Source organism: Leucopleurus acutus (assembly GCF_964270905.1).
Source record: "Leucopleurus acutus genome assembly, chromosome: 13".
In the NCBI taxonomy this organism is placed as follows: Eukaryota; Metazoa; Chordata; class Mammalia; order Artiodactyla; family Delphinidae; genus Leucopleurus; species Leucopleurus acutus.
The window spans coordinates 14,239,080-14,383,258 of record NC_139155.1 but is presented as its reverse complement, the minus strand read 5'-3'; the positions used below and the strand labels follow the sequence as shown (position 1 = coordinate 14,383,258).

General features: G+C 43.5%; 1 protein-coding gene across 7 annotated transcripts; it reads right to left on the bottom strand.

Moving 5' to 3' along the window:
- Positions 1 to 37,951: 37,951 nt before the first annotated feature.
- RNF152 (ring finger protein 152) lies at positions 37,952 to 120,028 on the bottom strand. Of its 7 annotated transcripts, none has more exons than XM_082853482.1 (3): positions 119,783 to 120,028; positions 118,505 to 118,628; positions 37,952 to 45,996 (listed from the first exon to the last, which is right to left on the bottom strand). In XM_082853482.1, the coding sequence occupies exon 3, from the start codon at positions 45,844 to 45,846 to the stop codon at positions 45,235 to 45,237; it is 612 nt and encodes a 203-aa protein (XP_082709608.1). In that variant the 5' UTR covers positions 45,847 to 45,996; positions 118,505 to 118,628; positions 119,783 to 120,028; the 3' UTR covers positions 37,952 to 45,234. The 7 variants fall into 7 exon arrangements, with proteins under 7 accessions (XP_082709608.1, XP_082709613.1, XP_082709607.1 ...); XM_082853487.1 differs by lacking the exon at positions 118,505 to 118,628 and adding an exon at positions 84,365 to 84,491; XM_082853481.1 differs by having other exon boundaries at positions 119,787 to 120,028.
- Positions 120,029 to 144,179: the final 24,151 nt, after the last annotated feature.

Sequence of the window (144,179 nt, the reverse complement as noted above, 5' to 3'; positions counted from 1 at the left end):
ACTTGTGGCTCGCGGGCTCTGGAGTGCAGGCTCAGTAGCTGTGGCGCACAGGCTTAGTTGCTCCATGGCATGTGGGATCTTCCCGGACCAGGGCTCGAACCCATGTCCCCTGCCTTGACAGACAGATTCTCAACCACTGCGCCACCAGGGAAGCCCGATTGTGTTGGTGTTTAAGCTGTTGCTTCTCTGCTCCACATCCACTATTGTGTACTCTGCTTTGTGATTCTAGGGTTGGGTTGCTGTAAATCTCATTTTCCTTTCTTTCCACTCTTCTAAAATAGCCTTTAACTGATACAGAGGGTTTCATTTTACTAATAACTATTCCAAATGAAAAGAGGATTTTGAAATCCATTATTTAGAGCATTTCATTCCCGTCAAAATTCTCCCAAATGGGGCATTTTATGGAAATAAAATGTTTAATGAAGACTCTAGGGTCAGAGATTGTACTCTCATTGGACTCCTATCAGCAGTACAGAGCACACAGTAGATGCGAATGTAGCAGATCTAGCTGAGAAAGACCTGCTCATTCTACTAATTTCATGGTAGACAGATAAGTACAGAAAATTGTTGCAAATCTGCAAGGCTGCATAAAACTGTCTATTTCCTGAGGTATCCACCTGTTATGGTCTGAATATTTGTGTCCTCCAAAATTCATATGTTGACACCTAACACCCAAAGATAATGGAGTTAGGGAGTAGGCCTTTGGGAGGTCATGAAGAGAGAGCAGAGCCCTCAGGAATGGAATTAGTGCCCTTATAAAAGAGGCTCCAGGGAGATTTCTAGCCCCTGGACACAGGGAGAAGTTGCCAGCTATGAACCAGGAAGAGGGTTGTCACCAGAACCCTGTCACCAGAACCCAACCATGCTGGCACCTTGATCTTGGACTTCCAGGTTCCAGAATTGAATGGACACTACTCCAGCTAACCATTCTGAGTAAGGAAGAAGTAACCACTGGGAGCTGTGGAAGCCTGCAGAGTCCAGAGGAATCTCTTTGAAGGTTTTGCACAAAGAGCACAACTGCTCAAGTTTCCATAAAAAGCGACCCAAGCCAGAGCCCTGTGCTCCATTCCTAAAGAGAGGGAAGAGGGCAGTAAAACAGGATCCGGTGAGTCAAATGGCTGAGAAGACATGAACCACTGGGAGATCAAATTCCAACTCCAAATCCCCAAATGGAAGTTGTTCATTTCCGTGTTTATTTTGTTTTAATTTTTAAATTTTTTAATATTTTTTATACAGCAGGTTCTTATTAGTCATCCATTTTATATACATCAGTGTATACATGTCAATCCCAATCTCCCAATTCATCCCCCCACCCCCCCACCCCCCGCTGCTTTCCCCCCTTGGTGTCCATACGTTTGTTCTCTATATCTGTGTCTCTATTTCTGCCCTGCAAACCAGTTCATCTGTACCATTTTTCTAGGTTCCCCATATATGCGTTAATATATGATATTTGTTTTTCTTTTTCTGACTTACTTCACTCTGTATGACAGTCTCTAGATTCATCCACGTCTCTACAAATGACCCAATTTCATTCCTTTGTATGGCTGAGTAATATTCCATTGCATATATGTACCACATCTTCTTTATCCATTCGTCTATCGATGGGCATTTAGGTTGCTTCCACAACCGAGTAATGCAAATAAAAGCAAAAATAAACAAATGGGACCTAATGAAACTTAAAACCTTTTGCAAAGCAAAGGAAACTACAAACAAGATGAAAAGACAACCCTCAGAATGGGAGAAAATATTTGCAAACGAATCAACGGACAACGGATTAATCTCCAAAATATATAAACAGCTCATGCAGCTCAATATTAAAAAAAACAAATAACCCAATCAAAAAATGGGCAGAAGACCTAAATAGACACTTCTCCAAAGAAGATATACAGATGGCCAAGAAGCACATGAAAAGCTGCTCAACATCACTAATTATTACAGAAATGCCAATCAAAACTACAATGAGGTATCACCTCACACCAGTCAGAATGGGCATCATCAGAAAATCTACAAACAACAAATGCTGAAGAGGGTGTGGAGAAAAGGGAGCCCTCTTGCACTGTTGGTTGGAATGTAAATTGATACAGCCACTATAGAGAACCGTATGGAGGTTCCTTAAAAAACTAAAAATAAAATTACCATACAACCCAACAATCCCTCTACTGGGCATATACCCAGAGAAAACCATAATTCAAAAAGACACATGCACCCCAATGTTCATTGCTGTGCTATTTACATTTCCATGTTAATACATTTTATTATATTGACATTTGTGATGGACAACACCAGAGATTTTTTCTTGAGTTCCGATATTCATAAATACTATTGATAATGGGCAGGCCACTGTAGCATTTTCCTTATAAAATACATAAATGAAAACATAAAAATACAGAGCCACATTGAGATGCAGATGCTTGGTAAGACACTCTGAACATGAGAAACTGGCCCCATACCCTGGCGTCCTAGGGAGGAGGTTCAGATCATGTGTCAGCAATTTAAATCCCTAAATCATGGCTCTTCCATGTTATTTGCTAACGGTGCCCAAGAATAGTCTAGCAAATAGTCAAAGCCAAGAAAGTTAAATCCTCCAGTGCCAAAGGTCTAGTCTTTATATTGACTTTGGTTGGTCTCGTTTGATTAAAATCTAGTAATTAAAGTTCATACAGAGTGAGAATACAACATGACGTATTGGAAGTAGAACGAAGTTTGAAGGGGGTAGGATTTATGTAGAGGTCCTTGGGCACAGCATTTGGACTCCCTGAGCCTCAGTTTCCTCATCAGTAAAATAGAGCTAGTAATGATATTTACTTTCCCACATTGTTTTAAGGATAAATGCAACATTTCATGTCAGAACACTCAAACACAAGGACAACTTTGATCCCAGGAAACACTTTAGAGCTCTTAATAACCCCTATGGCCAACACAGTGTCTGGCATATAATGGGTGTTCAAGAAATATTCACTGACGACTGAATAAATGAATGCATTCCATGATTTATTGAAATATCTTGACAGTACCTTCACACTACATAAGAGTTTATATAGCTCTTAAAAGAGCCAATATCAGGGAGAAGCTACACAGACATCGGAAGGATCTTGACCATTTGTTGTAATTCGTTTAAATGTGATCCTTCTCCTGAGAAGCTTTAAGAACTTTCCAGCAATCATATCATTAATCATGAATTCTGGGAGGCTGGGTAAAAGGTATGCAGGAACTCTCTGTACTACTTTTTCAAATTCTTAGGAGTCTAAGATTATTTAAAAATTAAAAAAAAATTTTTTTAAACGGACCAAAAAAAAAAAATCATGAATCCTTCTGATAAAGAAGAGTACACGAAAAAAAGCCTGCCATCTACAGCAGCTGTATGACAGCCATAGAAACTGAGGCAAAACCTGCTTCCCTGATCAGCTGCCCTGGGCCTTGGGCTTTCTGGTACTCAGAGATTGGCTGTTTCCAGAAATCAGCAATAAAGAATGGCAAAAACCTGTTGCAGATATGTAACCCAACCGCACTTCTGCTAACAGACCGTATTCTTGTTTCTTCTTCCCTCTCTGGAAAGGAGAAAATAAATTGATGTTCTCTACTGATTCCTGGTGTGCATAGCCTAGCTGTGAAATTTGCTCAGCAAATACAGTTGCAGATTCTGGCTTTTCTAAAACACAGCGTCAATATTTAGATAGAATAAGGCATAGAGATCACTTGACCAATAGTCATTGAATTCTCTTAACAGCCGTTCATTAGAAGCGATGTGCTTCTAATGAAAGCAAGACCCCACAGCTTAGAACACTAAAGAGGAAAGAGAAAGATGTGCTTGTGGCTGATTTCCTCCCACCACACCCCATGCTCAGTTTCATTATCTGACACAAATACATTACATGCCAGATGAATTTCCCAAATCTATCAGTGAAAAACATGTCCGGGAATCCAAAGATACTTTTTATATTGCTTGATGCACTGGGGATTACATTTAAATATTAGGCAAGGGGCTTCCCTGGTGGCGCAGTGGTTGAGAGTCCGCCTGCCCATGCGGGGGACGCGGGTTCGTGCCCCGGTCTGGGAGGATCCCACGTTCCGCGGAGCCGCTGGGCCCGTGAGCCATGGCCGCTGGGCCTGCGAGTCCGGAGCCTGTGCTCCGCGGCGGGAGAGGCCACAGCAGTGAGAGGCCCACGTACCGCAAAAAAATTAAATAAATAAAAATTAGGCAAAGCCTATTTACATGTGACATTATTCTAAAACACCAAAAATGACAGTACCCCGAGGCCCCTCACAGCACCAGGAAAGGATAATTCAGTCCTATTGCCACCAGAGGCTATTCAGGAACACGAGATGCCATATCAAGATGATTCATTGTTCGAAAAAGAAAGCAGGAAATAAACTGTGATAGCAGAATTTCAGAAAAAGATTTTTCCTGACCACCCAGGATGCAATTGAGGATGCTAAAAATAACAGTTCAGGGTTGTGTCCTATAATCACTAGAGATTCTACCAATGTTCAGTGGTTCTTAATAGTGTACTAAACCTGTGACTGACTCTACCTTTGTGAGGCACATTACAGTGAATTGTCTAGATGCCTGTCATTCCCCTTAACCTTGAGTTTCTTGAGGACCTAACATATAGCAGATGCAGGGAGAATGAAAGGAACATTTAAGTAACTGCCAGAAGGGTCACGGTAAGAAAGACCCTGGAAATCTCCATGGGAGCACCTCTTCTGAGGATGCAAAGGGCCTTCTGAAAGTCCTCTGAAGAGAGGACTCTAGGAGGGGCCTAGGGAAGCAACAGTGGGGACACATAATCATGTCAAAGGTGACCAGCCCCTCTGGAAAAGGAGCTCAGTGTTCTGCTCAGGATGGGGCAATAAATTACAGAAAAATATATTTACATTAAACTAACATTTATCACTAACTCCAACATTGTGTTAGTACGTTCAGCCTGGGTGGCTTAAATATTTATTTGTCACAGTCCTGGAGGCTGGGAAATCCAAGATCAAAGAGCCAGCACATTGGGCGTGAGGTGAGGGCACACTTCCTGGTTCATACACAGCCATTTCTCACTGTGTCCTCACATGACAGAAATCGAGAAAGCCCTCCGGGGTCTCTTTCATTAGGGCACTAATGCCATTCATGAGGATTTCACCCTCATGACCTAATCACCTCCTGAAGGCCTCAACCCCTAAAACCCATCACATTGGGGGTTAGGATTTCAACATATAAATTTGGGGGAGACACGTTCAGTTCACAGCAACCATCCTTTTCAGGACTTGCCCATTGATAACCAATTCCCCCGGGCCTTCTAGACCTCGATGTTTCTTCTCCCTCCCCTTAGGCAGAGCAGTGAGTGAATCCCTGCAGGGTGGCATGGAATCCCAGATCTGCCATTTGCTAACTGTGAGAATGTGGAGAAGTTTCTACATCTGCTCGAATGTCATTTCCTCACCTGACAATTGGGATAATAAAAACTACCTGGGGATTTTGTAAAGGTTAAGTGTTCATTGCAGTCACTATCATATTGTGGCATTCAGGCACTCAATCAAAAAGAAAAAAAAAAACTATTGACTATGTGCTGTATTCTAGCAACTTCCTACTGCTACAGGGCTGACAGCTGTCAGATTCTATTACACACTTGGGATGAGTGGGAAGAAGGGTGGCCCAGAAGTGTTAAAAAATAAGGATCATTGTGGTAGAGTATATATCATCTAAATACCCATACAGAGCCACTCAGTGAGTATTCGTTTTTTTCCTTTCTCATTGTCAGTTATGACTTTTTAGGGTCACAGAGTGGTGATTCATCAAAGACTCATGGGCACACAACAGCCCCATCTCAGCCTGCAATAATTCAGATCAAAATCTGGCCAGTCTCATGGAAATATTCATGAGAAGCTTCTCTAATCTATATGCTCATCACTTATTTAAATAATCTCAATGGTCTGTTAGAAGCAGTGGGGAAGTACAGCAAGGATCGGATGAGATCATGGGAGAATCCTTCTGTCAGAAGCAGGAAGACCAGCGTGGTACAGTGGGAAATGCATGGACCCTGGAAACCAGAGACAAAGGTTCCTAATCCAGCCCAGTTTTTACTGGTGTTGTGACTATAGGCAAGTTCCTTAATTTTGCCTCAGCTTCTATCTCTGTAAAATGGGGCCATTAATGTATACTTTGCAAGGCTGCAGGGAGAATTAAATGAAATGAGGCTCATCGAGCCCCTGACCCATAAACATTTGTTTTTCTTCCTCTTGAATTCCTGTTATAATGGTATATCAGGTTTATGCCATATCATCAAAATTTAGCGTATTCCATTCATTATAATATAGGCTGACAATACGTATTCTTACTTACAGACAGTGTAGACCATTATACAGTAAGTAATTTGTCCAAAAGAATTAATGAGATCTACAATGGTCTCAACTGCCCTTCTATGACATAAGCTTCTGAAGGGCATGGTAAATGTCTTACTTATCTTCAGATCCCCCAGAGTGTCAGACCCAGTGCTGGTCACATAGCAGTGTTCAGTAAGTATTTGTGGAAACTGGTCAGTTTGTCTCAAAACATTAAGATGTTCCATTTTACTAACTCTACATGGCATCCCCCAAATAAATCAATATTTATAAGACGCACATTCTTCAGTGGTTCCCACCGTGAGTTTTTCAGCTCTTGGGTTTCTGAAGGGATCTATGGAAGCAAGAAATTTGGGAATCATGATGTCATTTGTTCGTTCCTTATATGCATTCTTTTCTCCCCCATTGGGCAAGTCAGTGAGTAGAATCACCAGATGGTATCTTGGGATCCCAGATCTGCCATTTTCTTTCTGTAGAACTGAGTGCATGCATCGTCATCTCCTCAAACCTAGATTACTATCCTGATCTTAACCACACTTATTGAATTAAAACAAAATGGCTGGATCTATTATTCAGTGATAATTGCAGTTTCTGCTTCTGGTTGTACTCTGCCTGGCAGAACAATTTTTAAGCGTAGGTTAAAAAGGCAATGACTACAGCTCTTTGAAGTGTTCCCCCCAACCCACCGCACAAAGGAATATTTCCTTATTCTCTCCAGCTAGCCTGGGATTCTAAATTCCCCTGCACAAAAGAGAGTCTCATTCTCTGAGGTTAAGGCATTTTCCATCTACCATCCTCTCGGTCAATGTCAACAGTCAGTCTCTTGGCTTTGAGCTTCCACAACCAAGCCATAGAGATCTTCCTTCAGGTCTTTGAAGGTACCAGGCACTTTGTGGTCTACCAGACTTTGAACTTCTTTCTCTCTACCTGGAAAACTATGTCCTGCCCATCCTAACTCCTGTCATCACTCCCTTTTCACTTGCTAAATGACTCCTACTTCTTATCTTACAGGTCCCCTCAGCTCCAGAAATCCCTCCCTTCCTTCCTATGTGTTCTTACAGCGTGTTTCTTTCCCCATCGTAGTCAATTAACATGCAATGAAACAAGGGCTATTTATGACCGTGCATGCTCCAATACACTACAAGGCTCATGTGACCAGGGACATATCTGTCTTATTAATCACTGTTTCTCCAGTGCCTGCCCCAATCCCACTTACCATCTATAGTGCTCACCCCCATTCATGTTCCATTTTGAAAGGCAAACTGCAAATATTAAATGAAAACTTATTTTGTTTTTTGTATGTATTAATCACTGACATAAGTAAACCTCTAATAAGTACAAATTAGGTTCCTTTGGTTATAAGTAAAAGAAATTATGACTCTGGCCATGTATTGGCAGGATACCTGGTGGCTCAGATACTAGAGAACCAAGTCTAGAAATTTGGGTCTGGTGGGGATGGTGGGTCAGAGAGTTTAGATCACTATTTACAGTATTATCACAGTGCTACCTCTGTGAACAATGTCTTTTTTTCATTCTGATCAAAATTTAAATTCCAGGGTGGCTTGGGCCACTATCCCATCCCTTGGCTAGGGGAAAACTGGACAACTTTAGTAACAATCTCACCAAACTATATTAGATGGAGGAGAAATAATTTCCCACAAGGCACGTGAAGTACTATTACTAAAATATGTGCTGAATTCGAGAGTCAAAAGTATTCTTACTTCAATAAAATATGCAGTGTTACCACATCCAATCAATTAAGTTATAATCAGAAGCAAATAAATTTAACATTTTTGTTAGCCTGGATAAGATTATGATGGATAATTTTCTCAAAACAAAAATCTATTTTAACACACTTTAAATTTAGCTTTGAGAAGGAGAAACTCAATAAGATGGAAGAAGAAAGCAGCTCTATTCTTCTTCCTCACTGTCTGTTTGAGCTCTTTCTGCCCGCATTCTCCTGGATGAACTCTTGGCTAGATCCCATGTCTTTGTCAGGCACCCTTTGATAAGAAAAAGTTCTCCAGCCACTTTTAGAACCAAGTACAGCCTCTATTCAGTAACTAAAACCCTCTCTTCAGTTTAACAAATAAAACTACAAACTTCATTAAAAGTTCCCGCCTCTGCAGATGAGCTTTGTTTCTGCCTGGGAGTCTGCAGGGGGGAGGGGTGGCAGGGTTGACTACTTACTGGTTTCTCTGCCTTTCCCTTCTTCTCCCCTAGTTGGGCAGCCTAGATTGCTGAATCCTTCAGGATTGTAGCTTGAAGGTGGGATTCAGGGGCCAGATGCTGGGGGGGGCGTGGTGCTGAAGGGGCATGGCGGGGCGTGGTGCTGAAGGGGCGTGGTGGGGCGTGGTGGGGGGGAGACTGGAAAGAGCTTACTTGGCGGCTACTGTCAAGGTCTACTAACGTGTTCCGTGGGCAATTCCTTTGTTGACCCTCTCATGGGGCACCTACTAGAAACATCCATTTGCAGCTCTCTTGACTGAAAATGTGAAGTCTCTCCTCCAGCTGTCTTCTTACAACATTCTGATCAGCTTCTGCGTCCAAAAGGGCACCTGGCAGGATGCCATTTCTCTGTGACCTATACTTAGGCTACAGTGTACCCCTGCCTTGCCACCAGCAGCTCAGTCCTCTCCCAGTAGTGCCACGTTGGTGAAGGGAAAAATGCCAAAGCATGTCAACAACCACATCAAGGAAATTCTCTCGACATCTTCAACCTCAATCCTTTTCTATGCTTAAGGTCACAAGATAGGCTTATAGGAACCTCATGTGCAAGTCCAGCGTGAAGTGGTCTAGCACCCCACTTAGGAGCATGAGGGTACTTATCTGATCTTGCTCTGAGTCTTTGAAAGAGTCCCATTTCAAAACGTTGATGTGTAAAACCTAATACGTTTTCCGAAAGTTGATCGTGCACCAGGCACTGCTAATCACTGGAAATCCAAACATGAATTAAGCTTCCTGCCCTCTAGGAGGCCATAAGAAACTTTTTAAGATAGGAAAAAGTATATTTTTAAAATATATAGTAATCAAACATTCCTAGTAAGTATGATCTTGAAAAACAATTGGTCCTTTTCGATCCTTAGCTTCCTTACCTTTAAAAATAAGAGGCTGGGGGCTTCCCTGGTGGCGCAGTGGTTGAGAGTCCGCCTGCCGATGCGGGGGACACGGGTTCGTGCCCCGGTCCGGGAAGATCCCACATGCCGCGGAGCGGCTGTGCCCGTGAGCCATGGCCGCCGAGCCTGCGCGTCCGGAGCCTGTGCTCCGCAACGGGAGAGGCCACAACAGTGAGAGGCCCGCGTACTGCAAAAAAAAAAAAAAAAATAAGAGGCTGGTTCCTCAAAAGTTTAAACATAGAATCACCGTATGATCCAGCAATTCTAATCCTAAGTATATACCTAAAAGAATTGAAAGCAGGGACTCAGATATCTGTGCACCAACATTCATAACAGCATTTACAAGAGCCAAAAAATGGATCTTTTGTCTCTTGTAAATAATGTGTCCCTCAACAGAGAAACAAAATGTGGTGTATATGCACCATGGAATATTATTTATCCATAAAAAGGAATGAAGTTCTGATGCATGCTGCAAGATGGATAAACCTTGAAAACGTGCTAAGTAAAATAAGTTAGGCACAGAAGGATTAAATTTCCTATGATTACACTTGATATGGTGTACCTGGAATAGTCAAGATCATAGAGACAGAAAGTAGAATGGTAGTTACCAGGGACTGAGAGGGCCTGGAAATGGAGAGTTATTGCTTAATGGATACAGAGTTAATATATGGTATGATGAAAGGTTCTAGAACTAGTTACTGGTGATGGCTGCAAAACATTGTAAATATACCTAATGTCACAGAATTTACACTTAAAATGGTCGAAATGGTAAATTTTATGTATATTTTATCACAATAAAAAAAACGAGTTGGGCCTGAGAAACCCTCACAGCTCCATTGAATCCTAACTCTCTAATTTCTCTGAGTATGGTAATTGCTGCTATGATGAAATTATTTTTGCTTGATTAACTATAAATATTAATGTGCAAATTCTAATAGGAAAAAAAGGAAACTGTATCCACCCACCAAGTTGACCTCAGCCTTAAAGGGAAAAGTGTGAAAAGAGTCAGCTGACTGAGGCAAAATGATTCTTATTCTCAGAAACCACAGCTGGCAGGGAGCTCTTTTTATTCATTTATTGACTGTGAAAACTATGGCTAAACATCTGAGGTGCAACTTCTCATCCAGGAAGTCCAATTATATGCTGTGGAGCAATGAATAAAGTGAAGCAATGCTTTTTGTTGGGGGGGGGCACGGACGGGGGAGACGGCGGGGAATGATAGTGAGGGAACCGAGTTTTAAATGGCTTCTGGGAAGTCAGCAGATCTTGGAGAATGAGACTCACAGACTGAAACACTAAGGATGCCACCAAACTGCCACCTCGGATCTAGGGAATGAAGTGGCTGTTTTATTTTGAAGGAAATTTTAGGCGACAGTAGAAATGAGGGCCCGGGGACCATAGCACCTGAGGTTTTTACCACCCAGATAATGTAGGCGACTAGCTCCTTGGAAGATTTATTTGACACTGAATATTTCACAAGTCTCATTTCAAAACCTAAGTGTGTTAAGGTCACGATTTTGGGAAATGTCACACCTCCCCTCCTCCGCTGAAAGCAAGTTTAGAAGAGGCGGTTATTGGAAGTAAAATAGGCCACAGAGGGAGAGGGAAGTGGAAAATGCAAACTACTGACAACATTCCATACAGAGTAAGCCCTGCCCAAACGGAAAATCGTTTGCAAAATTTATAGTAAACACACCACATCAGAAATCTCTGCTTCTTGCCGGATGCTTATGCCCTAAAACATCTCTGCTAAATTGTTTTTATTCCAGCTCCCTATTGAAAGATTAAATTCTAAGAAGAGTTTTTCTCCTAAATGAGTCATGTTAATTGGCCTGGTCTGAAAGTAAGGGGGACGCCTGCATTGATTAACAGCCTTATCTGTGGAGAGCAGCCTTTCAGGACAGCAGGCAGATTTGTCGTCTGTCTGTTTGCAGTGTCAGCTGGGTACACCTTTAATCGAGGTGTAAATTTATTTCCAATTCATCATTACCCTCAGGACATAGCCCTTTGAGTCTCAGCTTTATGTATGGACCTCTAATCAAACACCCAATGGGTGGGACCCAGCTTTTGTCAAATGTCCCCACAAGGCTTTGAAAACCAAGTTCAAGTTCACTCAACAGGAAATGTTGAATCAGTGCTCCACCTACTTCTATAGGTTAAAGCTTCTACTTAGATTTTGAGTATTCCTTCTTCTTGCTAGCTCATTGATGCATTTGAAAATATTTTTTTAATAGTTTCAGAGGCAGAGTCATTATAGTACCAAGTCCAGCACACCGCCAGAAATGGAAAAGTTCCTTTAATTTTTACAGGTTTCCAAAGAAGTGGAATTAATTTGACAATGTTCACCCATGTATCTCATAAAATAATTTGTAAGACTTTGCCTTAGTAACTTCAGGCTGCTATAGCAGAATACCATAGGCTTGGTAGCTTAAACAACAGAAATTTATTTCTCACAATTCGGAAGGCTGGGAAGTCCAAGATCAAGGCAACAGCAGATTCTGTGTCTGGTGAGGGCCTGCTTCCTGGTTTGCAGATGGCCACTTCTTGCTGTGTCCTCCCTCACATGGCAGAAAGCAGAGAAAGATAACCTCTCCTATGTCTCCTCAATAAGAACACTAATCCCATTCATGAGGGCTCCATCCTCATGACCTAATAATCTCCCAAAGGCCCCACCTCCTAATACCATCACATTGGGGATTAGGGCTTCAATGGATGGATTTTGGGGGACATAAACATTTAGTCCATAGCAATCTTATTGTTTTCTCGTGACCTTTGTATGGTTTGATCTCAAGCAGCTGCATGTGTAGCTCTAAATCAAGAAGATGCAAAAGGTGAAAGAGAGTTCAATTGTGCTTTCTTGTCATCTTGAGTAAACTTTTAATAAGACATCCCCCCTACTCCTCAGCCTCGCCCCCCATCCATCCCCACACAGAGGAACTATTAAGATATTTTCAGACATCCTAATGTAGATGGAATGACTTTGAATTTCATTGCTTTGTGAGAGATGAATCTATCTACGAAAATATAAAAGATACTAATCTAAACACCTTTTTTTCCCCTGCTTCCCAGCCCCACTAGTCTAAACATCTTTAGACAGCTTTTCAAGAAGCCTGGCTGACTAAATCATCCTCATAAAGCCCCTTTAGGTTATGGAATCATGGAGGTTTAGAGTTGGAGGTTGTTGCCTCAACATCTCATTCAATAGCTAAGGAAGTTGAGGATCCAATACCTCAGCTGGGACTAAATCTGCACCTTGTACATTGCCTTGCTCATAGGAAGCAACTTGGTTTGATTCAAGTGACCTGAACCCCAGTCCCAATCTCTTTCCTCCACACCCCACTGCGAATATTCATACAACCCAAGACTTGCTCTCTGAAGCTATAAGGGCTTTGGAATACAAACATCCCCCAGAGAAACTTCTTGCCATAACCTAATAAGACACATAGAAATATTGTTAATTTATGCTTTAGAGTGAATTTCAGCTTCTATTTTAGCTCACATCTCTGATTTGGCCACTCATAATTTTTATGTGTTATTTGCTTACTTTATAGCCCATTGAGAGCCTGTTGTATAATGTGCACCGGGCATTTATGACCAATTCATAGGCATTCCTATTTTAATTAATTGAAGAGGTTAATAGTTTTGTATATTTGATTTTATGGCACATATTTTGCATATCCATTATTTATTTGATATTGCATTCTGGATCAGAGATGGAACCCCTAATTATAACATGGTTCCCGAGGGAAAAGATAACTTGCTTTATGATAATTACTTTACGACAACAATTTCTAGAAATGAATTATGGTCTACATATAATTTGTAACATCAAGTTTATGAGTAATGGGATTAGAACAAGTGGCCTGTGTGCTATAATTTGAGAGGCAGTGTCAATAGCAGCAGGATCTTGACAATTTTCCATGGGATAACCAAGATTTTGTGATAATTTGGTGGAGGAGAGGGGATTGGTTGGAAATAAAGCATTTAAAGAAAGAGTGCATATTATTAACTAGTGTGATATAAAATTGTCTCATCCCACTAGTGAAGAGCACTGAATTTGTTATTTTATAGCAGGCTATCTGTCTCCTAGGGAATACAATTATTGGTAATATTTTTAATGGGAGAAGGTAGAATGGTGTGGTTGCAGGAGCTAGAGGGAGGGGGAAGGAGGGTGTTATGGTTTAATAAGAAGAGTTTCAGTTTTGCAAGATGAAAAGAGTTTTGGACATGGATGGTGGTGACGGTTGCACAACAATGTGAATGTACTTACTGCCACTGAGTTGTATATTTAAAAATTGTTAAAATGGTAATTTTTATATTAAGTGTATTTCACTACAATTATTATTTTATTTATTTTTTATTTTTCTTTTTTGCGGTACGCGGGCCTCTCACTGTTGTGGCCTCTCCCATTGTGGAGCACAGGCTCCGGACGTGCAGGCCCAGCGGCCATGGCTCATGGGCCCAGCTGCTCCGCGGCATGTGGGATCTTCCCAGGCCAGGTTACGAACCCGTGTCCCCGGCACCGGCAGGCAGACTCTCAACCACTGCGCCTCCAGGGAAGCCCATCACTACAATTATTTTTAAAGGGGAAAAAAAAAAGATGATGTGACCTTAGTCCAAGGCTCTGAATCCTAACATCTCCAGTCTTCTCAGGACTTTAACTCCATTCATCATCCTGTCTCTTTCTCTCTGGGACTTTCAAGGGCTTTTTTTTCTTCCTTCTCTCTCTCTCTCTCTCTCTCTCTCTGTCTCTCACCACTTTCCAACCAGTATTATTCAATATTATTCAAATAAGTGTATTATTTGTGGACTTTGTAGAAGCTATTTTTTCATTCCCCAACCACTATCTTCAGACTTGCATCCTCTCCACTCAGTCAACAATCATCCCTTCTCCTAAAATGCAATGCATGCTTTTTAGTTCTTACCTGGCTGAACCACTGAGCAGCCGTTTATCCTACCAATCTCCTCCTCTTCCTTTAAATTGTTTCCATCCCTCTTGTGTCACACCAGACTCATCTGCTACCTCAAGGTCTCACTCCCCTCCCGCCTCTTCAAGGTCCTTTGTAGCCATTCTTCCTGTGTGCATAAGAGCCGGACCCCCGAACCCCAGTTCCATCCTGGGTACTTTTTTATTCTCACTTTGCACACTTTCTGAGTGATTGCATCCATGCTGGCCTTTCTCATCATATGCTGATGATGCCTAAGTCCATGTCGGCAGTAGAGATTTCACTCCAGAACTTTACACCCATAATTCCTGGCCGTCTGGACCTCTCCACTTGGATGTCCCATATACATTTCAAACTCAATGTGTTTAAATTTGAACTCATTTTCGCCCCTCTCCACCACACACATACCAATTCCTCCTCCAATATGCCATTGGTTGAAATGGCAGAATTACCATTAAATAACCCAACCAGAAAGTTCACATCAACTTTCACTTCTCTCGCTCTCTCATGTCCATTTCTCAACAGTTATAATCAGGTCCATTTCACCTATCCAGGGAAATTAGAAAATCCCCAGGTAGGCCAGTGCCCCTGAGAAGAAACTTTATAATGCTCTGCCCATCTGGGAGGTCATTGATAAGTTTAATAGTGTGCCAGAAAGACATCTTTTAATGGTGGTCTGATCTGTGTATTTGGAGAAAGGATTTGAATCTTCAAATGAATTGACAATCATTGGTAATAGGTATTTCACAAGGATGTAGTAATCCCCGTGCCGAGGATGCTCTCTACAGTCTGCTTTTGAAGCATTAGAATTGTATTTGTTGTAAAAAGTGTGTATTCAGTATCGGCAAGCATGATAAGTTACTTTTAGAAGCCCTGGGAACAACATCTCTTGCTAGATTATAAGGCGTCAGTTCTAAAGCCCCAAGACCCTGACATGTAGGAAGGAGGCAGTCAGCTGACGTTTGCCAGGAAGGGCTGGTTGAGGAGTCCTTGGCTCCCCCTCTGAAGCCTGCTGGAGATTTCCAGAGCTCCTTCGAAGTTCAAACACTTGGCTCACTCACTTCCTGTGGGAAGTCGCATCATCCTACCTGTTAAGACCCTCCTTCCTACACTGCTTGGAGCGAAGAAGGCATCTAGGGGGTGATGGCAATAGAACTCATGAAAGTGAAACAACACTGTCGACTACTGAATAATCTGTGCTGTGACTGAAACCTCTTAAAGGGTGTTGGAGATTGAATTGTTTCCCCCCAAAAGATGTGTTTCTAGGATCCATGCCTGTGAATGTAACCTGATTTGGAAATAGGTCTTCAAAGATGTCATCAAATTAAGATGAGGCCATTGCATTAGGTCCTAATCCAAGGACTGGTGTCCTGATAAGAAGAGAGAAATTTGGACACAGAGAGTCACAGGGAAGAAGGCCATGTGAAGACGGACGCAGAGATTGGAGTGATGTGTCTACAGGGAACGCCAGGGATTGCTGTCAGCCGTCAGAAGCTAGAAGGGAACCAGGAAACAGATTCTTCCCTAAAATCTCAGAGGGAGTCTTGGTTTCAGACTTCTAACCTCCAGAGCTGTGAGAGAATAAAGTTCTGTTGTTTTAAACCCCCAGTTTGTGGTACTTTGTAGCAGCAGGCTTAGGAAATGAAAACGCTGGGGAATCCCTGGATGGGACAGACACAGGAGCCAAAAGGGAGGCCTCCAAGACCTCCACCACAGATGTAAATGGCAGCAGAACCAATACACAGTATGTTAAATAGCTCTCAGGTCCACCCACTTCTGTGAACTAGGCCATCATGCCCCCTTGGCTGGATTCCAGAATGGCCTCCTGACCAGTCTCCCTGCTCTATTCTTACACCAGTGCATCAGGGAAACCCTGACAGAATTGCTGCATTTATTGAGAACTGTGTCCTTGACAATGTCTGAAGAGTTCACATAGTGTGTGCAAGTGCAGGCAGAATCCTAATGAGGATCTTAATCCTCTATCCTGTTAATCTTGATCACAGTCCTTTGTGATGTGTGGTACTATAAACCTCATTTGGGAGCGTGGGGACGCTCCAGCCCAGGGAAGCTGAGTAATTAGCCTGAGGTCACACAGCTAGAAATTGAACTCAGGTCTAGCTGCCTCTTTATACTCTATACTGTATTGCCTGGGGGGAAACCGCGGTTCAAGGCTCAAAGGAGCAAGCAGAGCCCCTAAAAAAGACAGAGCACCCACCTGGAACAGTCCTTTGCAACTGGGAAGAAGAGGCTTCATCTCTTCCAGTGGAGACACTGAAATCTGAGATTTGCTTTAGGTTCCCGATGCAAGTCAGAACTTGGACCAGAAACACCAATTTCTACACTTTCTCTTCCCCCGCCAACCCCCTGGCCTCCCCCCAGCCTCTCTTCACCCACCACCCCACTTCCATCCCCAGCCCCGCCCCGCCGCTTGCTGGCTCGATAACCCGCGTGTTATCAGTAACTTTCCCAAGAGTGCAGGGAGAGTTAATGTTTATAAAGTGCTCTGAAAGCCTCTGATAAAAGACGTTAAACGGTATTAACAGAACACATTCTACAGGCCCCGCGTTTCGCTCGGCTTGATTGATACGCGTCCCCCTTGCAGAAGGTGGACTCTGCTTCCGATGAACTGAGCTCATTAATTAGGATCCTGCCTGCAGTTTATTGTGAAGGATGCTCGGTTATTAACGTAATTAGGATCCTCAGCCACCACTATCTCACTGTACACATGTCAGGGGAGGGGGACTGTCTCCTTGAACCCATTGTGCTCATAGTTGCTAAATTCAAGCCCATTATCTTGTACCAACAGGCAGCTGAGACTCTAATATTATAAAAAAAGGAGATCGCTGATTTCAACCGTGCTTTCTTTAGACGATTGGCATGTAAGCACAACAGTGATAAATGCATCACTTAATAGTGCTTCCCCATTTCCAGACATGAGCTCAATTCTGGACCTGTAACATCTCTCTACAGCATTTCCACTCAACATCTCATAGACATTTTAAAGCAAAATCAAGTTTCTTTACCCATTTGCGATCAAGGGACTCTTTGCATTAGCCAGAAAACTGCAGTACTTTTAAGGCAATTGCTTACAAAACTGGTCACATGTTAGAAACCTCTAGGGAACTTTTAAAAACTCCAGGTACCCAGGCCCCAGCCTCAGAAATTCTGATTCATTTGGTCTGGGGACCACACATAAGTACATCAGTATTTGTGTGTGTGTGTTGTTTCTTTCTTTCTTTCAATCAATAGACTTTATTTTATTTATTTATTTTTTTTGCGATACGCGGGTCTCTCACTGTTGTGGCCTCTCCCGTTGCAGAGCACAGGCTCCGGACGCACAGGCTCAGCGGCCACCATGGCTCACGGGCCCAGCCGCTCCACGGCATGTGGGATCTTCCCGGACCGGGGCACGAACCCGTGTCCCCTGCATCGGCAGGCGGACTCTCAACCACTGCGCCACCAGGGAAGCCCTAGACTTTATTTTTTTAAGAGCAATTTTAGCAGAGTCCAGAGTCCCCATATACCCATACCCATAAACCATATAGAATGTTTTTCAATGCCTGGAGTGATGCAGATGTGCGGGCAGGGCTAAGGATTCAGTTGTAGTGCTATCATTGCCTACACAGCTGGAATTCAACAGCCTTTTAAAAAATAATTTCTGATTAAACCACAACCCAAACACTTCTGGGTTTTCTCAATACCTTTCCTTAATGTAACAGCCCAAGCTTGAGAATGTGCTTGGAGTTCACGCAGATGAAAATGACTCCACTCACCACTGTGGTTTATGCTTTCAGATTGCATAACAAATGGCCTTATCAGTTACTACAGGTCTTGGAGGACTCTCTTCCTTGTTAGATTAAAAGAAATATAAAGAGACAATACAATAGAGATAACACAGTGGACAATCTAGAACTCTTTGAAAATGGTTGATGATTTGCAGAACTGAAGGAAAATTAACATATTACTTCTAAAAAGAAGTTATTTAAATATTTTAACATTAGTAGTCTTACTGGAAAGATAATTAAGTAGAGTGAAGGCAACAATCCATTTGATAGAGAATAAAAAATATGAAAAAATGTTTTACACTATCCAAAAGGCAGCTATGCACTTAACCAAGTCTTTTGGGTCCATATTCATTCATTCATCCATTCATTAAAAAAATATTTATTGAGCAACTACTAAGTTCCAGGTTCTAGGTGCTATGGATAAATAATGAACCAAACAGGAATAGAATTGCTGATGGCATATTAGAATATATACTCTTCCACTTGCAAAAGTATTGTTGAAAATGTCTAATTATCCAACTGTTGGATACTTTTGGAAATGTGAAATATGTAAATTCTAAACATTATTAATATTGACATCACTATGGCCTTTAATCACACTAACATCAAGATACAAAGGAAACTCTAAATTATGAAATACGCTTAATTGTTGAATTTTGACTTTAGAAAAAGCTACTATGCTTTGATATTGGTATGTTGTAATAATTGGATTGCTGAAGTATAAATCACAAATCATATAAAGTATAGAAAAGAAATAAATTCAAGTTCCTTCCATAAGGTTAACAGCTCATGCATGTGTTGGGTCTATTTAAGCTGATAGACATGTTTTTGAATCTTGTTAGGAGGAAATGGTATCTTTATTTATTGAAGGGGACTAGTATCTACCAGTTAGCTTATGCTGCATAACAAACTTCCCTGAAATGAAGTAGCTTGAAACAACCACCATTTTATTTAGCTCACAATTCTGTGAGTCAGCTGGAAGTTTCTTCTTGATTGGCTCAGCTGATCTTTGTTGGACATTCACATGTGCTGGGGTCATCTGGGGAGAGGACCTCACTCACAAGACTGGTGGTTGGCAATCTGGTTTGTCTAGGGCCCTGCAGCTGGGATGGTGCATCTCTTCTCCATGTGGCTTCTCATCCTCCAGTAGGCTAGCATGGACATCTTCACATGAAGGTCTCAGGGTTCCACAAAACATAGGGAACAAGTGCCAGTGTTCAACAACTTTTCGAGTCTGTGATTGTGTCCCATTGATCAAAACAACTCACATGTCAAAGCCCAGAGTCAGTGTGAGAGGGAATGACTCAAGGGAAGAGAAGGAAATTATTTGTGCAAACAACTACCCCAATATCCCATTGCTGGGGTACAGGTTTTTAGGCGAGAATCCCCCAGAAATTGCTCTTTTATAAGAGAAGTTCCTCATTGGTCCTGAGCTCCACATACACTCAGATCTGACTGTTCCCAGTGAATGCAGTCCAGGGAAGATGGCATCTTGCTGCATCACTACCCATCATGCAGTTCTGGGACCTGGAGATGCACACTTCCTTCATCCTCTAGGCTGTCCTACGTACATTCTACCTCTGGGGGTTATGCTTTCCTATCTTAAAGTGGCCTCATAAATTTCATATATAACCCTAATCTCCATGGGGACCAAACCCCTGCATCTTTAAGAGAAGAGAAAGATGTTTGTGATACTGTTGTGAATCTCTCTCTCCCAGGACTCAAACCCGCACTATCTTCCTCTTCCTTAAGCCAAAAGTATGAGTGAATCATTGTTAGAACCAGTTGTAGGGGATTGCAGGCTTGGGACTCATGGGGCCAGGTCAAAAAAGAGGTTCAGGAAAAAGAGAACAATATACCTCCCGGGCCAACTCAGATTAGAGCTCTTCCCTCAGAGATGAGAGCAAGTGTAACAAGGTGGAAAACCAAAGAATCTTTTAGCATCTACATCTCTTAATTTGGAAAAGTCATTTAAAATTTTGTTTCATCTGGGCTTTGCTATTGAGTTTGAATATAATTTTCGTGAGTAACTCTCTGTCCTTGGGCAGGAGGAGAATAGCCTACTCATTAGGAGGGCAGACTTCCCTGGAGTCCTGCTTCTACCAATTACTACTTATCACCTGTGTAACCTTGAACAAGTTAGTCCATGTAAGCCTCGGTTTCTCCATCTGTATTAGATATGGAAATGTGGATATGAATACAGGTATAGATACAGATATTTTAGAGAAAGAGAGAGAGATTTTGAGGAATTGGCTCACACCACTGTGGGAGCTGGCAAGTCTGAAATCTGTAGGACAGGCTGGCAGGCAGGATTCTGATGAGTCAATGTTGCAGTCTTGAGTCAGAGCTCCCCAGGGCAGCAGGCTGGAAACTCAAGCAAGCTTTCTATGTTGCACTCTTGAGTATAATTTCTTCTTCGAGGGTGACCTCAGTTTCTGCTCTTAAGGCTTTCAACTGATTAGATGAGGCTCACTCAAATTATGGAGAAAAACCCACTTTACTCACAGTCTACTGGTTTAAATGTCTAAAAAAGTAAATGTCTAAAAAAGAGCAATAGCTAGACTAGCGTTTGACCAAACAACCGGGCACTATGGCTTAGCCAAGTTGACACATAAAATTAACTATCACATCACCCATCAAAAGGAAGAAAAATAGTACATACATCATAGAATTGTGATGCAAAGAAGCATACAAAGCAGGGAGAATGACTCCTAGCATTAACCTTGGCCGTCACTGTCCTTGCCCATATCCTATGGATACAGTAAAGGGTGGTCGTTCATGTAAGTCAGGGCTCTCTAGTTTGAGGAAGGGGTGAGCACAAGGTTTGGGGGATTTATGACAGGTTGTTTTATTCCTTACAGAACCAGAGCAGGGCCTTTGGGGTTAGTTTTCTGTGTTTATCTTTTGCTGTTGTTGTTTTTAATAAATTTATTTATGTATTTATTTATCTTTGGCTACGTTGGGTCTTTGTTGCTGTGCGCGGGCTTTCTCTGGTTGCGGCAGGTGGGGGCTACTCTTTGTTGCGGTGCACGGGCTTCTCATTGCGGTGGCTTCTCTTGTTGCAGAGCACGGGCTCTAGGTGCGCGGGCTTCAGTAGTTGTGGCACGCGGGCTCAGTAGTTGTGGCTTGTGGGCTCTAGAGCACAGGCTCAGTCATTGTGGCGCACGGGTTTAGTTGCTCCATGGCATGTGGGATCTTCCTGGACCAGAGCTCGAACCCGTGGCCCCTGCACTGGCAGGCGGATTCTTAACCACTGTGCCACCAGGGAAGTCCTGGGGTTAGTTTTAATTTGATGTTTATTTTCAAAAGAAAAGGAATTTAAAAAGAGCTCTGATCCTTTAAGACTGAGCTATTGCTTTAGAGACCCATCACCTAGCAACAAGAAGGTAATACTTCTCTCCTCCAACAGGTAAATCTCTGGCTTATCTAATTGAAATTTCAGGTTTCCTGCCTCACTCCTAAAAAACTATCACTTTAAAGGGATCAAACCGTACAAGCCAAACAAAGTCAGATTTAAATGCACTACTTTTCAAATGGCAGGCTAATGAGATTTTCATTGGGAGAAGAGATTTGAAGCTTTGCAGCTCATAATTTAAGTAGCTTTGTTCCACTGGCATTTGCTGAATTTCACAAAAAGAGTCTGCAGTAAATTCCTTTTTTGACTCCTGTCTGGCGATCAAAGATAAGTGTTAAAAGAAGAAACAAAGTATAAATTTTAAGAAAATAAAGAATTATCTAGACTTTTCACCAGGTTGAGTTATCTTTTATCCTTCCCTCCCGATCCCCTCCCCGTCCCTCCCATATTCAGTGCAAATGCTATCCATTCTGCTCCTAAAATGACAGCTCCTTTCATGCTTTTCCATTCCACTGACACTGCCATTGTCAGGGCTCCTAACCCATCTTCCTGACCAGACTGTCCCAATCTCATCTAATCTTCACATAGCTGGCTGGTTTATTTTGTTTAAGACACAGTCTTTCCTCTTTCTACTTTGCTCAAAAGTTTCAATAGCTACTATTGCTTTTTTCAACAAATTCAAACTCTTTTGCCTGGCATTTAAGAACTTCTGTGATCTGACCTCAAATTCTCTTTCCAAGTTTGTTTCTATTCAGCAATTCTAGCCAAATACAAATGTCTTGTCCTCCCCAGACATGGCCTATGCCTCTTTGACTCCACACCTGTTTATACTAGAACTTCCTCAAATGCCTCTCCTTGAGTCCTAGTGCAGTTGACCCTTGAATAACATGGGTTTCAACTGCATGGGTCCACTTATATCTGGATTTTTTTTCAAGTAAATGCTACAACACTACACAGTTCGCAGCTGGTTGAATCCACGGATGTGGAGGAACCTCAGATGTGCAAGGCTGACTATAAATTATATGCAGATTCACCCCCATGTTTTTCAAAGGTTGACTGTAAGTCATCTAGGCCTTGGTCAAATGCCACTCCCTCCAAGAAGCTTTCCTTGATTTCCCTTCTCCTAAGTAGTAGGCTCACCTTTTAGTTACAACTCTGTTGTGATATTATAACGTTTAGAGAAGTCAACAGGGCACAGTGGTTAAGAGCATAACCTTGGAGGCAGAGAACTGGGTTTGAGCCCCAGCTCTGCTGCTTCCTAGCTGTGTTACCTTGGACAAATCGCTTACCTTCTCTGAGTCACACCACCTATGTTTGTCTTTTTGAAAACTGAGGTAGCCCGTGATTGTGAAAGTTGAATAAGTTAAACCATAGAAAATGCTTAGCACAAAGCCTGGCATGTGGCTGATAGCAAACATTAACTCCTATTTTATAACAATCACATTTAACCTTGTTTATAGTCCATATATTCTCCATCTCTTTCCTCCATTGTAAAATTTTGGGGGCGTACAATCGATATCATAATCCCACCCTGTCCTACTTCCCACAGCATCTGCCATGTACGAGAACTCAAAACATTTTTATTCAAAATCTTGGTTCTTGGGGCCTTCCCTAGGCACCCTACCCCACACGCCAGCCACACTATCTTTTCAGTGGGCCTTAATTTCCCCATGACACTAATTATCACCTGAAGTTATAGTATATACCTATTGTTTTTGTGATTTGTTAATTTTATTGTCTATCTTCCCCACAAAAATGCACTTTCAAGAGGACAGAGCCTCTTCTGTGTGTTTTGATTATTGCTGAATCCCAGCACCTAGACTTCTTCACCAGGACTGAGGGATGGATTTGCATGAGTCCATGATACTTTCTGCCCTTTGCGCAAGAACAGATAATTGGCCAGAAGATGAGACATGATCCATGACCACAGGTTATGGCAAATGGATTGACCTGCCAAACGATGAAGTCCATGTCCTTTGCTACAAGAGCATGATGCTTTAACCAGCTGAATTCATGAGTCATCCTTAAAGACATTCCCAAACCTATTGATTCATAATTGACACCAATCCAACCCGTCCTTGGTGTTAGAAAAATCAAATGTTTTAAGGTGTAGTCTATGTACTTGAGGGTCTTACAGTCTAGTTGGGGTCCAAGCAACTGTGTCTTCTGAAGCAGAAATAAAGAGAGAATTGTGCAAAATAATTTTCTGTTTCAGAAAGTCTGGAACTTTCTGTCATGTCAGTATTACATTATAAAAGGTAACACATGATAATCCAAGAGTAGTGTGGACACAGTAAGGGGTACAGAAATGAAAGCTGCCAAAGGAGGGACTGGGCAAAATTTTATCGAGGAGGAGAGAGAAAGGAAAACTAAGACTTGCCTCTGAGAGAGGAACCCAGATGTCCACAGGGCCAAGCAGAGAATGTGAGCTGAGTGACACTAGCACAGGAGAGAAATATTACTTCCACATGTCCACCTGCTGCGTGGGAGTGCAGGGCCCGGGTTACTGGACCTTCAGATTATTCAAGAAAAGGTAGAATTCCAGATATTTGTAAGAAATACCAGATTTTTAAAATATTGACAACTAAGATAAACGGGGTTGCAGGTCAAATAAAACGGTTTCTGAGGACTTCCCTGGCGGTTCGGTGCATAGGACTCGGCGATTCCACTGCAGGGGGCATGGGTTCAATCCCTGGTTGGGGAATTATGATCCCACATGCCACACGATAAGAACAGTTTCTGGCTGACCTGGATGACTGCTGTGCGCTCTGACCCAGTCAGCGAGGCGGGCAGCTTGGGAAAGTTCTTTCTTTTCCTGTCCCCCGAGCCTCTGCATTTCAAGTGACTCATTTTACTCTCTGCAGAATATATTTAGCCCTGATTAAATTGATACTAGATGTAGTGCGCTGACTTTGCATAATTCCTTAATTTTGAAGAGGACATTTAAGATACGCATTCCCCGCCCCCGCCATGATTTTGCTCTGTCAACAGTAATCGTCCTGAGCCACCACACCCACCGGTCAGAGCCGTGGAAGAGGGGTTGGCTGTGATTAATTAAACTCTGTTTGCTGAGAGCAAATGGCAGCACCCTCAATCACGCTTAGTGCCTCTTCAGCTGCCTCCAGAGGAAGCTTTTGCCCAGGATTATAAAACTGTTATGGCATTCCTCCCCATTTACTTTTTTTAAAATTAATTAATTTTATTTATTTATTTTTGGCTGTGTTGGGTCTTCATTGCTGAGCGCGGGCTTCCTCTAGTTGTGGCGAGCAGGGGCTACTCTGCGTTGCGGTGCACAGGCTTCTCATTGCGGTGGCTTCTCTTGTTGCAGAGCCTGGGCTCTAGGTGCACAGGCTTCAGTAGCTGTGGCTCGCGGGCTCAGTAGTTGTGGCGTGCAGGCTCTAGAGCGCAGGCTCAGTAGTTGTGGTGCACGGGCTTAGTTGCTCCGCAGCATGTGGGATCTTCCCGGACCAGGGCTCGAACCCGTGTCCCAGGCATTGGCAGGCAGATTCTTAACGACTGTGCCACCAGGGTAGCCCCCCATTCACTTCTTATTTTATTTTTTTATTGTGGTAAAATATACACACTATTTACCACTTTAACCATTTTAAGGTGCACCGTTCAGTGGCAGTTAGCACATTCAAGTGTGGTGCAACCGTCACCAGCGTCCATTTCCAGAACCTTTTCATCATCCCAAATAGAAACCAAGTACCCATTAAACAGTAACTCCCATTCCTCCCTCCCCCTACTCCCTGGTAATCTCCATTCAACTTCCCATTCCTCCCTCCCCCTACTCCCTGGTAATCTCTATTCAACTCCCCATTCCTCCCTCCCCCTACTCCCTGGTAATCTCCATTCAACTTCCCATTCCTCCCTCCCCCTACTCCCTGGTAATCTCCATTCAACTTCCCATTCCTCCCTCCCCCTACTCCCTGGTAATCTCTATTCAACTTCCTGTCTCTATGAACTTGACTGCTCTGGGCCCCTTATGTGAGTGGAATCAGACAATATCCGTTCTTCTGTGTCTGGCCTATTACACTAAGCAAAAGGGTTTCAGATCCATCTGTGCTGTAACAAATATCCCATCTACTTTTTACTTTGTTCCTTTCCTCATGCTTCCTTCACCCCTTTTCATATCTTAGTGGTAAATATTTACAAAAAGGATAATGCTTTAGCATAAAAACCACCAAGGATAAAACATTCAACGTTTTAATTCTCTTAAAGAGAAAGGATCCTGATTTATCCAAATCTATGGCTTTCAGACTGCCTGGATTTGAACCCTGGCACTACCATTAACTACTCATGGGGCTCCAGGAATGTTATTTGACCTTCCTGTTCCTTAGAATCCTCATCTGAAAAACCAGGATAGTAATAATTCGTACATACACTAATATCTAATGTTACATATAACATGAGTATACATGAACACAGTAGCACCCATTTATTCAGACAACTTTTAGTAATTTAATTTTCTTGAAACATAACTAGGACTGGTTATGTATATACATCATATGTATATTCTAAATAAGTTTAAAATAATCTAAATAATTTCTTTAAATAAGTCCTTGATAGTAAATACTATTTACTAACCAGGGACTGACAGGTGAACCAGGGCTACTAGAAGCAGAGGAAGAGCCCAGGCACATCTTCCTCTGAGATAGACGGAAGGTTGGGAGCAGAGGATACAGTACACAACAAGACCACAGTGACAACTCTCAGTAAGAAAGTCAAAAGTAATACTTGGAAGGAATGAAGACAAGGAGGGGAAAATGAACAGAGGGAGGAAGGGAAAAAAAGGAGGAAGCCAATTCATTGAATGGGGGCAGTAACCCTGACATCCTTCTTATTAGCCCCTGAGAGCATCAACTGTTTCACTAGCCAAGCACTGTACAAGGAGTCCAGGTGAGACAATAGATACAAGTAAGAACCTTCTCTACAGACCCCTTATACAGGCTGATCACAATCCCTAGGAAAGAGAGGTGTGTAAGCCAGTGAGTTCTACAAGAGTGATGAGCGCAAGAAGAGAAGTACGTAAGATACTGGTACCACAGAGGAGGAATTGATGAACCCTCTCTCATACGGTCAGGAAACCTTCCTTGCATCTATAACATCTACACTGAAAAACTGAGTGGGAGTTTCCTAATCAGACGAGAATGGCTGGGAGGGAGAGATAGTGTGTGGACAATTGCATTCAGGGAACATTGAAAATCCTTTAACACTGCTGGACCTTAAAAATAGACTAGAGAAGTGGGGAGGGAGAGGAATGAGGAGCCCTGTGTGTGATGCTCGGGTACCGAGACCCTGGTCTTAATGCTAAGATAGAGCCAGTGCAGGGCTTATTCAGGAGAGGGGCGTGCGCAGAGAACACGCTAGCTTTCGTGAAGAGGATACAAAGCTAGTGACAGAGACAGAGCAGAAGGCAGGGACTCTAGCCTTGGCTAATGTCGATTGGAATCTCCTGAAAAGCATCTAAACTGGGGCATTGGTGGCAAGGATGTAGAAGAAAAATAAACAAACGTGGTGCTTCTTTTATCATTCTTTCTGGTCTTTATAGTCACTCACTTAACAGGTGTTTATTGAGCGTTCATTAGTAACCGAAGTATTTCCTTAATACTATTTATGAATAGTGACCTATTTTGAAGCTTAATCATTTTCACAAACTTCATTATCTTGTTTGATCCTCAGGGTAAGTATGTGAGGTAGTAAATATTTTATCATCCCCATCTGACAGATGAAGAAACTGAGGTTCAAAGAAGTGAACTCATTTTTCCCAAGGCTACACAGATAGCAAGCTGCAAAGCCCCAGGGTAGACCCGAATCTTCTCACTCTGGCCCAGGTGTACCCTCCAGCCCCATCCCATGACATCATAGTCCAAAACAATTTTATTATTTGTGCATCCCCAGGAAATGAAAGTCCACTTGGCAACGGGCTATCCTTCAGGGGAATGGAAAACTTCAAAGAAGATGAAAGCTTTAGCAGTCTGTAGAATTCTCTAAGTCATTGATCTAGACACAAATGGCCCAGCAAATGGGAAGGAATGCAGAGCTCTTTCTGGTTTGCTTTTTAAATAAGCAGTGAATCTACTCACCCACACACACCTCTGGCACAGTTAATAAAGAAAATTTATGGTGTGCCTGACAAGATGCCGTCACCTCCTCCCTGTGGCAGGGGTAAACATCTGTAAAATCTCTGCGTTAGATGAAAAGACTGATCAGGCCATGAAGATCTGTCTTGATCACTAAGGAAAACCAAAAAGCATTTGGTGACCCATTTAGGCTTAATTTGCTTTCAGTCTCCTCCACCCTCTGCAGAGCTGGGAGGTGAGCTGTTGTTCAGCCCATTTGTACACACTGATTGTGTCTGGTGTCTCCATTCACCTGCATCCCAAACATGAGTCCCTTCAAAAAGACAGAGTCACATCTTCCACCTGTTGCTCAGGTCGTCATTTATTTGTGGCTCCCAGACCTACCTGTCAAAAAATATTTTCCATTCGGAGTCAAATCTGGCTGATTGCACCAGTGTATTTATATGAGTGGGTCTGTGTTTTATTGCTGTAAAAAGGGATTAGTCCTGCTGTAATAATACTTTCCATTTAGAGAGCACTTTGGGCTGAGAGCCCCATCCGAAGGCACGTTGTTCTGATGCTGCTTTTCTAAAACCACCCGCTTTATCCCATCAAACTTTGTGAAAATGACAAATAGCCTCCAGGCGCCCCCCCCCCCCAGCCCCCAGTCAGCTGGCAGAGGAAACAGCCTTAAACAGGTTATTTTGGCGATTTATATCCTGAACCCCCATGGGAAAGACTGCCAAAACTTTGAGTTCAGACCCAAATCAGAGTCAACTGAATTAGTGGGAAAAGCCTGGCTGGAAAAAAAGTAGCCAAGGACTGGAAAGCACCTTAGAAATCACCCAGAAGAGTGATTTCCAAGTTTATTTCTCCAGCAGAACTCCTTTTACCTGACAAAACAGATGTCTGCTGGTTACTGTGGCCATCCTTGGTCCTCCCCTGGTGGCTCCCAAGGGTCCCAGGGAACATTTTTGAAAACCTGTACCGCAGGTCAACTTCTTCATTTTACAGATAAGAAAATGGAGGTCCAGAGAGATGACATGACCTGCTCAAAGGCTGACAGCAAGTGACAGGGACAGCATGCTGTCCTAACAGTCTCCTTAGCCAAGGAGGGACTGAAAAGGAGGAACAGGGACAGCACCTTGGTTCCTCTTTGATGGTTTTGATGTCAGTGGTTTTCTCCTGAATGGGAACCTTCAGTAGAGCTTGAATCTGGGTTCTCTCCGGTTTGTTCCTTCCTGATGCCCCATAGTGGGGACCAGCATCTTTCTTTTTTCCCTCCTTGAACGCAGATTGAAACTACTAGAGACCCTTCAAAGGCATACAGGTTCATCCACCCCAGAGCCTTTCCATTGGTGAATCATAAAATAAATAGACCTCCAGGGACAGAGCCCAGGCCTTTGTAGAAGGGTTGGGGGCGCCCTTCACTTCCGGGTCCCCAACTTTGCCCTGCACAGGGCCCCTCTCTGACTGCTCCACCTTCACCGAGGAACTTCTCTTGTTGTGTATGTCAAATAAAAAGGCAAGCAGTGTGAACCTAAAATGTCAGGATCCAAGGAAACTGCAAGACTAACCTGCTTAACCAAGCATTTCTGGAAGGGAAGGGTCCTTGTGACGAATGCTTTTAGACTGTTTGCTCACTCTCCATCCATCACCAGTTTTTGTTTGCCAATCCCAAGCAGATCATTTATACGTGCTCAGAATCCCTGGGTAAAGGGCATGCTGTAAAAATAAATGGAATAAATAAATTAGTGCTTGAACTTCTCAAATAAATCCAGTTGAATTAGATACACCTAAAGTCACTCAGTCTTGAAGAGCAAAGCGGAGACTGTAATGAAATAAGAGACAGGCTTTTTGTTTCAGAAAAAGTAAGAAGAGCAGAAAAACCTCACTCAAAAGGCATGAAAAATTTCAAGAAATAAAGGGAGTCATATTTGTACAGAGAGTTATTATTATTTTTGAGGCTTTGTCTCCCAACTGCCTTTTTCCATAGCTTCAACTCACCTTATATTTCTAGAGCCCTCCACTGAGATTTGAATGCGGGTCTTTTTAAAAGCGACAGTGGGGCTTCCCTGGTGGCGCAGTGGTTGAGAGTCCGCCTGCCGATGCAGGGGACGCGGGTTCGTACCCCGGTCCGGGAAGATCCCACATGCCGCGGAGCGGCTGGGCCCGTGAGCCATGGCCGCTGAGCCTGTGCGTCCGGAGCCTGTGCTCCACAACGGGAGAGGCCACAGCAGTGAGAAGCCCACATACCGCAAAAAAAGGAACAGTGACAGTCACTTGACAATCACTGTATGTGCCCAAAGAGAAAATAAGGTTGTTACACCTGAAAAAGTTACCCCTCAGAAAGGAGGAAGTAGCCCAAATTTTCACATCCTTATTGTCTTTCCTAATATATTTTGAATAAAAAGTTTCTACTTGGGTTAGACACATGAGCTAGAAACACACACACGTATATAACCATCCTTTGTTTTGTGGTTTTTTTTAATCTAGGTTGAATATTTGCACTTGGAATGAGAAGACCCTTCTTTCTTTTTAAATTAATTTATTTATTTGTTATTTATTTATTTATTTTTGGCTGCGTTGGGTCTTCGTTGCTGCACGCGGGCTTTCTCTAGTTGCAGCGAGCGGGGGTTACTCTTCGTTGCAGTGCACGGGCTTCTCATTGCGGTGGCTTCTTTTGTTGCGGAGCATGGGCTCTAGGCGCGTGGGCTTCAGTAGTTGTGGCTCACGGGCTCAGTAGTTGTGGCTCACAGACTCTAGAGCACAGGCTCAGTAGTTGTGGTGCACGGGCTTAGTTGCTCCACAGCATGTGGGATCTTCCCAGACAGGGCTCAAACCTGTGTCCCCTGCATTGGCAGGCGGATTCTTAACCACTGTGCCACCAGGGAAGCCCCTAACCATCCTTTGTTGAGACCCCACACTATACCAGGCACTGTTCTAAGTCCAATATTTGCATTAACTGTTTTAATCCTCACAACAATCCTATAAATCATGGACTATTATTATCAGATGAGGAGACTGCTAGTTTTAGATTCTTACGGAGGTCACCTGATAGAACTGTTCTTTTAAGAGGCAAAAGAGAAAGATCACCTAGGATTTCGAATGTATTGTACAATTAAGGGAAATTACATTTAAAGTAAACATTTGACATCTATGCTTATAAAAGTTTATATATTCAAGTTGGCCTAAATTGCATTTTTCTTTTTTAGATCTTTCAACTGGGAAGATAACGTATGACCTTGTAATTTGCATTATTTTCTACGTCGGCATATGCAGTGTTAACTGAGCACGTACTTTGTTTGGAAGACTACCTTGGCAGCTGTGGGGGAAACAAGTGAGATGTATTTGGATCTTACACTCAATCCAGTCACAGTCAAGACACAGACACACACACACACACACACACACACACACACACACACACACCCTCCCTTCCTCCTCCCAGAGCTGGGACAAGGGTGAGAAGAGGAAGGCCTCTCAAGAGTGTCTCCTTAAACAGTCTGCCCTGGAGGTCTCACTTGCATCACCCTAATCCAGGTCTTGTCCCCTCCTTCTTAAGCACACACCATGTACTGCAATTCAATACAACAAAATAGAGCGTGTTCACGTATTCAAGCAAATGGACTATGAGGAATGTACAAGATCTATAAGTGGTCAAAGTGAGAGGGTTGGTGCAGACTTCACATTAGTGAATTCTGATTAACAAGCGAAGTTGTCAAGCCAGTCAGCCTTGAGCAGGAACATTTTGAGGAAGAGGAAATGACTTTATTGCAGGAAGACAGCTGAACAGGAACAACTCGTTAGAGTGGGTTTGATGGACAGGATGGAGGAAGCAAACTATTCCCCACAGCAATAGCAAGAATCTAAGTCCAGGAAGTGATGAGATCTGCAAAGAAGAGAGCTCCAACCACACCGCATATCCCCAAAGTGTCAGTGCACCAGAGCCTAGTGTTACTGAGTTACCTCAGCAGACAGGATGACACAGACACTCATTCATTCAGCGAATCCTTACAGACCATCGATCACTCCACTAGGCACTGGATGCAATGGCGAGTGCAAAGCATAGAGAGATCCCAGCCTACCAGGGATAGATCCCAGGCAGGATCTACAGGGTCTCCTCTGTCAGTGGTACCAGGACCTGAATCATCATCCCTTTGTCCATCGTATCTCACCCGTTGGTCACTTAGGAGCCATCTCCATTATGGGATCAACTGTCATGGTATCATATTACTTGTGTTCAGATAACCCTTATTTTAGTTAATAATGGCTCCAAAGGCCAAGAGTAGTGATGCTGGCAATTCAGATATGTCAAAGACAAGCCATAAAGTGCTTCCTTTAAATTTGCAACTTCATAAGGAAAGAAAAAAGCATATGCTGAGGTTGCTAAGATTTACAGTAAGAATAAATCTTCTGTCCGTGAAATTGTGAAGAAGGAAAAAGAAATTCATGCTAGTTCTGTTGTCGTACCTCAAACTACAAAAGTTACGGCCACAGTGCTTGATAAATTCTTAGTTAAGATGGAAAAGGCATTAACTTTGTACAATAAGATATTTTGAGAGAGAGAGGGAAAGACCACATTCACATAACTTTTATTACAGTATATTGTAATTGTTCTTTTTATTATTAGTTGCTGCTGTTAACCTCTTACTGTGCCTAATTTATAAACTCAACTTTAGCATATGTATGTACAGGAAAACACATGGTATATATAGGGTTCAGTATTATTCATGGTTTCAGGCATCCACTGGGGGTCTTGGAATGTATTCCTTGCAGATCATCAGGGACTGCTCTATTACAACTATTGCTTTCATTCCACGAAATTTATATTTCTATTAAAATGATGTTCTGTGAAATGGAAAAAGGTTTTCTTTTTAATTTATGTGTTTTGTATATGCTTGTAAATTCTTTTGTTTGCCTAATTCTCTGTGCAGTAGTTCTCAGGGTATGGCCCTCTGCCCACTGTGGGCATACTCTCTAATCCCAAAACTTTTTCTTACCTGCCTGAATGAAATCAACTCATTAATAACTGACTACATATGTTTTGCTAAGTTCAGTATTTTTAAACTAAAATTAGTGCCTTTGAGAGCTGAGAGAGTTTATGTCTGCCTCCAATTTAGTATTTTGCTAATTCAGTGTTTTACTAACATTGCAAGGCTCCTACTGCACATGTGCATATGCAAATAGCTGAATTCCTACAGTTTGGGGGAAGGATCCGTATTCATTATCAGCACTGCCTTGAATGGTCATGTTCTTTAATTGCTGCTCTTCTTGCTTCTTAATAGCAAATTATTGTTGGTTTTGCTCATCATTATCAATTTAGTTTGTTGTGGGTTGTTTTTAACCCCACAGTATGTAGAAATGAATATTTATGAATTTTTAGGCTATAATTTTCCAAAACCTCTCTGGTCTCTATGCATTGTGTTCAAGCATGAATCATCCATACCCTTATTACTACAGCAGATGTATACATACTCCCCCACCACCCCCCATGATTTGCTAATGTGAGAACATTTCATTGGTAATGTGGGCAGTACATGGAATTTTAGCATGCGAACTGCTCACAATATACCATCAAGGTAACTCTAATACAGGTACTGGGTTATTTTTACATTTGCGTGACATTGATTTAAAATAAAAAAACAAACGTGAGCTAATGGTTTAATTTTATTACATAATAATAAGCACGTAATGCATTTTGGAGGCCAGATTTGGATGATGTGGGGTGAGTCATAATTGTGAATCATTTTCAACGACAATATTCCCCAAACTGTGTTCTACCAGATGCTAATAGGTATTCTGCAAACAATGAGTGTTTTACTCAGATAAGTTGGGGAAAAGTGATGTGCATTATGTTCCCCTCTGACAGATTTGCAAGGCTCTTGAGCATATTATGATAGTTAATTTTATGTGCCAACTAGGGTAGGTCACAACAGCCAAGTATTTGATCAAACATTGGTCTGGATGCTGCTGCGAAAGTATTTTTTATATGACATTAACATTTAAATCAGTAAACTTCGAGTAAATCAGACTGTTCTCTGTAACGTGGGTGGGCCCATTCAATCAGTTGATGATCTTAAGAGAACAAAGACTGACCACCCCTGAGGAAGAGGGAACTCTGCCAGAAGGCAGCCTTTGGACTCAAGCTGCCGCCATCAACTCTTCCCTGGGTCTGCAGCCTGCTCTGAAGATTAGGGACTTGCCATAGCCTCTACAATTCCTTAAAATAAATCTCTCTCTAGATGGTACATACATACTTGCAGATATGTGTATATACTATGTATGATATATCTGTATATATAATCTATATGCATAGATATATGTATGTATACACTCTCTCTATGTGTGTGTATACGTATACAGAGAGAGAGAGATCTCATGTAGATGCATACACACTTATATGTTTGAACTGCAAGTGTTTCGACTTATACACAGATTTTTTTCAATAAATGTGTACTACGGTACTACGTGATCTGGTGATCCAGGGCTGGTTAAACCCACAGATGGGAAAACTGCAGATACGGAGGGCCAACTGTAAAGTTATAGGCAGATTTTTAACCGAGTGGGGAGTCAGTGCCCCTAACCCCTGTGTTGTTCAAGGGTCTATATCGAGAGAGAGAATACACACACACACACTCTACTGGTTCTGTTTCCCTAGAGAACTAATACACATGTTAAAGTCTCTGAAAATTTCTACAGTTAAAAAAAACCCTGCTGGGTCTTCCCTGGTGGCGCAGTGGTTGAGAGTCCGCCTGCCGATGCAGGGGATGCGGGTTCGTGCCCCGGTCCGGGAAGATCCCACATGCCGCGGAGCGGCTGGGCCCGTGAGCCATGGCCGCTGGGCCTGCGTGTCCGGAGCCTGTGCTCCACAACGGGAGAAGCCACAACAGTGAGAGACCCGCGTACCGCAAAACAAAAACAAAAACAAAAACAAAAAACCCAAAAAAAACAACCTCTGCTTAACCCAGTATTTTCCCAGTTTATTCAAATCATAAAACATTTTTCATATAACATCTACTAATCTCTCAAAATATAACTTGGGAAATGCTTTTCTCAACACTTACTTTAGACAGGTTGTCAGCAATATCGGGCTCTGAATCTGTTTGATTCTGAAATGAATAAGTATTGGGACATAAGATTCCATGTCCTCTTCTTCTGCACATGGCGAAGGCAGAAGAAAATAACTGTGTGTTATGTGGGCACAAGGAGGTGAAATGTCCACTGTGGAGCCCGTTCCACACGGTGATGACAGATGAAAATATCTACCAGTGAAATGGACCCCATAGCTGTGCTTTTGTCAAATGTTCCTTTGTGGACGTTCTCGGGGACTGGGGAGTCATACTGAAATATCATCAATCACAGTGTAACACGACACAAGGCAATGCATGAATGGCAGGGGGCCTAACAGGAAAAGCCAACTCTGTCTCCATAAAACCCCTCATACCTCCTTTGTCCCTTCTTGAAAGTGTTTCCACAAATGGTCCTCACTGACCCCAATTTATCCTTCAGATCTTATCTTAGAAGACAATTCCTCCAGAAAGGCTTTTCTGACTACATCCCCTACCATGAACCTACCAGATCAGCCCACCTGCTTCCCTGTTACAGCATGTACATTTGCACTGGACATGAACGTTATTTATTAATGCCTGTCTTTGCTACAAGGTCGTGAGGCTCACGAGGGCAGGGCCCGTTTCCATCTTGTTCGTCTCAGCAGCCCCGGTGCGTGGCGATCAGTCAGTGGGAACTCTGAGCACAGGAACGATGGATGCAGGGGAGCTTCCTTCTCCCTAATTTCTCTCATGATTCTACCCAGACTAGCCTTTCTTTGTAGCCAAATCTGAGTACTTTACTCTGATCTTTCTCGAAAGATCTTCACTCTTTCAACCTTAAAAAAAAACTATACCAAGAGTCTATGAAATATTCATATATATGTGTGTACACACACACAGGCATGCATGCACACACGTACATCTATACATCCATTTACTCCTGTGAATAATAATGATAATAAAAACAAACATTGGGGGGCTTCCCTGGTGGCGCAGTGGTTGAGAGTCCGCCTGCCGATGCAGGGGACACGGGTTCGTGCCCCGGTCCGGGAAGATCCCACATGCCGCAGAGCGGCTAGGCCCGTGAGCCATGGCCGCTGAGCCTGTGCGTCCGGAGCCTGTGCTCCGCAACGGGAGAGGCCGCAACAGTGAGAGGCCCGCGTACCGCAAAACAAACAAACAAACAAACAAACATTGGGACTTCCCTGGTGGTACAGTGGTTAAGAATCCGCCCGCCAATGCAGGGGACACGTGTTCGAGCCCTGGTCCGGGAAGATCCCACATGCCACGGAGCAACTAAGCCCGTGCGCCGCAACTACCGAACCTGTGCTGTACAGCCCCGAGCCACAACTACTGAGCCCGCACGCCTAGAGCCCGTGCTCCACAACAAGAGAAGCCTCCGCAATGAGAAGCCTGTGCACCGCAACGAAGTGTAGCCCCCGCTCGCCACAGCTAGAGAAAGCCCGCGCACAGCAACGAAGACCCAACACGGCCAAAAATAAATAAATAACTAAATAAATAAATTAAAAAAAATAAAAACAATCATTTATCAAGTCTAATAGTGCGATGAGAGATGGAAATGCAGGGAGCAGTAGGTTTGGGGAATGAGAGAGACCGAACCCAATCACAGCTGTATCACTTTCTGGGTCAAGTAAAATTGTGCAAAAGTTTTCAAACTTATATAAAGAAAAGCAGAGACTCAGTCTAATTCTTGGATCAGTTCCTTCCCCCCACCCCCTCCCGGGCCACCATTTACCCCAGCCTGGTGCTAGCTACATGGTGGACACCGGACATGGGTTTCTCTTCCCAGAATTATCACTGGAAACAAAAGCATTAAGAAAGACAACGCACTGGCAGATAGACAGGCTTTCATCTCAGGAAATCTGGCTGGTATTTGGAGGGGTAGCATGTAAGAACTGAGGGTGAGGGTGGGGTGCAGTGGACACCGGGCCTGGCTCCACTCACTGTGTGTGCATCCTGCACCATCCCCATGGGACTTTCAACTACTCACACTCAGCGCCCCCTTCGCAGGGAGGGGTCAGAACGGCAAAGAGCTTGGAGCTGACACAGGCTCATCCTCTCCTTCCAGCCCTGCACCACAAGCAGACCACCGGTGCCATCCAAACAGTGTCATCTGAAGAGGCTGCCAACGTGGGTTATCCCCAGGCAAGACTGGCGTGTAGGGCTCTCCCGTGATTTCCTTCTCCTTCGCCCTGGCCCCCATTAAGTCTACAGAGAAGCCTCGAGATCAGACTATACATGGGATCCAGTCCCGGCTAAGCTCCTGGAGGAGCTAAGACCTTTTAAATGCCTTAAATGCCTTCTTCGAGTCAACTCTTCCTCTAGCTGACAGAAAAGCTCTGCTCTAACAGTGAGGAATCCCTCCCTGGCCCCCCCAGCATGCACACACACACACACACACACCCTCTATTTGAGATCAGGGAAATCCACACCAGAAATCCTAAAATATACTAAATAAATGTCACACTTTCAAAAATCTGGACTCCCTAAAAAAGGCCTGCTCTTTTGGTACAAGAAATGAGTATTGAAGCACAGTAACCTCTCATGTTTAAAACTATAGGGATCATTTTTATAACTTCCCAGCGAGAGCCCCAGCACACTAACACTAGCGTTCATGCACATCCAATCATTGCTAACCCCTTAATTAGGATTAGGGCACCTGTTCCACTGAAATACAATTCGCTGATGTGATCCCAAGTTATTGAAAGGCAGAATGCTTTTATCCAAAAAGGCTGCCCCAACGCCCTCTGTTCCGCTGATAAAAACATTTGTTAAAAGGTTCTTTTCCAGACGCAGAGCCAAGAGGCCGGGGTCATGGTACTAATCACTACCCAGGGACCTGAGAAACTGATGACACTTGTGTGAAAATGCTGACTAGTTGGCAGCATCACTTTTCTAAGAGAAGATAGTAATTCAAACCATTGGCATATCACTCCTCTCATCCCAATAACCTTTGGACCTCTAATTTCCTCTAAGGTACTTAGAGATGGTCCACACAGCATCATCTCTAAATGATAGAGGTTAAAGTTGGGGCCACCAGAAGCCACAACAACCCAAATTGCAAAAGCACACTTGGACTTACCCATTACAAATGCGTTCTTTGGCTTCTCAAAGGAGCCACCTGAAGGTCGACTCCACTTAAACCCTTGGCTCAGAAGCAGCCTGTTGCTTTATGACCCAAGTCTATTAAAATTCCTAGAGTCTCTGATGATGAAAATCCCAGCCAATTTTTTTCTCTTCATGAGGTGGGGGGGAAAAAACCAACACAAGTCTATTTGAAATCGTTTTATGAATTTTAATCATAGCAAATGTGTTTTAACAGTAGTCATAAAATCAACATTACCACATATACAAAGGACAAGACACCAGACTGGCATACAAAAATACCATATATTAAAATCGGGTTCATTGGAAAAACTCAGGACTTGCTAAGACACCACCTACAACAGAAAGAGCAAGCAAGAATGCTTTTTAGGACATTCCGATTTATAAACAGCAGCTTGATATCCCCCTAACGAAGTCGATATTTGGCAACATTTGGACACTATTTTCTACACAGTCCAGCAGCTCATTTATCTGTAGGGCTATTTGGCCCTTTAAAAGAAAAGATTCTAAAATAAATAATCCACATAATTGTAAATGAAACATGTCAAGGACTTAAGTTAACAGCCTCTGAGCAGCATTAATCTAGCCATTTGACCGGAGTACTAGTTATCAAGAGGGCCAGGGAACCCACCGGTGGAGCCATCCGAATGGCAGGGACCCTGTGCAGCAGCTGCAGGGCGTATGTTGGGAGTTTGTAACCACCCCAAGCTGAAACCAGCCTCCCCACCTGCATCTGCCAAGGGAGCGAAACAGGAACACGTGGTGGAATAAAACATATAATAAATGACCACAACCTGGATAGAAACTGAAATATTCTGAATGAGTCTTCCCCATAGTCTTAACCTACTCAAGTCAGAATACATCCACAGGCACGGGCATTGCATTCCACGGTTGGGAGGATGTCATTAGAGTTTGTCTGCAATGACTCAGCAACCAACTGCAGAGCAGGTTCTGAAATTGTCTTGTGTGCTGACACCCAGTAGGGCCTCCTTGGACCCTCTCATCAGCTGATCATATTCCCTGTTTGTCTTCAGTTTAAACATCCTGAATTGAATTTCGTGGGCCATACTGGAATGACAAATCGTGCTTGGCTAAGTTAGTCCCAGTTGTCCTGGGTTTCTTTCTTCAGCTGGTTTCTGCCACGATTGACCTTCATCTTCTGTCTACTTTGTTCAGGAGTTATCATCTCATTACAGATTTCCCTCCCTTTATGCAAGTGTTTTCTCACTCTCTGGGGTATCTTCCTATCTGTTGCTATAGACCAAATGCCACATCTCCACCTCTACCATAGTCTACCTAAGAGCTGGGTTTTCTCTCAGCCAGGAAAATCCAACCAGGAATTTTCTGAAGCACAGGGTAAGACACCAACAATTGTGTCCTCCCACTTTTTAAACAGGGATGACCTAAATATCTCAACTTGTTCCCCTTTGAGGGGCATCTGCCTCATCTATTTTTTCCTTCTTACAGCCCATGCTCCTTCACAACCATCACATCCAACCGTCTACCTCTGGATTCTCAAAAAGCAAATGTCAAATTAAAAACTGAGCTTCCCTTTGGAAAACTCTTGTTAGAATAATCCAATTAACGTACCCCAGGGAGACCACAGAAGACTTTCACACGGGCTACTAGCCCTACATCCCATGGAGATGAATTTAGAGCAGTGTTCTAGAAGAATGGGGCAGCCATAAGAGAACATCCCCCATTAAAACAAAGAAAATCCATGCTGTTGCAGACTTCAAAAGACCCCTCAGTTCTTTGCCCCAAATGTTACTGAGTGTCTCTAAAAAGATCCTAATATGAATAGTATCAAAAACCGGAGACTACAATAATAAAGTCCAGCTAATGAGATGAGTGTTTTCAAGCACCACTACATCATAAGTGAGATTGTATATAGTGGGGTACCCCAGGCAGTGAACCCTGAAAAATAATAATTGGCCCGACTGTGCAAGGAAACTTGGGCAGAAAACTCGGAGCCATATTGCAAGAGTTCAATAGTGGTGCTCTGCCCTCGCCTACTTGAGCAGAGCCAAAACATAAGTCATTTGGAAGACAGAGATTAAATGCCCCACCCACTAATATTCTTTAATGATCAATGGCTTTCCAACAAAATGTATATGGTAGAACCCACCTCTTCATATATTTGAAAAGTCTCAAGAGCTTAGTTATATAGACACTCCCAAAGATAGCTGGGTTTGACCAATGGATGCAGCCTATAACACTTGTTGAGAAATTAACATCTAAATTCACCATTATATAACCCACATTGGAAAACATTTTACTTGATCTTTTTAGCTTCAGTTATAGCTAAAACGTGTGTCTACATATATATTTATATCTATATACAGTGAATCAATTGTGTCAGGAAAATCAATGGCTTGAATTTCCACTTATTTTTTTAGAAGACTTTCATGTTTAACAAACTTCAGCAACTTGTCATCACTTTTGAAATAGACTACCACTTTCAAAACAGTTGCTGAATTATCTTCACTCATTCTTTGGAGTTTCTCTTTCAGTAAGGATTACTTTGTGGGCAATGTTTTACTGAGAATGGTGGAAATGGTAAGGAACAGCTTCTCCTTCTAGGTCAAGGATGACAGATTGACTGACTGATGACACGTGTGAAAATGCTGACTAGTTGGCAGCATCATTTTTCTAAGAGAAGATAGTAATTCAAACCATTGGCATATCACTCCTCTCATCCCAATAACCTTTGGACCTCTAATTTCCTCATAAGTCTAAAGAAAAACTATCATTGGGCCAAAACATTTTTAATCATTTTCAAGGATGAACTAAAGAGTCCTGCCCATTGATGAGTTCTCTCTAAAAGAAAAAAATCAACCCAATTCTGTTAAATTGAAGCAAATGCATTTGGTTTACAGTATTTTTGGACAATGAAAAGCAGACTAACCAATTTAGACACAGCATAGCTTTTCAAACAAAACTATGAGAACTCTGTAAAACCAAATCTAGACTGGAATAAATACTGTACTATCAGGAAGAGTCTGATCTTTCTATGCAAATATATCTCAAATTGAATTTTCTACTTCCCTTTATTCGCTTAAAAAGCAATTTTAGTAACTTTAATAACCTTCAAGGCTTTAAATTCCATGGGCAATTTTTTTTTTAACGTAAAACAAAGTGTCTTTGTGCAAGGCTTCAAATCTTCGGTTCTTTCAGTGATAACTAAAAAAACCAAACAGGACGAAAACAATGTCAAATCTCACTCTAAACATTGTACCTATGTTTTTGTCTGGCATCTGAAAAATGATGCCCACCTATGCCCATCTCAAATACGATGACGAGCTGGCAGACTTCAAGGGCAAACAAAAACACTCCCCGTGAACGCTGCAAAACATGCTTGCTCTTTTATTTCATACCTTACTAATGTAATGATGGCGTTTGGGTAAGACCCTGAAAGAGGGATTTCATTAGGCTTTTTTTTTTTCTGTAACATTTACTTTTTGGTCACAAGACCCTAAACACAATTTCACAGTACAGGTCATGCAAGTCAAACGTTTTAGAGCTACTGTCTAACTACTATGTTTGGACAATAGATTCACATGCAGCTAATGATCCCAGAAAAGGGGGCTTTATCGAGCACTCTTTAAGCTTCACTGATTATTCCTTGGCCCAGAGTATCTAAGTAATAACCCTGAAGAGCAACTGATGCATTTTTACTGTCATACTTGAGATCATATATTTTTTAAGCCAACTGCATGTTACTAAACCAAAAACTGTCTTCTTCGCCTTACTCTGCTTACTCCATTAATATTTTGATGCTAGATTCCATTGCACAACCCTCCAGAAGTGCACTGTCCAATATAACAGCCACCAGCCACATGTGAGTGGCATCTATTTAAATAACTTTAAATTAAATAAAATACAAAATCCAGTTCCTCACTCAGACTAATCCCATTTCAGTTGCCCAACACCCAATGTGGCTACTGTATTGGACAGCATAAGTTATATAACATTTCCATCATCACAGAAAGTTCTATAGAACAGCGTCAATCTAGAAGATCCCAAGGTTGCACCAGCACACGGTTTTAACCTTCAAGGGACCCACTCAAGTCATGTCCAAGATTAAACTTAATTATATCCCTAAAGGAAATGCCTGATAGCTTTCTGATCATAAAGTATGACTGGAAATGAGAACCCATTTGTCTTTTCACAACTTATGCCCCAGGTCATTATACAAAAATGTTCCAAAGACAATGCTTTTTGATAGCATACTTGGCTCTACTTAGCATATTCAGCATTCTCTTGCTTATGTCAAGATCATTAATAAAGATGAAAATTCATGCTTCTTATAGTTTACTATTTACACAACACTCACTGTCCTTTATAGCTCAAGTGGGAGGGGGGAACCAATGTTTTGCAATTAAAAAAATTCAAATCACATGGTTCTCTTTAACTGTCTATACTCATCCCTAAATCAACACTCCTTTCATTTCCCGGAGAGGTAGATGCTAACTAAAGTGAATACATAAATCTACAAAGACAAAAAACTTAATAGTTGAGTTAGTAAAGGGTATTGATCCTCCCTGAAAAGGATCATAGACCAACAGAGAGGACGACAGGTCTAGGAAGCAGCAAGAGGAAACGGCAGTACAAAGTTCTGGTCCCCTTTTGCTGCAGAATGACAAACGGGCTCGCACCTCTGGGGACCCCAGCAGACTCATCTACAAAATGAAGCCACCAGAGGTTGCTTTCAGCTTTCTGTGCTTTCAGTTGTGAGTTTTTTCATTGACGTGCAACTGTGAATTCTGGCTGACTGTGTCACTGGACTTGATTCACATGGGGTAGATGAGTTGTTAGTGTCGTGGGTAAATGCCGAAGAGGCCAGAGCAATGGGATGCCAAATAACATTAAACATCATTAAGCCTATAAAACTCCTATCTGGCAGGCTGAGACATCACATAGACATGTGCACGCACACACGCGTGCACGCACAGGATTGCACACCCTGATAAGCAGGTACACAAATAAATGACTGCAGGCAGAATCCACATAAACAATTGTTCTTACATCAGTAAGACTCACACGAAAAATTCTGATTTGGGTTGTTATTGTACCTTAAATTGTAACGTCAAGAATCTATCATAGAGCCGATTAATTCTGCACTGCTTAATTGCAGCTCTAGCACAGGGTTGTTTTTAAGTAAAAGGTACATGGACATTTGTAATCTACAGCTTTGCACTAAGAAACACAGGGCACTGTATCGTCACATATGTTAGTGTCTATATATAACCTACAGACCATGTAGAATTCTATCACACACTACACTCCAGGGCTGGTCATTTCATACCGGACATAAACATACGTAGACATCATTCACAAAATTAATTTGAAAATGGCATGACTTAATATTGCAAGGGTAAAGTCCATTTGAAATGTAGAATTCTTAATGTAACATTTCTGTGGGGGTTTTTTCCCAAGAGGAATAGAAATTAGGTCAGACATGCATCAAGGCAGCCTGGGAGAGTTTGAGAAATTGAAACTAACCCAACAGTATATTAGGTTACATAATAGAGGATAGCATTCAGCTAATGTGATACCTAAATTATTAATACCAAATAAATCCTAGATTATTTGTTGTATAATGCCCAATAGCTTACACAATGAAATGGCATTTTAACCTAATTTCTAGTTTGAGCTTTCAAATACATTTCCTAAAGGTCTAATGACAAATTGGAAAGATTTGAAAAACCCATGTTCATATTTTTATATCAAATCCTCATGTCAATGAACAGGGTTAGCTTGGGATTCTGTTCATTATATTGTCATTTTATCTCATTAATTCCATCACTTTAATGTGCATATTTTGTGCTGCTTGAAGGTAACAGTTAGCATATAAGTAAATTAAATTATCTCAGTCTTAAGGGCTTTTTCTAGCCTTACTTTTTGGAGCCAGTCACTGCTTATTTTTCTGTCCCCTATTTTCAGGGATTCAATGGAACATAAACAGACATATTTATGAGTGGGGACGTTGGCACATACCACTTGCTTCATGAATTCCGTAAGAGAAGCTAGAAGAGAACTGTAAAGCTCACAGCTATGTCTGAACGCACACACATTCAGGGATAGAAATTTATCATTTAAGACCAGCAGATCTTTCTTCATGAGCATCTGTAGGCCATTACACATTTAAGAACGTCTGAGAATTTATGAAGAATTGGTCCACTTAAACTAGGAATGTGAGTTGCTAGTTCACCTTGCCATTCTTCTCAATGAAAACACATTTTGAAATACAAGAGATAGTCTCACTTATACCAACAAGAGGAAACTGGAATTCAAAATGATTTAACTCTCATGGAACAATCTCTTTCAAAAAATAATCATGGACTGTCTTAAAATGCCAGTCCAAGTTTGTTATTGTTTACCAACACTCATGGCTGTTACAATACATCAAAACTGGGAGCAAAGACAGAATCTTCTGTTCCTCTCCCTTAGTGCCTTACAGAATACAGGACTTGAATACATAGAAGAGGAGCAAGTTTGGAAGTGACGTGTCTGTGACACCTCGCTGGGTGGGTACCGGTGCCCTTGAGGTGGCCATCATTTCAGACCCCGGACTCATTCATGCCCACAAAGTCTTACTCCCGGGATTCTTCTGAAAAGATTCAAAACCTGAGGTAAATCAAATTACACCCACCCACCCCCCCCCCCCACACACAAATACACAATATTTACATTTAAAATTCTTATTTTGTGAGATGGCTTGAGAAAAATTGGCATGTAGGTTTCCTGTGGGATTAGGCATTTCTCATTATTACTCAGTTTATTGCTCCCCTGTTGGGCTTTCAGTTTAATAAACACATAGCGAGCTCTAATTACAAGGGAAGAAAAATGGAGGTACGTGACAAAACACAGCACACTGGAAACACTTGTTCAAATATCTTCCTGAAAAAACAACTGTCCACTTAACTTATTTTAATTTGGGTGCCATTCAAAAAGTATAAAAGGCCTTAGCAACTAAATGAAGACTGGGTTTCATTTTTTAAAAAAGGAAAGAAACCAGCACTGCATGTCATCACTGAATTTTTACATGGATTCTCAGATTTAATTCTACTTGTATACATAGCATCTTTGTTTTAATCTACCACATTTAGAGAAGATCACATTGTATGCACTTCCACAGTTTAACATCTAAGTAGAATAGGTCTACCTCGCAACATGATTTTGAGAAATCATAAATTACAGTCCATTTAATACATGATTATGAGGATGCATGCGATCGTCTTGGAAGCTGTTGCCACCAATAATCAGAGCGCTCTGCCTGGTATCTTGCTGACACCTCACATTCTGCCCTTCGTGTCTGTCTTGGGTTAATCAAGTGGCAGCCCAGAGGCCAGCACTCGGCACCCAATGATCAGCGTGGCCCCCCATCTCCTCACCGCGATCCATCACCAACACCTGCTCAACCGCTAGTTGGCACCCACAAGAGACTTCCCCGCAGCCCTCTTCAGCCACAGGATATCACAGTAAAGCGCTTAGAAATGCAGGACATGTTGTGGAGCACGATGCCGAGAAGGAAGACCAGGACGCAGGCCACCAAGATCACAGTGCACACCCCAGACCAGGTGGAGCTTTTCACCACGCCCCGCCTGTCTGGCTCCTCCTCCACCGCCTCGGGCGGAGCCCCGCCCTGCAGAGGCTGCTGCTCTGCCGGGATGGTCACCACGGTGACGGACTTCTGCTGGCTCCCGGGCAGCAGACGGCAGCCCATGTCTCCGGGCAGCAGCGCTCGCTCCTTGGAGATGGGCAGGGGCAGCATGTAGCACCCATTGCTCGGAAGTTTGATGAAGACTGGGGTGTGCTCGGAGGCGTGCGGGATGGCGATGACGGCAAGGACCTCGGGGTCGTCTGGGAGCTGGGACACGGAGAAGCCCGGGGGCAGCTTGGTGATGCCCCGGCACCAGGGGCACCTCACGTCCTTCTGGCTCGTCCTCATCTGCTGAAGGCACACCGAGCAGCACGTGTGTTTGCAATCCAGCAACTTGGGCCTTCGCCGGGGGCTGTAGTAATTGAAGCAGATCTGACATTCCAGCAAAGACTCTTGGGAGAGCGTCTCCATGGTGGACTGTGGGCAGGAAGGCCAAGGCCGAGGGGGAGGAGCTTGTTCTCAGAGTCCACCACTCCGCCACCTTCTTTCTTGCAGTCTTTCCAAAGCCGCCGGGGGATCGGGGAGTTCACAGGCATCTAGCATACTCGGGCGTGTTCATTTCTGAAGGAGACAAAAAATGCAAACCAACTTAATTACTTCAAACAAGTTGAGATGGATTTATACGACTGCTCAAAAGTCTTGACACCAGGTCAAAAGGGTAAAGTTTCCCACTTGTGAGACTGTAGGATTCCTGTAATGTCCAGTGGACAGTAATGACTTGTCTCCGCGAATACCTTGCTTATTTCTGAAGAAATAAACATCTCTATGGGGTATACAGAGGGAGTCTGCTCTTTCTGCTTTATTGTTCTTCTGGACTGTTCTTCTAAATACACTGCAGAAATTCTCTCGTTTCCAATAAGTTTGTAGCATTTCCTAAAAGTAAATTTCTTTCCTTAGATCCTCTGACCTTCTTTTTCTGACTCTACTTATCTTCCTGTAATTATTCATTGCCAGATACGGGCAACTTTACAAACCCAGGTATTTCATGTAACTAGCTCGCTCACTTGATATGGGTTAGGACCGTTCCTCTCTCACAGGTAATTAAAATGATGCCACCAAAGAAGCACATGCAGGCATCTGTTATCTTTTCCACCAAATCACCTGAACCAAGGTAATTCCCGTCAGTTGGTTTTAAAAAGAGACAAAAACAAAATAACCCCCAAATAACAACAACAGTGAACCTTTATGCAGTAGGGGTCACAAAACTACACAGGATCACTACTACATTTCAGTCAGTTCTTTTAATTCATTATTATTTGGGCTTGTATCAATTAACATGACCAAAAGCAAATACTGTTAATTCACTGATCATAATCAAGCATTATGGTCAGAGAAGACTGGTAAGGCAGCCTCACCAAAAAAAAAAAAAAAAGGAGAAGGAGAAGGAGAAGAAGGAGGAATGTTAGCCTTCTGATATTGACAGGAGGCAGAATAACTTAGTTCAACTTAACTGGAGTTTAAGGACCTCCCCCTGCCCCATCCCCCCCCCTTCCCCACCAAGTGTTCTAATAAAGGCTGCCCAACTCTGCTTCCTATTGAAAGCATCCAAATTATGTGTCTCTGGATGGAGCCATGATGATTCTGGAAAGGACTATTCAACCACTATTGTAGAAATAATTGTCAGTCCTAGAACCCCACCTACACCCAGAAGCAGGAGCTAATAACACAGAAAACCTCGTTCACATTTTTCTTAAAAAGTGAACCTTCTTTTTCTTTCCAATTTCCTTTGTGAAATTAAGAATGCACCCCCTCCCCAATGATTACGATTTGTAAAAATAAAAAACATGCAGAAAAAGTTTAAAGTCAAAAATAATCACTGATAAAAATTAATGTTGGGCTTCCCTGGTGGCGCAGTGGTTGAGAGTCCGCCTGCCGATGCAGGGGACATGGGTTCGTGCCCTGGTCTGGGAAGATCCCACATGCTGCGGAGTGGCTGGGCCCGTGAGCCATGGCCCCTGAGCCTGTGCGTCCAGAGCCTGTGCTCCGCAATGGGAGAGGCCACAACAGTGAGAGGCCCGCGTACCACAAAAAAAAAATTAATGTTGACAATCAAAAGAGAAACATTTTAAAATATTTTAGCTGTAGTAAGAGCACTTAAGTTACTGAAAGTAAAAATATAGTAACATAGCATTCAGAAAGCTCATATTATTAATATAATCAACTACTCATCTATCCATTAATTCAAGAAATAGTTATGGAATAATTGAAATTTGCTAACCGTAGAACTTAAATGTTCTCACCAAAAAAAAAAAAAGATAAATATGTGAGAAGTTGGAAACGCTTTCACAATGTAGACATATTTCAGATTACTGCGATGTCAACTTTAAATGTCTTACAATTTAATATGCCAATTATACCTCAATAAAGCTGAAAAAGGAAATAAAAATAAAAAAGAAATATCTACTGAGTATCTGTTATGCACAAAGCTAGCCATGGTAGGATATTAAGATGAATCAGACCCAAATACTACTCTTCAGCAATTTAAAGTTAGGCAAGAATGAACTAGTGAATATATTTTCTCTTCTATTCATTTATTCATTCAAATTCTCATTGAATATTTACCATGTGTCAAGCATTATGATATTTATTTTTTTCCCTTGTAACAAAGACCTTGTCACCACTCATAAGACACTCCCAGACTGGAGGTACTTAAATAGTTATGCGAGTAAATAGTTATAATAGAAATACAGTGATGCATGCCTTACGGGAGCTGGAGTTATGAATAAAGGACGGCTCAGTGAAGAATCTGGATTAGGGAGAGGATTCAGACATGTAAAATCAGGGACAGGTTATTTTCAAGTTCAGAAATCAGCATGAGCAAAGTAAAAGGGGTGAGCAAATACAGAATTATTTTTATACTCTAGCTGTGACACTGGCTAGAAGATTTTTTCTAATACAAGAGTAACTTATAGATGCCATCTCTAAGAGTTTTACAGTTTTAGCTTGTAAGTTTAGGTCTTTGATACAGATGCCTTTTAAAGAAACAGAATTCTCACAGAACTGGCAAGCACCCTCCCACAGGCCCAGCCAGGGAGAGCAGGGCCCACAGGAAGGGGAGAGGTGATCAGACCCAGGCACGGGCCACAGACCACAGACCACAGACCGTGGACAGCCTCGAGTGCCAAGGATGTGGGGCTTTCTAGTGAGCAATGGGAAAACATCAGAAAGGTTAAGAATATGAGAATGATTCATTAGGTAGCTATATTCAGGATAGACTGGAAAGACCTGCTGGGAAGCTATTATAATAGTAGACGAGAGATAATGAGTAGCTGAAGTCAATAGTGGTGATGAGAATGAAGAGCTGAAAAGTGCTGACAGGTCCTACAGGGGTCAAGTGGGATCTGGCCACATGTGACGATGAGACTGTAAGGGGGAAGAAGTCCAAGGTCAAGTCTTGAGGGGAGGCTGGTATTATTAAGAGAAACAGGGATGGCAAAGAAAAAGATGATGAGTTCTGTTCGGGCCGTATTCCATTTGAGGGGTTAGGAAGATAAAAGAAATCAGTTATCCAGGAAGATGTTAAAGAGTCAAAAGAGGGGCTTCCCTGGTGGCGCAGTGGTTGAGAGTCCGCCTGCCTATGCAGGGGACACGGGTTCGTGACCCGGTCCGGGAAGATCCCACATGCCGCGGAGAGGCTGGTCCCATGAGTCATGGCCGCTGAGCCTGCGCGTCCGGAGCCTGTGCTCCGCAACGGGAGAGGCCGCAACAATGAGAAGCCCGCGTACCGCAAAAAAAAAAAAGAGTCAAAAGAAAGCTGAATATATGGATCTGATATTGCAGAGCAGGCAGAGCAGAGAGAGACCCTTAGGGAGCACTCATCCTTAAGCCTGGCTAAAAGGAAGAATAGGGGCAGACATAAGCAGAAACCTAGGAACCCCTCCCAGCACATACCCCGGATGAAAGAGTTCCAGGCAGCAAAGGGCTATGAGCGGTGGGCACTGAGAACAGACCTTGAGGTGGGGCGACCAGGAGGTCACTAGCATTTTGGGGGTGTGACTTCAGCAGAGGACCAGGGGTATGATGGAGACTGGCGGGATGCTGGAGTCCCCTGTGATGCGGAGTGATGTCAGGCGATAGGATCATAGCTTAGAGGGAAGAGCATCAAGCAACAGTTCTTCTTCTTTTCAGAGTAGAGAAATTTGAGAGAAGAGGGGCAGAGCGAGCAAGGTAGGGCGCTCCCAGCCAGATGGTCTGGTCTGTGCTGTTCAATACGGTGTCTGCCAGCCACAGGTCCCAGCAGAAGGTAGTGTTTGAAGCTCAGAAAGGAAAAAGTGCACGGACACTGAGGTGGGGGATGTGGAACGGAAACAGAAATCCCCCAAGTGTCAGCAATGAGGGTGGGATTCGTCTAATTTTATACCCAAGGTACTGAATTTATTTTTTCTTAGAAAATAAAAACCGAACACAGGGTTTGCTGGTGAATCTTGACCAAGGCTCTTATCTAGCCTCACTGTTAAAGCCCACTGACAGACAGCAGGCCATAATATTATACATCATAGGAAGATGTGAATGTTAAATGGAGGGTGGGGGGCAGAGATTGATCATAATGAACTACAGTGGCAGAAATGACAAAATTGGGGAGGGGTGTACAATAGCCAAGACATGAAAGCAACCTAAATGCCCGTTGACAGGTGAACGGATAAAGAAGACGTGGTATATGGGACTTCCCTGGTGGCCCAGTGGTTAAGAATCCGCCTGCCAATGCAGGGGACACAGGTTCAAGCCCTGGTCCAGGAAGATCCCACATGCCACGGAGCAACTGAGCCCGTGCACCACGACTACTGAGCCTGCGCTCTAGAGCCCACGAGCCACAACTACTGAAGCCCGCGCACCTAGAACCTGTGCTCCGCAACAAGAGAAGCCACCGCATTGAGAAGCCCGCACACCACCACGAAGAGTAGCCCCGGCTCGCAGCAACTGGAGAAAGCCCGCATGCAGCAATGAAAACCCAACACAGCCAAAAATAAATAAATAAATAAAATTAAAAAAAAAAAAAGACGTGGTATATATATACAGTGCGATATTACTCAGCCATAAAAAAGAATGAAATAATGCTATTTGCAGCAACATGGATGGACCTAGAGATTATCATACTAAGCGAAGTAACTCATACAGATTAAGACAAATAAAATATGATATCACTTACATGTGGAATCTAAAAAAATGATACAAATGAACTTATTTACAAAACCAAAACAGACTCACAGACATAGAAAACAAACTTATGGTTACCAAAGGGGAAAGAGATGGGGAGGGATAAATTAGGAGTTTGGGATTAGCAGACACAAACTACTATACAGTACTACTACTAAAATAAACAAGGAACTACTATATAGCACAGGGAACTAGACTCAATACCTTGTAATAAAGTATAATGGAAAAGAATCTGCAAAAGAAAAAAATATATATATATATCTGAATCACTTTGATGTACACCTGAAACTAACACAACATTGTAAATCAACTATACTTCAATTAAAAAAACATTGGGGAGGGGTACCAAAAAAAAAGCACAGATTCCTGCCATTTTATAAATTTGGAGAAAGCTGTCCTTAACAATGGCACTCAGGGCAACCACCTTCTATGTAAAGAGAGCTGGGAACAAAAAAATACTTTGTGACACCAATATAGAAACAGTGACCACCAGTTCCTTTCTTACCCTTCTCTACTTCCACATTAGTTACCTTGCTTCCATAGAAAATTGTGGAAAACAGCTCAGCAGAGTGGGAAGAATAGGGGCTTTGGCTTCAAAGAATCTTGGGTCAAATCTCTGTTTTGTCACCACCAGCGGTGCCACTGGAACAAGTCCAAAGCTTCTAGAGCCTGCTTCCTCACTGGCTAATGAGGGGTGATGGAGTTTGTGGCTGAAGGTCAAGTGTGTTCAGGCACTGCCAGGTAGTGAAGGGCTCAGGGAGCCCTGGTGCTAATCCCTCCTTCCTTCTGACTTGGACTCCACACGGTGCCGGGTGTGGTCTACCCAGAGGCACTTCCTGGCTCTCAAAGTACAGCCCTGTGCAACAGCTTGGGCGGAGAAGGGCGAGCACTCCTCTTGGCGCTGCCCCGAGACCTGCCACACCATCATTTTTCAACAAAACCAACATGCAATTTTATTCATGAATTTATGTTCCAAGTAATGTTCACTTAATTGGTGTTGAGTTCCCTTAAAATTAGATTATACAACTCAATTTTCAACTCTATCCAAGTAAGTGTAGGCCTTACAACACAGGCTGAACACAAAGGCAGAAGGGGAAAACAGTTCCTATCTTCTGTGCTCAGCCACTCAAGTCATTTTGACAGCAGGGCAGCTCTCTGATTTATACACTGATTCTGCCCATACTGAATTCCAGTTTATTTCCTGTAGCATAATTAGTAATGATGATGACTATTTAGGTAATGAGAAGAAAATTTGGGCTTCCCTGGTGGCGCAGTGGTTGAGAGTCCGCCTGCCGATGCAGGGGACGCGGGTTCGTGCCCCGGTCCGGGAAAATCCCACATGCCGCGGAGCGGCTGGGCCCGTGAGCCATGGCCGCTGAGCCTGCGCGTCCGGAGCCTGTGTCCGCAACGGGAGAGGCCACAACAGTGAGAGGCCTGCGTACCGCAAAAAAAAAAAGAAAAAAAGAAGAAAATTTATGAGGCTCTGGACCAAAGGTAATGATGAATCTTCTTTCTCCCTTTCATCATGAACTCAAAAGATATGAGTCAACTACAGAAGAAACAAGGTCCACGTAAGCTAAAAAAGAAACTCGGAGTTCCTAGTCAAACACAGGATACACAAGCACACACTGGCAACTGCTTTAGAGACCTGTCTTTGGAGTTAGTTTCCTTACAGGAGCAAGACATGATGCTCAAAGTAAGTACTCAAATTCAAAAGAAAAGAGTATTTTGGTAGAACGCATAAGAACAGGTGTAAACTGAAATATATTGGAACGATTTTTAACAGTTTAGTTTGAAAGAACCTAAAGTAAAAATTAAGAAAAAAAAACAGACTACAAAAAGAGGAATAGCAGCTAAGGGAGGACATTCTCAAACTAACTGTGGCTTATGATCTAGAATTTATGTTCAAACGTATCTTCATAAAACAGTAGTTTCAGGAATTCCCTGGTGGTTCAGAGGTTAGGGCTCCAAGCTTCCACTGCAGGGGGCACGGGTTCAATCCCTGGTAGGGGAACTAAGATCCCCGCGTGCTGCACAGCACGGCCAAAAAAAAGAAAAAAAAGACAATATATATTACCTTAATTAAAAATTACTTTAAAATAAAAAAACAGTAGTTTCATAAATAATGTCAGTTGTACAATATACAAATTAAAGGCCTTGAATCATCACTGAACTCAATACTAATGCATGCCCTGGTTTTAAAATAGTTTAAAAAACTAAGATTTGTATAAATGGAGGAAGGTGTGACTTGGAGGGAAAATGCCAAAACCAGAGGGGTGTGTATATTGTAATTGTTGTTTAGGGGCAATGGACATTTGTTGCTTTACAACATCGATATATTTTCATAAAATAAAATTTCTTCCTTTTTAAAAACTGTATACTTTTAAGCACTTTTATTAAAGGTGTGGGTGTGATAAAGTGCTCCCATGAATTTAGTGGGTGGTAAAAAAGCAAAGGTCTCCAACGCTGAATTTTTATAGTTCCAGTTACTTTTAGAAGTCTGGGCACATGAGGACAGAAAAGCTGATGAAATATATCCAGTCGTCCCTTGGTATCTGCGGGGGATCGGTTCCAGGTTCCCCTCTCGAATACCAAAATCGAAGGACACTCAAGCCCCTTATTTAAAATGGCCTAGGAGGGGCTTCCCTGGTGGCGCAGTGGTTGAGAGTCCACCTGCCGATACAGGGGACACGGGTTCGTGCCCCGGTCCGGGAAGATCCCACATGCTGCGGAGCGGCTGGGCCCGTGAGCCATGGCCGCTGAGCCTGCGCGTCCGGAGTCTGTGCTCCGCAACGGGAGAGGCCACAGCAGTGGGAGGCCCGCGTACCGCAAAAAAAAAAAAAAAAAAAAAAAAATGGCCTAGGACATCTGGCCCTCTGTATCCTTGGATATGAAATTCTCGAATATGAAACCCGCCGACTATAATGCAGGTAGTTTTACTCTGTTTATACTATAGACTCTTCATACGTTCTGATTTAGATCCACGTCTGTGACATCAACTATGAAGCCTCTCCCCACTTGTGACATGAGTTGATATTAATTACATGTGGCTGACCTTGAATTATTCCATTTCATGGTCTACACAAGGATCTTAAATTCAATGGTTGTGTTGAGAAAAATCTCTAAGTCAAAGACTAAACTAGTCACTATACTGCTCTTCTTATTCTCTTAAAATAGCATGTCTTTCTGATGCAGGTCATTTACTTAATTTTTCAAGAAAATGTAAATATTTGAATTGAGATTGAAGAAATTAATTACAATTCCATTTAATCTGGCATTTCAGCTGGCAAGACCATTTAGTTATATTGGATCTTGACAAACTCTCCGATTAATGGCAAGAATAGGAATGGCTGGCAGTGACAAGATGTGTGGCTGACTTTTGGTCCTCTGGTAGCAGAGAGCAACCCTTTCAGGACACAGTTGCCTAATACGTGTAAAGTCCAACTGGTATAACTACACTCTGTTTTCATGGAGAAGGCAGTGGATTCCAGGACTCTGACAAATCTCAAGTGAGAATTCTATGGGCCAAGCTTTAATAGTTGCCCTGTTTTCTCCTATGAGCATCATGGTTTGTGTATTTGAAGATGCAAAAATTCTGGAAAGTGAGAATGGTTACTTAAAAGTCTTGGGTGACCAAGGGGGACGGGGCAAAGGACGGTGACGTGACGGTGTTGGAGGCCGACTGGCCCCGGTAGCAGACGCAGGCAGGGTAGAGAGAGAGGTCATTGGTTAAATGGGCAAAGAGGAGCAGACCAGAACACCATGGTCAGCCTAGGGACTTGCCACACAAAGGGCTAGCCTTGCCAGCACTGCCCAATGGGACAACCACGAGCCCGATGGACCTGCCCACAGAGTAGGGGCCATACCTCTGCACGTGCCAATATTTTCGCTGCAAAAATGCAACTAACCAAGCAGCTGAAACCGAACCACAGTTTCCAGAGATGTACTTACATAGGAGCATTTCAATTAAGTCAAGGTAGGGAAAAGATGAATGCATTTGACCTAATCACAGCTTGGTGATGAATATTTAAAATCAAAGTATATTGGAACCAAGACATTTTTAGGAATTAAAGCCAAATTTCGTTATTGCCATGACTGATAATAACCACTGGTTTTTGTTGGTTTGCTCGTTTTAATATCTATCAGATAATCATTACTATTAGGAATCAGGAGGTAAGGATTTTAGCTCTAATTCTGCCTATAAGTAGTTGGGTTACCTTAGGCAAATCACCTCTCCATGAGTTGCAGTGTCCTCACCTCCAAGAACACTGGACTAGATGATCCCCTAGAGTCCCTTCTAGTAACAATAGTTCTATGACCTAAGAAACTGCTAACCACACTCCTGGGTTTTCAACAACATGACAGAGCTGTCACGCTGTTTGTTCTATAGTCATTACATCTGACAGATCATTTATACATATTAACTGTCCATGAGCTCATGCAGGTTTACGTGAGACAGTGGGCATCTAAAATAAATGGGCAGCATCTTACATATTAGAAGTTTCTTCCTTTAGGCCTTAGGATTAATGAGTCTAAAGAGAGCTAACACCCTAAAAGAAACAGCCCACAACCTCGATTTGCAGCAACTATCAAAGGAATAAGTATTTATGTTTAATCAATAACCCTCTCAGCTCAAGCAAGATATTCCCATTATCCAAACTTGCTACTACGTGAAGGTGGTTCCAACTGTCCCTTGAGCCGAAGCCTGCATAACTGTCTGGCTCATAGAGAGGCCAAGGTTAATGCTGGAATCAATCAGACACACAGCTTCACCTTCATTTGCTCTGATCACCCAATGACGGCAAAGAGAAAAGTTGCAGATGGTCACAAAGGTAGAGAAGAGATATAAAGGACTGTCAGGGGATCCCCAGACTCCCTGGAGAGAGGAAATGATAAAAGATGCCATCAGACAGACAGGCACAGCAAAGGGGAAAAGATCAATTACCCCAACTCCTAGAATTCTGAGTAGAGCTGAAGGAACTGACAAGCCAGGCACATAAGTAAAGTAAAGGAATGGAAAACAAACAAAAATCCTAAGTCTTCCCAACGGCTGGACATCTACTAAGATAAAATATGGAGTAGGAGGTAGACAAATATCTACTGGGAATCCACCAAGTGCCAAGCATTACTCAAGGCACTGGGGTCACCATGGCAACAAGAGTCTCTGCCCTCAAGGACCCTGACTTTGCAACCTGATCTGTGGAAAGAGAAGCAAAGGCGAGGGGAAGTGTAGACAAAGCACTGAAAGGGAGACTCTTCTTCAAGTGATCATATGAATTCGATCGATCATGCATAGGGCTTAGACAGAACCACTAAGCAAAAGACTATAATTGCCTGTTAGAGCCAGAAAGGATATTGGAACCCAAGGAGCCTAAGCTGGCCCACAGTTCTTTCCACTTCAGAGACACTGGAGAGCAAGGAGAGTCAGAGGGAAGGACACTGAAATTTCCTTTATTGATTAAGCATTCCACCTGACCCATGTCAGCATCATCCCAGACAGCAAGGTGGCTCTGAGCTCACAAGTCTCAAGAGATGCAGGAGTTGAAGATGGTGTCGCAAGGCAGCGATACCTTGTGATATCTAAAGACAGCCCAATGCCAGGGAAGCACATTAAATCATCACTGGGGAGGATGTTTGAGGGCCAAGATTGTGAGTTAAGGACTGAGGGGCTGTCCGAGTAGGCAAGTGCCCTGGGGAGCAGAGGTCTCTCTCTGTGGAGGGTCCCCTTTGCCCCTGCTCTTCATGTGCAGGAGACAGAGAACCTCTGAAGGCCCCTGACAAACTTCCTATGTAAATATTTGCATTTTCATAATATGAACCGCACATGTGCATCCCCACTCCTATTTCTTACCCAACCACAAATTCTACAAATTCCAACCACTGAAACCTTAAGGCAATTTGTTTCTTAATGTTTTCCTATTATATTTCATCTACTTCAGGGACCCACAGCCTTCCTCTGTAAAGGGGCAGATGATAAATCTTTTAGGCTTTTAGGCTTTTTGGGTCATGCAGGCTCTTCCGCAAATACTCAACTCTGCCACCAAAGTGTGAAAGCAGTCAGGTCATATGTCAAGGAGCAGCAGAGGCTATGTTCCAATAAAACTGTCTTTACAGAAACAGGCCACAGATGGGATCTGGCCAACAGGACATCATTTACTGACCTCAGATCTACATCATTTCTCATCATCTCTGTCCTTAATCCCAGAAATTCAGTATATTACTCCAGAGATACCCATCCTCAAATCATCTTATTGCTCTAACATGAGTTATCTTAACTGAGTTTTCTGTCAAGCTACAGACTGCAAAAATATTTTCATAGTTATTTGGGAAGACATTAAGGGAATATAATGTCTTACAGATGCATTGTCGTTTTGAATGACTATTCCCAGTCAACAGGAGGAAAGAGAGTTGAGCAAAGAACTTTAACAATGACAAACATTTGCCTGTCTCACCAACAGCAAGTACCATTAGTGAGAACACACAGATAGGGTTCCAAACTTTCTTCACACTTAAACATATGGATCCACTGCTTCAACCAAATAAGCAATGATTCTAGAAGTCATTGTGACAGCACCAGACTGAAGACAAGCCTTCGTCTGATGGAATGTCACAAAGACAGCATGATAATGCCTCCTGATGGTCTGAATTTTGGATACAATTCTTGTGTTCATCTGCATAGTCGTTCAGTAGCTCAACAAATTTAGATTTGGCCAGGTGAATCTCAGCCCTATACAGGAGCATCTTCTGATGGTTCACCTTTGCCAAGAAGGGACATTGGGTACATTTCCCAAACATGTGGAGCATTCCTTCAAAGTGCCAAAGAACGTGGACGATTTACAATGAGAGCTTCGTTAATTTGAGGCATCTTAAGGCTGGAAGGGCAGGAAAGTCTTGGCTCAGTTTTTTTAAAACCACCTAATTGTTAAGACTCACCTACTTTCACACATAAAAAAACATTTATATATATATATATATTTCTTTTTTTATTAATTTTTATTGGAGTATAGTTCCTTTACAATGTTGTGTTAGTTCCTGCTGTACAGCAAAGTGAATGAGCTATATGTATACATATATCCCCTTTTGGATTTCCTTATTTCTTAAGAGTTCTTCAGGTTACCTGGAGAATCTATATTAAACATCTGAAAAAAGGATGGCACATTAAAAACCTGGTGGGTTTTATAGCTATCACTTCAAATAAGCCTATTCAAAAGGCATTCATGAGATTATTTTCTTTGAGCAGAGAGTGTTCATCGCTTCAACCTCCCTACCTACCCTCAATATCGATGATTCATTGCACGAGTTAAGCCTCAAACTGAAGCTGCAAAGAATTCCTAAAGGCATTGGTACTAAAATTAAGCCCATGGGGAGTCAGCTGTCAATCTGCTCATTACTTCTGCTTTTTCTTCTGGCTGCAGTAACTCAATGAGGGTTGATTTTCCATTTAGGCAAAGGTAAGAAGAAAAGAAAAAACCTACAACCTCCCAAATTAGATATTGAACAGTGCTGCAACCAAAGGCCATCAATCATTAACTCATCTTTCCTAACCAAACAATAAATCCAAAAGATTTTTCCTCTTGCTTTCTTATATTTTTAAGTCAACTTTGAGGTAAGGTTTTTCAATAATAAATTTTAAGGGTACAGTTCAATGAGTTTTGACAAATGTGTGCAGCTGTGTAACCGCTGTCCCAATCAACCTATTTCCACCACCAAAGGTCCCTTTTGCGCCTCATCCAGCCCATCCTTCCTACCTCCACCCCAGACCCCCGTCCCTCCCAGCCACTGCTCTGCTCTCTATCTTTGAATTCGTTTGTGTGTTTAAAACCCTACCCGTGGGGGCTTCCCTGGTGGCGCAGTGGTTGAGAGTCCGCCTGCCGATGCAGGGGACGCGGGTTCGTGCCCCGGTCCGGGAGGATCCCACATGCCGCGGAGCAGCTGGGCCCGTGAGCCATGGCCGTTGAGCCTGCGCGTCCAGAGCCTGTGCTCCGCGACGGGAGAGGCCACAACAGTGAGAGGCCCGCGTACAGCAAAAAAAAAAAACAAAAACCCTACCCGTGGGCTTTGACTTAGGGGAAAATAGCAATACTCCGAGGTTCCTTTCAGATGTCCCAGGACCATGACTTTTGTATATAAGGTGTTTATTCAACTTCACAGAGAAAACCCTCGAGTAGCAAATACTACTACAAATGCATTCATTCAAATATATATTAAGAGGCACTGTTCTAGGTTTGAAGGATTGAAAGAGAAAAAGATGAGGCCCATCACTGCAAAGACAACCATGCTCACATAACTACAGCACAAGTGTGGTTTGGGCTTAATGCAGGGGGTGGGCAGGGGACCCGGTAGAAATGGAAAAAGGAGCACCTCTATCTGTCTGGGGAAGCCAAGAAAGATTTTTTTCAGAAAAAGACGGCATTTTAACTCCAAGGTAAGGACACAGCATATGCAAAAGCACAGAGTTCTAGATGTGACAGAATGAGGGGTGGTTAGGAAGAGGGACCAGAGCCTGGAGCCGCCGGCAAGTGACTCCAGTATCTCTGTAAAGGGTGATAATAACAGCACCTACCTCATAGGTTGTTCGGACTGAAAAACATTAACACACGGAGAGCACTTAGAACAGTGCCTGGCATGCCTCTTCCAGGTACGATCGCCATCTCAAGAGGCAGGAAGGAGAAGGCTGGGTCCCAGGCAGGGTGGTGGGTTTGCAGCAGTGCTAACTAGTCAACCGATTAAGCACAGTCCTCCCCCCAGGCTCTGAGCTCAATGGAGAAGCAGATGCCGAAGCAGGCGGGGGTTAAAACATGAGCTCCGCCGCATGGCTCTAAAGCAAGACTGGAGGAAAGAGCCAGGCCCCGAAGCCCAAAGGCACTTCTTCCTCCTTCCCCTTCTGGTCCTAATGATCAGAGCAGCTGTCCCCGCAGGCTGGAAAAGGCCAGGTCACTAGGTGGCAGCAGGTGCAGCGAGCAACACAAGACCCCAAGGAAGGTGAACAGGTCTGAGAGATGGGAGAGGGGGGGAGAGGCGGAGGAAGGGGGAAGGGTGGGGTGGGGGGAACACAGGCCAAGCAGGGCCCCATCTTCTCCTCCTTCCCACTCTCAGCAAGGGGCTTAGAGGAAGGCCGAGGCCCCCTGGAGAAGGCAGAAGAGGGAGTTCTTATTTTATAGGAAGAAATGAGATTCCAAGGAATGGAACAGTGGCCCCTCCCTTTCTGTTACACAGAGCCTGGATTTTATCTGGGAGGTGATAGGGCTCATGAAGACTTCACAGGAGAGAGGCATCCCAATCACAACTGCATTCTCATTCTTATTTTGAACCATTTTAAAGAATATAATTCAGTGGCATTAAGTACATACATAATGTAGTGAAACCATCACCACTGTCTATTTCCAGAACTTGTTCATCATCCCAAACAGAAACTCTATAGCCATTAAACAGTAACTCCCCACCATCCCCTCCCCCGAGCCCCTGGTGGCCTCTATTCTGCATTTTGTCCCAAGGAACTACCTATCTAGGTACCTCGTGTAAGCGGAATCATATAACACTTGTCCTTTTGGGTCTGGCCTATTTCACTATGCATGTGTACCAAGGTCTGTCCATGTTAAAGCAGGTATCAGAATTTATCCCTTTTTATGGCTGAGTAATATTCCACTGTGCATTATTTTTAACAGCTCCCCTGGCAGCAGAGTGGGGATGAATTGGCAGGGGTTCAGCTGAAAGGGAAGGGTGGGCAAGGCTGGAATGAAGGCCATGAGGATGGAGGAAAAGGGAAGAGAAAATGAAGAGGACTTGGAGATAGGATGGAAGTAGAGACAGAGGGGAGACCAAGCGAGGAATGAGGGAAAGACCCCCAGTCTCCAATTCAGACCACTAGATGGAGGTAGCATTTTTGAGGAGAGGGGCTCTGATGAAAAACAGCGAGGGGTCTGGAGGTTACAGAGATGACCCAATACTCTCTGCGTCTTGAAATTTTCTAACTACGGAAGTCCTGACTTCCATGTGAAACTCAGACAACTATTGGGAAACTAGCTTTACTGCATACTTTTATTTATATGAAGTTATATTTCACCTAGCCAATTATTAGACAACAAAAAAATAGGTATTTTCATTAATAGGCCCTCTAGAAAAAATGAAGGTGGGGGAAGAGAACTATGAATCACAAATGTTTAAGTCTGAATTAATCAGTAAGGATTAATCACAAATCGCAATCACAAATGTTAAAGTTTCTAGAGATTAAACCTTAGCAGTTTAAACCTCCCATTCTTAGCACCTCTGAAAAGCTACAGTAAAATACTTGTAAGGGGTTGTGCGGGGGCCAGAGTGATTATCATTAGATCATCACATTGTCAAATAAGGACTGTCTCTGGGCCCCCAGCCATTTCTCGTAAATTCCTTTCTCAATCAACACCGGGCTGTGATAGAATCAACGCAGGGAGATGCTAGATTCACCACCTCTCCCTTGGTTACTTATTCATCGGAGCACCTTCCTCCTCTGTATAAACAGACACATCTTTAGATGGTTCATGGCAGGCACTCCTTTATTAAAAGTGTGCACTTACTCTCCTTTTATCTCAACTAAAATAATTCAACTTTCCAAGGAGCCCCAAATTGAAATGTGGGGTTATTATGGATTATCCAAATCCTTATAACCAAGATAGTGCACAAAGCATGTAAACTGGCTGCAAGGAAAACAATTAAGCAATTTAGGATACAATGTTCCCCCTACTCTCACCAAGTACCCTCGAAGCAAAAAACACTGTAAAAATACAAGCTCTATGTCAGAAAAAAAAAGATTCATTTTATTTAAAAACATTACATGTAAATGACTTCTGTTAAAAAAAAAGCTTTCTTGTTTAATATGAAAGCTTAAAGGTCCCATCATCAAATAAGGAACAATTTACTTCCAAAACCATTTTTTAAATTATGTAACCTTTTCAGAATATTAATACATATTCTAAATATAGCATGTGCGTGTGGGGATATATATGTGTCATGATCTGTTAGTATATTTTTATATATAGGCCACATAAGATCCAATTCATTTTTTTTTTTGAAAATAACAGAGACGGACAATTCTTACATCTTAAACTGGTTTTGTTATAGAATTATTGCAACTTTATCTCCATCACATCAAATACATTCAATTTTAGGGGAAGTAAAATATTTAGTTTTTTAATACATTTATTTATTTTTATTTTTATTTATTTTTGGCTGCGTTGGGTCTTTGTTGCTGTGCCCAGGCTTTCTCTAGTTGCGGCGAGCGGGGGCTACTCTTTGTTGTGGTGCGCAGGCTTCTCATTGTGGTGGCTTCTCTTGTTGCGGAGCATGGGCTCTAGGTGCGCGGGCTTCAGTAGGTGTGGCTCACGCGCTCAGTAGTTGTGGCCCACGGACTTAGCTGCTCTGCGGCATGTGGGATCTTCCCGGACCAGGGCTCGAACCCATGTCCCCTGCACTGGCATGCGGATTCTTAACCACTGCGCCACCAGGGAATCCCGAAGTAAAATATTTAAGTCATATTTTTTAACAATTGATAGTCAGAATATCTGAATTAATCAGTAATGACCAACACTTAAGAATAATCTCTACCCAACGCCTTTCGCAATATCCTTTTTGGTTGGAATAAAGTCATCCTCAAGTACTTTGGATTTGAATAAGTTGGTATTGTTATTCACAATATGTGGATATTTAATTTTTTTTAAGTACACATGTATAGACATATTACCTAACTAAAACTACTTAAAACATAAAAATATGTACCTTTATAATACAGAATACTTATTTTCCAAAGCTAGCAGTTCAGTTAAATAAAGTAATTGATAAGTCTTATTTGGTGAAAATTGCTATCCCAATTCAGTAAGGCAAATACCTTTCCCAAATAGCCATGTACTATCCTGTTAACTTAAGTCTATTTAATCTACCAATAACTTACTGAGTTTCAGCTTTCATTTCATTTGTGAAAAAAATTCTCAATAACTCATCTTTCTTAGAATAGTCATAAAATGTATCTAAAAACAGGAAGTTAATATTTTCTAAATTACCCAAACTCTATCTTTGAGTTTAAAACAGTCTGATTTAACAAGCATTCATTTTTTTAAGTATTGATAGAAAACAAATTAAAATAGAGTCAGGCCAGCAAATAAAACTGAGAGGATTTTAGAAGCCACCTCTACATGGCCCACCCGTATTAGGTCATGCCTGTTAGCAAGCATGTGTTTTCAATCACCAAATGGTAATTTTCTATATCTCACATTACTGAGCTTTTGTCAGTCTGTTCTTATCTTATGAGTACCTTTAATAACACGGTTAATCTATATCTGCTTAATTCAAGATATTTTAGCAGAAGAAATGGTAAAAGCATATTTCAAATCTCTATGCCAGTTATACTATGACAGCGAGCTTCCTTGTTCCTGGTTCTATGGTTCTACTAAACTCAATGACTCTTACCAACAGAGAAAATAGCTGTTTCCTTGCTTTATGCGTTCTATGACACTTTTCACAGAGACATAATAATAGTAGAAATAAAACAACAAATACAGATTTAAATGAAAATGGATGTCTCATCAGCCATTAGCCAATGCAGGTCACAGGAATCAGATTACATTTGTTTGTTGAGATAGCCGGTCTATTTCGGAAAATAATTCTCTAACGCTCTCAAGATATTGAGTAACTTAAAACGAAACAAAGTCGAATTTAACCTACATTAAAGGAGGGAAGAAGTAGCAAAGCCTTAAAGAAATTCAAATCTAAGGTGATGTACAGTGAGCCACTGGTACAGCTGCAAATTCAATTCCAGCTTCCACCAGAACTCCTGTCCTTCAAATGATTGCTTGAATTGTCGCAATTCCTCCGTTTTCCAGTCTAATTTGGAATATCAATGAAACCACAGAACCAGACTCACACACAACACAATTTCCTGAGGAAGTCATTCTACAGCTAACATCACTGAACACAAGTGCTGTCTATTAGTCTAGTCCGTTTGTTTTGCTTTAGCTGATGGGAAACATTCCGAGGGCTCTCAGGGCCAAAAGGACTATGCATTTTTAAAATGCCATCTATCCCTGAAGCTGGATTATAATAAGCAGATAAAGAGACAGGGACATTGTAAAAACAATTTGAAGAGATTTTTCTTTCTGTCCATCAAACCAGAATGGGGCAATACATCATCCAGGTGACCCTTCCCAATTATATGGCTACTTTCATAATCTGACAGCCTTTTGCATTAAAAAAAAATCAGCTTTATCCACAAGATAAAATATCAAATACACTGGGAACACCAACTCCTTTTATCTTGAATGTAGTTAGCAAAACACTAATGCAAAACTGCTCTATTCCACAAATCAGCAAGTCATCATTTGTGCGATCAACCAACCAATGGTTTATTTAACACCCACTATGCATCAAGCACTGGAGCAGATGATGTGGCCTGTGGTTACTTATCCAATCTTTTTTTTGTCATGCCCTGGCTCGAAGCCCACACTCTAGTCACTTTGAGGCACTTACACTTCTCTAAAAGCAATGTGCCTCTCTCACCGCTAAGCCTTTGCACGCACATCATTCTCTTCTTAGCTTGGGATGCTGTCCCTCCCATTTTTAGTATGGAAAAATTCTGTCCAAATGTCCATCACCAACTCCAAGAAGGCTCCCCTCATCCCTCTAGCTGGGTTAGATGCCACTAGTATGTTCTCTAAGGACCCCTTTCTATAATGATCATATTCTATTTACTTGTGTCTCCCCCATTGGAAAGTGAGTTCCTTAAGGGCAAAAACCTACACACACCCCACATTTGGCCAACCAAGGGGTTCAGTGGCCTCCTCTTTCCCTGCTGTCTCCTTTCCTTAGTACCTAAGCAATGACTGGCATTCAGTAAGTGCTCAATAAATGCTTGTAGAATGAATGAAAACTGATAGAAACCAGGCCATTTTTGAAAAATTAAGGATATATGGTCACCAGTATTCGTAGGCAATTCAGAAATCATGAGCATGATTACATTCATGCATTTAACAGTATGCTTTCATTTACCTCTTCCCAGAACAGTAAGTTCATTAAAGGAAAGAGTTACTATGTTGGTAACTAAACTTAGATGTTAAACTAGTACTTCAACAAAATAATTTGAATCTATGCCTCATAAAGTCCACTGGAGGCTGAGCAAATCAGTGCCTGGGGGGTTTGGTTCCAAGGTAAATATCTGCAAAAGGCTCCCTGGGTGATTGTAATGTCAACTGAGGGTTGAGAGCCACTAACTAAAAAGGGCTCTAATAATCTACCCCCAAACAGGCACTCTCAAACACTGCTCTTGAGAGAACAAATCAGTAGGAGGGGAATGCATCATTATCTAATAAAGCTACTTATGATTTTACCTTCTACCCAGTGTTTCCACTTCTAAGTATTCACTCTGAAAATACACCTCCATAAATACAAAATAACATGTTCACAGGTAATTCATTCACTTCACCATTATTTGCAATAGCAATATGCTGGAGAATAAATCATCTGAATTCCCATTCATGGAAACAAATTGATTTCTATTCCCCCAATGAGTAGCATGTGGTCGTACAAAAGAATGAGAAAGACAGCTATGAACTGTTTTAGAATGACAGCCAGGTTATACTGTCAGGTGAAAAGAAAGCAAGGTGAAAGATTAAGAAGGGGAGTAAGAATATATATTTGCTTATTTCTACAAAAATAAATTCAAAAGAATAAACCAATTAATGTAAACGGACATCAGTAAGTGGACGGGTGGCAACGGAGAGGAAGGATGTGCAGGTGCGGCCTCTCTCAGTATATCTTTTATACAGTTGTGACTTTTGAGTCCTGTGAACATTTTACATATCCCCCAAAATAATTAAATCGGAGAAGTAGAAAAAAAAATCAACCCTAAAATTAAATATAAACAGAAACAAGTGTACTGAACTCAGATGGACAATATAACTGCATTTATATAACTACTGGGCATAAAGACTCTGTACACACTTAGTGGGATACATTTTTTAATAATAATGGTATCTGCCAAGCAATCTTTTTTAAAAAATATTTATTTACTATTTATTTATTTTGGCTGCCCCAGGGTCCTAGTTGTGGCACTTGGGATCTTCATTGTGGCATGCAGGATCTAGTTCCCCAACCAGGGATCGAACCCGGGCCCCCTGCACTGGGAGCGTGAAGTCTTACCCACTGGACCAGGGAAGTCCCTGACAAGCAATCTTGAACTTTAGTTGGTTTATGGTTGGTATTCATGGCAGTGCCGTAGTAATTCTGCAACTATTTTGTAATATATACTACATGCTAGAAGAAGCAATTATATTGATGTTGTTAGGAAACAGGATTTTCCCACTGTGGGAAAAGGGAGGTAAAAAAATCCTGAAATCAGGGAAGGTAAGAGGGAATTAGTTGTGCTGAATTTAAATTGGAACCATCAAAATACAATCATGATTTAAAATAATAGATATGTATTTCTAAGTTTTGTCCACTGAAAACGTTTAGAAACAATGATAGTCCAGTAACAATGAGCATTCTTCATTCCTAGATCTTGGTTTCTAAATACTATTTCTCACTAAAAAGAACCTGAAATCCTTGGGAAGTGGCTGATTCCAGGTCGGGGCAGGGAAAATACAAAGTGAGCCTGGATCGTCCTATAGTGCCATCAGGTGAGAATGATGGGGACATGTCAGAGACCACAGAAGTCAGCTTGACGGTGCTCAAACTGCACTGACCAAACTTGGCAACATTTGAACACGGAAAAGAATGATCGTCTGAATGTTTGTGTCTCCCTGAGACTGAAGCTCTAACCCCCAATATGATGGTGTTTGAAGGTGGGGCCTTTGGGAGGTAATTAGGTTTAGATGAGGTCATAATGGTGGAGCCCTTATGATGGGATCAGTCCCTTTTAAGAGGAAGAGGCCAGAGCCCTTTCTCCACCAAGTGAGGACACAGTGAGAAAGCAGACACCAGCAAACCAGGAAGAGATCTCTCACCAGTAATGGAACCTGCCCAACCCTTGACCTTGAACTTCCCTGCCTCCAGAACTGTGAGAAATAATTGTTTCTTGTTTACACCACCCAGTCTATGGTATTTTGTTATGGCAGCCCAAGGTTACTAAGACAAAGGTAGTATTTTTTTTTTTTTTGCGATACGCGGGCCTCTCACTGCTGTGGCCTCTCCCGTTGCGGAGCACAGGCTCCGGACGCGCAGGCTCAGTGGCCATGGCTCACGGGCCCAGCCGGGCCCAGCCGCTCCGCAACATGTGGGATCTTCCCAGACCGGGGCACAAACCCGTGTCCCCTGCATTGGCAGGCGGACTCTCAACCACTGCGCCACCAGGGAAGCCCCAAAGGTAGTATTTTTATAAGACTTTGAATTATAAAAAGGATCTGTGACCCCACAGTGATACTCAAAGGGAAAATCATACAGGAAGAGAAGGGGGAAATTAAGAGAGGAATTGGGGAGGGGAAGTACTTTTTAAATTGACGAATGCTGGTTTATAGATGAAAAAAAACGATCGATTAAACTTAAAAAACACTGTTTTGCCATCTCCAGTGTAGGAATGATTTAGGCAAAGACCATCAATAGACACTAAAATCATTGGATGAAAGCTTATTGAAAGGCAGGATATTTACGTGCCTCAAAGTACCGGCTCACAGATTGCTTACTAAACGGTAGAGGAAAGTCATCCTTACAATGTGCAGATCAGGCAGATATCACCTTAACCAAAGTCTAATTTAGCACACCCATTATGGAACAGACTGATGTGTCATCGTCCTCCTGCAGTGACGCAGTGAAATACTGCTAAACATCGCTGTGCCAAAATGTTCATCTTGAACTTCACCATGAGGGAACAAGACATGTAGGGCTGGTATGGGCTCCTCAAAACTGTCGATTGAGTGGAAAGGCAAACAAAGGCAAGGAGGCTGCTCCAGATTATAAGAGGCTAAGGAGACATGGTAGCTAAATCCGATGCATGATCCTTCTTTTTTTTTTTTTTTTTTGCGGTACGCGGGCCTCTCACTGTTGTGGCCTCCCCCGTTGTGGAGCACAGGCTCCGGACGCGCAGGCTCAGCGGCCATGGCTCACGGGCCCAGCCGCTCCGCGAGATGTGGGATCTTCCCGGACCGGGGCATGAACCCGTGTCCCCTGCATCGGCAGGCGGACTCTCAACCACTGCGCCACCAGGGAAGCCCGATGCATGATCTTTGTTGTGATCCAGGATTGAGGTGGGGAAAAACTCTACCGTGATAAGGGACATTTTTGAGCACGGACCGTATATTAGATGACATTACTGACTTAATGGTGAATTTCTTAAGTGTGATGATGTGACTTTGCCGGAGAATGTCCTTGTTCTCCGGAGATACATGCTGGAAGTATTCCAAGGTGAAGGGTCATGATGCTGCAAACGTGATGAAACGTTAAAACTCATCTCCATTCCACCTATTTAGTTAGTCCTTCTATTTCTAACATTATAGGTGAGAGAAAGCCTCAATACAGTTAAAGCAAGTCTCTCACACTTCTAGAAAAGCTGTCAATTGCCCTTTAAAAACTTGCATGAGGACCTACAAAAATAAAACTGCTCGACTGTTATGGGCTGAACGGTGTCTCCCCACCTCCCTACCCCACCCCCCAAGATTCCAACGTCCAAGTCCTAACCCTCAGTACCTCAGAGTGTGACTGTATTTGGAGACAGGGCCTTTAAAGAGGTGATTCAGGTGAAATGAGACCATTAGGGTGGCCTGAATCTAATGTGACTAGGTCCTCAGAAGAAGGGAAAATTGGGGCACAGACAGATATTTTGAAGACCAGGTGAAGACACAGGGGAAAGATGGCCAGCTACAAGCCAAGGAGAGAATCCTCCAAAGAAGCCAACCCTGTGGACGCCTTGATCTTCAACTTAGCCTCCAGAATCGTGAGAGAATCAACTTCTGTTGGTCAAACCACCCAATCGGTGCTTCTGACTATGGCAGCCTGAGCAAACTCATACACTGACTTGGTGCTTTTCTTGATTAATTTTCTCTTCTGCCAGGCACAGTTCCCGGCTCACATTGCCCAGATGCACTCTTCTCTCCAGGACTGCTCAGAGGTGGCACGCAAGGCCCTTCGATCTGGCCCCCATTAATCACACAGGCCCCATCTCCCACCCTCACCCCCTCCCCAGGCTCCAGGACACCCTCCCATTCCTGGTTTCTCACTTCTGTGCCTTTCTTTGAAGAAACACACACACTGTTCCTCCTGACTTGAAGGTGTCTCTCCACAACCCTTACAAAGTTGAAGGTTCCCTCCTCCCCAGTTCCTCAGCCCTTTATCAGCCCCTATTAAGCTCCTTCCCATGATGCATTAAAACTACTTGTTCACTCACAATTCTCATCCCAAGACTCTGGTTCCTCTAGAGCAGGAAATACGTGTTCTTTATCTTTGTAAAGCAGAGCATTTAAGCACATGCTAGGCATTCGTATCTTCTGTGAATTAAGTTACCATGAAATACAAACAATCCTATACAGACAACTTCAGACTCTTTTGGCTTTTCACTTATTTGGCATGTTCAAGGGACCAGAGCATCATCACAGAAAGGACTCTGGAGATCAGCCCTGTCACCAAAGGCAGAGGAGTAATATTTAAATCCTCCCATCAGCCTGTACTTGGAGCCAGCCAGGTTTTCATTAGCGTTAACAGAAATGAATCTCAGAGAACTGAGATTAAGTGAAATGTAACTCAGTGTGAGCTTAAAACAACCTCTCTTTCTAGAATAAACTGCTGTAACCCTTCTGAAGTCCCCAGCAAACCACCTCTCCTGCCCAACTTGGCCCCAAAGCATCTATGGATAGCCACGGAGCATCCCCAGATGGCACTGACATTCATGGCGAGGAAGAGATGGAAGAACCACCATTTACCAGGATGGCACTGGAGGGTCCAGCAAAGGACAGCACATAGACTGATGCATGTCTGCTGTTCAAAGCCCCTCTCGAGGTCCCTGCTTTCACCTCCACATCCAGATCTTTCAAAGTCTTAGACCCACCCTTTTCTCAGGACTCAACTCCTTGCCTCCCATTTACTCCCCTCCTGGGGAACCCTTGGTGTTACATAGCCTTTTATAGGCTGATGCTTCTTTATCCTAAACTGACAATCTCCCATTTGCTCCTTCGTCCTTGTCCCTACTGGAACCTGCTTTTCTGATAAAGACAACACAATGTCCCAATCCACCTTCAACCTCCTCACTTGTCTGCAATCCGAGCTGAACTTTGCACCATCTTACACAACTTCAATAAACATGATTACCCATAGGACCTCACATTGTTGCAAAAAACAAATAACTTCCCCCCTCCTCAAACCACTTGAAAGTAAGGTGCAGACCTGAGGTTCCATTACTCCTGTATACTCAAAGTATTTCCAATTTAACTGCAGTAGGACCATTAAAATCAGGAACTCAACACTGGTACACTACCACAGACTTCATTCAAATTTCACCAAATATCCTAATAATGCAAAGGGATAGAACCCAGAGTCACATGCTGTATTTACTTGTCATGTTTCTTCATTCTTCCTCAATCTGGAACCGTTCCTCAGTCTTCCCTGACTTTTATAACCTTGACAGTTTGAGGATTACCATAAATTATTTTGTAAAATATCCCTAAATTTGAGTTTGTCTGATGTTTTCTCACGAAGAGATTCGTTTCCTTTTTTTTTTTTTTTTTTTGGCAGGGGAGAGGGGGGATATTACAGAAACAATGTTGTAATTTCCTCCTTCTATCTTAGCAAGTGATTGTGTTACAGTAACTTGATCCCTTGTGTCTCCCAGGTTTCTCCAAGGCAAAGTTACTCTTTAATCCCTCTCTCTTTTGTATTTAACAAATACTGGGTTGGCCAAAAAGTTCGTTCGGGTTTTTCTGTAACAGCAAACAAAAAGCCGAACGAACTTTTTGGCCAACCGAATATTTTGTGGAGACAGCCTGAGGCTATGTAAATCTCCTTATCAAGCTTTCACCCACTAATTTTGGCACACTTTAACATTTCTTGCCTGAATTAACCATTACGTGATGATTGCCAGTGATGATACTTAATTCTACCTTTTATTCTACATTTACTAGTGGACATTCTACTGAAGACAGAATGTCCTCTTTTCCTTATTTTATTCATATTAGGATGGGTTCATTGATTTTATATTACTTAATGAATTATGATCCATTACCGCTATATTTATTTTTTTATTTTATTTTATTTTTTTTGCGTTACGTGGGCCTCTCACTGTCGTGGCCTCTCCCGTTGTGGAGCACAGGCTCCGGATGCACGGGCCCAGCCGCTCCGCGGCATGTGGGATCTTCCCGGACCGGGGCACGAACCCGTGTCCCCTGCATCGGCAGGCGGACCCTCTACCACTGCGCCACCAGGGAAGCCCCGCTATATTTATTTTGATGCTGAAAACAACCCAGGTTTGGCTGTTGGGAGCTTCATCAACCTGGCTGCTATGTCCTTTTGACATGCCCCCACCATTCTTTGAGAACTTCCTTACTTTGTGGCACAAAAAGGTGTTCTAGGCTCATCTTATATTTCCCCTTCCCCAGGCCCAGAATCAGATTTCTCCAAGGAGCCCATTCCTTTTAGCTGCAGAATGGTATTTAGAAACCAAGATCTGGCTTACAGATGTGCTCATGGCCATTGGATATCACTACTCCCAGGCCCTGTAAGTGGACACAGCTAGGAAATATATGTAACCTCTGAGCTCCCCTGGAATGTCCGAAGTTTTGCTCCTATGAAGTAGAAAAGCCTCAACTTCAGTAAAATCTCCTAGAATCCTACAACTTGAACTGGTCTGTATTTTCTTTGTAAGCCACAACCCCAAGGAGCTAAGCCTACGAAGTGGGGTCCTGTCTCTCACAGCTCTCCCTCCTCTTCCAAAGCCTCGCACTCTGGTCTGGAAGCTCCTAGTTCCATCTGATGAGTCATCCTTGGTCTCTCTCCTAGCTATATACTGTTTGCCTCTAACTTCTTGGCTTCATAGGTGAACTTTCAGAGTCCCTGGGTCCCAGGCAGCCCAAGAGCCAGGCTTGCCCTGAACACAACTCCATTCCAGCTCCCAGAACCCAGGACCCCAGGGACCTGTTTGTTCCAGTGTAGAACACCCCCATTGAAAATCAGCACCAAGAAGTATTTAAATCCCTAATTGTAGTCCATCTTAGCCTACATTTATCTCTAATGGATTAAAACATAGTTTCAGATTGTTAAGCAAAGTGATCTGTATCTTTTTGGGTTTGCGAGGATGATTATGTTTGTCCCAAGGTCAAAATATCTGTCCCAAGGTCAGATAGTCTTGCATTTCTAAGCTTTTCTTTCTCTACCTCTGACACCACAGTTTTCTAAAAGCACCATTGTTATTCCTCCCTCTACTGATCTGCACAACTTCCATCCCCAGAAGCACGTGTCCATCTAGGTAAACTTGACATGACATATAAATCGTCTGGTCCTAATAACCTACTGTAGGAGCCTGATACAGGGTAAAGAATACCCACAGAATACATGAAACAGCCATTCATAGGAAAGGCGACCAGAAGTCAGCCTCAGTCCATTTTAGATTCTGTCTTCTGCCTTTTAGAAACTCCTACAGGGTTCTATACATGATGGATATTCAATAACATTGTCGGGCTAACTAGCAGTGATTTCTAGTGGGTACCCATAAAAAGTCATTACAAAGTCCTATAATTTTGGACCTTTGGGCTTTCATTTTTCCAAGGTGGGAGAGGCATGTAATAAATATCTCCATAACCACCATGGGATATGACAATAGCTATTAAGGCGCAAAGAACCAATATCCATGAAATAGTCCCTTGTCCATTAATAATAGTTACAAAATGTCATATCCTATAGCTAGGCTATGCTGCAAATCTTATATTCTTTTTTTTGTTTGTTTGTTTTTTTGCGGTATGCGGGCCTCTCACTGTTGTGGCCTCTCCCGTTGCAGAGCACAGGCTCCGGGCGCACAGGCTCAGCAGCCACGGCTCACGGGCCCAGCCGCTCCGCGGCATGTGGGATCTTCCCGGACCGGGGCATGAACCCGTGTCCCCTGCATCGGCAGGCGGACTCTCAACCACTGCGCCACCAGGGAAGCCCCCTTATATTCTTTATTTAAGCATAAATAAATAAATGAGCACAAGCTGGGTCTGACTTTTATTGGTGTAAAGTAGTGAGATCTTCGTAACCATCACTTCAAACATGAATCCATGAGTTCTGAGTCAAGGCCATCCTTTTCTAGCCTAATGATTCTCAGCAATTCTGAGAAAAACAGAAAAGCAGATTCTGAGAAAGTGATAATGGGTGCAGACCCCTCCATCTCTGAGAGGGTAGAGATGCAGAAAAATACACATAAGCACACAAACAGAACTGTGCCTATAACTTCATGGAGTTTGATCACCAAAACCCCAGATGAAGAATGCCCTAGGCCATTACTTCTCAAACTTTAATGTGCCAATAAATCACCAATGAATCACCAATGCTGCTTTGAGTGGCAAAGTTCTAGAATAGAAGTTAACACACTTTTTCTGTACCAGAAGAGATGGTAAACACTTTAGGTATTGTAGGTCTTACTATATCTGTTACCACTACTCAACTCTGCCATCGGAACAGGAAGCAGCCATTTACAATACGCAAGTGGATGGATGTGCCTGTGTTCTAATAAAACTTTATTTACAGAGACAGGAGGCAGGCTGGATTTGGCCCAAGGACTACTCTGGAAGGTATCACTTCAAAGTCAGCACAAGAACTATAATAGCAAATCACAAAACTCAGCTCACTTCTGATATTTTAAAGGGCTCACATTTATTTTTACCACAAATTTTGTCATATTCACTCTGTTATTCACTTACCCAGCAATTCCCATTACTGCATTTTTTCCTACTGAACAATTTGTTATGAACAAGCCATTGTTCCATTTTTCAACCAACACAATGAAGATCAGAATAATTCCACGTTCTAAACATTTCCTGAAAGAGCTTTTGCAGCCTAGTTTTCTGACTCTCAGCAAAGTTTTATTAATTGACAGCTGATCACACACACGACGCAAAAGCAGAACCCAATCTTTCGTGTTCCGAGCCGCCTATGTCTCTTCTGGAGGCCTCTTTCACTTCTTTAACAAGCCTCGCAGCTGTCAGACTCAGGCCAAGAGTCACAAGGGCTTTGTTTCCCTAGAGACTTATTTTCACAAAAATTAGGACCCACAGGAGGTTCTTCTCTGGCCCATCCTTCCTTCATGGTAAAAGGTCAAATGCTTGCCTACCTACCAAAAGGTCAAATGCTTTCCTGGGTCAGCAAGCGTCACCCAGTCACTTTCCGTTTCCTGACTCGGTCTGGCAGTACCCATCAACCACAGCCACCTGACTGCCCAGAATGGATGTGGTATAGATCGGTTTTCCTCCCTCCTGCATTTTAAAGCTCAGGCCTGGCCACGTGCCTGCCGACCTGCTCTGTGGGAAGGATGTTAGAATGGCCCACGTGGGCTTGTACCAGGGGAATGTGGATAACCACTTCTGAGTGATTGGGAAAACTATTTTCTTTACAACTCATGCAGATACTCACAGAAAAACCAGCTCCAGCTAGAAATGATTTAAGTCCACGGTGTATTTCTAGCCATTTCCACTGGTTTCTCAGTCAAGCCTCACCAAACTGGATGCCAACTTTCTTCAGGATTGCAGCTATGGTATAAAACCCTGTATGGTACTCTAGGTGTCTAAAAAGCACAGTGAAACTCTACAGAGCACAAATGTTATCATTTTGTATGAGAGTCAAAGTCAAATTCATGAGCAAACTTCTTTTATAAAATCCCAACTAATCGGAATTTAGTTATCAGTAACAGAACACTGGAAATCATAAAACTGATAACCTACTGCCATCCTTCACATGGCAAAGGGCATCCGTCACCTCGATCTGGTGCAGTAAAGCCACGCTCGCTCTGGTGGGTTCCGTGAACTTGTTTCGTTGTTCGTGTGTGAGAAGTATATTCGGGTCTGTAGTGTATTCATGCATAGCACGTTTTACCTAGAAGGTAAGCTTCTTTTTCTAAGTACTAGCACGAATGATCCAACAAATTATTCATCTTACATCTATCCAGTAACTCTGAGGGTTATGAGAGAAGAAGAGTAATGAAAGCACGGGTCTGTAGGCCATATGTGCTTAAAACTTGTACCTCCAACGAGGGCAATAAGATGCAGTGAAACTTGATTTCTCAAGGGAACATGCAAAATGCATTTTATCCTAGTCCTTAAAGGCTCTGATGAACTTTAGATATTCACAATGGCCTTGCAAAAAGGCATTTATTCACCTACTCACCCTAGTGACAAACAATTTATGTAGGGCAAGTAAGAAAGTGCCTATTTCATTCATTTTATTCCCTCTGTTCCTCCAGGGATCATAAGTGGATCTGAGGGTAGAAAAATGTCGGTAACACTATAGGATATTTATGCTAGGAGAGAAGCTGGGTTAAGACGATTTTCTTATTCATTTATAGACGTGACAGCTTTGGCTGTGCTCTAGAAGAAGGGAAAGGCTAGAAAGGTAAGATAAAACTCGGTTAAACAATGACGATGGCTCAGAGTGCCAAGATCTGTTGCCAAGTTCGCACACCAGCCCCACATCAGTTAGGCATACAGTGCATGCCATTCAGGCCGCCACTCAAACTGACTGGGCCATGCAGAAGCTTTTGTGCTAGAAAACATCCACCTTTCATCTAATTAGGTGCTGAAATTGGACGTTTACAGTCACAAAAGTTTCTTCCCTTACAACAGATTTTGGGAGTTTTTCTTATCATCTCATCTCACATTGGTAGATACATTCATTCGTACTTTCAGACGTTGCCCAGATTAGGTGACTACCCTCTAAAGCACTCTCCACTCTTCGAGAAACTGTCTTCCCATAACAGAGGTAGCTCGGCTGACACTCCTCCCAATTAAAACCATCTCCTAATAATCATTTGCATGTGGTGGACCTGACTGTAAGCCCGCTCAAAAATTTAGCCAACACACAATTTCATGAGTCTCAGTCCAGCCATGCTGGCTCTTGTCCTTGGCTTCTTCCTAGCCTTTAAAAAAAATCCTCAAAGATTATTTTGGAAAGTGGCTACAATATCATGAAATGAAAAAGTCAAAAGGAGGGTAGAGTCAAGATGGTGGACTAGGAGGACACGGAATTCACGTCTCCGCACAACTAGGGCACCTACCAGGCACCAGTGGGGGAACACAGACACCTAAGGGATGGGAGGAACCCACAGCGACCAGTTGTTTCAATTATACTTTTAATTTTCCTAATATATTTTTTATCTTTCTAATTTTATTTTGTTTTTTATTCTTTGATATTGTACTGCTTCCTTCCTTCTTTCTTTCTTTCCTTCCTCCTTTCCTTCTCTCTCTCTCTCTCTCTCTCTCTCTTTCTTTTTCTTTTTGCGGCATTACGCAGCTTGCAGGATATTGATTCCCAGGCCGGAGGTCCGGCCCGAACACCTCACACACCAGGGAATATTAATCAGAGTGAGGTCTCCCGGAGGTCCTCATCTCAGCACCAAGACCCAGCTCTATCCAACTGCCTGCAAACTCCAGTGCTGAACACCTCAGGCCAAACAACCAGTAAGACAGGAATACAGACCCACCCATCAAAAAAAAAAAGAAAGAAATGATAAAAAAAATATGTTACAGACAAAGGAGCAAGGTAAAAACCTACAAGACCAAATAAATGAAGAAGAAATAGGCAACCTACCTGAAAAGTAATACAGAGTAATGATAGCAAAGATAATCCAAAATCTCAGAAACAGAATGGAGAAAGTACAAGAAACATTTAACAAAGATCTAGAAGAACTAAAGAGCAAACAAACAGTGATGAACAATACAATAAATGAAATTAAAAATACTCTAGAAGGAATCAATAGCAGAAAAACTGAGGCAGAAGAATGGATAAGTGAGCTGGAATATAAAATGGTGAAAATAACTGTCAGAGAGCAAAATAAAGAAAAAAGAATGAAAAGAATTGAGGACAGTCTCCAAGACCACTGGGGTAACATTAAACACACCAACATTCGAATTACAGGGGTCCCAGAAGAAGAAAAGAAAAAGAAAGGGTCTGAGAAAATATTTGAAGAGGTTATAGTCAAAAACTTCCCTAACATGGGAAAGGAAATAGTCAATCAAGTCCAGGAAGCACAGAGAGTACCACACAGGATTAACCCAAAGAGAAACATGCTGAGACACATATTAATCAAACTATCAAAAATTAAATACAAAGAAAAAATATTAAAAGCAGCAAGGGAAAAACAACAAATAACATACAAGGGAATCCCCAGAAGGTTAACAGCTGATCTTTAAGCAGAAACTCCGCATGCCAGAAGGGAGTGGCAGGACATATTTAAAGTGATGAAGGGAAAAAACCTACAACCAAGATTACTCTACCCAGCAAGGATTTCAACAAATTAAAACCTTTACAGACAAGCAAAAGTTAAGAGAATTCAGCACCACCGAACCAGCTTTACAACAAATGCTAAACGAACTTCTCTAGGCAGGAAACAATAGAGAAGGAAAAGACCTGTAAAACAAACCCAAAACAATTAAGAAAATGGTAATAGGAACAGACATATCAATAATTACCTTAAATGTAAATGGATTAAATGCTCTAATGAAAAGACATAGACTGGCTGAATGGATACAAAACAAAACCCGTATACATGCTGTCTACAAGAGACCCACTTCAGACCTAGGGACACATACAGGCTGAAAGTGAGGGAATGGAAAAAGATATTCCATGTAAATAGAAATCAAAAGAAAGCTGGAGTAGCAATTCTCATATCAGACAAAATAGACTATAAAATAAAGACTTTGTTTACAAGAAACAAAGAAGGAGATTACACAATGATCAAGGGATGAAGCCAAGAAGATATAACAATTGTAAACATTTATGCACCCAACATAGGAGCACCTCAATACATAAGGCAAATGCTGACAGCCATAAAAGGGGAAATCGACAGTAACACAATCATAGTAGGGGACTTTAACACCCCACTTTCACCAATGGACAGATCATCCAAAATGAAAATAAATACGGAAACACAAGTTTTAAATGATACATTAAACAAGATGGACTTAATTGATATTTATAGGACATTCCATCCAAAAACAACAGAATACACTTTCTTCTCAAGTGCTCATGGAACATTCTCCAGTATAGATCATATCTTGGGTCACAAATCAAGCCATGGTAAATTTTAGAAAATTGAATTTGTATCGAGTATCTTTTCCAACCACAATGCTATGAGACTAGATATCAATTACAGAAAAAAAATGTAAAAAATACAAACACATGGAGGCTAAAAAATACGCTACTAAATAACCAAGAAATCACTGAAGAAATCAAAGAGGAAATCAAAACATACCTAGAAACCAATGACAATGAAAACACAACAACCCAAAACCTATGGGATGCAGCAAAAGCAGTCCTAAGAGGGAAATTTACAGCAATACAATCCTACCTCAAGAAACAAGAAACATCTCAAATAAACAACCTAACCTTACACCTAAAGCAATTAGAGACAGAAAAACAAAAAAAACCCCAAAGTTATCAGAAGGAAAGAAATCATAAAGATCAGATCAGAAATAAATACAAAAGGAATGAAGGAAACAATAGCAAAGATCAATAAAACTAGAAGTTGGTTCTTTGAGAAGATAAACAAAATTGATAAACCATTAGCCAGACTCATCAAGAAAAAAAGGGAGAAGATTCAAATCAACAGATTTAGAAATGCAAAGGAGAAGTAACAACTGACTCTGCAGGAATACAAAGGATCATGAGAGATTACTACAAGCAACTATATGCCAATAAAATGGACAACCTGGAAGAAATGGACAAATGCTTAGAAAAGCACAACCTTCCAAAACTGAACCAGGAAGAAATAGAAAACATAATCACACCAATCACAAGCACTGAAATTGAAACTGTGATTAAAAATCTTCCAACAAAAAAAGCCTAGGACCAAATGGCTTCACAGGCAAATTCTAACATTTAGAGAAGAGCTAACACCTATCCTTCTCAAACTCTTCCAAAATATACTAAAGGGAGGAGCACTCCCAAACTCATTCTCCGAGGCCACCATCACCCTGATACCAAAACCAGACAAAGATGTCACAAAAAAAGAAAACTATAGGCCAATATCTCTGATGAACATGGATGTAAAAATCCTCAACAAAATACTAGCAAACAGAATCCAACAGCACATTAAAAGGATCATACAACATGATCAAGTGGGGTTTATCCCAGGAGTGCAAGGATTCTTCAATATACACAAATCAATCAATGTGATTCACCATATTAACAAACTGAAGGAGGAAAACCATATGATCATTTCAATAGATGCAGGAAAACCTTTTGACAAAATTCAACACCCATTTATGATAAAAACTCTCCAGAAAGTAGGCAGAGAGGAAACCTACCTCAACATAATAAAGGCCATATATGAGAAACCCAAAGCCAACATCATTCTCAATGGTGGAAAACTGAAACCATTTCCTTAAGATCAGGAACAAGACAAGGTTGCCAACTCTCACCACTATTATTCAACACAGCTTTGGAAGTTTCAGGCACAAATATCGGAGAAGAAAAAGAAATAAAAGAAATCCAAATCAGAAAAGAAGACTGTCACTGTTTGCAGATGACATGATAGTATACATAGAGAATCCTAAAGATGCTACCAGAAAACTACTATAGCTAATCAATGAATTTGGTAGAGTAGCAGGATACAAAGTTAATGCACAGAAATCTCTTGCATTCCTATATGCTAATGATGAAAAATCTGAAAATGAATTTAAGGAAACACTCCCATTTACCACTGCAACAAAAAGAGTAAACTACCTAGGAATAAACCTACCTAAGGAGACAAAAGACCTACATGCAGAAAACTCTAAGACACTGATAAAAGAAATTAAAGATGATACAAACAGATAGAGAGATATACTATGTTCTTGGATTGGAAGAAGCAATATTGTGAAAATCACTATACTACCCAAAGCAATCTACAGATTCAATGCAATCCCTATCAAACTACCAGTGGCATTTTTCACAGAACTAGAACAAAAAATTGCACAATTTGTATGGAAACACAAAAGACCCCGAATAGCCAAAGCAATTCTGAGAAAAAATGGAGCTGGAGGAATCAGGCTCCCGGACTTCAGACTATACTACAAAGCTACAGTAATCAAGACAGTATGGTACTGGCACAAAACAGAAATATAGATCAATGGAACAGGATAGAAAGCCCAGAGATAAACCCACGCACATATGGTCACCTTATCTTTGATAAAGGAGGCAAGAGTATACAATGGAGACAAGACAATAAGTAGTGCTGGGAAAACTGGACAGGTACATGTAAAAGAATGAAATTAGAACACTCCCTAACACCATACACAAAAATAAACTCAAAATGGATTAAAGACCTAAGTGTAAGGCCAGACACTATCAAACGCTTAGAGGAAAACATAGGCAGAACACTCTATGACATAAATCATAGCAAGATCGTTTTTGACCCACTTCCTAGAGAAATGGAAATAAAAACAAAAATAAACAAATGGGACCTAATGAAACTTAAAAGCTTTTGCACAGCAAAGGAAAGCATAAAGAAGATGAAAAGACAACCCTCAGAATGGGAGAAAATATCTGCAAATGAAGCAACTGACAAAGGATTAATCTCCAAAACATACAAGCAGCTCATGCAGCTCAATATGAAAAAAACAAACAACCCAATCCAAAAATGGGCAGAAGACCTAAATAGACATTTCTCCAAAGAAGACATACAGACTGCCAACAAACACACGAAAGGATGCTCCACATCACTAATCATTAGAGAAATGCAAATCAAAACTACAGTGAGGTATCACCTCACAACAGTTAGAAGGGTTATCACCAAAAAAATCTACAAACAATGCTGGAGAGGGTGTGGAGAAAAGGGAACCCTCTTGCACTGCTAGTGGGACTGTAAATTGATACAGCCACTATGGAGAACAGTATGGAGGTTCCATAAAAAACTAAAAATAGAAGCACCATATGACCCAGCAATCCCACTACTGGGCATATACCCTGAGAAAACCATAATTCAAAAAGAGTCATGTACCACAATGTTCACTGCAGCACTATTTACAATAGCCAGGACATGGAGGCAACCTAAGTGTCCATCGACAGATGAATGGATAAAGAAGATGTGGCACATACATATACAGTGGAATATTACTCAGCCATAAAAAGAAATGAAATTGAGTTATCTGTAGTGAGGTGGATGGACCTAGAGTATGTCATACAGAGTGAAGTAAGTCAGAAAGAGAAAAACAAGTATAATATGCTAACACATATATATGAAATCTAAAAAACAAAAAGGTTCTGATGAACCTAGGGGCAGGACAGGAATAAAGACACAGATGTAGAGAATGGACTTGAGGACACAGGGAGGGGGAAGGGTAAGCTGCGACAAAGTGAGAGAGTGGCATGGACATATATACACTACCAAATGTAAAATAGATAGCTAGTGGGAAGCAGCCGCATAGCACAGGGAGATCAGCTCGGTGCTTTGTGACCACCTAGAGGGGTGGGATAGGGAGGGTGGGAGGGAGACACAAGAGGGACAGGACATGGAAATATATGTATGCATATAGCTGATTCACTTTGTTGTACAGCAGAAACTAACACAACACTGTAAAGCAATTACACTCCAATAAAGATGTTAAAAAAAAGACAAAAGTACAAGAGTCAGTTAGTCCCAAAGAGTGGACCACTTCTCTCTATTGCAGGCCCCCTTCTCCCCCTCTACCCACTGCATGTGTGCAATCTCATCTAATCCAATCTCGGCCTGACCTCAAGCCTTGGTTGCTGCTGTTTCTGCTGCAAAGAGCCTTTTTTCTATCTCCTTTTTTCTATCTCTCTTAGGCTTAGCGTTTGAGGTGGGGTGAAAGGTGGTCCCAAAACACAGATGCACACATGCAGGGCACGGCTCCTTCCTTTGCCCCCCACACTTCTCCCATGTAATTCCTTACGTAACGTTGGCTGGAGTGGAAGCCCCCTGAGGTCTTGCCACCTCCCGCCAACACCGAGCACACAGCAGGTATGCACCATACGTCCCGGTAAACTTGTAGAAACATTTATGAAAGAAGCATGAGGCACAGAAATATTACTACTGCTCACTTCTTCTTCATCAGTAGGAAGCCAGACAAAACAGTGAATGAACTGATGTCCAGAAGCACTAAACTGCCAGAAGAGAGAACTCTGCTACATTGGAACTGGAAACTCAACTCTTGTGACCAATTAGCTTCAGGCCTTCTGCACGTCATTTACCCTCACTGATTTCAGCTTCCTCATCTGTTAAGGAGGAACAGCCATACCTATCTCCAAATACTGTTTTGAGGATTAAATGGGTTAGGAAGGTATCCAACGGCCAGCATGTAATAGGTGCTCAAGAAACACTGGTATTCTTTCCCGACTCATAGTCTAACTTCAATTTGGAAGCAACAGTGACACTGTCAACAAGAAAACAGAACTTTCAGAAATAAAGACGTGGCGAGAAAAGCACAAGGAAAAGATACCAGAATGACACTGAAAAGCAAAAACATACCTAAAAGGCAGCAAAGCTTTAACACACCAGCAAATTGGGGCTTTGGTAAATGTGCGCTTTCAATCTGCATGAGGTCTGCTTTTGTGGCTGGCTTGAAACCCTCACTGCCTGATGCCATAACACTGCTTTGCTGCCATAAGCAGCAAAGCTTTAACACACCAGCAAATTGGGGCTTTGGTAAATGTGCGCTTTCAATCTGCATGAGGTCTGCTTTTGTGGCTGGCTTGAAACCCTCACTGCCTGATGCCATAACACGCAGCCCTGCTCTAAAAAGGTCTGGTGTTGTTATAGCCAGGCTGGTAAAACAGTGTCCAAAGTCTCTTGGCTCAGAATAAATCCCCACAAGTGTCCTCAATCTGTTAAGTATGCAAAGATGGTTTTGCATCAATGGAAAATATAGGCATTGCATATTCTGCCTTGAGGCTTACTCTGAAAATCACTACAGCCACGGTTGTAAATATTTCTTTTTCCTAAAACTCACCTCAGAGAAAGCCAGCCACCAAGGGTGATATAATTTGAAAGTAAAAACTACCATTCAAACATTGACAACAGTCACACATCTGAGATCACTCATAGACTTCTCGCAGTTAACAGGTCCAGAATGGAATTCTTGGTCCCCTCCCCCAACCACCCCCAAACCCGCCGTCCCCAAAGTCCTCCCCATCTCAGCTACTGGCAACTGCATCCTTCCAGCAGCTCAAGCAAAAACCCTCAGCAGCCTCTGGGTCACCTCTCTCTGTCACACCTCATATTCCATCTACCCCATCAGCTTCACCTTTTAAAAAAATTTAGTGCCAGGCACCCTGGCACTACCTCGGTCTGATTCCCTGTCCCCTTCTTATGCCCCTACCGTCGACTCTCGGTACTGCACCCAGAGTGATGGAGTGACAACACAAGTCAGAGCAGGCTACGATAACCACCTTCTGTAAGCCCTACAAGAGCCACTTGTGTCACAAGAAGTAAAACCAAAGTTCTGGGCTTCCCTGGTGGCACAGTGGTTGAGAGTCCGCCTGCCGATGCAGGGGACACGGGTTTGTGCCCCGGTCTGGGAAGATCCCACATGCCGCGGAGTGGCTGGGCCCGTGAGCCATGGCCGCTGAGCCTGCGCGTCCGGAGCCTGTGCTCCGCAACGGGAGAGGCCACAGCAGTGAGGGGCCCGCGTACCGCAAAAAAAAAAAAAAAAAAAAAAAAACACCCCGAAGTTCTTGCAATGGCCTACAGAGCCCCGCACCATCCGACCCCATTGCATACCAGGGCCCCCTCCCGCTGCCCACCCCTGCTGCCTCTGCTCCAGGCCGGATCTTCCCTCTCCCTGGAATCTCTTCTCTCAGATATGGATGTCTTTCCTTCTCGCCTCCTTCAAGCCTGTGCTCAAATGTCAGCTGCATTTTCCTAAGGAGTATTTGAAGAGAGTTAAGGAAGGGACTGTCTGCGGGGCTGTGCAGGGTTGAGAGTCCTATCGAGACTACCAGAGATTAGCAACAGTGGAAGACCCCACCACCTCCAGGGCTGAAGAGCAAAAGAAGGGTGCTGTCACCAGAATCAGTAAAAGTAGTCATGTAGTCTACCAGGAGGAGCTGCGAGAGAAGTAGGGAAATGGGGCCCAGGGAAGGAGGGAACAGGGATGTGTTTTGACTTCTCTTGTCCTTCCATCTCCTGCCAGTGGCACAACCCAACCTGAAGCCAGAGGGCAAGGAAGCCAGGGTGATGGAGCCCAAGAAGGTCTGGGAAGATGGGAGAATGACCTGGAGGGATGAATGGAGAATGTCCAGCACACCCTTGTTAGCCGATGGAGATCCTAGAGTCCAGTCCAGGGAAGAGCCTGCAAGGGGAGCCTGGAGGTGGCCATGAGCTTTCCTTACCTCCCCTCACTGTGAGCTGCTGATCTACTAGGACTTGGAAGCCAAGTCTTTGGAGGGGAGTCCTGCCCAGGGAGGGTCAATAGCTCATAACCTAAGTACTAAGTCCCTTGTCCAAAGTTGGTGGTCTCTAGTGCCCAACACACAAAAACTGAGATGCAACTGCTATGTGGTATAGCAGAGTTTCCATTCCTGCTACCGTGAAGTTGACCCTGAAGAATTCCCCTAGTCCCATGATTACAGTTTTGAGAGCCCTGCTCTCTCTTCCAAAGTTATTTCAAATGCAGACTAAGTGACCAATCACTGAGCAATTATAGCAAATACCCACAAAGTTCCAGGTACCATTAGCACTCACTCCTCCCAACAGCCACACACAAAGGAAGGATTCGTTGCTGGGTTTAAGAAGTAGCTGCCCAAAGCGACCTCTGAGTAGACTCCAAAGCCTGTGCAGTGTTCTAAAATAGGAAAAGAAAAGAAGTTTTAGAATTGAATCCAAATTGAAAATTCTTAAACCTCTGATTTCAGATGATCCAAAACATAATGGATCTCTCTGTCACCCATGCAACTGAATTGCTGTAGGTTATGCAATTGTGTAAACTGACTCTCCATCGAATGAGGTGGAGAGGACCCAGCTTCTGGATTAAGTTCTATCAATGATTTACTTTATGACCTTAGGCAATCCGCAGTTTCTCAGCAGCTCAGTGTCCCTAACTCCAAGATAAATAGGATGCTTCCTCATCCAAACCTGTCAGGGACCTATTGGGGTGAATTAGCTAATATATCCTTCCTGTCTCCTTCAGAGGTTCTTCTCACCCAACCTCCTAACTGGATTTTGCCCAAGGAGATAATGAAGTAGTGTGGAAAGCACGTCTGAGTCAGACTCATTTGGAAATAAAATGGTAGGCCTTTCACTGATGGGACATTTGAACTTGGACAATGTATCCCACCCTGTTGTGCCTCAGTGCCCCTCCTCTGTAAAAAGTGAAAGCCGAGAAAGGACGACCTCATACAACTGCTGGGTGATAAAATGAGAGCATGCGTGCAAAGCCCTCAGGACATAGTCTGGCATAGAATAACCACCCGAAAGCAAAATGCAATCATCGCAAACATTACCATCATTATCATTCTCATTACCACTTTTCATAGGCAATTCTAAGTGGGATTGGTGAAAGCACAGAATTTCTTTGAGCACTCTCTAGAATTTTTCTATGTCCTTAAAATAATTCTCTTTTTTTGTCTGTTAAAGTAGAGCTGAAAATAACACAAACGGTTATTATGATCACCACCAAACTTGATTAATAGCTCTAATCACTAACGAAACCTAAGTGGCTGAAAAGCAGGGTCGAGCTACATAGACTTGACTAGAGCACAAGAAATTCATCCTAAGAGAAATCTTGGGAAAAGAGGAGTTCATTTTGGAAAATTTTCTATGAAAAAGGTATAAATTCACGACAGTAAGGGAAACCTGTTTCTGAATGGTACCCAAAAACTAAGTTAAAAAATAAACAATTTCATGAACCATAAAATACCCAAATGCTTCTTTGAGCTCAGGGATCTGGTGAAAGCTTCCTAAAGCTCCTACCTGGCACCCACACTGTAAGTACCCCACCCCTCAACTGTGAAATCTCCTGGTGCTCAGGGAGCTCCATCTGGACAGGGACCATGGACCCTCAAGAGCTGGCACGGCACCGGGCAAACGGAAATGCCCAATCACCATGTTTGCTCTGACACACGATTGACCATACGGCCAGTCGGATCAGAGAACCATGTCTTCTCCCCAGGGGACCACTTAGAGCATCATTCCAACGACCTTCCTCTGCCCTGGTCCCTAGGTCCATCAACTGATTCCCGTAATTACAAGAAACATCTTAGGAACTTACTCTGGTTGGTGCAGATAAACCATCTGAAGTCTTACATTTCAGATCTATCAGGAACAAACAGGTTTTACTCACCCAATCCTACCCTATCACCACTTTGTACCAACATTTTTTTTTTTTTTGCGGTACGCGGGCCTCTCCCTGTTGTGGCCTCTCCCGTTGTGGAGCACAGGCTCCGGACGCGCAGGCTCAGTGGCCATGGCTCACGGGCCCAGCCGCTCCGCGGCATGTGGGATCCTCCCAGACCGGGGCACGAACGCGTGTCCCCTGCATCGGCAGGCGGACTCTCAACCACTGCGCCACCAGGGAAGCCCTGTACCAACATTTATAAATCAAACTTTCAAACCATTAAAGCTCTGGACAAGAGTGTCTACTTTGCATAAACATTGTATCCATGGTATAGTTCCTAAAAGTATTAGGTGTCCAATAAATATTTATTGAAGGGACAGGAGGAAGGAAAAGAGGAGAAAACACTAACCCATGCTCCTGAGCTGCCCCAAATACAAGGGTAAGGATGTAGGCCATGGTGACACACCCAGGATGGGTGCCGGGTTTTCTCCATGCCTTAGCCAATCCTTACGGCAGCCTTCTCAGGTATCTTATTTGCCCATTTTACAGATGCCAAAACTGAGGTACAGAGAGGTTAAATCGCTTCCTGAGTATCCCCCAGACAGTAAGTTTCAGAGCCAAGATCTAAACTGAGACAATGTAATACAGAGGTACACTGAAGTACCACCCTACTGTCTGGACACCCAAATTCACCTAGGGCAGCATTAAGCAGTCAAGCATTAGTGTTTCCATTCAGATGAGAAAATTAAACCCAACTGGTTAAATGACCAGTAAGAAATCACATGACTTTCACAGGTACTAGAGCCAGTGCTTCTACTTGGTCACTCAGGACCCTAGAAAATAAGGACCCCATCCGTTCTTATCATGAATAGAATGAACTTATGCTACAGGCTTTCTATCATCTTTATAAATTCATGGCAGACTGCACACTCAAAATACAATAGCAACAAGGTATAGCACCTTGTGATCTGTAAAAATAATTTTCTCTGTAATACCCTCCCTGTGACATACATAAGGCAGATAATGTCACCAGCCGACAAGGCCAGGGTGCCCTCAGTGACAGGGGGCCCAGAGACGCCTGGAAGCACACGACAGCTCGCGGCAGCCAGAACACAGGGAGACAGCAATGGCAACTTTCAACTCTCTCACAGCTTCTGACTCCATGGCTCCAAAGGAAGAAATTTCAAAATGATTTTTTCCTCCTTCAGACGGGAGGCATAGGACATACAGTCCAAGTAAAACAGTATTTATCAGTTTTCAAGGGCTCGACCATTTGAGGAGAAAGCCTCAACGTCTTCCTTTTCTCCCAACCGCTGCTTTTAAAAACGCTTGGGCGAGATGAGGAGAAAAGTACTTGCTGATATTGTGTTTGCCATCAGTGCACACCAATCTGTTTGCTGAACCTCTCAGGAGTGTTGGCTAATACTTTTGTATATCCTACTGGAAACACACCACAGCTCATAAACTGATATGTTAATATCATTGAAAGACATAACAGCGAGTCCTCGGCACAGCATTTTCCACCAAACTCAAAAGAACATCTAGCTACGTCAGGCTTCAAAGAGAACTGATTTAAAATCTTGCTGAGCAAACACAGCACCTCTGCAGCGGATCTCAGCCTGGGCTGCCTGCTGCAATCACCTGCGGAGCCTTAAAAATCACCCACGTTCAGGTTCTACCTGCAGAGGTTCCAATTTAATCGTCCTGGGGTGTGGCCTAGACATTGGACTTTTCAAAGCTTTCCCAGTGACTCTAATAAACATTCAAGGTTGAGACGCACAGGTGCAGAAAGTGAGGCGCATACCCAGAAGCTCACCTGAAAAGTGACTCACGGGTGTTAATGACCACGAACAATTTCACAATTAAGAATTATCTGATAACACGGATTTAAGTTTTCAGACACAGTTTGTTCACTGCATAACTGAGAAGTCTTGATTCTTGTTCTCTGGGTCTTCCTGACCTACCTTAACCAACTTAACCTGGAAATCCAGATGAATATAAAAATTCATTTAAAAAGTACTAACGTCTACGTAGCACTTTGAGATTTGCAAATATAGAAATACAAAGTCACGTTTAACCACTACAAGAACTATGAGGTACGTAAGGTAAGTGTATTCGTTTCCTGTTGCTGCTGTGCGTTACAAATTATCCTAAGTTTAGTGGCTTAAACAATATGAGTTATTTTTATAGTTCTTGAGGCCAGATATCCAAAACCAGTCTCCCTTGGCTGAAGTAGGGTTATGGGCATGGCTGGCTCCTTCTGGAGGCTCTCAGGGGAGAATCTGTGTCCTTGCCTTTTTCAGCTTCTAGAGACCACCTGCATTCCTAGGTTCAGGGCCCCTTTTCCTCAGATCTTCTGTCTCCCTCTTATAAGGAAGAACCCTTGTGATTACACTGGACCCACTCGGATAATCCAGCATAATCTTTCCATTTCCAGATCCTTAATCACCTCTGCAGAGTCCCTTTTGCCACATAAGGTAACATTCAACAGTTCCAGGGATTAGAACAAGGACATCTTTGGGGACCAATATTCAGCCTGTCACAGAGTAAGGCAAACGTGACCAGCATCACCACTATGCCTATTCCCTCTGCCCACCACTGTCACTTTTCAACTGAAACTGAGGCTCAAGGCTGCATGACTTAAACCAGGTTCCACGTGTGGGACGGGGCTGAATTTAAACCCGATCTCATAACTCCAAGTTCCACTCCTTTCGGCTGCTCCTGTCGCCTCCCCAGATATGGCAATGCCTGCAATATTATTTTCTTTTCCAGGCTCTCACCATACTATTAACAAGAAGTATTTCAACTCTGCCCCAATCATTATCTCTGTTCCTCAGCCAACAGATGCCAAGTGGAAACTTCCAGTTCTATTACCCCTGCTGGTAACCCTGTCTCACGTCAGCCCCCTTCCCTATGGTCCAGAAGCAGCAAGGCACTGAGGCAGCAATTCATTTTACAGACTATGATGTCACAACTACCTGAGAGATTAGTGTCACAAGAAAGTATATGGGCGAGGGGGTATGGAAATGACAGCTCTCAGTTTTTTGGTGTTTTTTTTTTTTTTGCGGTACGCGGGCCTCTCACTGTTGTGGCCTCTCCCATTGCGGAGCACGGGATCCCGACGCGCATGCTCAGCGGCCATGGCTCACGGGCCCAGCCGCTCCGCGGCATGTGGGATCTTCCTGGACCGGGCCACGAACCCGTGTCCACTGCATCGGGAGGTGGACTCTCAACCACTGCGCCACCAGGGAAGCCCAGCTCTCAGTTTTAAAAGAGCAAAACAATCTTAACTTGCTAAGACCTACACATACCAGTAACTGTCTCAAGAAAAATTTATAATGGGTGACATCCCCATTCTCCATGTTTGAAACAATCTATTTAGAATACATGGGAAACCGTCCTCTCAGTGATTTTCCATGGTTCCTTTCTCTCTTGCTCTTAAGTGAGGGAACTAGAGAGGGCTGACAGGGTGCTATTTAGAGCCTTAGTCTGTGGTCCCCTGGCGCGTGGTGTGTCGCAGCTGGGTAATCAGAAAGGAGTGGGCGAGGCTTCCTACACGAAGGACATTCTAATACGATGGTCACACTTCCCTTGATGCCTGGGATGTGCCATCCCCTCCTCTCACTTGAACGTCGTGGAGAAGAAAAGAACCCAGTGTTGAGTCATAGGCACTTTAACAATGGGAGAAAATAAACAAGCCAAGCAGGTAGCATTGCCAAGCTTATACCCTGCCTGTGTCTATGTGCAACCTGAAGTGAAAATGGTAGTGAAGAAAAAAAAAAAATCAGTGCCGCATCAGAATGCAACTGGTATAGTATCAGCAAGTTACATCGTTTTCCTGGGCTAAGATAAGTCATTGTCTCAGTCCCCAAAACTATAAAGTTAACAGTGAATAGGGCTTGTAAAGTCATGCGGAAGAATTCAAGCAACCGGAATATTATATTTTAAATAAGCTAATGTGGTGGGGAGAAGGGGGGGCGGTGCTGGAATACATTTTGTGGCTTGTGTTCATGCCAAATCCATGCTCTGAAGCTATAACCCTACACACTTACAACCAATATTTGGAATGATTCTAAGGACAGCAAGATTCCCAGACATCTAAGAGTCAGTTTGGAAAATGACTATTTTCCTATTTCGGAAAAATGAACCAATAAACTTTGTTAAGTTTTTCAAAAAGGGTAGCATCATAAGGGAATTCTGGTTTACCAGGAGTTAACAATAAACATGTTAATAAAACTAGGATGTTCTAATCCACGTGATACATTATTTTGGCGATATCATAGCCTCCAGATAACCTGGCTAAATTAAAAGAGGGTACACCTGCTAAGGACGCCTTACTCCATACTTTATAGGACCACGCAATGCTTCCAGATAGTTAAAGAGCCCTGGGTCCTTGTCCTGACTCCGCCACTAACTTGCTGTATAACCTGGACCCGTCACTCAATTTCTCTGGGTCTCAGGGTTCTCATCTGTAAGGTGAGAGGGCTGGTCATGATGACTTCCAAGGGCTCCTCCAATTGCAACTCTAAAAGCTTGCAAAGATCCATTAACAAAATTTACTGACTCATCTGACATTAGATTCCGATTGAGCTGTTGAGTAAAAGGAAGATAACGAAGCTGATGGTTGAGACTGCTAACAACTAAAAGCTGGAAAGCGCATGGAAGCTGGTGAGCAACATGGTGAAATACACATCGGGTTCCTCTCCTGGGAAAGCTACAAAGCCTGGGGGTCCCAAAGTTTATTGCAAAACCCTCTGAAGGTGCTTTACTTATCTGCAGGAGGGTCCTCTTCATTCACGCTGCCTTCTGTTCAGCAGCCTCTCAAGTACCGGCTCAGAAGGGATGGGTGAGGTGGGGTGTTACCCTTGGGACTCAGATCCCACACAAATAGCATGGCTCGGGATCTTCTGGCCACTGAACATAGCTTTCAAGGTCACGCTGATCCAGGGATTCATTGCCGCAGGAAACTGAGCGTCTGGGGATTTGCTACACCTCCCCCCTCCTGCCCTTACTAGCAGGGGAAGGGGGGCAAACTCTGTCCTCTTGAGGGCCCGCAAAATGAGCCACAGAAAATGAAAAGTAGATTCAAAGAGCTGTTGAGCTCTCTCAGGATTTAGTTCCCTCAACAGCTCTCTCTACGGAACAAATATGCTTAAGTGGGAAAGCCCAGGGAAAAAAAAAGTGACAGGAAAATTGAGGACTCACTGTAAAACTCATCTTTAAACAGCCATAATTATCACAATAGTGTCACCTAAACATTATTTACGAACATCCTGCAGCACAATTCCCCCTCTTTGAACAGCCCTCATCTAGATATAGTGCTATTACTCAGGATAGCATTTGAAATTATTTAAGCAGTAAAACAAGGAAAAACCAGCATTTTTCAAACAAAACTCTGGAGTGAATATAATTAAAGTCGATGCAGGGAAACAGGCGTAAAAGAGAGAATCTGACTTTTTACCTTTACACTGGTAACTCCTACTTACCAGTTGTATAATTAAGTCAGTTTTCAAACACTGTTTTGTGCATTACTCGTTGGATAACCCCCAACACTGTAAGAGGAAGAGAGGGTAGAAATTCTTCTATTTTGCTGATGAGAAAACTGAGACTTAAGGATATTAAATGGTAAGCCCAAAGCTGAGTCACAATAAAAACCCAAATCACCAAATTTCTTATTTCAAAGTCTCCTCCAGGACACCACACACTGTGTCCCAGTGATTTCATCTGCATGGCAAAACCAACATAATTTTTATATCAAACACTGTCATATATTTTGCCTGGGCCTTGCTTTTGAACTTTCAGGCCCTCAGAATACTCTAGTTTGAATCTTGGCAAAATGAAGCAAATTTCCAACTGCCACATAAACGGAGTTTTCTTTACAAGCAGCTGCAGGTAAGAACACGCCCCTCGCAGTCTGACGTTATCACCGTCGTTCACCTCCTAACCCACTGTTACTTCTTTTAAATGACCAGGCCTATGGTTCATGGCCGTATTCTGATCACACAAGGGCACAAAAGTAGCAAATAATCCCACAGTCCACTTCCAGGCCCCAGCCAGCAATCAGAAATGTGACCGTGGGTCTTTGTTCATTCTATTTTTGGATGATACCGTATCGCAAAACACCTCTCAGCCTCAGCCCTGTTAATCAATAGTCATTTAAAGTAAATTTGTCACGGAAGTGTTTAAACATCTACATTCAATAGTGTCTGCCAAAATAATGCATTTGCCCTGTGATTACAAATGACCGAATAACTAAGACAACACGGCAGCAGCAAAAACAGCTCTAGTCTGTGCTGAGGTGGTGGGTATGAGCTTAGCTTCATTTCTGGGATCCTCACTGTTACTAAATCCACTGAAATAAATGAAGCGGGGCTGAGACCCAGAGCAGGGCTGGGTAGGGGGATGCTCTGTCCCAGACATGGTCTGTCCCAACCCTCTCTTCTCATAGCTGGAATCCCCTCCATCCACCCATCCACCCCAGTTTCTAGGGCCAGCCCTAACCTTAGTGGAGATGTCTGAGTAATTTTGGTACAACCCTCTGGGACCCCACCCAAGTCCCTCGACTGCTGGCTCGGCCATTACTTCCTGCCCAGGCTCCTCTACCTACACTTAAAGAGTCCTTTCTTGATTCCTAGCCCTCCGGGTTTGAAGCTCCCTGGACTCCTGGCCGCCCTTCCATCCCTCAAGCCACCTGGACCTGCTGTCCCTACAACCATGTACCCCAGGACTGGGAGCCTGTCCTGAGATACTGCCACTTCTGGAAATAGTCTTCAGTTCTGTCTCCTTCAACCTCCTATTGCAACCCACCACCCTGAGGGGACCCCCTCCCTTCCCCAGCCCTCCTGCAGCTCCTCCGTTTTATCTGGAAGTGGACTCCACCCATGGCCCCCACCAGACAAGTCTACAGCTCTCCTCCCGGACCTGGCCAGACCCCAAGAACAAGACCGGCAGCTCCTCAATCAACCCTCTGCATTTCAGACTTTGCTCTTACTTAAATGGCTCTGTCTGAGCCTAACATCTATTTATTCATGGAGACAGAGCTCGAGAGAGGCTGTCCTCATCATCACCCTTCACTAGTTACTTGCGATCTGCCAGTGGCTTGCACATAGCCACCTAGTAATTGCCTTGCAGACATCATGATGCAGCAAATTTCACTATTTTCACACAGAGGTGAGAAACCTGAGATCCCATTTTAATAAGAAATGTGCTTAAATTCAGTTGGCAAGACTGGGGCAAAACCAGGACTAAATGCAGGCTGACCTGGCTTCCTTCTTACTGTATGAGTCCTAATTGGGGAAGCCCTATGTTTCTCAGGCACCGGGTTATGTCAATTACCAGGTGCAGGGGGGCGGAGGAGGCACTTTTTAACCCACGTGGGGCGATCTGATGCCCCTTGGCCACAACCCTGTATTACTGGTGAGGGCTAGGGCTCCCTGGCATCCCAGTCACCTGCACGCACCATGCAGAAGCCACCATGAACTCATTCCACCTCGCAGAATGGGACAGAGTACGCACTTGCTCAAATTCCCACTTCAGTACTTCGACAAAATCAATTGTTTCAAATGAAACTGGAAGGACTTTTGTACTTCCCACCAGTACCATCTAAGCTTCTTGGTTTCAGGCTTAGTTGACTTAAGTGAAATCAGCAACAGAGCACGAGAGGGCTGTTTTGGTGCTAATCCAAACTCTAAGTTGCTTCCAAAGTGCTGCGTAACTCTCACAGACCATGTTCCCAGGGGCTCCATGACACAGTCATTAGAGACACAATGTCAGAGCAAGCAGTTCTGGAAGGAGGCTGCATCCCTCTCCAGGGGGGCACATGCTGCTCTCTGAAAACGGGCTTGAAGCTGTGGCGTGAATGAGCATCAAACTATCTGATGGGGGGGAGACAGGGATGTTATGGGTTGAATTGTGTCTCCAAAAATGGTGTGTTCAAGTCCTAACGCCCGGTACCTCAGAACGTGGCCTTATTGGGAAATAGGGTTGTTGCATATTCATCAGTTAAGGTGAGTTCACACTGGATTAGAGGGACCCTTAGTCCAACACGACTGGTGTGTTTAAGAAGAGAAGAGACACGTGAGGAGAGAAGGCCATGTGATGACAGAGGCAGAGATTAATGATGCATCTACGAGCCACGGGTTGCTGGCAACACCAGAAGCTGGAAGAGGCAAAGAAGGATCGTCTCGTACAGGTTTCAGATCGAGCGTGGCCCTGCCGACACCTCCAACGTGGACGTCCAGCCTCCAGAAATGTGAGAGAAAAAGATTCTCGTTTTAAGCCGCCCAGTTTATGCGACTCTGTCACAGGAGCCCTAGGAAATTAACACAAGGGGGAAATGAACAACTGAGGAACCACAAAAACCTCCTGATTGAGAAGAGCATCAAATAGGAAAGAGAAAATACAGACGGTCCCCAGCTTAGGATGGTTCGATTTACAATTTTTCGACTTTACAGTGGTGTGAAAGTAATATGCATTCAGTAGAAACTGTATTTCGAATTTTGATCTTTTGGGGGGCTAGCAATTTTCAGTACGATCCTCTCTTGTGATGCTGGGCAGCGGCAGTGAGCACAGCTCCCCATCAGCACGTGATCCCTAGAGTAAGCAACCATACACTCACAACCGTTCTGTACCCAGACGATCATTCTGTTTTTCACTTTCAGTACAGTAATCAATAAGTTACATGAGACAGTCAATACAATAGGCTTTGTGTTCAATGGTTTTGCCCAGCTGTGGGCTAATGGAAGTGTTCTGAGCTCGTTTAAGGTAGGCGAGGCGAACCTACGGTGTTCGGTAGGTTGGGTGTATTAAATGCATTTCTGACTTAAGACGTTTTCAACTTACGATGGGTTGATTGGGACAGAACCCCATCGTAAGCCAAGGAAGATCTGTACACATTTGCGATCAGAACATCTTTCACAGCGTGGCCGCCTGCCTGGTTGAACTGGAGGAAGATAGACAAGGCCTGGAGTCCCCGGAAGGAACCTTCCTTCCCCGAAGAAACTAGACCATCTAATTCAGGTCCTAAGTAGGGGAAGGAACAGGGTGGGGGCGGGAACAGTAGAAATTGAAGCTTTTTTCCTCCCTGTTTACATACAAAATACTCCCTCCTGCATCCTGAGCCTCGGAGTCCCTCTCTGCCTCACGTGCTTACAGAAAGGTACTAATAGGTGTCTTCATAGCCATGATCTCATGTCATCTTCACAGCCATTTTTGCTACAGGGAAGGAGGGCAAGTATTATCACCCCCATTTTACACACAAGGAAACTGAGGCTCACACGAGATCACAGATGAGATGACCATCCTGAAAAGAACCTCAGCTGACCAAAGGCCTTTTCAAAAAAGGTGGAGTGGAAGTAGGAGGTGGGGAGTAAAAAAGTCCTTAAATCTTGTCTTAAAAAAAAAAAAAGATGAGTTCAACGAAAGTTCTAGAAGCCTACCACGTCCAAAACAAATCAAATCTGTTGGCCGTGAAAAGCAGTCCCTTTACCTTTTTCAGTAGCTGTTCAGGTAATATTGCTTTGGACACAATCCACTGATTCTCTGACCTTTTTTTGGCGGGGTACGCGGGCCTCTCACTGTTGTGGCCTCTCCCGTTGCAGAGCACAGGCTCCGGACGCGCAGGCTCAGCGGTCATGGCTCACGGGCCCAGCCACTCCGCAGCATGTGGGATCTTCCCGGACCGGGGCACGAACCCGTGTCTCCTGCATCGGCAGGCGGACTCTCAACCACTGCACCACCAGGGCAGCCCTCTCTGACCATTTTTTAAAGTGTCTTTGAGGGAAAACCCCAAACACATTTTCCAGGCTTGAAAATGTAAGTATTCTGGCCTTTGGTGTTCTGTCTCATTCGGTGCTTCCAAAGCTTCACGCACTCCTGTGTAGCCACAGGGACCTTTCATAGCCATCACCCCGCACAAGCTGGTGTTTGAGAAGCTGGAACCCCACAGACTCACATCCAACAACCTCTGATGACTGAATGGACCTTTTCCCAAAGCAACACTGGATAAGGGGAAGGAAGGCAGGGACAGAGCGGGGTGGCAGGTGTCCCAGGAAAGGGTAAGACTGAAAGGGTTGGGCCGCAAAACACCGGGGATGAGAGCTTGGGTGGTGAGCTCTGACTGCAATCAGCTGCCTTTTCCATATATTTTAATCTTTCCCCCCCTGGAAAACACCCGGTCACTCACTGGTCACTGAGAAGTCTTGACTTTCATACCCACAAAGCGGCAGCCAAGATGTCAGGCACACAGACCCCAGGACCTGCCGCTCACCACTCTGGGAAATTCCCTCTGTGAAATGCCGTTCCACGTTTTTGTCAGCTTGAAGATATTAAACACCACTGAAAGAAATTTAAGGGTTTTTTTTTGAGATTTAAATGTCTACTTATTTCAAAATGAATTAGTAGTTCTCTGAGTTTCATGTTTGATTCATTAATGATAACTACAGCTCGAGAATTTGAAAGGGAAATTGCTTCCAGGATAAAATTAAATGCGAAACTCTAAGCAGTGATTCACGACTGTTCCTATCTAAATTACTAATCCATGTGACAACCTGGTTGGCAGCACAAACAAGAAATACTATTTTCCCCTGTTGCCTTTATAGACTTTGCTGAATTGTTTTTGCAAATTGTCTAAACCCAAGTCCTAGATAATCCCTTGCTAGCAGCCTCCATTTCACGGTGGCATTTAGTACTTACTGTCTCTATTGCCTCAGAGAGGTTCAGAATGGACTAATACTTCTGTGCCTCAGAAAATAGTTTTCTCAACGTACAGTGCAATGGATTTCCAGGGCAACTCATTTTAAATTAAAGGCAAATATCTCCGTGATATCTGTCCACATCCCCCCAAAAGAAACCTGCATAAAACTCTAAAAATGGCGATTTTCTTTTAGTTTGCAAGGAGGGCTAGCCAGCTAAGATTCAATTACATATCTCCCTGTTGGAATGATTGGGAACTAGAGTAAACCCTCTAGTCCAAAAGACAAGATAATATAATGTTCCCTAAGTTTCATCAAGCCCAGGTTATGCGGCCTCCTAAAATTTCTCTCAGGTCTGTTCCTACAACTGCTGCCTGGGTCCACATCTTAGACCAGGGTGGAGAAGCAGGCATATTCCCGACCATGTGGCCCCAACTTCCAAAGGCGCTCAGAGGACCAAGGTCCCACAGGGCACACCTCACTGGGAACCGCTGTCCAGACCACCACGAAAATCCTGCAAACCAGGTCCATCCCCATCTCCAATCTCCCCCTCACTCCCACCGCCCTGTGTACTGGTCCTAAGTGGCAATCAGGTCCCTGGAAGCCCTCAGGAGCACTACCCCATGTCAGGGCTTTAATAGGATGATGGATTAACCCTTGGGACAATTCGGGGAAGGTGCCCTCATGGTCCCAACACTGCCGGGCAAGAGACGGCAGCAAAGACACTCAACACACTTGCCCAGGTTACACAGCAAGAACACGGCAGAGCCAGGATTCATACCCACACTTTCTGCCCAATTTCCCATGCTTTGAACCATCTGAGCAGGCCTCCCACAACGTCGAATATTCTACTTACTCCTTATGACCAAGGGAGTGGGGCCCACATGCCCACTAAGGCCTAAAGATCCTTTGGTGATTTGTTACATTTCCAGCCTCATCCGATCCACACCCTCTTCTCCATCTTCCCCCAACTCTGGCTTTTCCAAACTATGCACATGCTGTTCCCTCCGCCGCTCCTCCCGGGAGGGCTCCCACAACCCCCTTTATGCCCCTGCAGTGCCACATTCATCCCCTTCGTCAACCATTCACTACTTCCTATTGACACTGGGGACACACGTGTGTCTCCCCCGAGTCTGTGACCTTCTCCAAGGCGACGGCTCTGGCTCTTCCACAACCAGCCCCTGCATGCTCACAGCAGGGCTGCAGTGAGCCGGTCCCCAAAGCTTTGGAACTAATGAATGTGCTATGACAAATGTCTTCAAAGCAAAAGCAAAACCAAACAGCAGACTTAGGGGCTTGCCCCAGATTGACTCAGGACCCTTAAGAGTAGGGAGGAGGACATGGGAAGGGTTTATGTGCCCTTTTTAAAAGCTCTGCCTGTCGGGGCATTTTTTTCCACCAAGCATTCAAACATGGCAACCTCGTGATGGCAAACACACCTAGCCATCTGCTCGCTAGCTCAAGGGTTTATGAAGCAAGCCTGTTTCAGATTTTAAATCGGCAAGAGATAATCTTCAGAGTGGGAACAAGAGTCACACGAGTTACAAAAGCGAAGAGATGACAAACTGAACCCACAACTCCGACTGGTTTTTATTGTTTTTTCCTGGCAGCAGGAGGGAGAGCAAAGAGATATTTGGAAGAAGGGGATTTTGTTGTTGCTGTTGTTTTTAATTTTAAGAAGGGAGGGTACCTACTCCCTACATCTCTTCTGTGGACCCTACCACAGCGTGAACCAATGTAAACCAGGCTGGACTCCCTGTAGCACCAGTCTGAACCATTCAGGCCTCTATTCCTGACCATGAACTTGGCATCAAATAAACCCAGACGCCGTTGACAATGCAGCATGAAAAGCAAAAATAACAACTGTAACTCGCGGTAATCACTTAAAATATAAAATAACGTTCCTAAATCCCTTAGAATGGTTACCAATGTCCAGGGCACGCAATTTCTCCGAGGAACCCCACCGTACTGTGAAAACACACAAAATGCACATAAAGATACGACTTCAACTGACATGCTAGCTAAGACAAACAACACATTAAACCAATTTCACTCACCTTCTTAGAACTTAATGAGCCCCTGGGGGACAATCTGGATGCCCCGTGCCTCCTTCACAAACCCCCATTCGTGGTAAGGCATGAAGCTGGGCTTTCCTTTCTCTCCATTTCCCTTGCAGCCAGCACAGGCCTTCAAGTGTTGCTATCAGCTGATGACACCTATCTGCACCACGTTCAGGGGTGCTTCTCCCAAGGAAAAGCATTTTTTAAATATTTTCCAATGTTTCTCTTTTCTTCCCAGTTTATTCAATGTCTCAAGAGCAGCCACACCTGTTCAGTGTCAGCTTGGAGACCACAGGGCGGAGGAAGTCCAGCCTAGTCACCCTTAGCTGACTCTGCAGGGCACTCACTGCCCTGGGCATCCAGAAAGGCCGCCTCAGGTCACAAGGATAAGTATGGGCTTTAGAAGCAACTTCAAAGTCGTCCACTAAATGAATGAGAAGCATACATCAATATTTTGCTGTGTAGTTCTGTGGAGAAAAGATGCAGAACAGAAAAGTGTGGGGGAAAGTCAGGACCAGGCATTGCAAAGGCAGCTTCATGAAAAGGTCAAGGCCACACAGGATTCTTCACAAGTGACTTAAAAGCAAATTGATAAAGAATTGCCTATTCTTGAGTTCCTTAGGGTTCCCACTTTAATGATGAAATACAAAAACTAAGAAGCATTCATTGTTCAAAAGAATGTAGATCTTTCATAAGCATTTGAGGTTCTTAGAAAAGATTTTTAGAACATTCTAACATCTTGGTAATCTCATTTGTTCTGGGAATATCCTAAGTTCTCCACTTCTTTGTAAGTAGGACTAGCTAAAGTAACTCCAGTCTTAACCATTTCAATCACCACAAAATTCTAATTACTGAAATCCATAGAAATGGGAAATGTCTATCCTCAAATCTGAACGGCTAACAGTACAAGGAACAATGATATAAAGAAAAATAAGAAAGCAGAGGTACCTTTGGACAGGAAGGCACGACAGTAGCCGTGTAATTAGGATTCACGATAAGCATTTGTATTTTCTGATATAGACTTCCACGCTGAGCTCATTCATTCTGAATTCAACCCATGAGGGAAAAGACGGGCAAGTCTACCAACTCAAGTTAGGCATCGCCATATATGTTGCCCTATCACATCCTTCCATTTCTCCCAAACCTCCTCCTCTCTTGGAAAGAAATAATCGAAAATATAGAAATATTATTTTACTGGACCTGTATCTAACGCTAATCCCCTGCTTTTAGGATTATAAGGAGGCTGGACTTTGGGGGTGGGTAGGTGTAGAGAGCACAGCAGGAAGCCTTCAGTGGCCAAATTTCACTGCAGCCATGATGTGGCCTGTGACCTCCAAACAAGCTTTACTTATCACAGTGTCCGAGGATGGGATTTATTATTGCAAATATGCACAAGCAATGGTATTTTTTAAAATCCTCATGTCATGCATCTCCTTGTCTCCCACAAAGCTTGTGTCTACTAAGTGCTCTCATCTGCTCTGGTTTCCTCTACCCAAGGAAGAAAGGGTCCCTTCCCAACCCCGGTTGACCCTTCACCCCTGGTTCTTCACAGCTGGCGTGGTCCCCCGAGAAAAGACTTCACATCCCTGCTGGCTCCATCGCCCCAAAGTCCCGCCCCTTATTTGTGTCTTGACCAAGCAGACCCCAAACCCCACTCCCTGAAGGTTCTGCTTCAGGACGTCACTCTTCTTTCTCTACCTTCTTTTAAGGATGTGGAAAGAAGAGTTCTTTTAAGGTTAACCAAGAAAGAAAAAGGGTCAAAGTCCTATCTCCCTATCAGCATGTCTGTAGACCTCACTTCTTCAGATCCAAGAAAGAGAAAAAAGTGAAGCCAAAGCAAGGGACCACCTCCATCCGAGGCAAAAAGGTCCAGTTTAAATTGAGCGCCCACTGCCTTTCCTTATCGGTGCCTCCCGCCTCACTGTGATGCTCACCTTACTCCTCCCACCACTCCCGGGGTCCCTCCCACCACACCACCGTCAAGTCTTAGCCTACCTGCCCAGATCACGTTACAGCTTGTGATCGTCTTTTTCACCTTCCCTCCATCGGACCTGCACCTGCTTCTCAGAGGGGCTAAACGAAACCTGATTCACAGGATTAGCTACTATACCCTTACAGAGGTGAATGTGTTATCCTACCCAAGGACACTCACATTTTAGCAAAGGACTCATGGATATAAAACCCAAAAGGAACAGCAAAAAGAACGAATTTATACTGATTGTCTATGTACCAGCTCCAGCTCTCAGATACATCATTTAACTTCTCTGGGCCTGCCTCTGATTCCTACCTCAGACTACCGTTCTGAGAATTAGTGAGGTGACATATACATAACACTGAAAACAGCACCCGGCACCCTTGCAAGAGCTCCGTGCACATCAGTTATCAGTATTAACCTTCACAGCAGTGACCCTTCAAGACAGGTACTGCTGGCCTTATCTTCAATGAGGACACGGAGTGATTTGCTCAGGATCACAAGGCTAATACGTAAGTAGCAGAGGAGGAATACAGCCCTCAGTCCATAACCAGTTCATGCTGTCTTCTCCATACCACAAGGAATGAATCTCTAATGGTAAAGCCAAGGACACTGCAGGCCAGCAGAGTGAAAGTGCATTAGCGGGTCCTGTGGTATGCTGATGGTGCCCCATCAGAAGGAAAGGCTGGACGGCTGGGGTGCGCATCAAGTGATTCCTGGAGCACGACTGGGGTTGAACAGGATGTTATGTTCTATCAGGGCTGATTCAAGGCCTACCTCTAAACTGCAGAGACCTCGGTCTATCATTTCACCTCATTTAGTCTCAGGTTTTCCCCGACTATAAAATGGGAACAAATTTACTCGGGAGGTGGTAAGCTTCTGACACCGGGAAGTGTTCATAGCAAAAGGTAAAACTTGTCATGAGAGAGGTTCCAGAAAAGGAGCCTGCGGTCAGGAGGGCAGCAAACCTGATGTTGGTTACTCCCAACATTCAGAATGGGGAGTTCATAGAACAGGCTAGAGATGAACAATGTTTATTTAGAAAACTTAATACCAGAGCCAAAAAATATTGCTAATGACCTTGATACTATCTGGTTAAAAACTCTGAATGAACTCTGGGCAGTCTGGTTTCTGATCTCCAAAACAGGATCCATAATTAGGCCCCCTTCCTCTCTGGCTTGTTCTACATTCGAAAAGCATTGGCTACTCTACTAAAGTGGACTTCCCTCAAAATAACCTCACTATTCTCTACTTCCACATAATTTCAGCAGCTACTCTTTGCATTATAATCTCCGGATGAATTTCTGGTATAGAAACAAAATAGCCACAATAAGATAAATTACAACTCTAGTGTGACCAGAGCACAGAGTGACTGAAATTAAAACTCAAAACTTTTAGCATTTCATTTTTAACATTATGTTCATTGAAGACGCTTATTGTCAGTATATTTTGTTTCTGATAGCAATTACTTTTTATCGGTACTTTCCAATACTGCAAAGTTTTGAAAGATCACTGTATTATCATGAACTGATGTACCAATGCTACTACTGAGTTTCCATCCTGGTTCTGCCACTTGACAGCATAATCTAGAGCAAGCTGCTAGACCTCTCTGTGCCTCAGTTTGGTCATCCAAAAAATGGGGACAAAAACCTACTTCTAAATTATTGTAAGAATTACATTGGATGACTATGTCGAGTTTTACAAGATGCTTTGGATTTAGTGACTGCCAAGTACATATCAGCAATTTTTTTTCACTTATAAAATTGTGAGACCAATTTAAAGATATTTAATACTTAAAATTTTACCCCAAATTTTGCCATCTCCATACTTAAAAACTGGCAGGCCTTACCTCTTACAGCACTGCGGCTAACACCACCACTTGCTTTTTTTCTGCCAACGTACTAAACTCCCATTACTCAAAAGTTAGTTATGAACGTCAGCCCACCTAAAATTCTCTGAAGGAGGAAAAGCTCTTTCTCCATAACCCAGAGGAAGTGGACTTGTTTTCTCAGAAAATGCAACAGGCCAGAGCCCAGGACAGCAGATTCTAGCTGAGATTGTATTGGTAAACAAACATCAAGAAAGGAAAATTAAAGCTGCTTTACTCCCCAAAGTATTTTCCTAATCTATCTTAATAAGCATAGTTTCATTCTGTTTACTCACAACCATTTTTCATACATTACTAAATGAATTTTGTCTGATTAAGTTAATTTTAGAAACATTAAAAACTAATTTCAGGTTTCTACTTCTGTTTTTACCCATTTGGACTCTGAGTATATTTTGGTTCCTGAAAACCTAACCCAACATCTTACCTTAAAACCAAAGGCAAAACTACATGGCAATGTGCCCCGACACTATCTCCTTGCAGCCACCGCTCAACACCACAGTAAGAAAAGAATCAATCAAGATAGTCAATATGTCTTTTGAATAGTAGACAAATATAAACACAGTCAAAGGTGGTAACTAACATGACACTTCTGATTACAGATACAAGATTTAGCTGTCAAGATGCAGTGGCCCCAACGAGGAAAGGAAACTTTCTGACGCTACAGCCCTTAATCAACCAGGACCACCAAGATACCATATCCAAAAACCAGTGTGGGAAATACAAAAAAGCATTAGATCTCTGCAGTCCTCAAGGAGATTAAAAACTAGTTAGAGATGTAACAGTTCACGCTAACATTTACTGGTGAAAAAAGTAATAAGCTAGGTCCCTGCAATGCAAAGGTGAATAGGTGGGCTCAGCCCTCAGCCCTGATCTGCCCTTGGTCAGCAGCTGGCTGTCCCCAGGACCTACATTAAGGTCTGCGAGACAGAGGAGGCAGCAAAGGCCATTTCAGCTGTGATTATTGGGGATTCAGTGATGGGATCTGAGCAGGGAATTAAAGAAAGAGTTATGATTTGAATAGAAGGGCAGAGGAAGAGGGAGCAGGCTGGCCGGTCCCGAGCACATCTAGGGGCTGGTGAGTGAACCGGCTTAGATGAGGAGAGGGTCTTCCAACCAGGTTCCCAATATTCCAGGCAGGGTCCCATAGGGAGCACTTCTCATGCATGGTCCGTAAAGCATTTCAAATCTAGAAGAAATCATAACCAATTTAGGAGCAATAGATAGAAATCAAGCTACACGATAACGTGAAGTCACATACCACTTTTAGTGTTCGATACGTGCAAGTCTCCTCTGCTCCAGATAATGTTTTTCTTTGTTCCTACCATTCTTTTTACCTATGTCCTTTCACAGCCAGCCCTCGAGAGGTTCTCTCTGGGTAACACGGTTCAAAACTCAGACTCATAATGACCACCTGGATATGCATTACTCTTGAAAAGAACAGCTCTGACCTCGCTACTAACTGCATTTCCAAAGTGAACTCTTGATTTCTCCCAAATCTGGTCCTTCCTCCGCAACTTTATATTTGTTACCACTATTCACCCAGTAGCTCAGACGTGAAAACCTGTTTACTTCTCACCTCTCATGCAATCCGTCTCCAAAATTCTAACTTTGTCTCAGAAACGCTTCTTGCTTTCATTCACCCTTTCCATTCCTGTGGCCTCCCCCCTGGAGTCCAAGTCTTCCCCACATCTTCTCTGGACCCCAACTGGCCTCCCCACCTTTGTCCCTTCCTGCCCCGATCCATACCGACTGCTGCCAGGTTAAGCTTCTGAAAGCACAGTTTCACATCCACATCCTTTCCTGCCCCTACACCATCAATGGCTTCCTGCAGAATAAATGCCAAAGTCCCCCTCCCACCCACCATTCTAATCCTTTTCCTACAAGTTCTGCTCACATGCTCCAAGCTTCAGGCAGAAAGCATTTTTTGTTGTCCAGAAGACAAGATCCACCCTCCCTTACCACCTTGCTGCTGCAGAAATGCCACTCCAGATGTCCAGATGACTACCTACCCTTCCAGGGCATTGGCAAATGCTACTTCTTCCATGAAGCCATTCTAAACCGTCTAGCAGGAAGTCATCTTTCCCCTCTGAACTCCAAGGCCACTTCATCCAACACCACCTGGCACTTGAGTTCCTTGTGTCCATGTGTTCTTATTCCTACAGAGGTAACCTCCTAAAGGAGCATCTCTATATAAAAATAATCAAACCAACGTGCTAAATTAGCACTTTCTTACAAGGAAGCATTGTGTCAAGAGTTATGGAAGACACAAGGCCATCAGCTGACAGCTTAGTAGGGAATTATGCTCAATCCATGCAAAGATAAAGCAATAATATCACGAACTCTTTTTAATCATCATATACAAATGTTAGTTGAAGTCATAAAAATACAGGATATCTCAGACAAAGTGAACCTCCTTAACAGAATGAAAAATCTGAGGCAGCATACTGCAGTGGCTTATATCATAACCTCTGGAGCCATTCATGGCTGGGTTCTAATCCCAGCTCTGGCATTACTTATTTTGTGATCTCGGGCAAATCATTTAGCCTCTCTGTGCCTCAAGTTCTTGTAAATGGAGAAATCAAAATAGAGATATTAGTAGTACCTTCCCCTTAAGACTATTGTGATAATGACGCACAATCTGTATGCAAAACACTCAGAGCCTGGCACATAACTAGTGTCATCCATATTAGCTACTCTTATTCTCATTCTTGTGCAAATGTTTTATCTGGGGGAAAAAAAAAACACAGAAGGATCAGATATTTGGTAGTTAAGATGCCAGCAGGATTTTTTCTAGAAAGAGAGACTTTACCATCTTAAAATCCTGAGGCCAGATTTGTTCTATTTGCTGACAGGGAGTCTGACAGGTAAGGTAAAATTCACCGGGGGTGGCTCTTTGTACAATGGACTGAACGCTGTGCAAATGGGGCAGGCACCGAGACCACTGACTCAAACACAAAGCTTTCAGCCAACAAAGGGCTCACCCACAATCAGCCATTTTCTCCCACAAACAACCCCTCTGTTGTCACCCAGATGAGTGCCAAATGAAACCGTTTGACTTACGAGTTGCGGACAGTGGCTCTGCGTAGACACAACCACAAATCCAGTTAACTGCTGCAAAGGAAATCTTGCACTAGGCATTGAATTTGGTCTGAGAAGCAAGCTTTGGGGTTCAGCTTTTTAAGGGACACTAACCCACATCATTCAGCTGGACTAAGCATATAGGAGTCTGGTTCAAAGCCCATCACATCATATACATCGATTTATTTGTTAATGGTGTGGGGAACAGCTGTGACTGTAGGGTATCAACATCTGTCATTTTCCCCCCAAAATATGAAAACGCATTAAACATAAATCACCACAGATATCTCAACCTGAACTTGCACTGCAGACTCATATTCATACACAGTGAAATGAGAACCGCTGGGACATTTGATGTTTTATTAACTTTTTACTAAAAGCATTTATAGCTCAGAGCTGCCTGTTATTCACAGGTCAGAATTATTAAAGTGGTGGAACAGCAAATTCACATTTATCATCCTCTTATTTCCTGATAAATTTGAGAAATTAAAAGAATTATAGCAATAAGACTGATGCTACCTACACAAGAACAAACAAATAAACAAACTCTCTCTTTTGCCGTGGTTAGAATGTCTGATTTTACTCACTGCCTGGAATACTGGGCATGGCTGCTTCAGCAAAGTCCCTTCTTTCCAAGCATCAGGGAAGGTTAGGGAAGGTAGACTGACTGCCAAAATACATACCCCCAAATCTCACTGGCCTAACGCATGTGGTTTAATTTCTTCACGTTGCATCTCAATGCAACCTGGTAAGGAAGGCTCTGCTCCACAAGGTCATTCAGGACCAGGGGTCCTTCCACCCCGTGACTCCATCATACCCCAGGGCTTCATAGTTCTCCCCGGCACCCCCCTGCAGCTGGCCAGCAGACCAGAAAGAGAGCAGATATGCAAAAGGACCCCCACTCTTAACTGCCTCTCATTTCCACACACAACCTTTCGTGAGAACCAATCTCATGGCTCCAGCTAGATACAGAAAGTAGTCCAATACAGTGGTTGTCAACTGCGGGCAATTTTGACTCTCAAGAGGCAGGTGGCAATGTCTGGAGACATCTCTGATTGTTATAGCTGGGCAACTGGCATCTAGTGGGTAGAGTCCAGGGAAGCTCCTAAACGTCCCCCAGTGCACAGGACAGTCTCCCCACAACAAAAAATTAACCAGCCCCAAATGGCAATATTGCCGAGACTTTGGTAAGCATCTAGCCAGTCTCCACAATCGCACATACGTCAATGCTCAGATCCACTACCATTTCCCACTACCATACACTCTAATCAATCCCAGCAAATCCACGTATCGATAGTCTGTTCGTTCATTTGCTTGTTCGTTCCTCCATTCATTCATCCAAGCTCCAGGCTCCTAAACAAGACAAGGTCTTACAAGTCAAAGACTTCACAGTGGAGCAGGGGAGGCAAGTATATGTAGATTATCAGACATGGGGGTAAGTGGGATTTAAAAGAACAAATAGAAGGGCAATGAATTCCGGCTGAGAGAGTTGGAGGAGAAGCCATAGGGAAAGTGGAATAGGAAAGACGTCTCGAAGGAAGCATATACGCATGGCTTTCCATCGAAATGTTGTGGGGGTTTTTTTGCAGGGTGGTGGAGAAGAAAAAGGTGGTTCCAGGAAAAGGAAACTGTACAAACAAAGGAATAACAATATGAAAGGATATGATTTATTCCCTTTTTGTTTAGGGGAAGAAATAGGAACTAGCGGAGGAGGGGTAGTAAAAAACGCTATTTGGTTCAAACATTTTTTAGCAGTGTGCTTGTGAAAGTCTTAAGCTCCCAGCCACACACACTGGATTTCAGTCAAGTGGCCCTTTGAGAAACAATTCACACCACCAGGCTGCATAGAAATTTGTTAGCACAGGGCAAAGCCCGGGTAATAGCTGGAAATCTCACTGCAAATTTCCCAACAGGACCTGTCACAGAGTCTTTCAAACCATGCTATCTCAGAGCCAACATGAAACTGATTCAGGCAGATGGTTGCCCAAATGCATCCATCTTTGTTCCCCAAAGACAGGACAGCGCAGAAGTCAGATCTCTTCCTAAATTATGTCACACTGAACTTGTTGGGTTAAAAAAGAAAAGTTTTTGCTTCTTCCGATCTTCTTCCAGTTGTGAATGTAGCTCCAAGGCTGTGGTTAAGAGCACAGACTACCCGGGTTCATATCCTGGCTCTGGCATAAATTCACTGTGTGACCTTGAAGAAGTTACCTAAGTTTCCAGGATCTCCTGCCTCCCAGATAATGTGCTTAAAGCTCTTAGCACTGAACCTGAAGCATATAATAAACACTATCTCTATCTTTGTACCATAGCCATCTCCTCTGCCCCCCAAAATTGTCTTTTGGTTGTCATAAAATACATTGTGGAATCTGAGACAGTTGGGAAGGGAAATATCTGATGAACTTTCATGTTGTTTTGTAGAATATTACTAATAGCGACTTCAGTTTGCTTGGGCCAGATGCTATTAATTACAAACCAACATCACCATGTAAACAACGGTGGTTCTTAATTTTGAAGCTAAAATTAAAATTTTTAAAACACCATACTCCGACACAATTATTTACCCCCATTATTCTCTTTACTCACGCTTCCTCCCTCAAATTGATGCCTCTCTCTCTCTCTAACTCTTATTTTCACTGTGATCAGCTTTGGGAAAACAGTGTATCTAGTTGTTAAGTATTATAGATTATATCGAACGACACTAATCACCTAGCACTAAAAAGCCTCATAAAAGGAAGAAATTTGTTTCTTTACAAGTCAGAATCTCGAAGGAGAAGTTAAAACGAGGGAAGCAGCCTCCAGAACCCGGAGAAGAGTCAGCCTTTTCCGAACTGCTTCCTCCTATGGTGAGGGGGAGACATCTAGGGTTTTAGGCTAAGTCAAGTCCCATCCACCTTTACGAAAAGTGGAAACAAAATTGCATGGCAATGCCTTTTGCAGTAAGTCAAGAACAAGGAATAAAACAAAAGTCAAGCCAACCAGAAGAACTAGGCTGAATCACGTGTAGGCTTCAAAATTGATTATCGCTGCCCTCCTAATTTACAAGGAATTCTAAATTGTCTGGACAGTGTCTCCTTCAATTTCCATCGCAGACTGGACTTGATCCCAAGAGAATGTTATTTTAAGGAGCACATTAAAGAGAGGGTTCGGCATCTGCATGGACAGATTTAAACAAGTAAGGTATAATAAGTCTGGAGTGAAGTCTGTCGTGTTCTTTTTAACTTCTTAGTAAAGACATTTTTCCTTGTACGTCAATGAACTCCTTGTAGGGAAGTACGACCGCCCTGAGATGCAATTCTCAAAAACTTTATTTATTATTTTGATATAAACTCAAGGCGTATGAACAATAAATTTTTGATAGCTCTGACTCCACTGTTGGAAAAAAAAAAAAGTAAACTATGGACTCTGCAAAGAAACACTCTCTTTGAACTAATATTTAGTATTCTGTGTATAGAAATAAAGGCAATTTAGTAAATCAATTCTGTTTACCCGAAAGATTCCCCTTCCGTAGATAAGCTATTTACCTTCTTCTTAGGTGAAGTAAGAACCCATGAAGAAATCTGGCTTGTCAGGAACATAAAAGAATATGATTTCTCAGCGTACATAATGATGACATGGGAATCTGATGCGAAGGGTGATGTAAGTGTCTGCCAGTTGCCCTCAGGTGCTCTGTGCGTGAGTTTTAGAGAACTGGCAACCAGCAAACTAATTACTGTTTCTGGCAACTTGCTGCAGGTCCTACCATCCCTGGATAAACAGTTAACACTTCTCAGGAAGAAACAGAAGACAAAAGATTACCATTTGAAGCCTCAGCTAAAGACTAGAAAAATCTGTGGCTTATCTAAGAGCCTTATAGGTTGCCATCCGTGTTAATAACGAAGGTTCAGGAGGAGGGAACGCTGGCAACTGGGAGCCCGGCTCTGGACATCTCCACCCAGCAGTATGGAGCCAGGCCTGGTCCCCTTCCCAGCCCCCACTTGGAATTAACAGACTCAGCAGGAAATCCCTCCCGCACCTTTGGGAGGAAAGCACTGAGCACTGTGTACACAAGCGCCCCCATCACAGCCCACGCTACCGTCACGTTTACAACACGGGCACGTTCCAGAAACATCCTAGCTGCAACCAAAAGACAAGGCAACCCATCTGCTGGTGTTGTGTGGTTTCACCGAGAAGAAAAAAACTCAAGTCGAGAAGGGCCTAAGCTCCTACATAAATACACTTCGGATATCAGCACAACAAGGAATCTGCTCGCAAAAAGAGCAGATCTGGGTTTACACACTTTCAAATTAGGTTATCAAAGGCCCAGGCTCAAATCCAGCCTGAACTGGAACCCAGCTCTCAAAGCTATTTCTGAAGATTAAATTGATTCCAGCCTTCCTTCAACAAATATTTACTGAATGTCTACTATGTACCAAGTTCCATTCAACAGCCCTACCAGGCATAGCAAATACCACTGTCTAGGGGAATCTTTTTAAAGACTCCATTAACTTTATATTTTGCATTGTACAGTCTAGTTTGTGCCTTTATTAAAGAGCTCTCTTCTTTAAAATAATACTAATACTAATAAAGATTCCATCCAAAAAGCAGATTCAAATATAGATTGACAGCCACACTGCCTTCTCCAGTCTTATCCTGCCCCATTCTCTCCTGCCTCCTGTCTTACGATGGCTGTGCCTCTAACGATGTGAAATGTCTACAAAGCCTGCTTCAGGATGCGAACAACAATCATAGAACAAGTACAGGACCCCTAAGTAGGGTGACCAACTGGTCCCAGGTTTCCTGGGACTGTTCTGGTTTTAAAATGGCAAGTCCCTCAACTCAGGTACCCTCTTAGGCCTGGACAAGCTGAGTCAGTGGGTCACCCTACCCCCAAGAAACCAGACCTCAGCAAAGGGAGGTACATTACTTCACTTGCCTGAGGGAAATGAGGCCCTAGGAGAAAGGCGCCTGGTGCCCTTTAAGGAAGGCCTGGGTTGCCCGTGGGCTGTCCTAGAACCTCACAGCTTCCTCCAGCTTCCTCCTGAGAAGGCCTATCCTTTTAAAATGCCACACCATTTAAGCTCTACAAAGACTTTCCAATGACAAGACTCCAATGACACGACATACAGAAGAAATCTTCACATAAATGCCGAAGGCTGGAGTTATCTGGATGTGGGTATTTCCTTGGCTAGTTTAAGAGCTCCTTCAGTTTAGACCATAACTATTCACCCCAAGATTTCCAGAATCCAGCACCAAGACTGGTGGATGGTAAATACTACATAAAATGGACGTTAATAATAGTTGCCATTACGCAGGGCTTGTGATGTGTAGGACAACACACTAAGCACCTTATATAAATGATCTCACACTCACAATAACTCAGTGAGGTTGATTGACCTCCATTTTCCAGAGAAAGAAACCAAGGATCAGTCAGACCTTATTTACTCAAGGTCATTATGACAGAGCTCATGTTTGAACCCAACCCATCTTGCTTCAAAAGTTCCATGTTTTCAACCATTCAATTGAATTAGGTTCAAGTAAGGTGAGCATATATATAGTAAGGCATTAAGAACTGAGAGAGGAGAGTATCAGATACATTTCTTTTATTCTCTCCACTTTTAGTGTTGCCACTGCAAGAAAAAAAAAAAGGCAGAAGAAGCCAAATCAATTGAGTTAAGCTCATACATTAAGCTAAGGCAAGGTAGGGATTTTAGTTAGAACTGGGCAGAATTGTGCCTGGCAAACAGTAGGCACTCAATATTTGAATAAATGTAATGAATACAATTGCATACCTAATATGAGGTTTAAGTTATTGATGCTCAGTGTTTCAAAGGCTATTTTAGCCACCACCATAGGTGAATAGATGAACTCCTACCTGAAGCTCCTGAAGGGTTAGTGTGATGGGGCAGGAATACATGGACAGGTACTTACCCCAGTTAAGGATGGCTGGCACTCTACCTGCATGGTAGAGATCTACCCTCCTGCTCTCCAACCACTTTCAGTTTCATTTAACCTGAAAGGAAGCAATCTGCAAACCTACAGAGCGACACAACTGCAAAAGAACATCACACCAAATACTTTGTTTTTGAGACATTTATCTCTCAGCTCCATTCATTACCTGTCAAACTGAGAACATTATTTTAATGTTAATATATTCCTGGCCATTTTCTCCAAGCAGCTGAACACATTTCCTCTTTCATAATAACACTATCCATAATGATCGAGCATTCCGAGGGCTAAAGAAGACTTTCTATCCTGTGAATTATTCCAAGATCAAAAGAAGTGAGGTAAACCAGATGTCCCTCCCAAAGGCATTTATGGCCAGAAGTTAATTAGGAAGGGAGGGGTGGTAGCCATTTGTGGGAAACTGTCACCCACTCATGTCAAACCCAAACAGCACCATCTGCTCCCTGAGTTTGTTGGCTGGCTTGGTGGAGTGTAGAGTTCTGATGCTGCTTACTGTATGTCCCCAGGAAGAGGGGTTTTTTGTTTGCTTTGTTATTGTTTTGGAAGTATCAGCCCAATTCAAGTTGAAAAACAGGCCACCAGTGACAATTCATTTTGTTAGAATGATGACCCTCTATGAGAATGTTCACCTCCCAACCACTGGTATGCACACTGCAGCCTGGCAACCCTAATCTGATTCAACATTTACTCATTATTAATGCAAGTAGGGGAAGCTGTTAAAAATAATTTTCTCTCCTAAACTTCAATTCCACAGGCCCAAAGCATGTATAATTCCCTTACCACAGTAAGTCAAAACCATTTCTGTGTTATCAATGATCGAGTATGTACGGAGCCCTTCATTTGTACAAATGTGGTAGGGAATACAAAATAAGGCCAAACCTCATCCAGTCTTCATCTTTAAGGAACTTGCAAGAGAACCGAGATCCTGCTGTTTTCATCTCTACATCTACCAGCCTGCAGGCCCCTTGGAAAGAACTGTACGCCTTACCCTCTCCCCCAGCTGAGCAATGACTTGTGATATGTGGTTTGATGACAAAAGACACCCTGGGACATCTTGTCAACACACCTCCTGTTACATGAACTAGCTTTAGTGGGTTTCTATTCTTTGCAATTAAACAGAAAAAGACACTTCAATCTTACGTGATAATACAGGACAATCTAATGATAAGTGCCCTTTGTAGAATGAATGTTGAGTGAAATGAGAGAGGTAATTTTGACAGAGAACTGTGGAGGCGTCGAGGATTGCTATGAGCTAAAATGATGGAGTTAAGTTTTTTAGGAGAGTTAAGAGCTGAGTCACACCTTTAATGATGGGGTATCATGAGGCACAGGAGACTGTAGGCCACAGAATATTCCAGGATTAAGAAATAGGGCCATGCAAAGCATTTTGGGGGACTAGTGGGCTAACCATCCCAGCTAATGTTGTGTTTTAAAGTCATGCAGAGCAAAAGTCAAAGTTGGACAGGAAGCTGGGGCTGGGAAAGCCAGGAATGAGAGAAATAAGGTTCTCAGCTAAGATGTGGCAGTGGGGATGGAAATCAAGGAAGATGTGGGAACTGTCACTAAAGATGCTGAGTTCACTATTTACAACAGCCAGGACACGGAAACAGCCGAAGCATCCATCGACAGATGAATGGATAAAGAAGATGTGGCACATATATACAATGGAGTATTATTCAGCCACGAAAAGGAACGAAACTGAGTTATTTGTAGTGAGGTGGATGGACCTAGAGACTATCATACAGAGTGAAGTAAGTCAGAAAGAGAGAGACAAATACCGTATGCTAACACATATATATGGAATCTTAAAAAAAAAATGGTTCTGAAGAACCTAGGGGCAGGACAGGAATAAAGACGCAGACGTAGAGGATGGACTTGAGGACACAGGGAGGGGGAAGGGTAAGCTGGGATGAAGTGAGAGAGTGGCATGGACATATATACACTACCAAACGTAAAACAGATAGCTAGTGGGAAGCAGCCGCATAGCACAGGGAGATCAGCTGGGTGCTTTGTGACCACCTAGAGGGGTGGGATAGGGAGGGTGGGAGGGAGGGGACATGGGGATATATGTATACATATAGCTGATTCACTTTGTTATACAGCAGAAACTAACGCACCATTGTAAAGCAATTATACTCCAATAAAGATGTTAAAAGAAATAAAAAATTTAAAAAATAAAGATGATCAGTTAATCTGTTAATAAGCGGAACACCAACGTGAATAATAATGGCCCCTATTTCCACAGTATCTATTTCCACAGTATCTCTCAAAGCTTTTACCAAAATCTCATCAGTTCTTGTAGAACCTCAGTGACGAGCACATTACATGTGATTATCTGGACTTATTAATGGAAAGTGAGGCAGAAAAGTTACACTTCCTTGACAGGTAGGAGTAAGATGGGGATGGGGGAGCAGAAAGAGAAAACACAAGCACAGAATACTGCGTTGGGAGACTCCATTTCCTCACGACTTCTTCTCCACCAGCAGCACATCTGCATTTGATCAATCCCTTCCCTGGGGAAGTCTGCTCCCCCAGGAAGCCTATGTGATGTACAATAATAACCTTTACCATGCAGGATGTTGCAATGAGTTTCATCCATGCAGGAATTAATAAATCAAGTGGTGAATAAGGCATCCTTTCCTACTCAGCCCCTTGACTCCCAGCAGCTCACAGGTACCACACCCACCCGCCCCCCTCCCCGCCCCCCGACACACACACACAACTCCACAAGGAATGTGCTCCAAGGCCTGCGCAGCCACACCAGGTCTCCGGCAGGAAATCCCAGGCCTCAAGAGCTACCCAAAGGAAATGCAAATCACATATACACGACTTGAGGCCTCCCTCCTGAACTCTCACAATGACAGTAAGTCAACTGGAAATAGAAAATCCTTAACCATAAAACAAGTACTTGTTTTATCCTGGAACACACAGTGTAGCTCCCAAAGCCCTGAGGGAAGGATCAGGAAAACCAACACGTTCCTTCCTTCCGGCTTCCACGACATTGCAACCACGTCATTGCGACTGGCAGTGCCAGGAACCACGTTCCCTCCACAGGGTTCTTCTACCTAGATGGCCAACTTCACTATGAAAGTAAAATGGTAGGAACTCAGAGGCCCAACAAAATCTAGGCATGTATTTTGGAGCTTCCCAAAGATATTTCAAGACCAGTCCCTCCGGGCTTCATTTTCTCCCTCTCTCAGTCTGCGCCTTGCCCTGAATTAGTACCTGGAGGTCTTGGATGGGCTGCATCTGATCTCTCTGCCGGTTTCTCAGCTGCTCATCTCCACCTCAGAACTCCTATGGGTGCAATCCTTTGTCACTCAAGGAAAGCTGGACTAGGGGGCAGCCTCTGGGCTCTTAGGCCAACACTGAGGTCCTCTGGTCACTGACTCAGGAGCTAGCAGTCAGTTTACCATATCACCTGCCTACGGAGAGCTGTCTGTAAAAACGACTTCAACAAGGTGATTACTGACCCAGAAGCCATACTCTTGTTCAATTCCATACTTATGCTAAAGGTATATATCAAATCCTAGACGTTCTAATCCATGCACGCATTTATCACAACAAAGATTATTTGCGTGACCAGCACTCTGCACAGCAAAATCTCTCAACAAGCTACCAGCCGCTTAATCCACAGCCCCTCACAATGACTATGCCACAGAACCCAACTATTTTTAGGGAGGGTGCAGAAAGGGAGGCTTACCACCCTCATAGCCACCATGGTTGCTGATGAAAGTCTGAATGCCCCAGAACTCTCAGGTGTTCTATTAGCCCTATGACCAGAAAATACCTCTTGTCCAAAATTCCTTTGTCTAATATCAAAGCAATAGAGGAAGATCCAGACTACCCCACACATCCCCTGCCCCCTCTAGGTCTTATCTGCCGTATTGGCCGAGGGAGGCCATGTCCTGGGCGACGCCAGGCCCACCGTTGCTTTTTCTACCCTTGGCTGCTCAAACAAACTCAGGAAGTCTTAGACAAGAGGCAGACAGTGAGGGAGAGGAAGTGTGTAAGCAACCCCTCTCTATTCTATAATGCTAAGCACAGAACCTCCTAGAACCAGCCTTGGAAACATTCCTGGCCTATCACGTCAGAACAAAGAACTACTCAAAACAGGCAAAAAGAGAAAATAATTATCATTTTTTATTTGATGACCGGTGTGAGGTCATATTAGCAAATATAATAGGAACATACTAGTAAAGAACAGGTTGGAGTACGACCAGATTCTTTAAGCGACGTATCATTTGTTCATTCAATCCATACTCGTATAACAATGTGCTAAGCTAGACCCCATAGGAACACACTAGGCCACATCACTTGTGGAAGGTCATTGGTGCTACTCACCTATATCCGGTTTTCCCTTTTTCAGTACAATATCAGATTGTCGTTAAACGGGGTCATAGGACTAGTCTGGTGAAGCAACATAAGTCACTTCAGGGTCAGATCATGTCATTTTGGAGCAAGATCCTCTGGAGCTTCCTCTCCCATGCTGCAGTGATCTTGTGACCTTGATCTGCAGTGATCTTGTGACCTTGATCACACGTCAAGATCACACCCCCACCAATTTGGGTCGTTGCATGACTACGATGAGCAGGGCCCACTTGCTGACTGTGTTGGACACACAGTGTGGGAAAGAAAGAAACCGGGCCACTGAGACCCCGAGGTTATTTGTTATGGCAGAATAACCTAACCTATCTTGCTGATACATCACTGCTTAAAAAAGAGAGAGATCTGCAAACGTCCCCCTCCCATCTGTTTTCTAATTCAGAAAAGAAGAATTTATTTCAAAATTCAAGTGCAGCAGGGCCTGAATAATGCCTTGAAATGTAGAGGGTGCCAACAGGATAGACAGATCTAAACAACTCTGAGAGAATAAGGAATGAAAACAGAATAACCTCTCGACAATGGTGAAATCTACCCATTCATGTGGAATTCAGCTGCGGAGTTTAAAGACTACGAAGAGAAGGTCGCCTTCTGACAACAGGTGCAGACATTGGCGAAGCAGTGAGCACCCTAATGAAAGAGGCGTTCAAGTGGAGGCGGGATGATCATAGGCTGCCTCCTCAGAAGTCCAGTACCCCCTCTTTGCTCCCCTCTCTCTAGCGCCCACTGCACCTAATTAGTCAGGTCTTCATTGCTCCATCCCCCAGAAGCTCTGGAAGGCGGTTCGCCTTTGTGTCTCCACACTCCGCCCCAGCCTGCCCCCTGGCAGCTATCAGAGAGCCCAGTGCCTATCCGGTGCTCCATAAACATCTGCCAAACGAATTAAATGAACACTGTAGAAAGGACTCAGCTCTGGCGGAAAAAGTCGGTCTCATCACCTCTAGGGCTCCTCCAACCTAAAACTAAAACACACTACTGTCGACATCTGGGAGTGGGGAGCATCCACCTAAAAGAACAAATTAAACATCAGTACAACACTTGATTAGGATTTATTACTAGACACAATGGAAAACCACATTGAAAGCTAACCCTGCGCTACGGCTATCTTTGTTCTTGGACATGCATTTACATGTTCAGGCAGCAGTTTTCCCATGTGGAATTTTGTGGGTGAGGTATTTATTTTTTCTATTTAAAACACACACACACACACCCTTTGTTTCTATTGCATTATTACACTCCCTATTATCCCATCACGTAGCTTCCCCTCTTGCAGGAACACAGCACACACCCTGCATTACTGCTGACATAAAAACCACTTGTCAAAATACCTCTACCTTAGCCCCACTACAAGGCTGATCTTTCCAAAGCACTGGTCTTTGTTTCAGCTGGGACAGGTTGATAACTCATCTACTTTTCCTAGTGATACCTGAATGCTCTGAGTCGAAGAATAAATGCCAGCATCACTGATGTTTTGTTAAAAGTCACGTTTCCAAACAAAACTACCCTAGAGGGGAATGACAAATCTTTCAAGTTTTTAAATTTTATTTTTTAAGGGATTTGGGGGGAAAAATGGTGAAAGGAGAATCTGCCCCGGATACCATGCTGTTGCTATAGTGCAAGAGACAGCACACTGGCCTCTGGTCCTCAGCCGTCCCTTCTTCCTGCAAAATAAAACTTGAGTCTATGTCCATACACATCCTTCTTCCCTGCTTCTCGTGTAGGACTCCATGACTCTGTGCTCTAGGAGACCAACACCAGGTGTCCTGATCCATCTGAAGGGTAGGCTTTCACTGAGCTTTATCAAGATAACCCCAGACCTGGTTAGGTTGCCATCAAAACAGAACTATCCTTGGAATGAAAAGAATAATAGGCCAGAGTTTTTGGAAAAGAACCAACACCTAAAGATAAAATGCAGACTGAGGGCCTAATGGTTCATGGCTATATAAATGGAAGCTTAACTGAAGCTCCATTTTCTGCTCCCCCAACTGTCCTCCCTCCCACCTCCCAGTAACTTACTTCTGCACGTCCTTCTTGATATTTCGAACACTATTACAATAAAGCGGGGGCGGGGGGGGAGAGACAGTGTTTCATAAGAAGGTGAACAATTAGGACATTTGACCAATACCTTTTCAACAAATGATATCCCACCTACAGACTGAAGCCAAAATGCATTACTACAGATAAGAAAGCAGACACAAATCCAAACCCCACGTTCAGATACAACTGCCTATGTGTGGATTATATCAAATTCCCCTCAAAGGGAACCAGGTGGAATTTATACAACCCCAAACGCAGCCTGCCCTCAATGACTTCTTCAAAAGGAAGGTTTCAAGTCTTTTGCAATTTCTTTCTTTGAATTAGGAGTTTCAGCAGCCCCTTCTGCTCCGCACAGATAGGAACGGATGGTGTGAGGCAGAAACCACCCAAATAGCCCCCCTGCAAACGCCCGTTGACCTAAATGACCCAGAGACACCCAGGAGGCTACCCAGATTAGCGGTGGTTACCTGAATCTGTCACCGAGTCCCTTTCACCCCCTTCTGCGTGATGACATCAAGTGGAAATGGTACGCGTTTGGGAGGCAAGAGGCTGACAAGCAGGAAGCACAACTGAGCCTGAGCTTTGTTCAGCCTGCAGTGAAATACATGCAGTAAGGGTTAGATAGGCGCAGCAGAGAAACCCAAACGACCTCCCCGGCAGAGCAGCGGTGGTGGCGTGGGAGCACTGGGGGGAGGTGGAGGAAGGCGGCAGAGGTGTGGCGGGCCGGCGGGCCGCCGAGGGGCGTAACGCTTCCTAATCGTCTCCACGGGACAAACAACGACCTCCCCGGACTCCTCTGCAGTCTCCCACGCCCCTAAGTTATCCTCTGGTTGTAGAGCCTCCACTGGCAACGGTAATCCCTCAGAAAGAAAGAAAAACGAGAAGGCATAGCATAGCACCGTGGAACACAAGCAAAATATACTAGGTAAACCCGGTTATGTGGGAACGCGGGGCGCCCAGTCACGCGCCCAAAGAGACACACCAGCGCTGCGTTCGCGAGCATCCTTCTTTCCGTCGCCCCTGTCCGCCACCTCATCAAGTCCCGGTCACTCTGTTTTGCCGATTTCTCTACTCTCTCCAAAACCTTGCGGCGCCGCCCCCAGCCTAGGCGGGATTGGGGACCGCCGCCTCCGGAGCAGCGTCCCAAGAGTCCAGCCTGCTTTGTGCTGCCGCTGCCCTCCCAGGAGCGAGCGCCCCGGACGCGTGGGTGCGCACAAAAGACCCCCAACATCTATCCCTCCACTAAGCCCTCTCCTCCCCGGAGGGGCCCGGGGACCGCAGAGACAACTTCCGGGGGGGCGGAAGCGCTCGACAGAGGCCCTGCCAGGGGTCCATCCCGGGGGGGGGGGGGGCGCGCGCGCGGCGCGGGCACGAGACCGGCTCCCTCGGACAGGAGCTCCAGAGGGCATCCGAGGACTCGGCGGAGCCGCCGATAGCGCCGCTCCCGAGACCCAGCCGCGGGCGCAGCTCTGCCGGCGCTCGGGAGAGACCCAACTCCAGGGGCCCCCTCCCGCGCGCTCCCGGACTGCCTCGCCGCGCCCCGGGCCCCGTTCCCCGCGACCCCTGCGGCCCCGCCACCCCGCTCTCCACAGTCCAAAAGGTGCCCCCTCTACCCGCCAGGCGGCACCTCCCCTTTCCAGCTTCCCTAGTTCCGGGCGCGGCCGCTGCGGGGGCGCAGACATCCCTTCGCGCTCCTCTCGCCGCCTGCGACCCAGGAGGAACAGAGCCGAGAAACCGAAACTCACCGACCTCTCTCCGCAGCGGGCTCCGGCGCTCCCTACAGAAGCGGCGACGGCGGCAGCGGCAGCAGCAGCATCGCCGCCCGGGGGTCCCGGCGCGCCCGTCACCCGCTCGGCCAGACGCGCGCCGAGGGCTGCGGGGCGGGCGCGGGGAGCGCGGCGGCGGCGGCGCCTGCAGCCCCAGCTCCCCTGCTCGGACCCTCAGGAGGCGCCCCACCTGCCCGGCCGCCCTCCGCGCTCGCAGTCGAACACCGCCGCCAGGCGCTCGGCTAGGAGCGGGAGCTTTTTGTGTCACCGCCCAGACTCGGGCACCAAAAGGGGTGGGGGCGAGAGGCCGGGCTCCGCTCCCCGCGGCACCGCCCCTCCCCGGCAGCTCCACCTCCCACGCCCCTTCCCTCCCACCTCCCCGCTGGTCCAGGACTTCAGTCTGTCAGTCCCAAATCGCAAACCACTCACGGGCTGAGGAGCCGCCCACCCTCCCCCGCGCGCTCCCTCGGCCTTGCCTCCAAGTGCCCGACCTCGGCCGGGACCTCGACGTTGTCTCCTCCACGGCGCGCGAGTGGGACCCGAGCTGGAATCAGGTGTGAAAGGAGACCGAGCTCGGCCGGCAGGAGGGCGGGTCTGAGGTAGGGGCAGAGGCCGGCGGGGACCAGTCCGCAGCTCGGGACCTGGGGACCGAGCGAGGGGGGAGTCGAGATCGTCACGCTTCCAGAAACTGCCCTGGGTCCGCGTCACCGCTGGTACTTTCTGGCTGCCCCTAAGAGTTCATGTGGTCCAGGCAGGGCGGGGTCCTGCTTTGGTGGAGGGGAGGATGCGTCCAAAGAAGCCTGAATGACACTCCACCACCTGGTTCCCTAGGATGGGGTGCAGGGAGCAGGAACAGGGAGGGGCCAGTCCTGAGGGTTACATGTCAGTGCGAATCCCCGGGACCTCGGGGCCCACCCTATTCTCCACCCTGAAACCGAACTCCTACCTTAGGGACATGCTTAGAATGTCTAGTTCCTCCGAGAAAATCTAGGCGTGGCTCTTGTGTTAACTGCAGAATAGCAGAATGGAGGAGGGAGGTCGCTGGTAGAGGATGGTGTCCATGCTCTCTGTTGCCTTTTTAAAGGATTTCTTTGCAGAACGGAAACCCAAAAGTCTGTTCTATGACTCTAGTAAAGTGAAGCCTGCCAACTTTCCTGGATCTCCAGCACCAGGGTTCAACTGAATGGTCCCTAGTCATCCAGCAGAGCGGGCAGCCTTTCTGGGCTGCCGGATTGGAGCTGTCTTTATGTCCCTACAGTCTTGTCCACAAGAAAAGAACTCCCATTCTAACCTCTCCCAATAGCTCATGTAAATGCTTCTGCCAAGATTACGAGATGGAAGCCCTATGAACCACGCTATGTGACCTACTAAAATTCAAAGTGTACTCAAGGGACCCTTCTTGTCTCTCAGATAAAAACCTGTTAATAGCGTTCCCAAATGTGCGGTCACTCAGCACATACAGAAATCAGTCACCAAGAAACATAAAGCTTGATGGGTATCAGGCTTTTCTAGGATCCCAAATAAAATGTTCACCTGGCTGACCCATGTCCTTTTGCTCCCTGAAGTTATATCCTCTATTGTACACCTGGCAGGAAGGAAAGCAATATGTCTGCTTTAAAAGCAGACATATATTCTTGGAGTAGAAAACTTCAGGAGTCTTATTTTCAGGCTCAACTTCAGGAACCAAAAAAAATTCTTTTCCTTGTTGTTGTTGTTGTTTTAATGAGAAGCTAATAAGAGTATTGAAAACTCTGATATTGACCAGGAGCTTTGAATAGGATGATGAGTTACAACACACCAAGATTTTACTAGAAAAGTTTAGCCTTGAAATATTATTATACAAGAGTGACTTTAAAGACTACATTGAGGAAGCTACTTTCAGGGATCGCTCATTATTACAAAATGTTTAAAATCTTTTTCAACTGCTTTCCAAACAATTCTTTGGGAGGATTCAAGCATTCAGCATGGTGTTGGGTAAACTCTAACACCCTTAGTCATTCATTCCCCCTGACTGGTATTTTAATTCACAACCACATCACGGGTGTTCTGCCTTCTGTCCAGTCTTGTAAAGCTGTCACACAGAGAAGGTTAATTTAGTGGGCAGACCGGGATACGCAGCTCTTAAGATGAGTTGGGGGCCAGCGCCGGGGCAGGCAGCCACGGTTTGAGTCAGGAGAGGCACAGGCAACTACATGTCGAAAAGGACTCTTCAGTGAGACACTTCCAGGATCAAGGCAGTTAGGAGCAGGCAGTGTTGAGAAGCGCACGCTGGCAGGCAGCATGGTCAAAGCTTCAGGAAGGCATCACGCTCCAGACTGAGGCACTGTGCGCATGTGTGGGAGGGAGGGAGATGAGATCAAGGCAGCACCCCAGGTCTTGAAGAACCAGGCTTATCAGGATGGGGCCCCCGGCACTGGGAGTAAGATAGGATCAGATAGTCCTTAGTTCCTTCAACAAATATTCCTTGAGTGTGGACTCTGTACCTGGACCGTGGCCCTAGAGTTAGGACAGAGAAGGAAACAGACCCACATCCCTACCCTCACAGAACTTTACATCCTAATGGAGGAAGCCGGGAATACACAAGATAATAAATAAGAGAAAGAAACTGTGTGCTGGGGAGGGAAAGGGAAGGAAAGAGGGGAAAATCAAGCAGGGAGGGGTGTTGTGAAGACTTTGTATTGGATGGGAGCTGAAATTTTAGTTTGGTGGCCAGGGAGGGCCCCCTGAGAAGGTGCCTTTTGAGGGGAGAGCTGAAGAGGGAGAGACTTCCTGCCATCAGACAGGATGTGTGTGAGGGGGAGGGCTCTAATATCCCCACTCCACTCCCCTGGGCTGAGTCAAGGTACTGGGATTGGGTTACAAGGTTAGTCAGACCAGTAACATTTATTGATGCATAGTCTCTTGAGGTTGAATGAAAGCTGCTTAAATCCAGGCAGGGATGAGTTCTTATTCATCTTTGTACCCACAGCATCAAGCATAGGTATCCCATAAATGTTTATCGAGCTGAACCCTTAAATCTCCTAGAACACGGGGTGGGGCTGAGATAAATGTGACCCCATGATTCCCAGGACTGCCCTTCTATCAGGATGTCACTTCCACAAAACAATGTGATAATCTTTTGTTATCACTTTTCGTGACTGTGTTCTTGATCTTCGAGGGCAGAGATTATATTTCAACTTGTTCCCTGAGCACCCAAGATGCTGAGAGGGAGGGAGAGAAGGAGGAAATACAGGAGAGAGGCAGAGTCAGAGGAGAATGAGGATAGGGAAACACACAAACCCTGCCGGGTGCTTAAGGCCCCTAAAGATCTTCATCCAGCCCAATAATGAGCATGAGTTTTCTGTTTAACATGTTTGAATTTTACATATTAAAATTGCATCTTGAAACTGAACTATGGTGATAGTCGTACACTTAAAACAAGTGGATTTTATGGTACATAAATTATACCTAAATAAAGCTGTTTAAAACATTGAAGTAGGAGCTGCATTTAGACAGCTTTCATGTGCTGTGAATAACCCAGAGGCAGATTTAACCAAACACATTATCATCCTTCCTAATAGGTGTTTAAACCAAACAGATTTGTATGAAATAATAGGAAAAAATATATATTGGTCCACACCCCCAGTTCCTGGCCCAGACCTCCTAAAACCCTTGTCATTTTCTCAGTGATAAGTACACTAGAAGCATCTTTTATTCTAATATTTGGTCTTTGATGCTGGTTCCTGACATCAAGGTTATAGAAATGTCTTTTGTTCTAATGAGGTCACCCTGGGTGGGCTCCTGGATGGGGGCTGGTCACCAGAAAGACCAAGATCAGAAGCTTGGAATTTTCAGCCCCACTCCATATTCCCCCAAAAAGGGGAGAGAGGCTAGAAGTGCAATTACGGATCGATCATGTCTCTGTGATGAATCCTCCATAAAAATCCCAAAAGTACAGGGTTCAGAGAGCTTCCAGTTGGTGAGCACGTTGGGGTGCTGGAGAGGGGTGGCCTGCAGAGGGCATGGACGCTCCTCGCCCCTTCCCACATACCTCGCCCTATGCGTGTCTTCCATCTGGATGTTCAGCTGTATCCTTTATTGTACCCTTTTATAATAAACTGGTAAACAGTAAGTAAACGGTGTCCCTGAGTTCTGTGAGCTGCTCTAGCAAATTAATCAAACCTACGGCGGGAATCTCTGATTTAGAGCTGACTGGTCAGAAGCACAGGGGACAATCTGGACTTCTGATTGGCGTCTGAAGTTGGGGGGTGTGCAGTCTTCTAGGACTGAATCCCTCACCTTTGGGATCTGACGTTATCTCCAGGTAACTCCGGTTCTCCAGTGTCAGATCTGAGTTAAATCATAAAGCCGCCCAGCTGCCTTATGGTGTCACAGAGAATTACTTACCTTGGGGAAAAACCCCACACATTTGGTGACCGGAAGTGTCAGAAGTGAAGTATTATATGTGAAAGTAAAGGAGAAACAACCAGGAGAGTGAATTTTTCTTTCTCAATTTGCAAATTTACTTTTTCCCTTATGTGATTTTTTTGCCACCTTAAAGTACACATAGTCTTTTTAAAAGTGTAAAAAACGGTCTTCAAGTACATATAGTCTAAGATAGTTTACTGTTAGCGATTGCTAAAGATAGTGCACATTTCAAGACTGGTTTTTATTTGGGGGCCTACGTAAACCAATCTCAACAGACTAATTATTCCAGTAAGGTGTTCTCTAAGTGAGAGAGCTACTATATTTGAAACAGTGTCTAATCTCTTACCTATTTAGAGCCAGGTACTATCTATGGACAATGCAGCCTCATCTGGAACAAAATAACTGAAGTATTCTGGAAACTCCAAAGGATTTCATAAGAACCATACCCAGATTGCTTTTCTAAAAGTGGCGATGGGTTGAACAAAACCATCTTTTTTCTTAACCTCATCTTTAATATGTACAATACACATTCCAAAACTGTTGGTTAGAATTATGTGGCCACAAGCAGGGATGACAGTCAACAGCTATAGGCACAGGCATCTGCCAATCAATTTGGATGATGACCATAAACAAGGTGGCCATTTTGGTGCGTCCTGGCTGAGTGTCAGCTTACAGTGTGATGCCATGGTCCTCCGGACACCCTCCTCAGCAGCAGGTATCTGCTGCTTTCTCATCACATTTGTACAGTTTGGGGTTGAGTGAGACCCTCGCTCCCACCAGTAAGTTGCTAGTGTCTTTGCTATAAGCTTGGCGGAAGGAAATCATTATAAACTGAATTCTCTTCCTTGTACAATCAATATGAGACACTGTTCTCACTGACTAATGGGTTGGAGTGGCCACAGCTGATCAGCCAGGAGAGGATTGGAAAGCGTAGCTCCTTTGTTACACCCTTGTGTGTCACCTCCATCTTCTGTCCTATCCTCTCTCCCTCCACAGCACGTCCACCTTCTATCACCCGTGCCATTCCTGCTTCCTCCCCTGCCTTTCCTTTCCATCAGCTGTCAGGTTCCTGGCATCCATTGGGCTCCTCCCCTCGCTTGGCCACTACACCTGCTGCTCCGGCGGCCAGTTAGGGCAAAAGTGCAGCTTTGAGAAAAAAGGGAAAAAGAATGAGGATGTTCTATCACCATTTGTCGAGACCCAGGTCTGGATCCAAGGCCTTGTCCTATGGGTCCCCGAAACTGGCTCCAGACTCTCCAGGATCCATTCTTCTGTACTCCGTCCCTAGCCTTCATCTTGCCCAAGTTGACCTGGCACCCCATACCTGCTCCAGGTCCAGACCTGGCTTCACCCACCCTCTTCTTCCCACTGTCTCTGTTCTCAGCCACCTCCTGCCCTAATCATTCAAACTCAAAGGAACCAAACATCTGTTTCTGTGCTTCTGGATCCAGAGGACCAAGTCAGAGCACCCCCTAGTGGTCAGGAGAGTTGGCACCCTTGACATCCCCCAGAGGTCAGACCTTCAGAGGTCAGTGAAGGATGATGCCAAACAGGACGTTCTTCACATACTTCCTACCTCTTCCGGCTTTAATGTATTTCCTCTGCTGTTACTTCCCTCTCTTCCCAGTGGGTGGAGTGTGCTGGCGGGCTTCCTGGAGTAAAGGACCCCCTACCAGATCCTAAACCTTCTCCTTCACTCTCTTCTGACACCTCCTCCGCTTCACAGTGTCCACAGCAGTTTGACAAGGTCACATATTCGTCTGTTTTAAAGAGCACAGATTATTCTGCCACAGGGCGAGGTAACTACAGGATATCAGTCGAGTCCAAAATCAGTAAATACCTATAATCCCTTTTTTGTCAGTGAACGGTTACTGAGCCTGTGTGCAGCTGGTGTCGCTGACCATTTTCCACTCATCCTTAAAAGAACGTTAGCAGCAGTGTGAATGTCTCCACTTTACAGATGAGGACACTGAGGCCTAGACAATTGAAGCACTTTGCCCAACTTAACATGACCGGTAAATGGTGAATGTAAACTTGACCCAGGTCTGTAGAACCCAAAGCACCTCCCGTGAATCTCTGCACCAAGACTCCTCCCATCAAGCAGGATCAAGACAATCCCTTTGATTTGGTTTAGAGGCATCTGTCTCTTCCAAGCTTCCCCTGTTGTAGTTCAGGGTTAGCAAGTGGCTTCTAAGCCTCACTGTGGCTCACAATCCTGCAGGGCCCCAAGTGTCCCCCAAGATTTCAAGCAGATCCGCTCTTTCTTATCCTTACCCACACCATTTCTTTGTGCAGTTACATGACCTATGTTTATCATTGTAATCCCCAAAGATTCAGTGCTTTCAAAGTTTCCAAGGGTGTTTACATCACTGCCTCTCACCCTGACCCTCTGTCCCTTCAAAGCTCACTCAAATTTCTCCAACCAGATTCATTTTTACCATCTGTGCATGAAACCCTGTGAAGCCCTCCAGGTACAAATCCTTTCTTTGTCCCCCATTTCCTGTTAGTAGTAAATAGGCTTCATTCACCCTCCTACACCTTCCAGAGTTCCAAAGAGCAGATTCAGACAGTTGCTAATCAGAGAGGGGAAGGAATGCAGAAACAAAGGAGGAACAATCAAGAAACAATAGTGCATCGATGGGGCAGGGCCCTGGTGCCTCCTCAAGGAATATACATAACAATATCTCTGATCTCTTCGGCAGGAACTAGGCCCTCCACCCAGGTGGAGGATGGTAATTTCCAGGCTGAGCACAGGATTCCTGAAACACCACCCTGTTCCCTCCCCACCAACCAGTCAGAGCAAAGTCACACACCCTGCAGCCCTCACCCCAAATTTTGCCTATAAAAACTTCTCCCCCCAGTACCATCGGGGAGTTCAGGGTTTTTGACACAAGCCACCCGTTCTCCTTGCCCGGCCCTGCAGTAAACCTTTCTCTGCTCCAGATTCAGATGTTTCGGTTTATTTGGCCTCACTCTGCATCCAGCACGTGAACTTGCGTTCAGCAACATGAACTCTTAGGACCCATTGGTTATTCATACAGCGCGCCCCACAGCACCATGCAGAATAGAGAGCCCATGCCCTGCACACAGTCAGGGCTTAATAAATGTTCAAAACGACCAAACAGGAGTTTCTTTTGTCCATTCCAGATTCCTGCTCCCTACAACCCCTGTCAGGGGATTTTCTCTACGTTTTTACTTAACAAATCTGTTACAACCCCATTACTCCACCTTAGCCAGAGTGGGATTTAGGGTTATTTCCAAATCCATTTAAAATAAAGAGTGGGTGTGGGTGGTGTAAGGCCAACTGGCCCGAGGCAGGGGAACACAATCAGATTCACAGGTTGCATCAGACAGAAATTCGCCGGACCACCCAGTTCCATAAACTGCCCTGGAGACATTCCGGACCACCCAGTTCCAGGAACTAACCTGGGGACTTTGAACCCAGCCCAGCCTTCCCGCCTTTCGAGGGGCGGGACTAACGGTCCCCCAGGATACCCGAAAAGACCACCAAATAAGGAATACCCTGCGCCCTCCCAGATTCACCACACCCCTTTCCCTTCTTCCCCTATAAAATCTTGCCCAACCCTCACCCGGGTGCGACTTCTCTGGCCCCTTTATCTCGGACCAGTGAACCTCGCCCGGGAGCGCTCCCTAGTAAAGCTCACTTGAAACTTTCCGCTGTTTCGCGGCGCCGTTTGTTAAGATCCGACCTTACAGGTGGGGTGAAGAGTTCCGACCTGACCTGAGAATTCTCACCCTGGGCTTTTCAGGAAAATAGATCTCCATAGCAACTCTTACTGTATATTATGGGATGAAATGTGTCCCCTCAAAATTTGTACGTTGAAGTCTTAACTTCCAGTACCTCAGAATGTGACAGTGTTTGGAGTAGGGTCTTTGCAGAGGTAATCAAGTTAAAATGAGTGGAAATTACACTTTCTTATTAAAGTGGTCCCTAGGGCTTGCCTGGTGATGCAGTGGTTGAGAGTCCGCCTGCCGATGCAGGGGACACGGGCTCGTGCCCCGGTCCGGGAAGATCCCACATGTCGTGGAGTGGCTGGGCCCGTGAGCCATGGCCGCTGAGCCTGCGCATCCGGAGCCTGTGCTCCGCAACGGGAGAGGCCACAACAGTGAGAGGCCCGCATACCGCAAAAAAAAAAAAAAAGAATGGGAAATTTAGACACAGACATGTACAGAAGATGATGTGAAGACACAGGGACACACCTTGATCTCAGACTTCTAGCCTCCAGAACTGTGAGACAATACATTTCTGTTGTTTAAGTCCCCCAGTCTGTGGCACTTTGTTTTGGCAGCCCTAATAAACTAATGCACCCTAGGACTTCACAGCCCATGGTGGAATATCCAAGTGTCATTTATTTCCTGAGTATTTACCTGCATTAGGTAAGCTAAAGAAGATAGCCTAGGGAATTCCCAAGAAGACAGCCCAGGAATTCCCTGGCGGTCCGGTCCGGTGGTTAGGACTGCATGCTTCCACTGCCGGAGGCCCAGGTTCATTCCCTGGTCAGGGAACTAAGATCCTGCAAGCCTCCTCGCAGTGCAGCTAAAAAAAAAAAGAAGAAGATAACCCAGCAATTGTGCATTCACACTCCTGGGAGAAGAATAGTCATGACAGCTACCATTTCTGAAGCATTTAATGCGTGTATCAGTAATGAGATAATGATCAATAGTGTGTATAATCACTATACTAGGTGCTTTGCAAACACTATCTTAGTTAATCCTCCCAGCCCCCCAGTTGAGGCAGACGTTGTTATCCTCAGTTCACAGCGGTGGAAATTGAGGCTCAGAGATGTTTAGGTAAGTTGCCCAGGATCCTGCTTCTCAAGGCTCGACTGTGACCTGTTGGAGGTCTGTTGTGCTCTTCTTCCACGGGGCACATGCCCCTTCTTTTGTTCCAGCGTCCACCCCAGCGCACGGGGCTTTGACCATCCTGCCTAGTCCTGTGGTCACTCATGGTGGTGCCATTTCTCTCTCTGGTGGTTTGAGGATGAGCGTGTGATGAAATTCTGGACAGTGAGACACAGAGGAAGTCGGCTGGAAGGCTTGTAGAAAAGGGTTCTTACTATGGAGAAGTTGCACCAAGAAGAAGCAGTTCATTCTCTCCTGCTGGATGTTACTGATCTGTATATGATGTCAGGATGGGGGCAACCATCTTGTAACAATGAGGGGAGGTCCCCTGAGGAGAATACCCTAGAGGTAGAAGGAGGGTAAAGGGCCAGGTGATGACTTCACTTCATATTTCTCATTTTCTGAGGTCATAAATCCACTTACCGATCAACCCGTTTTGTGTTGTATTCTGCTACTGATAGCCAAAATCATACCAATATGCCACTTCTACACATATGCTTTGATTTTCTACAGTTCTTATATCGTATTATTAGAACTAATAACTTTACATTGACTGCCATGGAGTTTCAAAGGCCCAACAGAGAGAAATGGCATTCTTTTCTTATTGAGGTAAGCTATACATAACATAAAATTTCCCATTTTAAGCATTTTCAAGTGTACAGTTCTGTGGCATTAAGTACATTCACCTTGTTGTGCACTCATGACCAGCACCCACCTCCAGAAATTTTTCATCATCCCACACTGAGTCTCTGCACTCATTAAACAATAATTTCCCATTCTTCCACCTCCCAGCACCTGGCAACCACCATCCTACGTTCTGTTTCTATGAATTTGACTTCGGGTACCTCATGTAAATGGAATCATACAGTATGATCCCTTTGTAACTGGCTTATTTCACTTCACATAATGTCCTCAAGGTTCATCCATGTTGTAGCCTATATCAGAATTTGCTTCCTTTTTAAGGCCAAATAATATACCATTGCATGTATAGACCACATTTAATTTATCCATTCATCAAATAGACATTTGAGTTGCTTTTACCTTTTGGCTATTGTGAATAATGCCGTTATGAACATAAGTGTACAAACATCTGAGTCCTTGTTTTCAATTCTGCTGAGTACATACCCAGAAATGGCATTGCTGATCGCTGGATCATATGGTAGTTCTTTTGTTTTGTTTTAGGAACTGCCATACAGTTTTCCACAGCAGCTGCACCATTTTCCATTTGAACCAACAGTACGCAATGGCTTCAATTTCTCCGTATCGTTGCCAACATTTGTTTCTGGTTGTTTGTTTGTTTTTACTGCCAGTCTAATGGGTGTGAAGTGATGTCTCATTGTAATTTTGATTTGCATTTCTCTAATAATTAGTGATGTTAAGCATCTTGTCATGTGCTTATTGATCATTTGTAGATCTTCTTCGGAGAAATGTCTATTCAAGTCTTTTGCCCATTTTTAAATTAGGTTGTTTGGTTTTTGTTTTGAGTTTTAGGCATTTTTATATATTCTAGATTTTAATCCCTTATTAAATATGTGATTTGCAAATATTTTCTCCCATTCTGTGGGATGCCCTTCCACTCCACTGATAGTGCCCTTTGATACACAAGAGAGAAATAGCATTTCTTTTGGCAATTTCTCTAAATAATATGGAGAGCCTATCTGTCCTTCAAAATACCCCAGAATCTATCCCTGAATTAAGTCAGACCAGCAGAGCTAGACACCTATTTGATTCACATTGTCCCCTATTATTCATCCATTCACCCACTCAGCCTTATTCAGTACTGAGCTCCTCTCACTTGATATACCTTGAATTGTGTGCTGATACTGTGTGAGGTACATTAAAAGAACTGGCCCTGTGATAGGTGTTGCTGGGTTCTTGGTATGGATGTTGCCAGTAGTGTAAAGACTTTTGTACCATGTCCCAGTTAGGAAGACCCATGAGACAGATTTCCCTGTGGTCTCCTATCAGGGATATTTGTGTTTCTTCCTGAGCCACTCACCATGAATACAACCTATCATCCTCCCCTCCTCACAGTGGCTGCTAGAAAGTCTTCAAACCCCACTCATGTGCAACTTCTAGCAGGCAAATTGGACTGCTAGAAGTCCATCTTGACTTTAATGTAATAAACTCAGTCCAGCTCCGTCTTAACTTCCTAATTTTATTTTTCCTTTGCCTCAGTAAAAAGCTACTTATCTTCCTCCATTTTAGTCATCATTTATGCTGCCTTAAATTCTTTTTAAAACAAAAATAACATAAATGAATAATCAAACACTGTCACTCACTATCAGTATATCCTATATAATTTGTAGATATATGTATACGTATAGCTGATTCACTTTGCTGTACAGCAGAGACTAACAAACACAACACTGTAAAGCAACTATGCTCCAATTAAAAAAAAAAGAAAATGTGGGTCCCCTGCCCCAAAGTTATTAATAATTTCAAGATGGTGACAGCAGAGCATTAAGCCAAGCATAGGACCCTTCAGAGTGTGGGGCCCCGTGTGACTGTGCAGGTCACACGTCCCTGAAGCCAGCCCAGCCAACTACCGTAATTCTCAAAAAACATGGGAAATAGACACCATTTATTCTACCATTTAGTAATGACATTATGTTCGCTTATCTCTTAAAGTTTGTTCAAGAACCACTTAAGACCCAATTTGCATTGTGTACGCTGTTGCGTTGGAGAATGCAGAGGCAGAGAGGTGGGAAAATCAAAGATGTCTTTGGAGATTATATTTAACTAAAACTAATTATTCTATGAAATTATTCTCGGTTAGCTTCTCGGTTCACCGATCTCTGGTTCATGTTTGCATTTCCCCACAGATCGATGCCATCATACGATAGGGTCTCCAGCCTTTGCTGGCTGGCTGGCTGGCTGGTGGTTGGATGCAGATAGGCTGCATTTAGGAAACAGAAGAGGAGGTTAGGAAAGCACTTTGGGTTTTGATTTGAGGATGTATAGAGTAGGAGACTTGGTTTGGTAGGAAATGAAAAGCAGGATGGTTTTTGAGAAAGACTGTGACACGGTAACGCTGATCTGGCTCCAATGTAGAGGATGATGAATTGAAGGGCAGAGATAATGGAGGCAAGAAGCTCAGCTAGAGAGCCCTTACCCAGGGCCCCCCGAAGGTGATTAGGACCTGAATTGGACTGGGAGCAGTGAGAGTGTGATCATCATAACAACGGTACCTACTTCTTTACAGCTATCATGCCTTTTCACCCCACTGTTTCATTTGCTTCTCCAATAATCTTGCTAGGAACCTTTTATCACATTTTATAGAATTGCAAATTGATTCTCAGAAGGTGTGAATGATTTCCCCAGGTCAGCATAATTAAAGACCAGGTTAGCATTATCCCTCAAGGCAATGCTTTTCCTTGTCCACCGGTGGAGTTCCACCTGACTACACAGTAGAATCTCGGGATAAACTTTTAAACAATAAGCTGTCTAGGCTCCACCCCAGATATTCTGATATAATTGGCCTTGAGTGAGGCCCAAGGGAGTTTTTGAAAGCTCTCCAGGGATTCTAATTTGCAGCCAGGTTGAGAATCTCTCAGCACTATCAGGACCACTTAGGGTAGGGGGTCTGGCTGAAAATGAGAGACAAGGGGAGATAAAATGGATGAGACTTGATGACTAATTGCAGAAAGATACCAATGGGATGACAAGGTTTTTAGCCTAAACACTAAACTTCTCAGTAACCTCATCTACACTGCCCAGGATGGATACACTACACCTAGAACAGCTGCATTCAGGGTGAGAATTAAAGGAAAATGGCTGCTTTGGATGTGATCTAAAACAGTCATCTACAGAGGGTAACAAGGAAGCATATGACATGTGTATATGGGGAGAGGGGTAGCAATGTGGATGATGCTTCCTCTGAATTGTCCCACAGGCTTCCAATCAGTGGCACTAAATTGTGTCCCTAGAGACATCCCACTAGAAAGTTTCCATCTTGGATTCTCACAATTCTGCCCAGATGAGTGGTCCAGGGAAAACAACCTGGATGGTGTCAACAGCAGCAGTGTCATCCCTTAGATTTAAGGCAGTCAGTAAAGGAGGATGGCTGGAGAGGAAGATGGATTTAGGAGTCAAAAACATTTGAGAGGCCGGTAACGTATCCAGGTGGAAAAGATCAGCAGGCAATTGGAGATGTGAGACAATCACTAAGGGTTGGTCTGGATTAGATTTTAAAGCAACCCAGGTAGAAATTGGTGTTAATGAGATCACCAAGGAACTCCATAAAGAAAGAGAAGAGGTCCAAGGACCAAACCGTGAAGAATGGCTGTCTTTAGGGGTTTGGGTGAGAAAGAGGAAGCACACAGGTGCTTTCTTTGTAGTGCTAGCCCACCTTTCCTGATTCATCTCCCACCAGTTTCTGACATGCATCACAGAGGCAGATCACTGACACTGCCCTCTTTCCTGAACATGACTTTCACTTTTCCATCTCCTTGTTCTTTCTCCTGAAATGTTATTTCTCTTCTCCATATGCACATACATGCCCAGTTCTCTGCAAGACCCATCTCAAATGCCACACACCTCCATCGGAGGCTTTCACTGTTCTCCCACGGGGGTGTGACCGCTCCTTTCTTTAGCTTTCATTGTACCTCTTTGCGAAGCTCTAATGCACTGTTATAGTACGGACTGCTGTAACAAATTATACCCAAATTTAGCAGCTTAAAAAACTATCTATTATTGCTCCTAGTTTCTGGGGGTCAGGAATCCAGGAGCGGCTAAGTTAGGTGGTTCTGGCCCAGGATCCCTCATGTGGTTGCAAGGTGTCAGCTGGGGCTGAGATGGGCCAAGATGGTGCCCTCAAAATATTATCTCTAACACAGATAAGGCAGGAGATCCTGAGTGCATCAAAAAGGGTGGTGTGTCCCCGTAAGTAGATGGAGAAGAAACAGGAACCCCACCCTGGGTGGAAGACCTGACATATTATCAGCCAGACTTCTGGCTCTCTTCCCTGGGTCCCAACTACACCCAACTGAAGACACAAAAGTTTTCGGCAGCTTCATAGATGGCTTTCTCTCCCACCTTCGTGGAGACTGGTCCTGCTCTACACTCTTCTACTCTCGAGGCCAGAGACGCTCAAAGCTGCCAGCCTTCTCCTCCTCACTCTTATTCTCCTGGCAAAGGTGAAAGAAGGGAAGGATGTAATAAAGCCTCTACTCAGAGAAGCCATTCCTCTGTTTTTGTTTTACACCCTTCCTAACTAGTCATGGGATGAAACTAGCTTCTACCAAGCCAAATCAGAGAACCCTGATGCAAACTTTGGAACTCAGACCCAACTCAAGCTCTTTGAGGTCATGGATCTCACGGATCACACCTCTACACCTACCTCACAGTGGATCCTCCATGAATGTTTAAAAATTTTGATGTTTTTCTTTCTTTGAAAATTATAGTTAATTTACAATATTGTGTTAGTTTCAGGTGTATAGCAAAGTGATTCAGTTACACACACACACACACACACACACACACACATATATATATATATATATAGTCTTTGTTTTTTCGATTCTTTTCCATTACAGTTTATTACAAGATATTGAATATACTTCCCTGTGCTATACAGTAAATCCTTTTTGTTTATACAGGTTTGAATTTTAATAAAGTAAAGAGAGGCTGAGCAGTGAAGTACTGAAGTTAGTAAGTGTAGCTGCCACTTCCAAATACTTACCAGTGCCGGTAAGGAGCGAGCCAGGACCACTTCGAAGGAATAGCGTCATCGAGAGAAGTCTCCAAGGCTGGGAGAGACCTAAATGTGTTTGTACACTGAGAAGGAAGAAGATACTGTAGAGTTAAAAAAGAAGTCTATTTATTTGACCCATATATTTACTTAAGGTTGACCTAAAAACTGAATTTGTTTAAAAATGTAAGTTCACAAGCATTCATGGGACACACACATGCACACATGCACACATATATATACATGTACGTGTATGTATGTATACATGCACACACAGTTAAATATATGGTAAGAAAGAAGATAATTTCAATAAATTCCAGATAGCAAAAATTGTGTAGGTCCTAATCTCTTACAACGACAATTGAAAAAAGTAATAAAAGTTTAAACAAAAAACCCTTCATTATTTGACAACAAATACACTTCCTATTATGTTACCATAAAAATACAAACTGTTTAGAAGAAACAGAAATTAGAACCATACATATTAAAACTTAAGGTATTTAGCCAAAATTGTACCCAAAAACAAATTAAAAAGTTTAAAAAACTCTCACTGTTATTCAGGAAAGGTTGAAAAGAGAAAATATAACCATTTGAATTTGGAAGCTAGAGAAAGATCATATGATAACTAAAATGAAGCAAAGGAAGAAAATAAAAGAGGTAGAAATCCCAAAATAATAACATTAGGGACTGTCAACAAATTCAAGAGCTTTATATTTGAGGAAAAATAAGCATAATAGGCCATGTTTTACAAATTGAATGAAGAAACAAATAGAAATATTTAGAAATGATAAAGTAAGCAACAACTAACATGGAAGGAAATTTAAATAGATTAGCATAGACATGCATATGAAATTCTCATACCATGTTCAACTCTATGCTAAGAAATTTCAAAATCTGGCCATTTGCTGAAAAAATGTAAATTTCCAAAACTGAAACCAGAGATAATATAATGTACTAGAGCAATAACAATAATATAAACTGAAAAAACTATTAAAGAACTACTTCCCCCCAAAAGTTCCAGAACCAAATCATTTTACTAATAGATTCTTTCAAATTCTCAAGGAATGAAAATTCACATCCTCCATGATTTGTTCCAAAGCATGTAAAAAATGGAAATTACTCCACTTTTTTGTAATCCTTCCCTTTGCTTTTTTTTACCCCATCTTTCACCATTTATTTATTTTATTGGTCTTTTACACTCAGTTAACCTCGTATTCTATCAAACACTGCCTCACAAAAATGGTTTAAAAAATGTTTTTGCTTCTGAGGAGCTTTTAATAGGCCGTGAAACATGTTTATAGATAAGAAGTAAACAGGAAGATGCTTTTCTCATCCTTTCCAGAATCCAGGCTTTCAATAATAAATATCTACAATGTGGGCGACACCTACCCTGCTTTTTAAGAAAGACAAATGGTTTGTGAATATTATGATGTCTTTTTGTATTTTAACTTTAATATGTAATTTGTTTGGCTTTGTTTAGTTTATTTAATGTCTTTCCTTTTTAAAATCTCTGCTGATACTCAAAAGGGAAGGCCAAAATCTTGACTTTCCAATTCTTCCACTTGCAATGACTTTATAACCATGAATGTTGTTCCTTACCAATTTTTTTCCTGAATACCAACGGCTTAATATTCTACATCAACCCTCAATAAACACGTCAGAGTTATGAGCAAGTGAAGAAAACTGCTTGACTCCAGGAAGAAGGTTGCCATCATGGTTGGCGCACTTGCTGGAAAACTGAACAATGTGGAAACCTCAGAAATAATTTCTAATTTGCAGAACTGCGCTCACCAATTTCAAGGGCAAAACTAGTGAGAGGAAAATTTTGCTACCATAGTTCTCTGTTGTGCCTCTTCCATGCGGGCTGTAAGAGGAGTATTTTCACCAACCACCCATCCAGAAAGATTTGAATCCTTCCAAAAGGCAAGGGGCACAGATTTGCTGAAAGCATTCATAGTTAATTCAATGCAGCCAAAATCATTCATCTTTGAACTTTTCAGCACCTGGACCATGGATAGGTATTCCCTTCCCTCTGCCTCCTTTGAATTTTGTTCTTCCCATGGACCTAACTGCATTTATGTTAACACACACAAATGCACACACAACACACCTACACACGCTCTAGATGTTTGCTGGAAGGTACAGCTCAAATTTTTTTCCCTCGGGGCCTAAAACAGCAACTAGCACATAGTTTACACTTAATAAACGTTACCTGAAACTAAAGCAAATCAAATTGAATTGAATCTAGCTAAAATAGAAGTATAAAGAAAAAGCTATGGGAGTAACAGAGGAAAGCAGTTTCTAATCCCACCTGGGGGAATTAGAAAAAGTCAAAACAAAATGTGTCCTGAGGAGTTATACAAACTATGTGACAATGTAATTTAATTGTATGGAGCAAACATTTATTTAATTTTAATAATAACTCCTTATACATCTTTACACAGCACTTTAATCTCTGAAACCCTTCCAGACACTCAATAATTGAATTTTCTAGATCACATTCTTCAAAAATCATGCACATTAATTTAATGTTCCCAACAGAGTAGTCAAATGAAAACAGAAACAAATTGAAGACGGCACAAAGTTCGGGACTCCCCTTCACATTATTCGGACCACCCACTACACAAGAGGTGGAACCTAGAGGAGACAGCTGGCCCTGATTCTGTCTCTGAGAAATGGCAACCAGTCAAGCCAATGTGGACACCAACATCACCTTCTGTGCACAAGGGAGATCGTCTAAGAATTCCTCAGATCCTCTGGGCCATACGTGCAAAGTAACAGCATCAAAGCTCAACACTGGCTATTCTTCTCAGCACTTACTCCTATAGTCATTTCTTTCTTTCCTAGTAAACTAAAGAACTCCCAAGATTTATATTAGGCTTTGAAGAACTCTCTGATCACATGCAGTGAAGTTTCTGCCCTGGAATATACCTGTGCTATGGTCTATGTATCTGTGAACAGATGTTTAATGGGACTTTCCGTGTTGAAATATATTGTGAGGACAGCCCAATGCTGAGAAAAATCAGAGCAAAATCCCTGTCGTCCATCTGCAGCTTAAGTAAGAAAGACTAGAAATAGGAAAGAATAATTGGAGAAAGTTACTAAGTGGCAGAGGGAGAGCTTCCTCCCACTCCAGGCTGGAAGTGGGTGGCCATTGAGAGACCCCTCACAGAGGCTGGGGAGGGGGGTCTTCAAGAAGATGGTGGGAAGGCAAGGAAAGGGGAAAGAAGGGAAAGAACCAGCCCTTCCTGGCTGTGTCTCTTGAGCAGAGGTGAGGCCAGAGGTGGGGAAGGAAGAAGCTTTGGATTGAATGGGAGAATGAAGTTTTGATTTAGACTAGAGCAGACATTTTAACTCTTGAAAAATGAGTCACAGCTACCCAAGTGAGATGATTCTTATCACTGAAAGCCACCCAAAAGCCATGAGACTTGTCCGTGGTGCTGTCATAGATCAGGAAACAGAGCTGACAAAGCCGTGAGGGGAAAAATAACTAATGCCATGTCCTATTTGCATCCACTGAGATCATCCCATTCAGTAAACTGGTTACATTGCCCTAAAACATCACCTCACTTGTCCTAACGTGGCCAAAATAACTATGCTGCTACATGGTCGATTCTGTTTGCTGTTGTAATGATCCAGTTGGCTTAACCACACGGTATTCCAGACAATTGTGCACACACAACGTTGACTGAATGGCTGTGTATAGATGCAGCTTTTGACTTGTTTCCCTTTTTTCTCATAATATAGCTCTCAATAAAACTAAATAATGAAATTTAGATCAAACTGTCATTAACTTGACATTACGACTTATCTGGATAATCAAAACCTGGCAGACATTCAGCATAATTGTTTTAAAACACTTTGGTTTTCCACTCAGAAACAGGCCAAGGGACTAACCTCCATGATTAATAAGGGCAAAACTTAGCTGGAGAAACAAATTTCAGCCGAGCCTTCAAATGTCCCGGGTTTAAACTACCTTTTTACATGGACAAGAGGCTTAAGTGGTATATTCCAGCCCCCAGGTGATTGTGGAAATGGCCTTTTGATTTTGAATCACTGAGACGTGAGACGCCCAGGTCTCATTCAACACCTGCGAAGAAACTGGAAGGGGTTTCTTTCACTATGAACTGCTTTCATTTTCACCTGTTGGAAGGGTCAGCAACCCTGACCAAAAAAAAAAGAACTAAACTGATCAGGAGATGGCTAAATAAATTAACTAATAAAATCTGAAATGCTTTGTAATCGTACCATAATGACAGAATGTACAGTAATAAAATGGCTCACAATTTGAATTTACAATCCCTACTTACTCCTTAAAGCCATAGCATTTTAGAGACGAGATTATCTATTCACAAGGCTTCTGCCCAACTCATGTAACAGGATTCTATTATGGGTAAACTGGAGATAAAATGAGAGTTTTAATATGATTATAGGTCAGTGCTTTCTGAATTATTAATGTATAAAAGACCCCAGAGGCATATGCTGAATATACAGTCCGTGAAAGACAAAATTAAATAAACAAAAAGCAATTTACAAGCTGGAAAACATTTTTTAGTTCTCATGGAGCGTTATAACACATGTCCTCTAGCATCCAACTTAACCTCTGAGCTGACACCACAGAAAAGAGGAGAGTGAATTAAGTTAGCTTCATAGGCCCAGAACCTGAAAGAAAATGGTTTGTGGGAAAGCATTTCAAAATTGATAATGTGAACCACAGGAGCAGACATGATTCCTGAGGGCATGGAAGCTTCTTGGAATGAGATTCATCCTAGTGATATATTACAAAATAATGAAGATGAGATATATTTATCTATGTGTTTATTTATATTTGCTGTACCCTGCCCACTTCCAGAAGGGATTTGTAGTGAATGAGAAAATTCTGGGGAGTAGGGGATATATTTTCAGTCTGGATCGGGCAGTATTTTGAACGTATCTGCAAGACTGTCATACTAGGTATGGTACGTATGAGAGATGTTACACGCAGCTTCCCCTTTTGCGGTTCAAGGATGACCTTGGCCATGGTAACTAACTTCCTTATTTTCTTGACTCTCGGTCCTGTAGTTGCGCATTTAAGCCAATTGATTTCTCACCCCGAGATGCCCATCTGAAAACATCATTCCAGAGGAGAGAGATGGCTCTCCTTATCAGTGTCACTGCACACACACCTCTCCCTGTCACAGCCTAGAAGCGTGAGAAACTCTGTCCGCACTTCTAGTTAATGGTTCAGAAACCAGAGACACAGTGCTGGTTGGGGGCAGGGGGATCAGGTTGCAAAACTTATCAGAAATGGTCCTTATAGACTCTCAGATTCTCTGATTCTCTGGCACCAACTGGGTGTCCAACAATTCAATTCCATTCTGACACTGCCCAGAGTTAGCTCAGATCCCACAGGTGTGAGGGTTCAGTCCCAGAAGACCCCCTTCACTTCAAAAGCAGGCGATGCCCAGGCTGCTCACGCTCCTTCTGCTTGGCTACAAATTCTGGGTTCCCATGCCCCCGCTTTCAGTTTTGATCATTTGCTAGAATGACTCACAGAACTCAGGAAAATGCTACTGTTACAGTTTATTATAAAGGATACAAATGAACAGCCAGATGAAGGGGGACACAGGACAAGGTCTGGAAGAATGCTGAGCACAGGAGCCTCTGTCCCCATGGAGCTGGGGTGCGCCACCCTCCTGGCACACTGGTGTGTTCACCAACTTGGAAGATCCCAGAACTCCCTGATTTTGAGTTCTTTTGAAGGTCTCATTACACAGGCATGATTGATTAAATCACTGGCCATTGGTGATTGGACACAAACTCAAGCCCCTCTCCCCTTCTCAGAGGTCAAGGGGTGGGGATGAAAGTTCCAACCTTTTAACCAAGACTCTCTCTTTCTGGCCAGCCCCCCGCATCCAGAAGCTATCTAGGGCCTCGCCCAAAGTCACCTCATTTGCAAAAACTCAGGCTGAATGGTTGAAAGGAATCCATTATGAATAAAAAAAGATGCTCCTATCACTCCTAAACTCAGGAAATTCTAAGAGTTTTAGGAGCTCTGTGCCAGGAATCTGGGACAAAAACCACATATTTATTTCTTATCATACCACACAGGCTCTGTAGCATTAAGCTTAAAAAGGCTCTTTGAGATCCTCTAATCCAAACCAGCTCTCCTACAGTAAGAAAGTGAGGCTCATTCCCGTCTTACCTCCATGAACCCTGCAGTGCATTCAGTGGTGATTTCAGTTTTGTTCATGAACAATGCCTATAAGCCGGTTATGAATGTTAGGTGCTGCAGGGGTAGAGACCACTACCGGGAGCCAATTCCTACCACGGGCTAACACTGAACAGCACTGTCCCTGCTCTACCGCAGTCAATCCTGTTAACTCGCCTACAAAGAAGGACCCATTCTGCAGATGAGGAATCTGAGGCTTCGACAAGTTAAGAAGGCCAAGGTCGCATGCTAGAAAGTTGTGGAAATGTCATTTGAACTCAGGTCTGTCTGACTCCAGGGTTCAGGTTCTTCATCACTCTGCCTCCCAGGCATCACGAGAGAGCAGACTGCTGTGGAACAGATCACAGGCTCAGGACTAAAATAGCCAGCAATGATCCCAAATAATGTAAGAGTCCAATACAATATAATATAATATATATAATATATAATATAACACATGTCTTAAAAATGATGTCCCTGATAGTGAGACCCTCGCAGTGATAGCTTTGGTTCCTCTGAGTGGTACTTTCAGTTATTGGAGACATTACAGATGCAACTACAAAAAAATTTTATGTAATCAAAACAAAATTTTTAAAAAGTAAAGTTTCACTCACAATAAAACCTCATTAATTCAGATGCCGCTAATTCATAATCAGTGTTATATTAATAGGAACCGAGCTGAATTTTACCTTTGTAGACACTTTCCTAATAAATCAAGAGATTAACCATATTGTTGTATGAGGTTTATATTCATTATTGGGTTCCAGAGCACTTTAATATTCTCAATTAAAATTCTGCATTGCTATTTTGACTATTATCATCATTATTATTATTCTTAAGCCACACTTGCCAAACTTCACAGAAAGGCAAAATATAGTTTCTAGGGTATCTAATACAGAGTGTAGATATTAGAAATATTTATGCAGCAAATATTTGCTTATTTTCCAAAATCTGCATAATCAATTTAGCAAGTTTCTGTTGTTTAATGCATGTATACAGAAAAATCTATAATTTTCTGTTGTAGTCAACATAATACTTACAAAGAATGTGGTTCTGGTGGTTATTTCCTAGGTAATGCTATCATTCATAATAAAAACTGTAACTTCTAAGACTCTAATAGTATTGGGGTTTAAAAGTTATTTAACAATAAATTTCTAGGTGCACCCCAAGTGTTCTTTCAGGCTATAAAATGTGTTCAGTTGCTTCATAAGAACAAAACAAATAGTCTTCTTTATGGAGTATTTGTTAGACTAAAGGATTCTTTTTTCCTCACTTCAGGTTCATGTGAGATGTGAATCTCTATGTCTACTTTTAGCCAATGAGCCACATGGACCTCAATGGTCCCACTGGAAGAGTCGGGCCTCTAAAGACTTGAGATGAATATAAACACACTTTAAGTCCCCTATGTGGGCTCTCCTATCCACCCGCCCCCCCCCCCCGCCACCTCCAATTCTGTGAGTCTTACACTGGCTTTTAACAGTGTTCAAAAATTGCCAACAGTTGTGATTGAAATGAAGTTGGACGCTATAGCAGACCCTGCTAAAATGGAGGGCAGGTTTTATAAAAATAGAAATAAAATTTAATAACAGTGGTTTAGCAATGAAAGAAGGGAATAAATAACAAATTTCTGTGGGAAGGCTGCTCCCAGGACACAGAGGAGGTGAGTACAGTGGGCGAACCCACCCTGACTGATGCCACAGAAGCTCACCTGTGAGGGCTGATGCCGTCCTTCCTTTAGTTGTCTCAGGACCTAATTACAGAAAAATCTCATGAATTCAGGTTCAGCAAATCTGGAATTTGAGATACTTCATGAAACCATAAAATGCTAAAGGTGAGGGATCTGAGTATGTTATCCAATCTCCTCAATTCACAGACGGTACAAATGAGAAAACAGGACAAAAGATGTTAAGTGACTCGTCCAAGGTCATACAGGAGGTTCCTGGAGAGAACCTTCCTCTTCTTGCCACCATCCAAGATTATGTTCATGCTCACTGTTGAGGGTTAGATTGTGTCCCCCCAAAAGGTATGTTCAGGTCCTAATCCCTGGGATCTGTGAATGTGACCTTATCTGGAAATAAGGTTTTTGCAAATGCAATCAAGTTAAGATAAGGTCTCACTGGATTAGGGTGGGCCTTAGTCCAATGACTGGTATCATAAGAGGAGGGAAATTTAGGCACAGCACACAGAGAAGGGAAAGGGTGACAACAGAGGCAGATTGGAGTGATGCAGCCAAAGAACACACACCAAGGATTATGAGAAACTATCAGAAGCCGAAAGAGGCAAGGAAGGATCTTCCCCTAGAGCCTTCAGGGGGAGCACAGCACTGCCGACACTTTGATCTTGGATTTCTAGCTTCCAGAACTGTGAGATAATAAATTTCTGTTGTTAGAGCTGCTCAGTTTGTGATAATTTCTTACAATAGCGCTGGGAAACTAATACAATCACACGTATGTAAAACAACATCAAAGCCCACTCTATACTAAAATGGTTTACAGTGACATAAATCCCCAGTGAAGATTCACAACCAGCCACACATCACGAAAAGCATGTTTATTACGCATTTATTATTTTCTTAAGTGTCATACTTTACCTCATTTAATCCTCATGATAACACTATGATATATAATTTGCCCTATTTTAAAGATGAAGAAACAGAGGTTTGAAGAACTTTCAGGAATTTGAGCAGTGTCAATAAACTAGTAAACGCTGAAAGTTGGGAATCAAATCTGGACCTGGAAATGTGTACCTCGAAATCCATGCTCTTAGCACTACCTGGGACCGGCTGCATATGGCAGGTCAGCCTGTGCACTGAATGCACCGGAGTTGCGCAACATGGCAGCCCTGCTCTGGACAATGGGAATGCAGCCACTGCAAACAAATCATCTAAGAGAAATTGCCAGACATGGCAGAGGCTCATATGCCACTAGAACATCGGATAGCGATCTGACTACACTAGTTCACCTTCCTACCAAGCATTCCTTCATAACCACTCGGCCGCGTTCGTTCATTCTTTCTTACAATAAACGTACTGCGTGCCTTCATATACCAGCCACTCCCTTGAGGGCCTTCGTGGCCACTCAAAGAATAGAACACTAGCTTTGCCCTGACAGAACTTATAGGGAAGCTGTGGTTGAAGTTAAAAAGACTTTAGTTCTTGCCTGAAAAGGAGTCGAAAACTTCCCTGTGGTTTCTGGACTCTAGCCCTGTAGTGAATTTAGGATTAT

Bases quoted from the DNA above. Each gene is read 5' to 3' on its own strand.
- RNF152 (XM_082853482.1), bottom strand. From the start codon at position 45,846: ATGGAGACGCTCTCCCAAGAGTCTTTGCTGGAATGTCAGATCTGCTTC.